The following is a 144,179-nucleotide window of genomic DNA, read 5'->3' as shown; positions in this document are numbered from 1 at the left end:
TGAACTGAAGCAATGCTGTAAAGAAGAGTGGACCTAGACTAAGACGTCATTAAGAAAACGATAACGTCACCAGTGTCCTGGCGGTACAAGATCAAGGGATCAATTGTGACAGAGTACTGAGAGATCCAGCCAGACCGAGAAGGAAACCAAGTGCTGTAAGTCTTTCTTTTTTTAAATATTTGCCTACCTCAATATGTTCTATTCTGAAATGTGATGGTAGACTTTACAGGTAGCAAATGTTGATAACTTTTCACCACATGGTCTCAGTTTTCCACTGGTTCTCACACTATAGATCAATTTCTCTCTGGCTAATATTATGCACTCCTAATTCTCGTCTTTTCCTGTTCTCTCTGATGCTTATCAGGCTTATTTGTGGTCTGTCATGTACATGAGCATTTGTGTTCTTGATCGAAACTCCTGCATAGATTCATATTTCAGTTTTATTTTAAACCTCTACCATGGTCTCTCACAAATGTAGTCCATATCTAGACATATTTGAAGACCATAAGATTATATTATATTATACTGATGATCAGTGTTTCTTTTCAATTTGTTGAAAGATTTCAATACATGCACTTCCGCAAATAAACATACAACATACAACAACAATAATGGTGAGAATGCAATGTAACAAACAAAGGTGAGACCTGATATGCCGCTCGTCATAATAACCAACTTCCCCCACAAAGACACTTGCTTCTTTGTGCCCTACCAGTCATGCTATCACAGCAGATAGTTTCTGTCACTGAATATTTGTGTTTTTATAGCAGGGTAGGTGTACTTAAACCTTGCGGGTTCGGCAGCAAACTCTCCACTCAACTGACGGACATTATGTTATCAGAATGCATGTTCTCCAATGAAGGAACATAACGTAATATGTAAAAACAGATGTTATAAAAGGACTACAGGAATGCAAAATAGATTTTGGTTTTGGTTCACATGCAAATTTAAAATTCATGGATCTTCCTGAAACCAAAGATGAGTAATGTTATTGCTGATATTGTTTTCTTTAAAGTTAAATTTGAAACTATATATTTGTTGACAGCATTGTCGTTTCATAATATCCTACAAAACTAAAGATTTTCAAAGCCATGTGTATTATTTTTAAAACTTGTTGCTAATGACTGGGTTCCTCCTTCACTGTATCTGCTTACTCATTTTCTGTGCCAGCACATCTAGAATGGAGAAATAGATCTCTCACAATCATTTATCAAGTTCTCCAGCTCCACTTTCCTGTTCAAATGTGGTGTCTTCCGACTCAAAATAATCTAGAGTGCACTGGCCAAATGCCAAACTTGAGGGTTTTGTTATAGTGCCTATGCTCTCTTCTCGTATGCAGTCTATGGTTTATACAAGCAGTATGTCGCACAGCTACAGATGGAAGTCATGAAACGTAACAATGGCCTGATCAAACCTTGATGCATTTGATGGGGACGTGACTTAACTGAGTGAAACACTGTTGTATAAAGGGATTGTCAGAAATCACAGCGGCAGTGTTTGGTCACACTATACTGTACCTGGCATCAGGAAAGAAAAGCAGAGAACATAAATGAAAGAGAGCAAGTCTATTTTAAGGAAGTTTTCCTTGTCAGATTCATCAACAGGCCTTTGGTGTACAGTGAGTGGAAATACCCCACAGTTACTATATTTAGTCAAACAATTTGGCTGAAAAAGAAAACGGACAAAACCATCATAAAAACATCCTTTGAATTGTTTGTAGGGTAGTTGCTGTATTAGGATATTTCCAGCAATACTTTGTGTATGACACATGGGCTTGCATCATGTGACCCTGTTTTTTCCTTTTCAAGATTTTATTCAAATCCCCTCATTAAAATGTGGAATGTTTCCTATCATACAAGATGTCCCACTTGATAAGTGGAGTTAAAAAAGACTAATCTCTTTAGAGGGATGTGGTTTTCTGAAAGAATATTTGCATGTGTGTTTATCAGTGTACATACAGTACCTGAGCCTGTTTGTGTTGTATCAAAGCATCCCTACATGTGAGCAGCACTGCAGTGTCAGGCACACTGTTGCAGCTATTTGGATCACAGTTGCATCAGCTTCACTGAATCAGATTTGCAGCTCTAAAGCAGTAAAGCGCAACATATATCGCCAGACACATCGTGGAAAAATCAAGCCAGAGTTAACCTTACAAATCCAAGCTAAAGAGAGGACAAACCACATGTGAACCAAACTAAAGGAAGTAAAACCAGCTTCAAAAACCCACAGCAAAAGAAAACTCTGAAAATAAGGGAGCACAGACATAGTCAGACTTGATAAGCATGCAAGACAATATTTCTCCATGAGATTAATTACAACAGAGACAAGTAAACGTTGCCAGGACAAAACATGTCAGAGTTGAACCAAACCACAAAACATCCCACTGTGGTAGTATCCAAACAGAATCCAAATAAAACAACCAAATCAAACACAAGAAAGGTGACCAGAGGTCCGTTTCACGTAGCAGGTTTAGTGAAAACTCTGAGTTGGTTAACCCTGAAATGAGGGAAACCCTGAGTTTTCCGTTTCACAAAGGGAGGTAACTCAACCCCGAGAAAGAGGGGTAACTCTAGCCTGTTTCACAAAGAGAGGTAACTTAGGTGCCGTTTACACATACCCGGGTATTTTGAAAAACGAAGACCTTTCCCTTCGTTTGTGCCTTTCGTTTACACACAAACGGAGTTTTTTCCTCCGAAAACGAAGCTAAAAAAAAACTCCGGCAAAAGTGGAGATTTTTTAAAAACTCCGTTTAGCGTTTGTGTGTAAACTGGTTGAAAGACGAAAACGGAGTTTTCAGAATGGAATGCGGAGTTGTCGTCATAGTACAGAGCCCCGCCCGTATCCACCATAGTGGCAGGATAACGCCATTCATTGTTTATCTAGCAAGCATGGAGGTACTAGCAGCATTTATTTTGTTGAGAGCTATACTCGCTTGTGTGATTTTGAAAATTACACTCCTACAAAGTATTGAACAACAAAGGCGCATTACGGCGCGGAGGGCAACAATTGCGGAGCTTCTGTTGGCAGACAGAGCCCGGCCATACCACCGCCAGCGACGGCGATTCTGGATTAGACCCGGACGGACTGCTTTATGGTGGGAAAATTTTGAAAATGGCTTTGTTGTCCCGGAGGAATGGAGGGAAAATTTCAGGATGTCACGATTTTCACTCCTTTCCCTAGCAGAACTGCTACGCCCGCACATCCAGGGTGAGAGTACTCACATGCGCGCTTCTGTTGATGTTGTGAAGAAAGTTGCCTGTCAGCGGTTCTCTATTAGGCTTCTGATTGGCTTGTGTGGAATTCTCATTGTTCTAACACTGCCACCGTCAGGCTTGGCGTAATTTAACAGCTCCTGATAGCGTATTTCTCCGGATCAATGTAGACGGGGTTTTTTAAAAAAACGGGGCTGTGTGCACGGGGTTTTTTTTGAAAACGAAGGTTAGAAAATATGCGTTTTTCAAAATACCCGGGTATGTGTAAACGGCGCCTTAACCTCACGGTCAGTTACCGGAGTAACAGACTCCCTGAACCTAACCTGGTCGGGACCAGGTTTTATTCAAGAAACCTTGAGTTTCTTTCTGTCTCCGCCCTCTTTCAGCCACACACGCCATTTGATTTCCTCATTCATTCAGTCAGCAGAGCGAGTTCTTCTACTTCTAGAAGTCCATTAGGCACAGTAGGAGGCAACTTTTTTCACGAACATGTCCTTTTGACAACGACCCCGTGGATGAAGGTGCAGCATTACTGCGCAGAGAAATAAATATTCGTCGGAGATGGTTATCAGACCGCGCACAGATTTTTGCATTTACAGACAATTATCTTTTTGAGCGGCACCATCAGAATGTGTTGGGACAAAAGAAAAAAAAGACATAAAAGACAGATAAATATTTGTATGAATAGGCTTAAAAAAGACATATATATGCCTATTATATTTTATAAAGGCACTCGTGTCTTGGGGGTGGACTCCCTCAGCCACTGGCCCTCCGTTAGAGGTGGTGGTGCTGGGCACCACCCGTTTTACGGGCATCTGCCTTCTTTCTGTTGGCTCAGTAGAAGTCTGTGTTAGTTTAAATAGGCTTAATTATTTAACAGAACATGATATAGATGGTGACTAAATTGTCCTTCGGAGTGACTGTGAGTGTGTATGGTTGTTTGTCTCGTTTGTCTCTGTGTGGCCCTGTGATGGACTGGCGGCCTGTCCAGGGTGTACCCCGCCTCTTCCCCATTGACCGCTGGGATAGGCTCCAGCCCCCCCGCGACCCGACTGACGGATTCAGCGGTGTATAGATAATGGATGGATGGATGGTATAGATGAGAAGACATAGTTTATGTGTGTGAAAACAGCATTATGTTGGGAATAAAATAACTGCACAGTCAAATAGCCACTTAATATTTATTTTACAGTGTAAAACATGATCAAAATGAGGTACCTCCATGCCGAGGTCTCACCTGTTTGAACAATGTTTTTATATTTCATCTTAAACTGCTGCAGAGTGCGCTTCTCCCCTGCGGGATTGCACCTAAATGAAATAAATGAATGGGCTACCATTCAAGCAGTTTCCCTGTAATATTATTGTGATTGCAAAGGACTACATTTAAACTTAAACTTTTGCTGCTGCAACGGTGTTGCACTTATTTCTAAAAACGTACTGAAACTCGCCGTATGAGCGCATTAAGATTTCCAATTCGAGGTTGGTGAAAAACGTAGCCCCTCCTCTTCCCCGTTGCCAAGGTGACTCGTCGAATCGGGGCTCCATTGATGCTGGCTTTTTAAAGTTGTGGTCCACGCGCTAAACTCAAGGTGAACTTACTCAGAGTTGATTAACCTCACTCAAATCAGCGTTTCTGGAACCGAAAACTCAGGGTTTTCTTTCTCAGAGTAGATCAACTCAGAGATCAGGAATAGACTCAGAGTTGGTTGAACCTGCTACGTGAAACGGACCCCTGGAAACAAACAGGAAAAAAAATCATGGTACAGGGCACCAAGTTCTGACCTCAAATCTGATGTCCTCATACACAGATGCCTTGTCTGGAGTCACAAATTAATACAGACGGTAGCCTTAAGCATCACTTTACAAATTTGAATTTGTTACATGAATAAATCACATTTATCAAAAGCATTTGCACCTAGATGTTACCCTTATTTAAATTCCAGTCTTCTAAATTGAGTAACTATTCTTCATAAAGTGTATTCCTCTCCCAACATTATCCTGTATTCAAATCAAATCAAACTTTATTTATATAGCACCTTTCATACTAAAAAAGCAGCACAAAGTGCTTTACATAATAAAATCAATAATCAAATCAATTTATGCATAAACTCACACACAACATCACACCGACAACCACACTGCACACATACTACCCCCCCCCCACCCCACCCCCAACATGAGCAACATCAATATCAACAACAATCAACATTAAAATCTGGCTTGTTGTGAAGTGGGGAAACGGTATCTTGGGGATCTGTCCACACCGGGAGCCAGCCCACCAATGACCACAGAGGCCGCCACCACGGGGAACCGCCCAGATCAGGGCAGGCCGGCATCCACACCACAGCCAGGGCTGCAGTGCAGGATCCCCCAGCCCCCCGAACCAGGGCGATCCCCACAGTAATGACCCCACAGACCACACAGAGTGGGCATTGTCCCCGGTGTGGAAGATCCCCATGAGGAAAAACACTGGATAAATAAGTGTATAATAAGTATATAATAAAATAATTTAAAATAATAATAATAATAATAATAAATAAATAAATAGATATTTTAAATGATGGATGAATAGATACAAGTAAACTAAAACAAAACAAACAAACAAAAATATTTTTTTTATATATATATATAAAATAATAAATAAATAGATAAATGAAATAAAATTCAGCTGTAAGCTAAACTAAAAAGGTAGGTCTTGAGCCTCTTTTTAAAAACAGTCTCTGCAGCCCTGAGGTTCTCTGGCATGCTGTTCCACAAATGAGGTCCATAATAGTGGAACGACGTCTCACCATAAGTTTTTGTTCGAACTTTAGGAACAACTAAAAGGCCGGTACCAGAGGACCTCAGGGTCCGCGAGGGCTCATCATTTAAAAGCAGATCAGATAGATAAGAAGGCCCAAGACCATTAAGACATTTATAAACAACTAAAATAACCTTAAAATCAATCCTGAAATGCACGGGGAGCCATGCAGCGATTTTAAAACTGGTGTAATGTGTTCCCGCCCTCTGGTCTTGGTCAGCACACGTGTAGCTGAATTCTGTATTAATTGTAGGTAATGAATACTTTTTTTGGGAAGACCAGAAAGCAGGGCATTAAAATAATCTATTCTACTATAAATAAAAGCATGCATCAGCACCTCCGCGCTGCCAAGAGAGAGAAATGGGCGGACTCTGGCAATATTTTTAAGATGATAAAATCCTGTCTTTGTTACATTTCTAATATGTTGGATAAAATCCAGCTCAGAGTCAAAAAGAACACCCAGATTTTTTACATGTTGAGAAGATTTAAAATTTTGTAGTTTGGGTAAAATTATCTCTCTCTTGTCTTCAGGACCAATAATTAAAACTTCAGTCTTGCCCTGGTTGAGCTGTAAGAAATTCTCTGCCATCCATGACTTTATATCTAAAATACAGTTTAAAAGAACGTTAACTGGTTCTAGGTCATCAGCTGTCCTAATAAATGAATAAGGCCATTTAATTCTATGTAAAACCAGTTTGGGTGATTTAAGTGTCCTACAAATTGGGTGATATTTACCAACCTCTAAGTAACTCAGTCACACTTATGTTGTGGTTGAAGTACCATGGAAGTGGGGAAGTTGAAATTTACGTCATTTTTGACCTTTTATGTGTGCAGTGCACAAAAATAAGAGAAAAAAAGAAAACACTGGTGTGTTGGACTTTTTTATTGCCTTGCAAACAAATCTGCTTGTCAGAGTTTTTATCATTCAGTTAAGCTTATACTGAAATAAGAGGACCTAAACTGCACTAAAAGTGCATTGTATAATGTTTTATTAGCTCAAGAACAAGAAGATTTGTGACCTTTTACTTAGTGTGCAGCCTTTTAGGGAAATAACTTAAAATATGTATTTTAAGTCTGACATACCTTAGTTACAAACTATAAATTTAGTTTCTTATTAAGTTTTTTCTTATTAAGTTTTTTTTTTGTGTCTGAGTTTACAGTTAGGCAATGACAGTTGGGCAATGACTGGCCCAATTTGTACATCCTCCATTCCTCTCCCCTTCTTACGGCTTAGGCTCTTGCATTTAAAGCTATGGTAGGTAATCCTAGAGAGCTAGCAAGAGAGCTAGCAAGATTCGAAAGTGTCCCCTCCTCTAAGCTCCACCCCCCCCTCCCCATTCCGTCAGTGCTTCATCCAAAGCCGGTAGAACCGCATGCGCACACGGAGCAGGGAGCCGACAGAGGGGGGCGTAGGCAGAAAGCAGAGGCATCTGATTGTTTTTTGTAGGCGCTCCAATCCGAGATCAGCGGGACGCTGATCTCGGATTGGTCAGCTTTTTCTCAGTCCTGCAGCTGCCACAGAGGTCTGATTATTTTCGTCCCTTTTTCTAAATACATCTTGTATAGATTTCTCTCAGGACAGACGGACCATTTCACCCAGTATTACAAAATGTGTTTCTGAACAGGATTACCAACCATGCCTTTAAGAAATGAGTAAAAACTTCTGAACAGACACAAACAAAATAAGTCACAGTCATTTAACAAAAAGGATGAAGGAGAGAGAAACAGTGGATGAATTAATAAAACAAATGAGATTAACCAAGGGGTGGATTTTTGTGTCAGTGGTTGCTGCACAGCAGTTTTAGACTAAAAGATACAATTTACTGTTTCCTTTACCTGTTTCCTATAGGGATACGGCTTAAGTTTTGATTGTCAGTCTTATGTCTCCATACTTATATATCCATACTCCATACAACATACTACTCCCTACATAATGGCATCCACTTTCCACATGTCACAGACACTTTTAAGGTTAAAGGTGATGGCAGAGGGCAATAAAACTTTGTTCATTTGACACGAGGGGCTGACGGGATAAGAGAGAAGAGCTACAGGAGGAAGATTCTACCCCAAATTGATTCTTATTTTTAGATGATAGATAAAATAGAAACACTGGGCTCTCCTCGATAATAACCATAATTTCAGTTTGTTATCGGAGAAGAAGTCAGTCAGATTTCAACTACCTCTTGTTGAACATAAGAACTAAATATAATTCAGTATTAACTTAGAAGCAAAATATTAATTATTTTACAAATAACACTGCTAAGTAAACTGGTATTTTTTAGTTAGACCAACCTTCTTTAAATCAGTGTCAGTTATTCTGTCAGTTATCTTTGTTGTAGTCCATATCAATCCATTAGTTTCCAGCAACCTAAAAAGGGATTTGTTTTATATAAAAATCAAAAGGATTGTTTATTGGACTTATTGCCCATTATCTAAAACCTACATATTCATCAAAAGCTTTTTATTTTTGGACAAGCGCAGCAACAATTGGAAAATAAACTTGACACAGAAAAGCAATCACAGATGATATCTGTATCTTCAGTAATAAGGAATGAAATAAATACAAGTAATTTGTAATTTGCTAATGACATTTCGACATTCTTATACAAAATGGTTTAATGTAGAAAAAAAAACTTTTAAAACTATCTAATAAGAGGTTGAACTTACAAAACAGCTATGTTTTCAAAGTGTTAAAACTGAAATGGAAATAGGAATTTCTACATTGTCTATTTGATTACTATTTGACTGTAAATTTGAAACTTACCATATAAGGATCTTCCTGTGTTGGCTCTTGTGCACAACTTCAATTCCTGTTTACAGCTGTAACATCCCACAAACCTCTGCTCCTCTAATATAGGAAATGCAACACAGACCTTCACCTAGGCCCAAAGCCTGGAGCTGGCCGAGTTGTCAGTAAATTACTGAAACTCTATGAGTCGCACTTCTGTTTTGCTGATAAACTCTTGAGGATGTTGGATGAGAATGCAACTACTGGCAATTTCTGGTAAAGTAGTATGGGTCTACTCATTGTTCGCTTTAAGTTTGGTCATTTTAATGCTCTTTGACATAAGAAGCTTCAACCTCATAAAGGCATAAAGAAAACTCTTGAGATTTAAAATTTTCCAAGAGTGTCCTCACCAAGATAGCCAGAAACTCAGGTCAGCAGTAATAAACACAAACATACACTAAACCAAAATAAAATCTACACGTAGATTTAAAAATAAACTATACAAAATAATCACAAGTTAAAGTAACACAAGTTAAAGCTGCGGTCGGCAACTTATTTTTAGTCATATTAGCTTGAACTGTCATGGGATTCTGGAAGTAGAATATTAAATAGGCTGTTTAGGAAAAAAAACGAAATCTGTAGCTCCCTCTGAAGTCTGTAATAATGTAACCAATCAAGTTAGGGTGGAGGAATCCTACCTGTCAATCACAGCTTGTGCACACGCTGCTGAGCGTGAGTCTGCCCCAGCTTGTGTGCGCTCACACTGGTGTGAACTCACGTGCACAACCTCGTCCACAGAGGGGGGGGGGGTTTGGGGGGCGATTCGGAGGTTGGGGGAGGGACCTGAAAGTTGTATCAGTTCGAATTTTCCGACTTTAGACTCCTAATTTTGAAAACCTGCCGACTGCAGCTTTAAAGACACCAAAAACTCATACAAAGTTGTTGTATATATATATGACACCTGGATTTGGCACCTTCTTTTCTTTTATTAAGCTTTTCATAGTGCTGAGATATGTTCATCTCTGTATTTGAACTACCCCATTCTACCATATTTTTTTTAAATAGAAGGAGGAAGACCGTGTGTTTGACGCACAACATCCTTATTCGACAGAAGAGCACCAAATGAGGAATTTGCACATTGGCTGTCGTGTATTTTCTTTTTCAAATGCAAAACCATACAGTGGAGAGTTTCTGTAATTGTTTCACATCAGTTTTTTGTTTTTTTTTGTCATATTTTTCTATGTATAGAGAGTATCAGTTGGAGAAGAGCTTACATTGTGCTTCCTGCTCAGATTTGGATGGATTTGGACTAGTTAGTGTTTGTCTTGTTTGCGTTGCCCCAAGCTGGACTTGATAATACTGATTTATTCAGTATTTTTTGATAATGGGATTCAACAACTCATGGTCTGGATTGTTTCACACAGTCACAGGTGCATTTTATATTCCATTTCTTATTTAATTACTTGTGCCACTTTTTTTCAGGAAATGTAATATGCAAATGTGACTGTTATCTGAATTAATGATGACAAAGTTCAGAAAGTCAGCCTTCTCAGCAAAAATTTAAAAAATTGTGACGTTGAACCATGTGGAAAATTTTGAATGTCCAAATTAACAGTGTTGACTTTGCTCACGGGAAGTTTGGTGCTCAGTCCAGGCTGCTCATGTGCCCTCGGGGTTAATGACAGGTTTGTCTTGCACAACATATAATCGCTGGCAGTTAACAGAGCAAATGCGTCATTCAGTGACTCGCAGCAAGACTCTGTCTTGTACCCTCCCTCCCCAAACAAAAGAAGCTGTTATTGTCCCTGAGTCTTAGAAAAAATAGTGTTTACAGAGAAGCAATTTTTGTTCAAAGCTTAATTTATTTATGATATCAAAAGAATTTAAGAGGCACAATATCCTCGCTGCTCGTTGGACAGCAGTTTTAATTTTTCTCTCTCCCAGAGAGAAACAGGAAACTGAAGGCTGCCTGATTTCTGTTTTGTCTAAAGCAGGGACAGCATTTAAAGGTTAAAAATGGTTGTTGCCATGGAAGACACTGAGGTTATGTTCTGCAATTTGTTGTCAGTGGCATACAATTCAAGTCTTACACGTGGTGATTATTTTTCATTAAATTCAACTATATTTAGATCGGCAAAAGTGACTACTTCTAGAATCTAAGTTTTCTCTCCAGATGCAAAGTGGAAGGACCTCTGTATCTGTTCTCTCGTATTTGTATGTTTTTCTCTAGAAGCTCTGCTATTTGGTAATTTTTGTAATCATCAGGGAATAACTGAAGTGGTCTGAGAGGAAACATGACTTCTGCACCTCCCCTTGGCATAATTTTCAACCTTTAGAACATTTGTTGGGATACTTTAGCAATGTTTTTTTTATCAGACAAGATGAGTGTAAAGAGTAACAAAGTATTTGTAAAACTAGAATATGGTGTTTGATTAGCAGAAGTTAACTGATAAAGTTAAGATTCTGAATTTTTATGTGGATATGTGAAAATACAATATAAAGTGTGGGCAGTTTAATCGGACAGATTCTTAAAAATATATATCTATGATGTATGTTTCATTTAGACAGGAAATGCACAGAACTTGTCCCCAATACTTTTTCAAAGCATAATTTCTTAAAAAAACTTGAATATAAAGAAACGAGAACACGAAGATGGATTCATTTACATCATGAGAGAACAAAAAAAAATCCATTTAGATATAAAGGAAAATTGCATTAAAAAACAAATAGTTGCATAAAATCTTTCTACGAGTGCAGACGGTAATGAATGAAAGTCTGAGCCTAATGGAGTTGTTTCTAATGTACTGATGTAACCAAATGCCTAATACCTGAAGTAAACAGTGATGGACGACGACAACGAAGCTTCAAATTACAGTAAGTTTAAAAGTCATGCGTCAGTCTTGTGTGTAATTCACCCAACAAACTCATCCAGCCTCCAAATTTGAACTTTTCTGATCAGTTGCTAACCACTTCTTTCATGACAGTTACTATATTCTTATATGCAGTTATTGTTTCTTTGTTCATGACACTAGTGTGTGATTGGTCAACAAGACTAGAAAAGCTCTAAATACATGCTGCTCATACTATTTTACCAAAAAAAAGTTAGTTCTTGTTTTGGAACACATATAATTAATACATAATAAAGACAGCATTTCATTAGTTTCATTAGTCTAGCATCAGCAGAGCCGCCCGGTTCATACCAAACAAATTAATGTACAAACACAGCTGCACTCGCAGCTAAAGATCAGGACCAAAATGCTGGAAAAAGGAAATCGAGGTTGGTGGAGTCAAGTTGCTCACTGGAGTGAAATAAAAAAGGGCTTAAGAATTATGTTTCATCTGTTATTTTACCAAAGCATTTCCGAGACACTTCATGAAACCTCAGGAAAAAGTGTGTACGTGTGAATCATGTCGTCTTTAGTATCATAGGCTGTCTGCATTGCATGATACAAACATTGGTAGGTTGACATGAAGATGCAACGCTGGATGTGATAAGGATGCTGTTGTGAAGTATTTTGGTATTTCCATTGTAGCTTAAATTATACATTTTTGATGCGCTTTTAGGCAGGTTTTTCCTGCTGTTTTCTGCCATGAAATTTACATTTACATCAAACAAACAAAGAAAAACTAATTTTGTCAGACCAAAACTTAACCTTTTTTTAAAATACATGTAAACATGTTAGTCAGACTGAAATCATATCTATCTAACCAAGATAATGAGGTTGGTGCTCGAATCACTTTAAATTAATATCTGCTTCTTTGAAATGGAGCCAACCTGATGATGATGATGAAAATTCAGCTCAACGTAACTCACCAAGACTTTATATATCTTTTTTTCCTAATGCACATAATAAGCAAATTTAGGAAATGGTACATTTTACACATAATTATCATGATGATCAACAAGTTCAACACAGCTTTGGACACATGGCAAACACAGCAAAATAGTTTATTTATCCAATTTATCATTTTGGTTTCGGAAACAAAAATTGAAGAAACAAATTAGTATTGGCAGAATGTCATGAAAGTTTTCTCATACATTCTACATCCGCTGGACATGCTTCAAAACCTGAGCTTGACTCAACTGTACAAGTGACAGCACTGAGTATTGCTTTCGTATTTATTGAATGGTTAATAATTCAGCTAATAATATGTCAAAGATTCATAGTGCACTGTCAAAAAGATGATTGTTGTAAAGCCAAAAAAGTTGCAACTTACTTTTGCAGTTATTTTACATGAAACATACTTCTGCTGAGATTAGTTATGGTATCAAATTAGATTTTGCCAGATTTGTACATAGTTTAGTAATTCTGTAGTGAGATAACAATTCCTATTTCTAACGGTTTCTCTGTGGCCATGTTGAATGGTGTAAAGGAATGTGTAAAAGTAGAAAGCTTTACAGTGATTTAAAATATAGAAATACTTTATTGGATGCAGAGAAATGCAAAACAGATTGACAGTTCTTTATGGCTTTATGTGCGTGAAGCTCTGGTTTAGCTGTCATGTTAAGCTTTTGAACCTTGGAATTTCCTCCTTTCGTGCATCTTGCCTTATTACACCATTCTAATATTGCATCAGCCATTTGGCTTAATGTGAAACTGCAAAAAAAGCAGCAAGACAAACCCATCTAATCTCTGAAGCGTTTAAAATACCTTTTTAATCCTATTTGGTTAAGAAAAAAAAAAAAAGTCGGGTGATGTTGTAGAATCTAATACCAACGGTTCAGAATGAAAAGATTTACCATCTTCAAAAACATCGTCAAAACCACTCCATCACATCAGGCAACTAAACAGCCTCATGCTCCTGAGATGAGAGATCTAGCCTATTTAGAATCCCCCATGTATAATCTGTAACTGCAATGTTTTTACATTTGACGGAAAAGACAAGTCCAACAGCGCTGCTTTTGGTCTACATTATGATGATGGCGGTTAGATGTCCGGTAGGCATGACGACTTTAGAGTAAGAGTAACTAATGCATTCTGAAAATGAAATTTGTACAGAAAGTGACTTAATATTAAATGTTTGTGCCAAATATTTTTTCAAAAACTTATCATTGTTGTTTTGAGTCTTTAATACCGATCACTTGGAAAAAATCACTTGCCTAGTCAAACTCTGTGTCTGTGAACGTTTGGTAACAAGGACCCCAATGGATATTTTGGTTGTATGGAGAGGTTCTGCGAACAGTTCTTCTTTTATTCAAGCTTTTTTAATGAAACCTGTGAGCCTGCAGTGCACGTTTTTATCCAACTCTGCCTAGTTGAGTAATCTGTGTTATGCAGATCAAATACAGATAGAAAGACTGCTAGAAAAAACACAAGTTACTAGGACTGTAAATGGGATATGGACTATCTGTGTCTAATTGCCTGAATTCCAGTTGTCTCTATGTTTTGCAATTAATTTGTCTCTTTTCTCTTTAGTTTTTCGAAGTTTGTAAAGAGAAGTCAGATTTCTTGCAGAAGCTGTTGTTACAGTTAATTAACCAAACCAGACTGCAATCCTGATTTTATAACTGCAGCATCATCTGAACAAAATCACCATTCAAGTAACTTGAAGACTGCAACTGTGCAGTGCATTCAGCTATACTTGTATGATGAAGTCTTGAATCTTGTCTTACAATCCACAACCTCATGGCTTCGTACTTCAATCAGTCACTAGATTTTGCGCTTGGTCATGGATGCTGAGACAATGGTCCAGTTAGATGGCACAGTAGCTCAATTCAACTGTGTTTCTGGTCAGTTCTTTAGAGTGCTGCTCTAGAGACATTGCCGAGTCTAAATGAACACCTAGATTCCTAAGACTAGGTTTAACAGACCAGCCTAGATCCTTATCAATAAACTGCTTTATCTCAGGGATTATGTCATCTGGTGCTATGATTAATGTTTCAGTCTTATTGGAGTTGAGTTTTAAGTAATTGTTGTTCAACCATTGGTTGGATAATGGACTGGATTGGTCAAAGAACCATGCTGAGGATATTCTACGAGTCTGTGGTCGCCAGTACCATCTTCTCTGCTGTGGTATGTTGGGGTGGCAGCTTGAAGGTGGCAAACACACAAAGACTTAATGAACTGATCAGGAAAGCTGGTTCAGAGATTGGAGGGGAACTTGACACTTTGGAGACTGTGACAGATAAGAGAAAGTTGTTGAGACTCAAATCTATCATGGGCAATGAATACCATCTGCTCCATGACGTGGTGGCAGGACGGAGGAGCACTTTTAGCCACAGGCTAACTAACATTAAGTGTTCCACTGAATGCCACAGAAAATAAAAAAAATCTGCTCTAACAGGAATGTAGATACCAAAGTTGTCTCTGTTCCCCATTAGTGTCATAATATCATACCACATTTGTGGTAGATCATTGTAGTAACTCTGGTCATATTTAGTCATTTTCTTTTTAATTTCCTGAGATTTTCTACTGAGCTTCTTATAGTGAAAGCACTGAATACTGAAACATTTTAAATGCTGGTTTGGATGTGAAGCTAGTTAGAAGAGTGAATGAATCTGAAACCTTTTAACATTGCTATAATAACTTACCATACCAACAGGACACTTGTTTACATGTGGGAGCAGCTAATAGAGCTTTAAAAAGCCTAACTAATGTCCAAAATAAGATTGTGAATTTTGACCAAAGGTGCTGCTCATGATAAATTGCACTCCACTGTAATATAGTAGGCTAAAATTGGCCTTGTAACCATGGCAGAACAAAATACTTCTCTCATGCAATGCAGATATTCGATCAGTTCTTACTTTTAACAGAATGCGCAGCGTTGTAAAAAAAAATTGGTGACTCAGACTTGACATAAACTTGCAGAAGGCTCATTAAACCCACTGTCAGTTTACAGATACTGATAGTTACAGTTGTGTACCTGTTGTGCAAAAAATTTATTCTCATCTTTTTTTTTAAATCAATCTCCAAGTAAATATACTGTAGCAAATCATTCTCTAAATTTTGCATTGGTCACAAATTTCTCTTTCAATTGTATTTACCATCAGTTTAAGCAAAAATACAGTACATGGTTCCCTGCTAAAGTTTTGCTATCATGGAAGACATTTCGGAGTTGTTTTGATCTAGTTGTTGAGCTGGCACACATCCAAGTTAACCACATCCAAATGCCTCATTGAGGGTCATGGAAAGGATGTGTCACTAAGCCAAGGCAAACAATGTATGGCTGCTGAGAGTCCTTTGCTTGTGTTTGTCTCATAGACTCGAAGTCCATGTCTTCTCCCCTTTTTATTCTTTTTCAATTGAGGCATAAACTTGTCATAGAATGAAAATCAACTATCCTAATTCAATTGAATGAAAAGAACAGTTTGTGCTTTGGCTGATTCATTAGACACATAAAGTACACATGTAATACCACGGACTCGATGATAGATATTTTTCTTATCCAAATAGAGAAAAAACATAAAACACTGAGGAATAATATCTGAAATTTGATCAAAGTCGATGAATTGGCAATGCTTTGATGAAGTAAATCAATTTTGGTTTCATGAGAAACTGCCAGGTTAGCACTGTTTACAGAAAAGGCTGATGAGTAAGCCTGCTGACACATGATAACACACAGTCATCTTTCCAATAGGAAGACATCACACATTTACTGTAGATTTACCCAAACCAAACCTTTTCTTGCCTACCTAATCAATAATGTAACCTTGAACCAAGCTTGTGTCTTTTAACTCTATTATTTCCTATGGGGAAGACTGCCTTTTAGTCTACATAAGAGAGCCAGTGGCCACAAAGAGCGTAAACAGATTTATCTCCCTGTAACATTAGTAAGTTTAGACACGCACACATCACACACACTTAACCTCTTGTTGACTCCTACCCTGTTAAAAAGTTTCAGGTACTTTCCATATGGATCAGTCCCCATTTACCGGTAATCACACCACACTAAAAGACACGCCTTTTGTTTTCAAAGAACCAATCAGCAGTCAGAGGTTTCTTTTTTTTTCTTCCTTTTTTCCTTGTTGACTGAGTTTAATCTGTGATCTCTGCTGGAACCGCGAAGTGGTGTAGCTGGTACTTGGAGTAGTTCCCCCTTTAACTTTCAGGTTTTAAAGATCATTTACAAATGGCATTATTATTATCTAAATCTGATGCAGATTTGACTTCTAGACTTCCTTTTTTGTTCATAATGGTATTGCTATTTCTCTATATTGTTTTTTTTTTTTTTTTTTTAATCCAGTATGAAATACCTCTGATTTCAGTCACAAAGCTGAAATACCAGAGAACTAGGCATATAGTAGTTACTATTAGTTAATTTGGTCATTTCGGGAACTATCAGTTTAACTTAGTTTAGTTTTGCTTTATTTCTTCTGCTGGGTAGATCTATACAACACAATAACCATTTCACTAAGCAGAAATTAGTCACAGTTTGCTGATGGGACATACCAACAGTTGGAAGGAAAAAAAACAAAAAAAAACTCAAACCTTTGACCCCTTCAGCGAGTGGACCCACTGGCTCCAAGGGGGGTAGTTTTACAAACAGTTTTGTTCCACAGCAAGTCAGTACAAAGTCGTTCTGAGTGATCACCGTTTATCCTTTTGTGAAGCCTGTATCCTCCAGTGTTTTTAAAAACCCTCGGCCAGATACATAAAACTGTGTGTGGGTTTAGACTGCGTGTACACACAAAGGCAGAAATGTTTTTTTTCCAGATTTATAAAGCTGTGTAAACATATCGTTCTCTATTGTCAGTCACTGTGAAACTACACACATATGTGTGATCCCAATTTACTCTCCCTTTTTTAGCTAGATATGGATGTGGAAACGACAAAGAAGCAGCTCAGTTTTACAGAATATGAAAATTGGACACTAACAGAATGACACATTTCATAGTTTAATTGGACAAGATCCTAAAAATTGGTGATTAGAATCAAAAACACCACAGGTTGGCTAGAATAGATCAAGTAACTTGCATCCATATTGTCCAAAGACTGTGCACATTCTAAGCACAGATTCTTTTTTTATAAATACCAGTAAGTGTGTAGTGTATGTGTGTGACATGCACATGCTTTGTGTGTGTGTGTGTGTGTGTGTGTGTGTGTGTGTATGGACCCTGTTGTATAGTTGCAAATAAGTTGCAAAGCTCTTCTTGCACTATGCAGCCAAATTCTAAAGAAACAAGACATGTACAGTGCACAGTGAAAATGAGTACACCCCTGTTGAAAAGTAACATTTTGAACAATATTTTAATACACACACAAGTTATTCCCAAAACGTGCATAGAGTAAGTTTAATACAACATCTGTTGAGCTTACAACAGAAAAGAAAGGTCAATAATATAACTTAAATGACCTATTTGTCCATTTTTGTGAAATTATGCTGGTGCAAAAGTGAGTACACCCCTATGTTAAACTCCCTGAGAATGGGCCGTGTTGGCCTGAAATGAAAAGGCATTAAAAGGGAGGTCATCGTTGTGCGTTTCATCCTTGCCTTACATTGAAATTTTACATTTTGAGTCTGCACCAGGCTAAAAGAGACGTGTGTGAGATTTCACTGAAATCCTATGGAGAGTATCATGATCTGCTTCAGTAGTCACAGTACATGTTGACAAGCATGTTTCTTTTGGTGAAATTCAGCTTCCTACTGTTGATGGCATCCATACAGCCCCAAACCATGTCACTCCCACTACTATGCTTGACTTTAAGCATGGGGCACTTTTCTTTGTACAAATCACTTTTTACCACCACACATGCTTGACACCATCGAAAGCAAATTTGTTCATCTTGGTGTCATCAGATCACAGGACATGGTTCCAGCAATCCATATCCTTAGTTTGTTTGTCTCTGATGAGACAATGATAAACAAATTTGCTTTAGATGGTGTCAAGCCTGTGTGGTGGTAAAAAGTGATTTGTACAAAGAAAAGTGCCCCATGCTTAAAGTCAAGCATAGTAGTGGGAGTGACATGGTTTGGGGCTGTATGGATGCCATCAACAGTAGGAAGCTGAATTTCACCAAAAGAAACATGCTTGTCAACATGTACTGTGACTACTGAAGCAGATCATGATACTCTCCATAGGATTTCAGTCAAATCTCACACACGTCTCTTTTAGCCTGGTGCAGACTCAAAATGTAAAATTTCAATGTAAGGCAAGGATGAAACGCACAACGATGACCTCCCTTTTAATGCCTTTTCATTTCATGACATTTCGGGCCAACACGGCCCATTCTCAGGGAGTTTAACATAGGGGTGTACTCACTTTTGCACCAGCATAATTTCACAAAAATGGACAAATAGGTCATTTAAGTTATATTATTGATCTTTCTTTTCTGTTGTAAGCTCAACAGATGTTGTATTAAACTTACTCTATGCACGTTTTGAGAATAACTTGGTGTGTATTAAAATATTGTTCAAAATGTTACTTTTCAACAGGGGTGTACTTATTTTCACTGTGCACTGTATGTAGTAAGTCTGTCAACTTTCAGTAGAAATGCTCTTGTTTTTTCTTTTTGTTTTTAAATTCCTTTTTACAAGTTTGTGTGGAAAAAGGAAAAGACTCAGTGACAGAGTGCATGTCGTGCTTGGGATGGCCCTAAGGTTAAGTCATTAACGGATTATAAATAATCCTGAAACTCTCAGTAAATTATCTTTTAAGCCTTCAGTGCTGCCTTTAACAATTGGGTGATGACAAAAAAGTAGCACTGATTGTTTTGAATATCTTATACATGTTTCCTCTGAATAATTCTCATGTCGGTTCATTGTTTTCGATTTCGTATCTTGTGCAGTAAGGTAAATTGCTGCTCCGTCTTAAAGTACCTGGCAGCAAAGATGATTTTGAATCAGACAACAGGAGAAACGATGCTCTAAACATGTGCAAGCCTGCATCTACAGCACTGATTGTACCTAAAGTTTAACCAGATCCACCCTTCTTCACCTCCTGTCTAGCGGTTCTGAAGTCCCCTAAAATCTCCTGCTAAACTGATTTCTGTCACACTGCCCCATTTCATATTGTTTTTAGTTTTTTGTACATTAAATTTATGTCTTTCTTATTTGTCTCTATGATTATATTGTTTGTTGTTGAGTGTTTTGAAAGGCGCCTTCAAATAGAATGTATTATTAAGTGTAATGATATCTAGCATGCTGTGCTTTAGCATATTTCTCAGTGGTGCTGTATTTAAAGACTATTTTTCATTTCTAATTCTGTTAAAAGCAGAAAATATCTGTTTAGCTTATTGTAGTGGTGTTTATAGAAATCAGGATATAGAATATTACTTTATTTGGCTTCACCTTAGCAAACTTCACCATGCAGTGGGAGTTGCAGGACAAATTTATCAGCAGAATGAGGTCCTCCATATTTGAAGTGATGTAAATGTAAACCTTCCACGAGTAAGGATAAATAAGCATCAATATATGGGACTGTTGATTTAGATAAATAATAATAACAAAAAAAAAAGCCCTCATGTTGAGTTTTGGGCGATTTTTTTTTTTTTTTTGTTTGTACAAATACAGTAATAAGTATCAAAGAATGTAATTATTGTTTGGTTTAGTTTTCATGTAGCATTTTCTCTAGTAAAGGAGGTGTGCTGCTGCCTTGTACTGCCGAATGATTTATAGTCCGGTGGCAGGGATGGAAAAGATGCACAAAGCGCACAATACAGTTCATGATCGCTGAAGATTGGAGTTTTGAATTGTGAGTCATGTGGGTTTAGACAGTAGAAGCACTTTGGTTATGGTGACGGGAAGATTGAAGTTTTTGCTCATTGTAGGTGCCTTGTGCTTAAATTTGCTCTGACATATTTCCTTTTAAAGAAATCACAATCCATACATTCCAGTAACCAAGTGATGTAACACCAAACACAATAACAAGTCATGTGTGTGACATTCAAGCTCTCAGGCAGCACTGCATGAAAGAGTCATCCCATCATGATCAGTCAAGCAATACGGGCTCATTAGTATCTTGGAAAACCATTGTCCCTAAACACAGTCTACTACTCCAGAAATGTAATCTGAAACTGTATTATACGAAGAGGAAGTCATATGTGCAGCAACACACGTGGACATGTGTTCTGCAGTCATATGAGTCCACATTTCAGCTGCTTTTGAGAAAAAGCTGATTTGCCAGGTGTCCTGCATTGACGAGTCAGGAAAAATAGTAAAGTTAGCTAAGATATTGTCTGTATTTTCTGTGATGTTAATTATGTCAAGAGTTTAAGGTCTTATGTTGTTTACTTTACCTCATGATAGCTGTGACATATGCACATAAGTGAAGATGTATCTTGCACAGCTGAGCAAAGTTGGTCTATGCAGAACTTTCTAACCATTTGCTGTGAAAGTAAAGTGGAACTGCCTTGTTGCACAATCAAAATCTTTATCAAAATGTGCAACTATTTTCAGGTCTTGAAAAGTGTCTCACCCAGGATGTGGAAGTGGGGGAGAAGGCAGTTTGAAATGAACAGTGAACCAGTGCGTATACATGAGTAGCTCATACCCGGTGCATCGGACTAAACAGAAACCTATCACATATGTAAATAACCTGACTACCCTGACTAAGCACTTTTACTTTAACTTGCAAAACTGCTCTTGGGTTTCTGGTAATAAGTTTCTGACTCAGTATTGAAAAGATTACAAATATTTTGTCCCTCTTTACTATTGGTGCCCAAAAGCAAGAGAACATTGGGTTCAAGTTTAGAAATAGAATAATTTTCCTCTTAACCTACCTGGAGAGACTTTTTTTCTGAAATCTTAACTTTCAGACCTGAAACTAAGTCAAATAAGGGGGTTAAAATTAAGTTACAACACCTCCCAGATTAAGACGAGCCTAAAAACAGACTTTAGACAGACTTAACTGCAATTACTTCATGTCTGAGGCTTTCTGTTGTTTTTCAGAAATTATCTATACATCTTTTTTTTTTATACATATATTTCTGACTGAGGTTAGTGAGGGATGACATCACCAATGCTGTGCTTCAGGGAGGGATGAAGGAAACGGTTTAACTTCAAGTAAGCATCATTTTTATAAATTTCTCCAAAGTTTCCTCTGTGGCTTTACAGTCTGCATTCCCCACACTTCCAGTTTCCATCATTGTTGGCTTTTTAATTGCAAATTATATTAAAAATTTTGCTGCTCGTTGGCAACAGTTATTGTAAGGGCATCAGAAACGTATTGTTCTTGTGGTAATTGTGGAGATGTCTATTGCAAGAGCTCCAGCTGTGACTAACCAATGGTTGTCCAGGAGTTACTCATTCAAAACCATGTTTTCCCGAAACTTGGAGATGATGTTTCTGGCAAGGACTTTCAAAGAGGTCCTTGACAATTCTATGACGCATAGAGATTCTGCATTTGGGGTGAGCAAAAGCAACCCCACCCAGGATATGAATACCACAAACTGCTACAATACATTAGCCACAGACAAGCTGTTTCCTAGATGAATTTTCTGCTTTCAATTGTTGTTCCCAATTGATACAGGGTAACAATAAAGTGTCCCGGGTTCAGGAAATAAAACAATGAGAACTGATGGGTGATATTAAATTGTTATTTATTGGAAATGAAAAGTAACACTATTCAAACAAAACCTAGAAGAAAAACACAATCCCAACGGAACCTGCTGAGGACAAACAAGAGCCTAAATGATTAACAGAACAACAAAACCCAAAATCAAACTGTCACCCTCCTACTGAAAAAGTTACGCTTAACAACACCCTGCACAAGCTACTGAAAAAGCACTCCAACAATAGCTGGCCCCACTGGCACCCGGGTTGCGTCTTCCACCTGCTTTTAAAAGCAGCCCAGCTGATTAGACCTACTCAATCACCAGGCATGAAAATCCCTCACCTTTCGGCGAAATTCGCCGTTTTAGTCCCAAAATAGGTGACTTGTGTGAATCGTGTAGATCCGAAGAGTTTTTTTTTCTTTTTGGGGGGGGGTACATCCACTGACGCATACAAATGGTTACTGCCAATCGAGATTAATAGCTATTAATAACTAGCGCTTCTTTTCTATTGGTGTTCTGATCAGCTGGTACAACCCACTCCTGGTTGCCAGTCCTCGCTTACGAATATTCCACTGATTCAGACAGCAAAGTCACATTTTTATTGATTGACATGGCAACCTCATTTCCCGCTGGATCTAAACTGACTGATGGAAGGTAAGTCGCTTACTGTGGCAAACATGTGTACATAAATGTTATTCTAACATGCGTGCTGAAAATCAAGTTTAGGGCATAACACGTTATCTAGCTCATGACGGCTGCAGATGTTAAATACTAGTTGTTACCTGCTAGCCTGCTTTTGCGAGACGAGTGATATGGAAACTAAGCTCAGTGGTGTTGAATGGAGAAATTCCTTGTTCACGCTGGATGGTTTTAAAAAACAGCAGACTTGATTTGGGCGTTTTTTGATAGTTAGAAAGCCGAGATTGTTTTTTTTCAACTGAGGAGCTCTCTTGACATGGGTTAAGAACTAGTCACTGTTCGCTACAACTTGTCTTGAACACCGTGAGAGCTAGCTAAAGCTCCGGTAGAAATGCTTAGCTCCTGTTCGCTCGATATTGTTAATACAGTTAGTCAAGCTTGTTTTTAACGCTACAGAAACACTGGTCGCCAGTAATGTTATTTATTGATTCATTGAAATGTAATGATTTCAAGCCACCTAAAAATAGCGAACACCGCCCGTCTCGCTCTAAATTAAACACCAGGGTGAAATGATATCTTGTAGTCCAGTGGTTAGTTCTACCCAAATGTGAGAAACAGTGATTGGCCATTCTATTTGCTCTCAAAAGTGCTAGTGTTATGACACCACACAACTAATCTAAATTAAGAGTGACATTTAATTACGACCAATTACTGTTCTGACATCTGGGTAACCATGTTACAGAAACCAGCTCTTTTTTTAACACTGGCCCAATGGTGGTAAATTTAAGCTTAGTGTGGCTGGTAGAAAAGAAAACGTACTAGCCATTTTGTGTTTGGCTAGTAACATTAATATCTTCTTGTCATTTTGGGTCGTGGTGAAAAAAGTTAATTTCGAGCCCTGTTTACAGTTAATACTGATGTTTCATTTGAACTAACACAAAATATTCTTGCAGGATGAGTGTATTAACAGAGGAGGATGCTGCAGCTGTGAAGCAGATAGACTCAGGGATCAAGTGCAGCTGGAGATGGGCTTGGGTCAAACTTGAGGGAAAGGTTTGCGTGAAGGGGCAGGAGGTGTCCTTCAACATAGGGGATGTTTTCCAGAAAATGTGTGTGTGTGTTTGGCGCCTGCAGATCAGTGAAACAGTGTTGGTGAACAAAGCTCGTCATACCCCGCCCCCTGGGCCGCGCGCGCGCTCTTCTCACCTTTTTAACCCCTGACCCATTTTCATGCCTGAATCAAAGCTGGGACAACTCACCTGGCTGCAGCCCTAACACACACACACACACACACACACACACACACACACACACACACACGCGCGCACGCGCACACACTATAAACGACCCTTGGGTCGCAACAATCACAGAAATGTGTTTTCTGGATGCCAGAATATGCAGTTGGATTTTTTGAACTCGTGCGGATTCGAATATTTTCACTCGCGCGGCGGCATGCGCCTCACCGCGCCGCCCCACCGCGCTTCATCGCGCCGCCGGCTTGAATCCGCGTCTATTCGTGTCTTTGCATTGACTTTGTAATCGCGTCACGCAACCGCGTCTGGTGTGAACGCACCGTAAGAGCTCTTCGCACCAGTGAGCCACCTGCTTCTATTCAGTTACTAGCCCCTTTCACACTGCCGAATAACCCGCGTTTAATCCGCGAATTTAGCGTGTCCGCTGTTGCGTTCACACTGCCGACCCGGGCTGCCGCGTCAACTCGACTCGCCTTTCGACCCGCGTCGGACCCTAGTCTTTTTGCCGAGCCGAGTTTGGTGTGAACGCAATCGACGCGGGTCGGACGTGGGCGTGGCGTGACGTGAGGAGTTTAAAAGACAGAATGGACAGCTGATTCAGAACAACAGCGACAGGTGAGGACAAGTTTTACTCTGTTTTAGCCTATATCAAGTTCGAGACATTTTTGAAGATGGCCAACTGGGGAGACAAGGAGGTCCGCAAGCTCCTCAGCCTCCGAGCAGAGGACGTTATTTACCGGCACATTTCGGGGACTATAGTGCTCTTGTATTCTCCGCATATGTTCTTCGGCGGCATCCCACGTTGTAACCATCCACACCCCGTAAAATAACATCTCCATGAACTGCATATACAATTGCAAAAACGAGTCCTCAAGGTGTATTTAACCCTACCTCCTACACATGGCTTGTGCCTACGTCATTGTACACGCCCAGCATTTTATGTTTTTCATGTGACGCTCTGCCACTAGGCAACGCCCCCTGAACTCGGCTTCAGGCGACACGGGTCACCAACACGCCAAGCGTTCACATTGCTCGACGCGGGTCGAAGATGCAATTTGGACCCGCTAAGGTAGCGGGTCTCAGTGTGAAAGGGGCTACAGTAACGCCTTTTGTCACAGTATATTAAAACTGATTGGTTGAAGATTCATGACTCAGAATACATGTCACTGCTGATTGGCTGGGCTATTCTTGTATAGATATAAACAGAGATTTGGTGGATGTATTTCTAGAGGAACATGGGGAAGCGAGCATAGATCCACTGTACACACGTAGGTGATAATACAAGATAATAAATAGATTTAGTAGTCATCTTTAAGTTACTTTGATGAAGAATAAGTTGACAATAATTAGACATATGGCCCACTTATGAAATATTAACAGCTGTATATACACTGCTTTTATTATTTTTTATTATGGTAATAGGAGAAACTTTATCTCTTTTGAAATGTATTCAGGTTAATATCTTAAATAAACCTCACATATTATTAATGGCTTTATGTACCTAAAACCTTAACCCAGGTTTTAAAATTGGTAAATAACACCATAAGATTCCACTTCAGTTCTTTATTTAGATTTCACTTAGATTCCAACTAGGTAGCAACAATTATTCATCAAATCAAATCAAATCAAACTTTATTTATGAAGCACTTTTCATTCATTAAAATGTAGCACAAAGTGCCATATATGTTTAAAAGCAGCCCCCTACCCCACCCCAGCACATACACATAAACAGACAAATGCACACACATGTGTGTATGTATGTGTATATATATATATATATATATATATAAATAAAATAAACTTAGAAACGTGTGGCTGAATATATATATATATATATATATATATATATATAAATAAACTTAGAAACCTGTGGCTGAATACAGAGGAGCCAGGTCAGGAAACACCATCACAGGAGGCCATCTGCACTGGGTGCTGATCACAACCCACAACCAGGACGCCTCCACCCGGGCGCACACCAAGCTAATAGGCTAGCGAGGGACCCACAGCAGTGGAGCACTGCCGCAGACCCCCCACCTGGCCAAGCCAATGTTCACCACAAGTCAGAGACATCCCAGCCAGAGTCAATCACAGCCCCCAGCACGGACGGCCATGGGGTTCACAAACGTATAAAACAGATATATGTGATTACACATGGAAAAGTTGCAGATCTTTTATCAAAAAATGGACACGAAGCTGAAATTGAAATGAAGTTGGAAAAAAGGCACATCAAAATGCAGTATGAAAGCATTGCTTATTGTCAGGGAAAATCAATAACACATATTTTATTCAAATTCATTATTGATCTATTTTATCGGTTTTATTTAACTTATTTACTTATTGTTGTTTTATGTTTCCATGGTCGCTGTGTAGTTGGTTCTGATATGCTTCCTGGCCAAACATCACTGTGGGATTTTCATCTGCGTTCCCTTGATCAGGATTATTACTGAAGCCACTTCTTCTTCCTTTACATACATTTTGATCATGGATTTAATATTGGACTCTTTTCTTTCTTATTAAGGCGAATAAACCTAAAAAATTTAGATAACATACACTGATCTGGCAACAGATTAAAATGACACTAACTGTGAATAACAATCATTTGTAAACAATACAGTGTTCTGCTGGGATTCTTTCACCTAATTTGGTTTGTGACCAAGTACGCCCCACTAGACAGTAAAAACTGCCCTGAAACGGCTTAAGGAGCACAACATAGAGACCAAGACTTTCTGATCCCAATCGAGCATCCCAAAAAGCACCCAACTGAGTCTCCAACCCTGCATATCCATCTAATCCACTGTAAATGCCCAGGTTGCAGACACCTCACATCACTCTCAAAGATCCTGTGTTAATGCATTTATCTGGCAGGTCCTTTTAATTATGGCTGATCTTGTGAATTCAATGTGTTTTTGGAGAGATGTGTTCTTTCAGATAAAACCAGTCACCGTATTTAATCGAGAGCAAAGCCGGTCGCTGCAACAGCACAGATTGTTCCCCACAATACCCAAGCACTGTTTTGATTTGGGTTAAGTAAATCCTCCCAGAAATGTAACTATTTGAAGCAGGAAACAATATTGCTAAACTGACATTTATTAAAAGGACATCCACTCTATGTTGATTACAGCTACATAAAGGAATATACACTTACTTGAGTATCTTTTATATTTAAGTACGGTGTTATACTTAAGCCACCCGCATGGGAAATACTACTTTCTCTTACATAAGCTATTCAACGAATCCAACATTATTGTGAATCTGTGAATGACAGAAAATCCATCTTGCTCATCTTCTTTCATTCTTAACAGAAACTGTGTGTAGCAGCTGTTGTCTTTCAGTCATTTTTCTTGTTTTACTGCTTTAATGTTTCTCTTTCCATCTCTGTTATATTTCCCCTCCATGAAGATGGTACATTCTTTTCAGTGACATTTTTAAGATGATGCTTGACCCTCAATAGCTATATATATATATATTTTTTTAATCACTTTTTAGAATCTAACAAACAAATGTATCTGGTATTTGTAACATTAAATCTATGAAAACAATTATCTTTATGATATAATATGGAGCTTTATTTCATAAATCACCAATGAGAAAACAAAGACATTCACAGAGTTTTATCACACACTCACGAATACAAGAATTGCAACACTTCCTGATGATCTCACACACAGCTATGTCAGAGCGAGTATGACTATGCAGTCTCACATTTCAACATGTCTGCCTGATGTCCGGTGTGGAGGAACAAGAAAGACAGCATGTTCCCCAGACTTGAGTGTAACTTCGGAGTACCTTTTTCCTCAAGCCCTCTTTCTTTTTCTTGTATAATGGAAGGAAAACACATTCCTTTTCTACTGTTTTAAAAAATAAAACCATCTATTAGTTTCCTTGTGACTGCAGCACATCATTAATTTGTATTCCATTACTTTGTGTAAAACAACAACGAACTGTAACAAAAGTAGATGTGATATTTAGATTTTCCTGCTGCCATACCACCAGTGCAGGTCTCTACTCAGCCACTTTAAAAAGCACATAGTTGTCACAGTTGTGTCTGCGTGTCTGTGTTGTTTCATATGTTATGGCTTTAGTCAGTTCATCTTATTAATGTAACAAATGGGATATTCACTTAAGTCCAGTTTTAACTATTTAACGTTTATCCCCCAACTTTATTTCAGAGATCGGAAAATTAATTTCCATTGAGAAGCAGAAGCATTTATTTCTTTCATGCAGAAAAAAACTGCACTCTGAGTGTTTAGTTAATGATTCATATACTGGTGACCGACCATTGTTTGGAGATTTTGCGTTAAGAAAGAAAAAGAAAACAAACTGGTGAGTAAAACTGTAAAATGGGGATGAGTTATGGTATTGGGATAGGGGAGGGGGACTATGTGGTCAAACAGTTTTTCCTTTATGCAAAGAGACCACAGCACAGCTAGTGTTTACTCCTATGACTTACGTCTCCCTCTTTGGGTCTGGCACATGTTGTAACCACTAGTGTCAACAAAGAAAAGAGAAGAGAGGTCTTTAGAAACACGACTTTAATTGTCAACAAGAACCAATTACAAAACTGAGGAGCTAAATACACGAGAGGGTAGTTTGCACAGAAAATTATTGTTATAATATGCCCAGTTTGTTACAACTTAGATTTAATTGTTCTATTGGTTTCCAATATTCTCTTTCACAAAAAAGGATTAAATCCATCATTTAGAATGTACTAAATGTAAATAAATAATAACTCTTGTAAGACAACTTGAAACAAAAGTAACACAAAAATATAAAATCAAAGGGCAGTATTCCAATCAAAAATCCAAATTGTCAAGAAGAATCAATGTAGAGTATATATATATATATATCAAATTAGAGTTAGTAGTTTAAAGGAATAACCAATGCTTTTTCCTGTAAGGTGACAGATAGTCTCAGATAAAGATTTTATGTATTTATCCGATTATTTTTCTCCCCTTGGAGTTGGGTCATACTTCAAACTAATCTTTCTGTCATTTCTATAAATGCCTACTGTACCTGCCTATATATATAAAAAACTCTAACTGTTAACCATTTCAAAAGGAAAAGTAAAACATAGTAGAGATCCTCTCTACTTTCTATCTTTTGCCTCTCAAATGGAAACTAAGAACGGGTTCCACAGAAAAAGCTGACATCTGGAGATTTCCCCCTTTCTACATTAAGAAACGAGAAACTGCGAGTCGGCCTTCAGAAATGCCCTGATTTGAAGGCTAGAAAAAGGACATGATCCCCAAAACCTAGAATCTCATGGCAATTTTTTTGTTTGTTTTGGTCTTAATTGCTGCTGGTCAAGTGCGACGCACATTGGTTTCCTATGGTTGTATATTGCCCCTTTTTATGAAGTGGCATGACGTTGTTCAAGTGGCAGCGTGATGCTAAGCCATAAACGCAGCTAAAGTCTCCCTCTGCAGAGAAGGGACTGTCGTACAAAGCCTGGCAATGTGGCACCTTCCTGCATTGTTGTGCAGAGATGTCAGCATGTCTATATGTTCTTTGGAACATAAAAGTTGTCAAACAATTGGTAAATAAGATTTTACATGTACGGATCACTGTTTCGTTCTGCAATCTTGGTGCTGCCTGTCTTTTACTGTGTTTCAGCAGGCTTAAAATGGATGCATCCCACAGCTGATTTATTGCTCTCTTAAATGCAGTTCAATTTGTAGTTTTAGAAAAGCTGAATAATTTGAAAGGTAAAATTCAGATATCAAAAGTAAAGAATAAAACATTTACATAATCATAACAATACTGAACTTACGTTCACATTTTTCTATCAGTTTTCTTTACTGTGAATGTGAGTCAACCATTCTTCATCAGGCACCACACCCTCTCTTACTGACTCAGTCAGTTGTATTTATGCTTTTGTTGTATCCTCATAGTGTATTCATCTGGCCGTAGATGTTTAAAATTTCAATTAATTGGTTGATATTGATAACGAATGTAAATATTAAAAGAAAGCAATTTGATTACTGAAACACAGGGTGTTTGACAACTTGTATGTCCATCCATCTACGTCGACATACTTACAAAATGGCAGTGCCCTTCCTCTGTCCAGAACTCTGTGACAGCACAGTCATTATTAATTCTAAGTCATATGACATTCAGGATGTAAAGTTACCAGCAGGGAGTCCTATGAGCGGTGGGGCTTGTGTTTGGGAGGAGTCAAACTTTGGGGGCCTACATTGTGTGGTGTTGCTTGGTTTGTTAATCTTGCTATAAATAAACCGGTTCAGTGAATGTATTAACTCATGCATCCTTTGTGTTGTATGCGTGTTGTTACAGAGACCGTAACATCTGATAAGATAAGAACACTTCTGTTGAATCCTCCTTCAGCAAAGTATTCTTGTTCTCTTTTATTTATTTGAATAACAGCATTCTTAAGAAAAGTAAATGGAAATGCACACATGTTCCAGTTAACCGTCATTTCTCTTTTTCTCTTCTTGGCACTTCTCCCTTTTACACGAGCTCCGTAGAATTACACGTGTTACATGTGGCAGCCCTGACCACATTTTCAAATGATTGATCTTCTGAAATACTGATGTGCAGTTATCTGTAGCTCACGGTATATACAACGGCAATTTGCAATAAGTGGGAGTTCAACCAAATTACAAATGTTTTCTCACATTTGAAAGATTATCGGTCATTCCGTGAGTCCTCTGATTGTGTTACCATCCACCTGTTATTACATTCAATTTATCATTTTAAGTTTCACAGATGTTAAATATCTGTGAGACTAATATGTTCAAAAGTAAAAATGGACTTTGTTTTTGGTAAATTACATGATAAAACGGCAGTATCCATGGGCTCTGGGCCTCACATGGGTCTTGCCTATCTTGAGAGCAGCTCTGATAAACATTGTGGATTTTATACTGTTTTACCTGTTGAGTCTTGATCTAAATCGTCTTCCAAATTTTTAACGTTTTATTGTTTTAAGGATTGTGTCTTTTTAAAGACTTTTTGTTCTTGACGACTAACTGGATTAGCCACAGATCAGCTGTTAGCCAAAACAAGCCAACTAAATAGCTACACTCATGGACTCATTGACTATCAGTACATCTGATACTCTAATGCTGCCACACACTGTTTCCTTGGGTTGACAGTGTTATTTTGCACCAGCTACCGGGACTGCTGCACTCTCTTGGATTTCACATAACAGGTGATGGTATATGTAGGGACTAATGATACAACTTACCAACAGTCTGAACTGACCAAAAAGGATTTTATAGAACTTTTAAACCTTTTTCAAAAAAACTGTGAGAAGTCTGTTTTTATCAGTAGCCCTCTTCCCTCTTCTTTTATTGACTATTTCAATCTGTTTTGGAATCACCACTCAGTTTCAAGGTCTGACAGAGTGCATCCAAATCTTCAAGGTTTACGTGTGTTAACATCCAACCTACAACATGCTGTTGTAACGGCTTCATGCGACTATTTACATTACACAGCCCCTCACCCCATCTTCTTCTGTTCCACCTTACTCACTAGTTCTCCCTTGTGGCATCCTTTATCAGGATCCCTGCCACCTCAACAGTCATCATCCACACATGTTTGCAATATAAGGAGTAATGTGACTCTAAATAACTAAATACTCTAAATAACTGCCTCTGTTGCCCCTGTGACAATATCAAAACTTTGGCCTCTTGAATGTTAGATCTCTAACTAATAAATCTTTTCTGGTTAATGATTTTGATCTGGATGTCTTCTTGATCACTGAGACCTGGTTCTCCCCATATTTTAATTTACCCAGGCTAGCTGGACAAGAATTTAGTCTTGCTGTTTTCCATAAGCTCGGTCTTGAGTGCCATACTGTTCATTTAGGTGACTGACTTCTTTTGAAGCTTCAAGGTTCTTAATCACAAGTCCACCCACCGTACTGTGCGTTTTTCTTTATGGACCCCCTAAATAATCAACTTTTATTTCAGAGTTTTTGGAACTATTATCCATTGCAATACCTAAATACGATAATATGCTTTTTCTTGGCGATTTTCATATCCATGTATGTTGTCCCTCCCATTCCCAGGCATTTGAGATTTTAAATATTATAGACACTTTTCACCTCACTCAGTCTGTGAAGAGGCTACTCACTCAAAAGGTCACACCTTAGACCTAGTGCTCTTATCCGGTTTTACCCTAACCTCTCTGAAGCATCTAGATATACCCTTCACCGACCATAATTACTTTCAGTGCCTCTTCATCAGTCTCTTGCTTCTGTTTGCACAAAGAGATACTCGCATTTCCAATGCTAACTCTGCAGTTAAATTTTGCAGTACCTCTAATTCTACGTCCTTACCCCCTTTCAACCACTGCTCATACCAGAAGTATTATTACAGTATTATAGACCGGCTTTCTTCTCATAACTGATATCCAATAACAATCATAACCCTAGAATACTGTTTAATGTATTCAAATCTGTTATCAACAGATTCCCTTTTTCCTTTCAAGAACCTGACGCTGAACAACCTCATCAATGCAGAAAATATCAGAACTCATATCCAGCCTGATTCTCAAAGAATTTTAGAGCGTACAGTGTCCTGTATGGCATCATCCTGCTGCAGTCTGGATATTGTTCCCACTCGGCTGCTTAAAGAAGTACTCTCCTCAGATAGCCCTGTTATCTTAAAGATTTTTAATGCTTCTTTTGCCTCTAGATCTTTTCCAGACAGTTTTAAGCATGCAGTTCTTGCACTGCTTAAAAAAAAAAGAATAAATATCTTGGATCCCACAGCTCTAATGAACTACAGACCCATCTCTAAGTTTTCTTTTACATCTCAGGCTTTGGAGAAAGTTGACAAAAAAAAGTATTTTTAACAGCATTCAGTATGGTTTTAGAGCACTCCATAGTACCGAGACAGCCCTTGTTAAGGTGACAAATGACCTACTGATGAGTGCAAATAGGAGTTTTCAATTCTAATTCTCTTGGATTTAAGTGCTGCCTTTGATGTTTACCACAACACCTCCATTGCCTGGAGTCCTGGGTTGGAACTCTCTAACAGAACTTTTTCTGTCACTCTGAATAATTATACCTCCTCCGTGACTCAGCTCAGTTATGGTGTACCACAGGGTTCAGTCCTTGGCCCCCCTCTGTTCTCTACTATCTATAAAAAATAAAAATAAAAATCAGAGGTCATCCTGTTTGGTCCCCCTAATTCTGTTAGTTCTATTATTTCTAGCCTTGGCAATTTTTCAGATATCAGAAACTGCTGGAGATCTTGGACTATTATTTGACTCTACCATTAGTTTTGATGCTCAGGTCAAACATGTAGTTCAGTCTTGTTTTTTCCAGCAGAAGACGATTGCTAAAATCAGGTAATTTCTTTCAACTGCTGACATACAAAAAGTTATGCATGCTTTTGTCTACTCTCGCCTTGACTATTGTAAAATTATTATACTATGGTGTTTGTTAGGACTCACACTGTCGCCTCCAATTAGTTCAAAATGCTGCAGCATCACTGGTTCAAAAAGAGTATGAGTACATCTTCCCTTCACTTGCTTCCTGTTAGATTTTGTATTGATTTTAAAACCTTACTGCTCACCTTCAAAGCCTTAAATGAAAAACGTAAAAGGACTTATTGACCTGGTGTGTGCCCTTCTAAGATCACAGTATGTGGAAAAAAGCAGATCAGGCTTTTTCCATTTGAGCTCCCACCTTATGGAACTCTTTGCCCGCTGCACTCAACATCTCTTGACAGCTTCAAATCCTTACTTTCCTTTTCCGGAAGGCCTTTGGTGTAGCCTGATTAATGTATTACATATTCTGTATTCATCTTTTGTTACGTTCTTTTGTACCTTCCATACATTGCTTTTATTCTGCTGCTGTTAAGCATTTGTAACTTGTTTAGAAAAGTGCTACGTAAATGACATTTTTAATATTATCATTCCTTTTTTCAGAAGGTTCCAGTGAACGTGTCATAAGAGATTATCTGAAATTATGCCATGGGTTAAATAGAATACAAATCAGTGAATGAAGGGTGCTGTTTGTCATTAGGGTGAAGCGACAATTTAATATTATAGCAGCCTATAGATGCAAGATCACTGAATTTTTCCTCACTTGGTGTCACTGAGGTCACCGTTTGTTCATTTTTACCAGGGAGTGAGTCCATAGTGTGACAATGAGCCTGAACCCAGGACTGTCTTATCTGGGCTGTAAACCAGCTGAGCAGCTGGTTTTAACCACAATCCATGACTGTGTGCGTGCTCATGGAAGCGTGTGACTTCTCTGTAAGTGTGTGTATCTTAGCAGCACGTAGATTAAATGCGATTGTGTGTGTATGTGTATTTCATTGTGCTGTGCGGCAAGATTGCTCCGAGACATGTCTGGGCGTATACTCACTCAGTGCTATACTGAAGCCTGAAGCAATGAAATAAGCAGCTCAGTATTTATGTAGCTGTATCACCCACTAATGAACAAGTGCAAATCTATAATTTGATTCTGTGTATAAAAAATAAACAAACTATAAAACTTGTATAAAGAATGATATAACTGCTCAAAGAATCAAATTCAGATCCTCTATTTACTTGGAAAAAAAAAAACAAAAAAAAATATGGTGATCAGTGGAGTAAAGACCAGGTTGCCGCTGTATTGGGACACTGCCTGGGACCCAGGTAACCACACCCACAGGCAGGCACAGATAGTCATGCAGAAAGACATTGCAATGGTATCCACCTGTGTTTCCATACATTTATCAACTGGAAAAGTTAAAGAAAACAATAGGACAAATTACTATTTCCCAGCAAACCATCAGTAAAACCTATCGTTGGTATTACTATAATTTATGTTAAAACAGGGTTCTGACTAAAAAATTTGAAAAATAATAAGAAATAGCACTGTTTGCAAGTTTCACCAACTCAAGTGCAGCCTGACCTCACCACTGAAGAGGAACTTCTTTACTATGTTTTAAGGTTCTCTGACAACTGCAATCGCCCAAGTTAATCTTTTGTACATATCTCGCGTTCAGTCCTCTGCAGTGAAACAATGAGACATGAGTATGAGTGAGTCAACAAGGTGGAGAAAAACTTGTACTAAGAGTCATCCAGGTGCCAGGATCCACGTGATGCACATATCTGCAGTATGAATATCTGTTTTGTGCTTCGCTTATCTTCTGACGTCTGCAGCGAGAACACTCCAGTGCCTCACCTTTATCAGGGAATTGTATTTTAATTGCTCCACCTAGGACGTCTCCCTTGCTGACTGTGCCGCACTTGACTGCTACTGGAAAAACAAGTGAAAGTCACAAATTACTTTCATTTTGAAGAAATAAAAAGTTAGACAAATTGAGGCTACATTGGTAAAATTAAAAACTTCCCTTTCAAGTAAGTTAGAAGCAGACAAAATGGAGATGGTGTGATTTAAAGATGTTGCTCATAGATAATATTGTAGAACAATTCACAAAGGAAACAGAAGCTACTCATAGCTGGACAAAATGTAATTGAAGAGACTGAAACCGCTCCAGAAATGACTTTCTTTGTTCATAGTCATCATATATCATGTGAAACACTGAGAGGTAGTGGGGACAGGTATGTGTGTATTTGCACTTGTGGAGCAGGGACAGTTTTGAACTTTTTCTGCCTGTGTCTGGGAATCTAAATGGCCTACGTTCTGTGCTTTCTTGGTCCTTTAAACATATGGTTAATTTTTCCAAAAAAGATCTTTGAGAAATTTAAAATGGGCAAAGATCTACTTTTGGCGACAATAGCTCTTATACTTGGTCTAATTGAGAAAATAAAGGAACACCATGCATTGTATGTACTGTTCTCACTAACCCAACTCTTGTAGGTTAAGCTAGTATCCTGATTGCAAACTGTAGACATGAAATGCTCCTAAAACGCAACATGATGCATAAACTATGCAGAGACAGAGGTACCCAGGCAGGAATTTACTTATCAGTGTGCACAAGACAGACGGTAAAAATACACACAGTTCCTGCACCATAAAGGAAGTTGCCATTACTTTAAAATGTGAAGCAGATTTACAAAACATCTATATACACACAAATGCATATATGCCTATGTAAATTTAATTATAGAAGCTAAATTTGAAATGGGTGTCCTCACTTATTTTTCTGTGATACAGTTTTGCATTCTGATACCGAATGTAATCAGTTTAGTTTTTCTAACCCGAACCCATAATTAACCTAAAGAATCTGCTTCACTCCTCCACTTTAAGCTTTTACTTGGTTACTTAGTTACACTGGTCATTGCATGAGTGAATTTTGACCTTGACACAAAGCCATAACCAGTTAAACCAGTGCTTTAGGTGCACTGGACATGAAGGCTTCATCTGAAACAGTAGGCGTCACTGCAGAGAAAATCATCTAAAAGAGGCATACAGGCAGTAGAATATGCACGCGCAAACATAAAGTGTCAACTTTTTTTATATGTAACATTTGTAATTTATGAGTTAAATGTAGCGATGGACCTGCTTGCACACACTTCCCTGCATCTCTTCCTGTTTTTTTTTTTTTAAATGCACTACTTGAGCAGCGCGACAGGTTACAAATATAGGAAGTGCAAGACTGGCTTTAACAACACCAAATTGCCAAGGCTAGACATTCATGTACAATGTACAGTCATCTAGTTTCAAAGGCAGACCATATATTTTTCTTTTGTCTGTACTGTTAAGAATATACGGTTAACATCTTTGAGTCTCAAAATGATTCGTAGCAAATAATATACTACTGGTTTAATTTAATTCTGAAGACAATTCTTTGGCAAGTAATTGAGTTAAGGGAGCATCTTTGATTTTGTAAATGTATATTACAACTAAGTCTACATTTGTGCACTTGTGAAGTATAAATTCTAAAGTATGAGATTAGTTATTTCTTTGTTTTCAAGTAGAACAAATACAAACTGATGCAAATTCCATAAAACAGACGCTAGATTTTAAAGTACCAGCTGGCCTCTACCGGGTGTGTTCCACATACTACCAAATTTGACTTTTTCTTTTTTTGAACCTCTGGATGCATGTCTAATCCATTCTCACAGCAAAACATGAAAGTCATGAAAACTTCTATTTTAAAATAACTAAAGGTCATTTTTGTGTTCAGTCCCTGTTTACTTGTACTTTTTCTCACTGTTTCATTGTACTTTACAAAAGGTAACCATAAGGTTAAGAAGGGTTAAGGTTAGGGAAAAAATCATGGTTTGCATTCAAACAGATATTGTGATGTATCGCAACAAACTATCCTTTTCCTGGATTACAGACTGCTGAGTCCCATTTCCCCTGGCTCAACACATAAATTGCACATTCTGCTGAAATATGTTACTTTGAAAGTCTTGCTCGGTGGCACAAAAACAGATTTCATGTTCCTCAGAACGAATACAAAGTTCTATGTTTTGTTACTATTTCACGTTTTGCCACAAGACTGGGCTTTCACTTCACCATGTTGTACTGCGCCCTTATTATGCAATAAGAAAACTTAAAATTGAATTATTAGAATATAGTAGAATACCAATCCCTCTTTTTGTTGTTGAACTAGTTGCCCACAATCAGAACTCAAGACACATCAGTAACCTTAGTCCTTCAGAGCTCAAACACTTCCCACCTGCTTACTGATTTGAACTTTCGGCAGCCTTCTAACTACCCACCAAAACTTTAGAGGTTTAAAACAGACAGGAGCAAATAAACAGTAAACAGAATAGGGAATACTGAGGTTCTGGTTTTTCCGAACTCAATAGTGGTCACATGAGCAGATTAATGGAAAATGGTCTCTTGTGTGTTTAGAATACAAAAAAAAATTATCACAAAACCTAGTTTCTCAATATTCTCTATATCATATTGGAGTTAAAATGTTTGACTGAAGGCATTTCACAGGGAGAAAATAGGCTAATGTAACAACATAACTTCACTTAAAAAATATATTTAATTGTTTTAGCTACGAGCTCAACATTTTTCTAAGTGTATGCAAATTGTTTTCTATATGCTTATAATTGACATGACAGCCTTTATATGTCTCTACAGGTATCTACTTCTGCTGAAACAATGCTGATGATATTGTTTTTATTTGAGAAGCTGTAAGAAAAGCTCATACAAATTAATATATTTTTTTTAAATGTGCTACTCGTAAATAATTTGACAATTCAGCTACTTTAGCTTCCTTATTTCCCAAACTGCAGGCTGTCCAGGTTACTGTTGTGGCAGTGTCATTTAGCTATGTCTAAGCAAAGACAAGAAGCACTGTTCAGGTTGACTAACAGGTCGTTCAATTAGTTTCCTCACTTGGTGTCACTGAGGTCACTGTTTGTTGTTCATTTTTACGATGGAGTGAGTCCATAGTGTGACAATGAGTCTGAACCAGCTGAGCACTAAATCAATTAGTTGATATGCACGGAATTGCTTTCTGATGGAGCCTTAAATGAAAAGACGGTACCACAACAAGATACACGAAACTACGGTTGCCACCTTTGGATATAAGCTACTTTTAAGTTATAAATACAATTATTATTATTTTTTTTTTTACTTTTTCAATTTTACACAATATAAAACATATTCAGTTCCCTTTCTTTTAATATATTTCACCCACCAATAAAGTAGTTTTTGCTTCAGCTGTTAAGCTAAGCTACAGCTGTGACTGGTTACTACTGCTGTAAGCTGCATACTGAATGTAACCCTTCATCTAAAAAGGTGAATAAGTCTCAAAATATCAAACAATTACTTTAATTCCTTGCTTAATACCCTCCTTTGTTGAGGGATTTAAATTTGTTTTACCTCTTCAGGGTGTGGTTAAATATGACACATTCTCACGCTTCCAATAATTGTGCAATGTAACATCCTAAATATGTACAAGGCAACAAAAATAAGATTTCCAGGTTTCTGAGGATACTGAGGGGCTGACAGTAATTAAGCATTAGTATTATAACTGTTTAATTTGTTTAGGAAATAATTTAATCAAGATATAGAGCAATTTTGATGCACTGTTAGATACTGATTGAAACTTGTAAGACTTCAGTTTTACTTGTATATCCAAGTATCGATCTTGGCACAAATATGGCATGTCCTTTGGACTTTGCAGTCTGTTTATTTACATTAAGTAGTGCACAGCTGCTGTTGCGAGTTGTTGCAGTTGTGGTGTTGCTATCTGCAATAATTATCACTTACGTATGTGACTGAGAAGCTGATAATTCTGAGCATCTGTGGGAACTAAAACTCCCCTCCATCTATCAGACTAGAAATTAGGAGCCATAAGAAAGAGAAAGCAGCACAACCCTAATTAATGGGAATAATGATTATTATGCACATCAAGTAATCTGTGCCACCTGTATATTTGAATTTGTGTCAGCAAGAACAGACATTAAAAAGAAAAAACAATCTGCCCGTCCCTCTGAAAGATGGTCAGCAATTCAGATAAAGCTTGAGTTGAATAAAGTGAACCAAACTTAGATGTGAGCACTGTTTAAAGAAACGTGAGCTGTAGCTCCCTGAAACGTACAAACACCACAGACAACTTCCTCAGTTTGAGAGGTTTTATTGTTGTATTGTCATCGTTTCTTACAGCCAGGACTCACTTCTGCTAAAGTCCAAAACAAGACACATGCTGAGCTTTATAGGCACCAAAATACATCTGCCCTCCTCTGTCACTCCCTCCCTGACTTAATGTCTTGCCCTCTTTCACACGCACTCTTTCCTGTTCAGTTCTGTCCCTTTCTTCCTAGTTCACAGGCTGTTTCAAAACAAGTCGATACTGTCTAACTGCTCTCTACGTTACCACGAAGCTGAGCTTCTCATCTTGACCTGCCCCTCTGCCTTGTGCTCATCATGCTGTAGCATGTAGCATGAGAAATTACTTTTTACATTGAATTCCAAAAGAATGGCAAGTTTTTATTGTCAGCTAGTTTTAATTTTATGTTTTTTATAATTCATTTTTTAATTTTTTTTTAAAAAAAACAAACAGGCCCCAAACCTTAATTGTTACACAGATGAACCTTCTGATAATAAGGAGACAGGGAAAATAAATATCACATTGCTGTTTTGGGCTTTCATATGAAAACAAACAAAAAAACAGTTTTTTTACAGCACTTTTTATACAGAAATTACTGATGGGTAACAATCCAAACAAAAGTCATCATCAAAAAAAAAAAAAAAAAAAAAATCAAACATCCACAACAAATAATATCCGTTTATATCATACTCGGCTCACTGAAACGCTGAAGATTAACAGTCTTTTGTACCAATTCTCCACCTACGTACTATTAAACCATATCAGGAGAAAGCAGTGGTATTACATAATTTTAAAAAAAATAACACAGTGGTCAATATTCAAAACGTAGAGACTGACAAAACATCCAAATTATAATGAAAATACACAAGGAAATAACTGACCTGTTCTCCATAAAACCACTTGATAAATGTCTACCTGTAAGTGATCATGGCTAAATGTGGTCCTGGAAAAACATAGCAATAACATTTTTATTTCCTGGTTAATTATCAGGTTACAGTCTTTTAAGGGACTAAAGGGTTGGGTTGAAGTTAAAAATATAACCAAATGGTCTTTTAAGTTAGGCACATCTTCATTTTTGTCAGATACAAGCACCCGAATAATCCAAACTCAATGTAGAGTTCCAGGTGACTTATTGAAAAAGGAATATATGAATATCAAATAAAGCTGAATCTTATGTTTGATCTTTTACTTTATAACACAGTTTGTGGGTGCCTGTAAGGATGCCTGAGGCATAAAAATGTTGAATTGTGTAAAGTAGGGCTAATGTATAAATAAATTAACAGCTATAGGATGAATAGAATAAGAGGTAGTTAAATTAAATCAAATTAATTCCCATGAATTTAAACAATGTAAAAATACATTTAAAATCTAATGAAGTAAATTCCTGGATGGGGTATAAATACATTCCAATGATCCACTTTAAAATCAGCTCTTAAATGTATACAAGTTATCTGTATAACTTACATCTAAGTACATCTGATAATATCAAAGAAATGAAAAAAAACTTAGTTAAGGGGAGACACGATCAGAATAAAAACTTTCCCAGTTGATTACTTCCAATAATTATTTTTTAAACGGGTGCTCTTCTGATGGTAAAATACTAAAGCAAGTTTGGATAAAGTGACCAAGTTAAGTAAAATACTTTACCGTTACATTTAAATACATCAAGCGCTTATGAAATAGAGTTGTTAAAGTAAACACCACTGACAGGAGAATAAAATATCTTTAACTCAGTCATGTCATGCTGGTGATCTTTTTCTTTTAACAGCACGCTGACCAGCATTGCTACACTCTGGAGTAAACCAGTTCATCCAGATGATATTTTGGTTTTGGTTTCTGAACAAGATTCAAATAACTGTGAGCTGAAAATGCTCAGTTTCATGTGGATTGAAGACGGAGAAAATACAAAATCCATTCACATTTCTGTGTTAGTGTAGAAATGTTTGTAAAAATCACTTCGGCCCAAAAGTGGTATTTTGAGCTTGAGACCAGATCTTTTGAGAAAATTTCACACCAATACTTATGCATTTAAATGAGAGTTTTATGGGATGAAAGTCTCTCAAGGACATTGGTACACCTGAAGGTAAAGGTAAAGGTAAATGACTCATGAATGACAAACGCCATGTTTTGAAATGTTACCATGTCATTTTCAGGACTGATAATTGCTGGAAGGTCATGAAACTCCTGAATGACGGGTTTAAAACACTGCAGTGTTGCTAAGCATTCACACACCGCCAGAAGTAAAGTGATCAGTTATAAAACCTTTTTACTTGGGGCCAAATAAAACAAATTCATTTTCATGAATGACTCATAACGGGCTATTAAAGAATCTGAATAGACTTGCTTTTTAGGGGATCTTTAAAAAAAAAAAAATCTAAATTCCTTTAACTGACCAACAATATTTAACAATAAAGTTCAATGTAGATGTTTTGTATTCTATGTGTAACTACAGTGTTAACTTTTCATATCTACTTATTCCAAATTTATCACAGCTGGACTTGGTTCTGTTAGCTTCACTTAGTGAGCAGTTACTGAAATGAGTCCAAACAGGAAATTGAAATCTCCGACTGCCAAAACACACAAGCAGTCATATTGTTGCTGCCACATGTTACTATAATTTGAGTCGGAGCAGAACAGCCCGACAATGCCTCCGTGTGTCGCCACCAACTGTGCAAAGAAAATGTTGATTCTATATTCTATATCTATACTCTATATTCTAAATGTTTTCTGCAAAAGAACATAAATCAGATGATAGGAGTCTAATGCCAAAATTGTATCATTTTTAAAAACATTTTGATAATTGGTACAAGAGAGATGTTTAATCAACAACATACACAGAAGAAGAACAAATTCAATCAGTGGTCAGCACATTCCCTGTCCCCTGAACAAATCTGCAGCAATTTCACTAGTTTAATTTTAAGTTTAATTTCCTAATTCTTCTGATTTTTATTCAGGAGTGGAGAATAGCTAGTACAGTTTCTTAATCATAGATTTAACTGTAATACAACTTGCAGGTGCTTGTACCTTTAAATATTTTATTTGTTCTTCCACTATATTTATATGATGGCATTCAATTTATAATAATTTTCAATATCCAACAAAAAGCTGTCTACCCAGGGTCAATTTTAGATGTCCATGAGCTTAAAAACTCCACTAAACCAGGATTTTTCCAGTTATCCTGCGTACCTCTCATCTCAAATGTAAGAAAAAAGAAAAAAATCCAAAAACTGAAATATGTTGTACACGTAAAACTTACCAGAATAACTGTCAAATTAATTTGCTACTGTACTAACAGTTTATTTTACTAACAAAAAGAAAAGCCTAACAATAGGATTTTATTGAAAATCTGTAAAAATCCTTATCACTGTGAAATCCATAATTTTTTGCCTACTTTTTGTGCATTCAGTTTTGTGTACTGCATGTTTGCAAATGCTTCTACATCACACACGCAGTATTCTATTTGAGCGCAAACGTAGCTGGAAATGTGACTCATTTTGTTATTTTCGCAAAGAGTAAATTGAGTGAAAAATGGCACAGGCACCCATAAAAATTTTAGTAGTTAAAGGGACACTATGTAATTTCTTCCCCCATCTAGTGGTGCAATTTTATTTTGCAAAGTTGAATGAATTTGCTCTCTAGCGCCTCACGTTTTCAAATGTGCGCTGCAACTTCTTGAACTACGGCAAGCGGAATGTGTCAAGATTCAAGAAGCTATAGCTTCAGACTCAAGGTCCATACAAACAAAAAGAAATCAAGACACACAGTACAAAGGATTATATAACACACATACAACAACACTATGAATACAGATGACAGATAACATGTCAGATAACATAACATCTCCTTTGGTGTGCAAGCAATGCAATTAGTCACAGATTCTATAATGGCCGTGAATTAGTCATATTCCGGGAGTTACCGGAAGTGACGTTGACGCAGCGTTAGCATTAGCCTGTGTTAGCAATAGGAGCATTAGCAGCGGTAAATAAACTCCCGGTAAACTTACAAACTTTCTAATGCCTCGTTTTGTGAGCTAAGAGCCTATGTGTACTACGGCAGAAGTTTGGTAACAATCAATGCATTATTAGTGGGATCATTTACGAGATAAAATCTATTTAGCATTTTTTTTTTTTTTTAAACTTTATTAGTAAATCAACAAAATAACAGTTTACAAATGTGAGCATAACGCCAAAAAGAAGATATCCAGGGGGAGCATAGGAATAATAATAAAAAGAAGAAGATGATGCACTTACAAAAAGAAAGCTAATGAACACAAAGACATATGTGCCAAGGAATAAAATCTATTTAGCATTAGCGGCTGTAATAAGCCATTTGGCGGAAATGACGTCACAATGACGTCATTTCTGCTTGTAGGCCTGGTAGGGAAATCGCGATTCGAAGTGCTTTATGTCCCTCTCGGCACTTCGTCATTTTTCATAGAGCGGAAGGACATGGCAGCCTCCATAGAGCTTACCTGCTCTATGTAGATACAGACAAGTTATTCTTCACTCAGGAGGATAAGTGAGATTTTTGACAGAGATCATTTTACACCAATGAGAACTAACTTATGAATGAATATGTTGATTTGAGCTAATAAATGACTTAATTTATTACATAGTGTCCCTTTAAATACAAAGATGTAACAATTTTAATTGACATAAAATTTGTATTTGAAACTATGAAATGAAGAAAGGAAGGGCATAGTATCGGCCTATTTGAGGAAACACTTGAGAATGACATCAGCTCCAATAAGTCATATTTCCCTCCGTTTGCAGGATGCTGTTATGCGTCATTTTTAAGGATATGAACAAACGTCCTATATAGTTGTGTCAATTGGAGGACTTGTTGTTTCCTGTAGTGAAAAACCTGTCATGGAACGACATCAATCCTCTCCATGTTAGGTTATTTTCACTGCTAATGTTGTTTATTCTATCTTATTGTCTGACATTTTCTTTTTATTCCTTTTAATTAACATTTAATTTCAAGTTAATGGTAGTACTTAACTATATTCCTGTTATTTAATTTTCACAGTTGTTTCTCCTCAAGAATTTTTCTCTCAACTGTCATGTAACCTTAGAAGTAAGACCTGTATTGCCCTGAGCTGCTCCAACCTGGACAAAAAGGTTAAGATAAAGAAAAGAAAAAAAAATGTAACTCTCAGAATATTCACTGATATGACTCCAGAGTGTAAGTACTGTTTTACTTGTAATTACCGTGTTCATCTCCAGCTGGAATTTAAACGGCATGAGCATGACTGGATGTCAAGATTGTTTTAGAATAAAAAAACATCAAGCCAAATAACCTCAGCACCAGCTAAATCAACAGCAACAACAACCTCCTGCAGGTGTTTTATAGTCATCTGGTGCAACGCGTCAATAAAAATCTTACTTACTGCCCCCTCAAACCTCTCAACTTCGTTCTTCCTTCCCACATTTGAGCTGATTATTCCCAGAGGCAACTCCACAACACAATTTAGTTTACTAAGAACCAGCAGCTGCAAACCACGACATACAGCACCCCCTCTTCTGTTGCTGCCTGTGGTCACCAGCCTCTGCATCTCATGATGATGATGTCATGGCCCAAACTGACTCAGCAACATGTCAACTGGAAGGGAACCGGAGAAAACATTTTTAGGATACAGGAAGCAACATGGAGGGCATAGAGAACAAACAAGAACTTTAAATCCAAAAATATGAGAGACAGTGCATGTAGTCCTCGTGTTTTATATCCCATCATAAAGTGACTTACAGGCCTATTGTTGACAACACAGGATAGGAAAGTCACGAAAAGCAACGCATACACTGTATTGCTTACAAACAAATGTGCTTTTTGCATACGCATACCTTCCATAAAGTAAACTGTCTTGAAACATTGTTTTCCAAGTAGAATTGTATTATAAATCATACAGTGTAGTAGTTACTGACAGGGTAATAAGCAAAAACCTCAGAGTCACTACTTCCACTTCAACTCTTCTGCTGCTTTTCTAATCCCCCTTAGGAATTTTCTGTAAATTATTCAATTTCTGAGTCAAAGATTTGCAGTAATTCTCTTCTGGTGGAGTAGCTGAGGGCACTTCACCGAATACAGAGTTGATAAAGTGCTGACACACTCATCTGACAGTTATTGCCCTGTACTCTCAGTAATTAGCCTAATGAACGGCGGTGAGGTTTTTTGAAAGCCCTCATTTTTCCTTCAGTCTTTTAAGACCTGCTGTCTGAAAAGAAAGCCAGAAGCTGCCAATAGCTGAGTAGCTCTTTCTGGCTGTAAAACATGTCGCTAAAAGTATATTTTCCTACCCCATTGAAATATATATTTATTTGTATTTAACTTTTCAGATTCTTGAACATCACAAAAACATGAGAAGTGAAATGTTATCGATATTAAACATTGTCCTACGGTAGATGTTAAGCATGGCTCATCTTTTTTCCCCTTCAGTTCTTTTCATGGATTTATTATCCAAGTGAAATGGCGAATGAGTCTGGATTATTTCAGCAGTAGTGTAAAAACCTGAATATGCTACACATGCACAGTTGTGTCCACTCTTTAATTAGAAACAGATTTGTGCCTTTATAAACTTAAAAACAAGTCGAGACATAAAGCAACAAGGAAAATGTAGATCTCTTTGTTGTCATTTCGTGTCCAACATCTTGGCTGCTTTCTGGTTCAGGGTGTTCACACAACACACACAAACGCACACTATGAGGCTGTGTTGACATAAACAGAGGGTTGTAATTTCAAATAAAAATGTGCATTAAAGTCACAATGTGGAGATCATCCTTTTGCTCATTTTAAACCAAAGAGCAGTTTTGTTTTTGGTCACAGACAGAGGAAAAAAAAAAAAAAAAAAAAGGACAAAGTTCCCTTGATGCACTAAACTAAAAGCAAAGCCAACAATAACTGGCTTCTTTTTGAAATTCACATTCATCATCTGCTATTCCTTTCACGTTTTTACACACTGTGGCATTAGATATTGGTACGTTACAGATCCACGATCTCATGCATATACTATGCTGTAGTTGTTTCAAGTCTGCAGATTAGGCTACAACACCACATTTTACCCTGATCATTCAGTGTCACTTTATGGTACAAGTCTAAAGTTATAACGTCCATTTATATATGCTAAGGAGAAGCATATCATATATGTGTGTCATGAGGGGTTTGTTAATGCAAAGGAAATATGTTTAGAGTTGCACCTGCAAAGAGAAAGGTCGGCATGGCAATTTCAACAGTTTCTTCTTGTTGTTAATGTTAAGCCATGTTAACATTGTTAAAAACAATAGCAAACACAATTGCTTTATAAGGGCATCTATGTATTAAAATATGGAAACCCCAACCATGTATTTAGTAACATTGAAATCTAATTGTGCATATTATTTTGAATCAGAACAATCCTTTTTGCCCCCTTCTTTTTAATTTCCAAAACTTAATCATTTGCGAGTGACAGCAAAGTAGAGAGAGAAAGGACTGTGAAAAATAGTTGACAGCGGACTGAAGCATTCTCCTCCCCTCCTCATCCTCACGTGGCGCTTGTTCATATATTATGAGCTTACAGTATGTGTCCTCATATAATCTGTGCGTCTCTGTAGAAAAAAATAAATGACTGTGCAAAAATGTTGCTATGGTGCAGAGTGGAGCCTTGTTCCCAAAATATTCTTTGCAGCGGACCAGCTGAGCTACTAAATGTTCTGCCACACGATCAGGTTGCGCAACCATGCTTGAGCAAATTTCCTGAAACACCGGTTCAAGTCCGACATCTAATGCTTTTAAGTTGGGAATTTGGATACAAAGACCAGGCTTCAGAGTATTTTTAAACGGCTTATTGAGCACAAACTGTATCAACATAGATAACTCTCGAGTACTGTGAAATCATTCAGTCCCTGCACAAGAAATTCAAAAGTAAAAGGTCGTGCCAGCTCCTTCATGTACTTTTTTTTGATTTTCATCAATATCCACATATGATTTGCAAAACTTAAACATGCTGTTACAATCAGAGCAACTTAAAATGTGGCCTAGGTCAGTTAGTCACTGAAGCCTGTGCTAAAATAAACATGATTTACAACAGCAGCTTCACTTTAAAGACTAATAATTAGAGTCATTTTGGCTTAAACATGTTTTGTTGGGTCAAATGAACCCATCTGCCCAGTCTTAATAGATTAAAGAAAAGTCATTTTTGAGGCTTTGCCTTGCAGCTAGGAAAAAAAAGTGCCTCACAGTTTTGGCTCCACAACAGACAATAGGAGCTCTTCCCCAGAGCTTCGTGCATCGCTGAAAAAGATTAAAGACATTTACACTCAAGGCCTTTCACAGACGATATTCTGGAAAGTTTCCCTCACTCCAGTTTTAAAAGAATATGAGTGAGATGTTTGGACTGAAGATATAACAACTAAATTTGTGGTTACTTTCATCATAACAATTTAGTAACTATGATTCACAATTTGTGTTATTTTAATGTCTGTGCAGGGTGAAGGTTAACTTGTGGAAGATACTGCTCTTCAAAAATTACTTGAGTTGTCCACAAAAAAAAGACAGATGCAGCTTAAATAACAATTTTGTGTAAAAAAGAAAAAGAAATTACAAGAAATCAAAAAAATTCTAGAATCTTGTCTTGTTTCCTGTGCAATAATTTTCCTTTCATTTCCAATAATTTTGTTGTTAACAGGGTATGCACCTACGTCACTGTTCTCTATAGCCACACCTACAGCGCTGGAATCAAAACATTCAACATGGCTGCCACCGCTGTTCATGGTATGTTGAGTATTACCAACTGGTTCTTCAGTCATGACTCACAGTTAACATAGTGGAGGGCACACTTTTTTGCTGCTTTATTGTGGTCTCCAATAAGCCATTTCCAGTTACCGCCTCAATTTATAACATTGGGAAAACATTTGACTGTGAACCAGGAGATACCAGTGCAATTTAACTATCCATCAAAAATTAACTTAATGTCACTTTCTGTACAAATTTCCCTTGTAGAGTAGATCTGTTATTGTTCTTCTAATTTTGTTCTGACTAATATCTAACACTGATCCAAAATGCAGACCAACAGAACAGTTGTTCCACATTTTTTATGTCATTTTACATACCTAAATGGGAGATGATGAATAGCTTATCACATCTATGGTTTGACATAATATTGTAATTTTACAATTTTTACAAAACAATCTATCGTACCAGACACAAAATATTCACTGCAAATTTGTGTTTCCGAAGCCTGGATTCAAGCATTTGACCCCCTTTTTAATTTTTGTAATTTTACAAAATCTCTCTAAATCTGTTTGTACAGTCAATCGCATAACAGCTCTTCACCATTTCAGACATGACGGCCATTGAGCCCGATGTATTTTTGGCCCTCACTTCCAAAAAGTGGGTGTTACCCGGCTAGAATCATCTGTTTGATATTACATACATTCCTCTATTCTAAAACTCTTGAACATGATGAGTTGGTCTGCAGAAGGAACTTGTTTCAAATATCTTCAGGGGAAAAAAGCTCAGAAATAGGAAAAAATAATCTACCAAGAAGTTGGTTATGATGTATTTACATATATAGTTGTACTATAATCTGTAGTAGGCACAAATTTTCTAATGGCCCTGTCACACTGTTGCGTATGAGAGAAGCGTATGCCAGCGTATGAAAATTATCACTCATACGCTGGTATACGCTGACATACGCTATGGGAACGTTAGGCATAGGTTGTATACGTTTCAAGCACGCTGGCATACGTTGGCATACGTTAGCATACGCTGAGGCAGAAATAAATTTTTGAACATGCTCAAAACTTTTGTGCGTATGGTTAATACGCTAAGCATACGCTAGGCATTCGCTGAATACGCTAGAGGTACGATATAGGTACGTTACTGATAGGTCGAGAACGCTGGACATAAGTTGACATACGTTGGCATGAAGTTGTACCGTACAGCTAGCGTATTCATAACGCATTGATAGCGCATGCGTAACATACTTCTAACGTATGTCTGACGTATGTGCAGCGTACATCGACATATTGGCGAATGCCTGACGATTGAGTTACGTATTTGACGTACAACTAGCGTATTCAGTGTTACCAGATTGTCTTTTGACTGCCTCCGGCGGGCAGAAAATACCTTCGGTGAATAAAAAGGTTAATGTTAAAAGTGAATAAAAAAATCAAATTGTGTTCCTATCAATCCATACAGTGTAGGCCTACGTACACAGCAGGCGGCAGATATGCTGTAGCTGGTTGAACAGAGCCGGTTGAGTACAGGGAGCGCGCACAGCAGCCCGTTGAGCGGTAGCACAAAACCGTCTGCTTTTCTCTGGATTAAGCGATCATACTATGCAGATACACACAACTGCATTATAATGTAGACCTAATTATAGCTTCGAAAGTTTGACGTTTATCAGGTAAAGACAATTACGTGATAAACATGTATCTGTGCTCGGTATATCTGATGACTTTGTAGAGCCCTGTCTTTGGAAATTATTGACTGTAATGAATATGATTTAGGCTATTGGTGGATTTTCAATAAAGATATGATAACTTTTGCAACGATCCTCGTGACTGCATTGTTTTTTTTTCGGATCTGGGCCCTTCATAGTAATTGCCAAAAACTGACTGAAGGCCAAATACAGTCCGGATCTCACTTTTGCAATATTTGCACCGTGCCTTGGACGGATCTTGCGGGACAGGTGCAATCCATACTTTTAGGACGTCCTCCTGCATTATACTGATATGAAAAAAAAAAACGAAAAAAAAAACAACAACTTTGTAACACTGTGAAAGATACTTGTCATGTGGTTAATGAGTAATATGTTTCAGAATTTAAGTATTACTCAAATATTAAATGTTTTCATGTGAAAAACGTTGTTGGGCGGTTTTTTGCTGAAGTGGGCGGGTTTTGGAACGTGATTGGGTGGAAATCGCTTTTCTTTTCTTCAATTCTTCGTGGACCTCCGACGAGAGAAGATGGAAGTAGCTATTCTCCAACATCAGTATGATCTGATCAATTTGGCACTTCACCAGATCCAAGACAGGAGGAGGAGAAGAAGAAGACGACGTGAAGTCTTGTTGAGACCATGGATCGGCAGGCGGCGGCAGTTTGGCCTCTACGACCAGCTTCTGGTGGAGCTCCGAAACGAGGACCAACGATCCTTCAAGAACTTCATGCGGATGCCGGCCGAGATGTTTGATGAGCTCCTAGCCAGAGTTGGTCCCAGGATCACCAAGCAGCACACCTGGTACAGGGAGCCCCTGGAGCCTGGCCTGAAGCTTGCACTTACTTTGCGTCACCTTGCCTCTGGGAGCAAGCATTCAACCATGCAATACGGATGGAGGGTTCCCCACAACACAGTCACTCGTCGTCAGAGAGGTCTGCCAAGCCATCATCGATGAGTACATGCCCGAGGTGATGGGTTGCCCAACCACTCCTGAGGGATGGCGTGCTATCTCTGACAAGTTCCTTCAGAAGTGGAACTTTCCCCATACATGTGGTGCACTAGATGGGAAACACATTGCCTGCAAGTGTCCTCCAAACAGTGGTTCCCAATACTTTAACTACAAGGGGTTCTACTCTGTTGTACTCATGGCCCTTGTAGACGCGGACTACAAGTTTATCTGGGCAGACCTCGGAGGAACAGGATCTGCATCAGACGCACAAATATACAATGACTCTGAAATTAAGACATGTGCTGAAGACGGTACCATCGGATTCCCTGCCCCCGATCCTCTATCCAATGACTACCAGGATGTCCCCTACTTCTTCATCTGTGACGATGCCTTCGCCCTCCGAGAGACCATGATGAATCCATACAGCCTCCGGTGTCTGGACAATGAAGAGAGGATATTCAACTACAGGCTTTCCTGAGCTAGGAGGGTGGTAGAAAATGCCTTCGGCATCCTGGCAAACCGATTCCAGGTTCTTCTGACTACCATGCAGCATCACCCCTCAACTGTCAAGGTCATCGTGAAAGCCTGTATTGTCCTACACAATCTGATGAGGATACGGTACCCTGGACTCCAGAACCAGCAGCTTGACCGTGCAGAGAACATGAACCGTGACTTCATCCCTGGAGCGTGGAGACAGGACAGGAACTTGCAATAACACCTCCACTCAGAAAGGAAAGAAGCAGAGGAACCTCCTGAAGCACTGGGTCAACTCCACAGCAGGTGCAGTTCCATGGCAGGACATGATGATTTAGAGCACCTCAACACACCACCAGGAAAGAAGTAGTGACTGTTGTTGTAGTGACTGTTGTGTCATCATATAAATGTTTGTTTAAATTTGATTAAAAATAAAACAACTTATTTTGAGTTATTTTTTGGCTTGAATATTATAGTTTTGTGTAAGTTGCATCTGGATCACCGGGACGCTGGTCACATACAAACCCCCGACCCATATCTAAATTAATAAACTGCACTACAGAAGTGTATGCAAATTACATATGATTTCATGTATACTTCATGTAGACTAGGGGTCAGGGATACTTATAAATTACATATCATGTGATGTATTAAAAATGTATTAAAAACACCACATGTAAGCTTAAAAAAACGTTTATTTAAATGATCAACTGACCTTTAATAATGGCACATAGTGAACAGTCAATACACACAGTCATAATAACATGACTCACTACAACAATAGTGAACAATGAGTTCCTCATCCTGAGAACCGATAGAGGAGATCCCATGATGGCACTAATTCCAGAGGTTGGACAAACCGGAAATGCTTGTGAGGCTGTGCTCATTGGCTGTGTCTGGACTGAGCTGGGTTGGAGTTTGCTGGTCTGTCAGTACGTTGGCAGCAGCACTCAAGGAGGCAGACACTGGGGTGGGGGTAGGGGTGCACTTTTGCTGCTGCTGAGCAGGTTCCTTAGCGGGCATCATCTGATATAGACGCTGAGGAGGCATCTGCTGTTGTGGATGCTGGAATGGTTGCTGTTGGTACTGCTGCATGTACTCCATGGACTGTGAACCCCACACTGATGATGCTGGAGGCACGTTTCTCCACATGTGGGGAGGCTGATACTGCTCGGAGGGTGATGGTGATGAGGAGCGGAACGAGCCGATGGACGGTGCTGAACTGGGGTGCAGTGCAGGTTGTTGAAGGTGGCTGGGTTGTTGGGTTGCTGGGATGAGGGGAGCCCCCATGGTATTTGAGATGCCATCATCACTGTCCTCATTCATCAGGTCATACATCAACCTGTTGATGGTTAACTTTGCCTTCTTATATTTGGCATTAGGCATGTTAACCAGGCTGTCTCTGACATAGTTGGCAAAGGCTGTTCGGGCTGCGATGGGCTGCTGCTCAGCTTTGGCGAGGCCCTTGAGGATGGTGCCGGATTCAACTATTCTACTCTGTAGGGACTCAAGGAGGGCGCTGTCAGGGTCCTTAGGCCGCTTGCGTGAGGTAGATGAGGGGGTAGGGGTTAGCTCATCTCGGTCAAGCTCAAGCTCGGCGCAGGCAGTCTCTGCAGCATCAAAGTCTCCCCTGTGCTGTTGGATGGTTGCCTTCACCTGCAAAGACAAAATAACACAATTATAAGTAAAATGAATGCAACAATGAAAGCAAATATGATTTAAATTAAGAAATGGAATTTATTTCAAAATTATTCATAGGATTCGAACAGCGTCGGAAATTAGCCAGTGCCACGGGCCATTTGGCCCCCAATTTAGCCTAAAATGCCCCCAAAAATCATGCTCGAGGGGCCAAAATTGCCCCCAAGAGTTTGAAACAAATATTTGTACATTATTATAATGTGACATTAAACTACAATTTTTATTTTCATTAATTTAAGAGCGTATTTTGTGAAAATGCGCAAAAAGCAAAGCGAATTTATGTGTTTTTATGAGTTAAACTTGAATATGCTGTTGCTATGAATATGAATATGCTTTCAAGGACTAAATAAATAAAGCCTGCATTAGTTTGCTTACGGCTGTCTCCTGTTTTCTATCTGTAGCTACTACTTCCACACTTCTCTCTGTAAGAAATGGCATGCTTTACATTTATTTGGGTTGGCAGACGGCAAAGTAATGATGACGTTGTGCATTTAAATCTAAAAATAACTTGAAGATCTAATTTTTTTTTTTTTTTTTTTTGATGGCCCCCAAACATTTTGAAAATGCCCCCACTTTTGGGACTGTGGGGGCCAAAATTGCCCCCAAAATATTTTCTTAATTTCATACACTGGATTGGAATAATAGTGGTCAATCGCAAATTAGAACTGTTGTATACGTACACTCTGGAGGGGCTCTGGACGGTGGCGAGTGACCGTCTTCAAGAAGCCAAACTTGGAGAGGATCCACTGCTCCCTCTCAGTCAGGTCTGGGGCACCATCACCGCTTTTCTTCTTGTCAAGGCGTGTGTGGGTGTCATGCAATGACTGGAACCAGCCCTTAAGGGTGTCGACTGTCTTCTCCATCAGCTGGGCCTGGTCTTCCCAGATCTTGTTCTTCTTGTTCTTACGCCTGTAATCTGTCATCTTGAAATTCCATAGCACAGGGTTATCAATCAAACTCCAGCATCAGCTCCTCCTCAGCGATACTGATGTTGCAGTGGTTCTTTTTGGCCCTCTTCTTCTTTTTCCCCTTGTCATCAGCCAGACGGGCGGAGATGGAGGCGGCAACTGATATATCGGAGTCAACTGACGATTCACGGGAGCGGTCAGGAGGAGGAGTTGGGGATCTTGATCGTTCAGAAGCATCAGCCGCAGGTGCATCAGGCATTTCAGCAGATTCTTCTGTTTTTTTGCCTTTTCCTCAACCTCGGCCCAGGGCCGGTTGTTTCTTTGGAGGCATGATCTAGATGAATGTCTGGAGAGATCTTGATAGCGCGTCTACTGCACTAATGGAGCAATGTGGAAAGGCTGCTGATATAGGCGCGTTGAAACGTACGCTGGCCATGCGCAGTTCATATGCTACTCATACGCTAGTCATACGCAAAGTACGCTGGTTATACGTTGTTCATACGCTGACATTCGCTGTCCATACGCTGTCAACACGCTGACCATAAGCTACTCAGACGCTACTCATAGGTTCAATACGGTAAGTAAATGCACAATTCTTTATTTTCAAGGACTTTTCGTGCGTATGAAAATTAAATTATTACTTTTCATACACAACTCAGACGCTTCTCTCATACGCAACAGTGTGACAGGGCCATAAACCACAAACACGCATGCTGTGTGCAGCCATCATTATTGAGACAAAGAGAAAAAAGTCTTTAGTCATCTTAAAGTACTACAGGTGGACATTGTGATTAAAGACATAGTAAGTAGTGCAACAAGATTAATTACAGTATTCCATTTATAACCCAACCTTTCTCCTCATATTGTAACCATTGCACCGACCACAGGCCAGACAGAAATATTCCCCAGCTCTGGTAATGCTGTTAATTATTTTGTTGAGAGCTGAGAAGATTAATTAGATGTCTGCCCTTTTTAAGTGGAGTATCACCCCGTTTCAGACTCAATTTTTTCAGTGAAGATTTTTTATCTTTTTCTTGTTACTTTCAGTACAAATATTCAATACTATCGTCAACAACGGCGTTTGCATCAGGTTGAGTTCTCGTGACATCAAAGGTCTCTAAAAGGGCAGATAAAACAGGGGTACCCATTAATTCCAGTGATATTTTTCTCTCAGGACAAAGACAAACTATGATTAATTTATTGAAGGGACAATACTAGATTAACCAGTCTGATAGATGAGCCGGTGCTTTGTCTTTCCTGTTTGATAAAGTGGATCCGCTTTTAGCGCTCAGAGCTGCTGTAAACGGTGCACAGCTCGATTATTGAAAAGAAGGCAACGACATGGTTTAAAAGCTTGAGACTGATTATGTTTAGATGCATAGCAGTGACTGCATCTCATCTGGGCATGGACGCAGATAAAATAATACAGACTTCACACTTTGTTATAGTACCTTTGGTGATGGCAGCGGCCTCACGTTCGGTTAAGACTCAGACTTATCTTGGGCCACTCCAGGAGTTTTCATACTATGTGTTCTCCATGGGTTGTCTTGTAGAAATAAAGCTTTGCCTCAGCCTGACATCCCAAGCAATACAAAGGACTGCTTCATATTTTCTTTATCCTTTCCTCTGTTCTGGATATTCCTCCCATCACCTGTCACAGAATAGCATCTTTTCAAACGCAATCTCGTGACGGATTGTATTGTAAAATTAGTATTTCCGTCCACTGGAACATATATAGCAAGTTCGCTGGCTAAAGAGATTATTACCAACTAAACATAAGTTCTCATGAGCTACACGGTTTAATACAACATAGAGGGTCATGGTTCCCATCACAAATAGCTTCTTTAGAACTTAGCTTCCATCTGGCTTTCTGCCAGAAAGGTGGAGTGCTGACTGGCCTTTTCTCTCTGTTAAATTGGACAGCAGACGTTATTAGTTCCAAACTTCTTCCATTTTAGACTGATGGAAGCTCTTGGGTGAAAATTCTGCGGAAAGTTCCTTGTATACTTTTTACCAGATCTGTGCCTTTTAAACAATCCAATATTGCAGGTCTAGAGACAATTATATTTTTTCTCAGATGCAAGTGATAAACATGAGATCTGTGCCAGTTCATGTCAAAATTTATTGTGTTCAACAAATAAACAAAACAAAAAGAATCCATAAAGGTTTGAGTCCAAACATAGAACACGGAAATGTGAAAGGGTCTTAAAGTTTCCGTCAGCATTGTACACGTTTGACTTTTTGTAAACTTAAGACTAAAAATATAGATTATCGAGCAGTCTCTCACGAGAATGGGTTGTCTGATTGAATGTTGTTTGGATAAAAATGGTCAAATTTAGAGGAGGGGAGGAGAGATGGACCTTAAAGGAAGCAACTGAATCGCACCACTGAATATAAGATGTGCCAATGAACAAGCATTGAATCAAAATTTGATCAATTCTTTTAAGTAAACAAATGATAAGACTACCAAATGGATTCAGTGAGGCGTTTTATGATATAAAGTCATGTACAGTGGATAATAAATATGTAACATTGAAACCCATTAGAAATGTAATAGAATACAATATGATGTAATGTCAACTTCACATTCTCTATTGTCCAATAACTTTTCATTTATCTACTTCACTGTTAGTTGCAGTTGGTTAATGTCTGAAAGAGAAAGGGGGAAAAAAAAATACAAGACTAGCTGTGGTCAAAAGTGTTTTTTTTATGACCTTTTACATCAAGCCTCAGAAAAAGTTTGCAGACTATAGAGGAGTTATTGTTTCACTATTGGGCTGCACTATTCCTAAAGGAGAAAGAAACCTACGAGATGTGTGGGGCCCCAAGCTATGGTGAGCTTTATTTTGATTAGCAGCACTGTTATATATGAGTTAAAGCTTTTTTTTTCTTTTCCCCCTATGACTGTGTTTACTTAATATTTTATATATTTCATGCGGGAAGTCCCAACCTTTAAGCCTGTCAGAACACCAGATTAGATTTCAAACTGGAAGCTGTTTGGATGATCCTGCCACCTTTTCAGAATCTAAATCATAAATGTAATTTCTGGAAGCTGAACATATTTACCTTAATTTCTGTGTTTTCCCTCCACTGCAAGACAAAACTGAATAACCGCTTCAAACTCCTGCTACACGGACACAATGTCGACCAAAGGTAATCCCTTCACTCTCTACTATGCAGCACAAAATATTGTGCCCTTGTGTTTTCTAGATATACTTTCATTTGCAGCAGCTCCTGTGTGTATCATGGGGTGACAGGGCTGAAACTCCCTGTGCCATCTGACACTCGCCTCTCATTTATTACGTGCAGTCAGTTAGTGTTAATACAGATTGCATGCTAGGTAGAGATCAGAGGTTATGTTATGGGATTTCTACACTAAATCATTCTATTCATTATTGGTGAAAGGAGAGCTAGCAGTTTGATGGATGAGCAGATGTTTTATCTTGTTGTCACTTTTGATAAAGAGGAAAACCTGCGTCAGCGTTGGAGTACTTAACGGCAGCTGTAGGTTTTGGCTGGAGATCAAAGGTGAAGTTGAAGGACTAGTGTGGCAGATCAGTCATCATCCTGACAATCCTCTTTTTTAGACCGCTACATGTTTTATCCACTGAGAAATTTGACTTATGTGGCTTTACAACATAGAGTAACATGGGCAATCAATAAAATATAAGCTTTTCTTAATCATCTCAAGCGAAGCCTCGTTAATTCTAGGTGAAACTATGAGAGGTACAGCAATGAAAACATTTTTAAAATAACTGCTAAGTATCATTTACCATCAAGAATTGACCCAAGAACAACGTAACTTGCTTATTAAGAGGTAACGACATGAAAGCATATTAAAAAAACTACAATTAACATATCAGGTTCGAGCTAACGTGCTTCTGAGTTAGCTTACTAATCTTGTTAGATCAAATGAAGAAAAAAGCCAGCCACAAAGGCTCAGAAACCACACATTACATTTAACGCTGTCTGTAAAAACCTTTGAAACTTGCATCAAAAAGCCCAATTGCATGGTTTACAAACTTTGTTATTACAAGACATAGAAGTTTTTCACAGCAGCTGTCACTATGTTGTACAGAATTTCACTGCTGTTGTCTTTAAGTTTTCTTTAATTATTCCCGTTTTAAAATGCAGCGCTTCAGAATTTGAATATACAGGTAGTTTTATCTATCAGTTTAAAGTAACACGAGTAGAGTTACTGGTTGCTTTAATAACTGTGCACCTGTATAAATTGGTGATAAAGCCATCTCTTCCAGTAAGCCTGGGAGTCGTTATACAAAAGAGGATCAGATTAATTCCCACATTTTAATACATTTTGTGCACTTGTGTTAACTGATTTGTTTGCACACAAGACAAGTGTACAAGTCAGCAAACTAGAATTCAATCCTGACGCCATGGTGCAAGCGCTTATTAGAAAATTAGATCTCCTGCATGATTTATGTATATTGATAATGTGCTTTTCACAATATGCAGTGATGTATTTATGGATCGTGAAATACCGGTATAGTATAAAGAAAATAAATAAAATTGTATTCCTTATTTTGTTAGTTTAGTTGGGCCAAAACTGGACTTTTAAAATGCATGCTAACATGTTAGTCTGGCTATGAGAGCTTTGATTTCCGTTGGATTAACACCCAGAAAGTGACATCGTGGGTCGAATTACTCCTGCATATGTCGCTTAGCTACAGTCAACCTGTCCAAGGCACGCTACACATGCTCCACAATTTCCATTTTAGGATTTGACCTTGCAGAAACAAAAACGTTGATGCAAAGAAGAACCTACTGGGACAAATACAGTGCTCCAATTAAATGGCCACGTTTAACTCTAAAAATACCATCTGTGTATATACTCATCTAATGTGCACAAATAAACTAAAATACTTTTCTGTCCATGGTCACTTTCAGACTTCTGCAACTTCCTAATGTGCCACCAGCGTGAGAGAAGGACATCTCATTGTTTCACAGATGGAAAACAAAGAAAAACTGGCTCTCAACTCTTAATGATCACATGTACATACAGTGTCAGAGTGTAATTTACTTTCCACTGGAATCATCTAATCAGCATCTTCTTTCTCATTTCACAAAAGGGCGAGTTGACTTGCTGACTGGAGAGATGGATATGAAGATATAATGGCTGAGCAGAGAAGAGAACCAAGGAGTTGGGGCATTTAACACGAATTGTGATCTGTTCCTGCATACACACACAGCTGTTAAAACAAGTCAAGGAACAGAGCCGCTTTTGCACAAAACTTTTCAGAGGGAAAATTACCAGCTGCTGCTTTTCTGCTTATTGTGTGGGTCTATTTGTACTTTTTATTACTTGTGCTGTGGGGACATAAATCTGTTTATGCAATCATACTGTGGGGACCCACTCTCTTTTAGGGACAAAACACAAATCCCCCAAAAAGGTAAGTTGTTTAATTTTAGGGTGAAAATGTGGTTATGGTGGGGATAAGTTTCCAGAGGGCAAATGTGAGTTAATATAACATCCTCTGAAGTGATGGAAACAACTATGTGCAGATGACTCGAAGCAGTTGAGCTGCACATGCTCTCACGCACCCACACTGAAGAGTCGGTTAATTAGATTATGCTGCTGTCAGACGAAAGCTTCACAGGTCTGGGTTCAATTTTTACTTCGAACTTGAAGAAATTAAAACCACAACACTGACCGAGCCCCAGGAACTGTATTCTGCTGTGTACTTAAAAATGATAACAGAAATTCCTTTAAAAAGCCTTTAAAGGAGGTGGACGTCCCTTCATATGTGAAGACTTAATTGCTGGCTGACTTTTAATGCATTTGCAAATCAATTCTTTATTTGGCTCCCTCCTATTTGTAATTCTGTTTTCATACCCTATGGAAACACAGTTTAACTTCTTGTCACTTTCCAAAGGTTTTGTTTCGTACCTGCTTGTCTACACCATTGCTATTCCTATTTTTTTTTTTTTTTTTTTCCCTGCATTCCCTTATCTACCTCAGTCATCTTCAGGCTACCACATTTCAGTTGCTCCACCGATTCACCCTCACTTGCAAGTGCATTCAGCTTTCATTAACCCAGCTCTGCCTGCCCACTCTCCAACTACTTCCAGTTACCCCAGCCACCTATTAAGTTTCCAGCTCTTGCACCAATTCCTCTCCAGCCATCCATTACTCAGCTGTCCACTAGAGACTGCACTTAGAATTTTCCACCAATTCAGTATGCTGGCTTTAGGTCCACTTAGAACTGAACCCAGTTGCCCCAGTTCTTGCTTCAGGTTGACTTGCAGAGTTTCTACTACTAATGCTGTTGGATGTTGTTGTGGCTTCTAACACACACAAATAATGCAATTAGGGATGGAATCACTGACATATGCTCTGCTCAACTCAAATGGGCTCCAAAGTTCCATCTTTTTACATTTTTGGTAAGAACAGTAAAGTGTGAGTGCACCCAAATTCTCAATAAAACTACTCTCATTCACATATTTTTCAGTTTCTTTTGTCAGACTGCTAAACACTTTAGAAATAATGACTGAAAATCAGCCCACGTGTCAACTCAGGGTCGCTTAAAGCAGTTCTAGTGGTCCAGTTAAAAGGCACAGTGAAACCAAACTGCATTTAACTGAGTGCCTCAGATGTCCATCAGTGTACTCTCAGTCTGGAGAATGAGGAAAGATTCCCAACGGCTGAGCCAAGTCAACTGCTGCTCAGAAGAGGAACAACAAAGGAGCTCAATTTTGGCATCTAAAACAATACAAACCTCAAAATTCATAAAGATTTGTGAAAAAGCTATATTGTGGATTTTAAACCACATTTTTTTTGGTGCAGTGAAAATAAGGTCTATAACATTGTCTGTTCACACGGATGTTGATTAGTTATGAAAATGTTGTAAATAATAATAAATCTACAGTATAAGTTTAGCCTGAAGTTTGAAGTGTTTTGGATGGTAAATATTTATTCTATTGTCCCTATTCTGAACAACAATTAGCTTGGCATGCCCATCAGGAATCTTCCCTGATTTTCTGAACTGAGAATGCTCTACTTCACACAAAAATAAAAAATATCCCTCTAAACATACACACACGCATAAACATACAAGCTTCCAGTGGCAACACTTGCATTTTACTCCAACGCAATGACATTCAGAATATTGATATTTTGGACTTTGATTAATGTACTGACTGCACTTCAGCTAATTACTCCGAGCTGCTGCAGCTGCACTCACTATATCAACTGACACGTAAACGGCAGAATCAAACTCATAGTTTCTTCTACAGCTGTAAGACAGCTGCAGTACATCCAGAATGCTGCTGCTCGAGTCCTGACTAAAACCAGGAAATACGACCATATTAGCCCAGTGCTCAGGTCTCTGCACTGGCTTCCTGTGGCTCGGAGAATAGACTTTAAAACAGCTCTGCTTGTGTATAAGTCTCTTCATGGTTGAGCGCCAAAGTACATCTCTGACATGTTAGAGCCATATGAACCAACTCTGAGAACCTCAGGGAGGGGTCTCCTGCTAGTGCCCAGAGTCGGGACGAAACAAGGTGAGGCTGCGTTTTAGTCTTCCAGAAGATGTGAGACAGGCCTAAACTCTGCCCACGTTCAAATCCAGGCTGAAAACGGTTCCATTTTATCTGCACTCTTCGCTTTTAATTAATTAATTAATTATTTTTGTTTTATTGAATGACTGTATTTGCCCTTTTGTGATTTTATTCAGCTGTAAAGGACTTTGAATTGCCTTGTGTACAAATTGTGCTCTACAAATAAACTGGCCTCGCCTTACAGGTCCTGATATTGTAGCTTTCATATAGTCTTAGGTGCTGGAGAAATGCAGCATTTGCAACAGTAAGATGGTTAAATCTTCTAAAATTTTTGACAAGTAAAAACTAGCTAATAGAATAACAACATGAACAAAGCACACAGACACTCAAATACTCTACACTTTGGTTGGGCTACTTAGTATGCAAGGCTTCACCCAAAAAAATATTATGCAAAATCTAGAGGAAAAACCATGAACAAATTAGCTAAGGTTTGATAGCCTTATTCAAAAGGCACAAAGACACAGTTTTGACCTTTACACCCAACTTTTTATACACTAAATGCCTGATACCGTAGGTTTTGCTGGCTTACGCATAAATTGATTACCACACACAAGAATAGGAAGTGAACCTAGCCTTACCTGCAAAACAATATTTTTTGCAAAGCTTTTGGTGGAAAAAATTACATCAGCACTGAAAGTGGGTGTCTACCACAAAATAAGGTAATATCAGGTAGGCCTGTAAGAAGCCTCTATTGTTTTAACATTTTAAAGCATTTAAAAAAGGTCTGAACTTGTAAATATGCAATGCTTGCCACATTACCCACATATGTGCACACACAACAAGAATAGTTGGGAATTATAATGAGAAAAGCATGTTTGACATCAAGGCCATGATCAGACTGCCTAGTACAGTACAAGGATGTAAACTCCTACCAGATAAGTTTTGCTGAGGTGGTTTCCCCACTGCGTGTCAGGATGGGTGAGAATGTGGTGGAAACCAGCCTCATAGTCCCGCGGTGAAACGGCGTCTTCATCCTGTCTTAAGCCCTGCAAAAGAGAAGAAAAAAATCCCCACCTTTAACAATCATCTCACCAACAATGGAGTCCTGGAAATATCATTTCATAACAAGCAGATGAACAAGAAAGTCACCAAGACCAGGATGTATCATGTAGGCCTACAATATTGTAAGTGCTAAGTGAAATACATCTGAACTGTACTGCAAGCAAACATCACTGTCTCCCAACACTGAATCTACATACAGTTTTATGAAGTTTCTTATCAAGTGAGAACTCAAATGTCACCTCATTCACTTGGTATCATGGGTGCAAACATGTCTTTGTTTGATAGAGATGACTTCTGAACCTCTATTCTATATAAGTATAAAGTGTTAGGATAATACCTACATTAATAATGACAAATAATCTAGATGTAAATAGATCTGCTCTGTTCTAAGTCTAGCACAGATAACCTTCTCCAAATCTTGATACACTGTCATTACACACCCTTGTGAAAAATACTACCATATTAGTTATGATTCTTGAATCTGTTGTTGGTTATCAATTATATACAGTTACAGCTTTATTTGATTTGTGAAATCTAAAAAAAATATTTTGTTGGAGACAGCATGTTTGAGAAGGCTTTGAATAAAATGTTGCCCGAGTACTGTCCTTCTTTGATTTGATCATTTTCTTGGGTGCAATATGATAATCACACTCCTTTCAGCTGACTCATAAATGCTTCCGTATGAATGGTGCAAAGTTTGTGAAGATGAAAACACACAATCACGGACACACACACCACACTCTTAATGAGAATCACATATTTCCGAGCGGAAGGAGCTGCATGAATTCTTCGTGTGTAAGTACCTTAGAACCACTGCTAAAGAGTCACTACACATGAAAAAGAGCAGCACTGGAATTAATGGTGTCTCACATGTTAACCACTGAAAGACTCGGGATGAGTACACATTGTTTCATGTGTCTTCTAAAGCAATAATATATTCATTAATACTTAATCCAGAAAAAAAAACAACCTTAAAAACTATTGTTTTTAACCTGGAACTGCACCAAAAATGCACACTTTTGTACCAACGAGTGAGGAAACTGATGATGACATTTACGAGAAAACATGCCGACCCTGGACAGGGGTACATGTACTTGAAACCCTGATATTTGATTCTTTTGCAAGAGTTCCTCCCCCACCATTCACATTTGTTAGTGTATTGTTTGACACATGAGGCAGTGTCTCAAAAGTCATCCCACACACAGCAGACAGACAGAGAAACATGAAGCTTGTTTCTGTGTGTGTCAAAACAAGAAGATGAGAGGTCAAATGTGGGTGGCCAACTCTCTAATTTACATTTTTGAAAACTTTAAATCAATTATTTTATTTTATTTTTATTAACCTCCTGCATTATTCATATCGCATTTTGTGCAGCTGTGGTGACATTTTCTTAAAAACTCTTGTTTGATTGATAGGATTTGTAGAAGTAGAAATATATGGTGAACTTTATGTTAAGAGTTCTGTTCACTATCTGTACAGGCATTTTGTAACAGAAATGCCAAGGCTTATAGGAAGTTGTCTTCTGTCTTATTTTCTCTCATTCTTCATCTGTCTCCTTTACACTGCTGATCTTAGCTATTCTAATGAGAACCTCACAACTTTACAGCCCACGCCCTAACGGTTCAAAACCAGCAACTGAAATCCTTATTGCTGTGGTTTAACATTAGCTACCAGCATTGCCTGTCCAGTTCTTAGTCAAAGTGCAATGTTCTCTTACCAATAATCCAGTCAGTCTTGAATGTAGCCATAGTAGCTAAAGCAATTTCCACAAAATCTTTTTTGTTTTACATAATTTCTGCTATCAGAATATCAATAGTGTAGACTATGCTCCTCATTTCACCATGGTCATTTTAGTTGTGCAGTCAGCTGAATATTCTGCTGCCACTGAGGAGGGCAGACAGAAGTGTAATGGAAAAGCAAGTCCTTGTGGAGCTCTTAAGGCAAACACTTTGTTAAACAGGCAGTAGATACTGTTTGTCCAAAAAAAAAAAAAAGTTGCTCAAAACGTATTGTTGAAAACAAAATGGAGAAAGACCCACTTCAGATTGTGTGCAATCGTCTCCTTTGTTTACATGACAGTAGCAGACAATATAGTGCCAGTATTACCTTTACTAACTACTATCACGACTTTATATGCACATAAATGTTTAGTTACTGTCCAACTTTATTGAAGAGCAAAGGCTTCAAAATGTGCAATGAAGGTAACTGCCACATAATCAAATGCAAAACCAGCTGCCAGCATCACTGCTTCTGTGAGAGCCCTGATTGGTCGGAGCTTTAGCTAGTTGAACAACTTTGAGAACGGAGTGCTCACTAATGTCTTTAGCTAAGCCCAAACATATTGGGAAAGTCAACTGTAATGAGCTCATCAGTCAGTGTAATCAAGAAATCTGTTTTCTTACTGCTATTTATCAAGGGAGGGGAGATAACGAGAATACATGCCTTTGGCTTGTCAAGACAAGTGCTTTGGAGTATAATAAAACAAGCATGTACCACCTATTACATGTGTATACAGATACCTGTTGCTATGAAATTTGTGTTGTTCCGGTCGAGTTTTAGATTTCCGTATAAGAATATTTCTCTGGACCTTTATTTGCTGTAAAAGTAAAAAAATAATAATTAAATACCCAAATACACGTGTGGGCTGAGCCAGATGTGAGCGAATCTGGTTTGATCACAGACACCGAGGGAGAGGAGATGTCCAAACACTGGCTTTTAAATTTTTTTTAAAAAAAAATAAAAAAAAAATAAAAAAAGTTGACCACCTTGCCCTGAGCTAGATTCAGGTTGTACTTAGCTAAGACTACTGTTTAGAAAATTTTCAAAGGGAATCAGCCATCCAAGCGCAGTAATCCAAAATTAGGCTCACACACAATCCCCCATGAAACCAAAACCCTGATAGTTTTTTACAGAATATGAATATACTTTAGTTATCATGGCTTTAGATAACCACTGCAACTACTGTAACAATTTCCCACCATTGGAATAGTAATTTTCGGTTGACTCCTTTCTATTCATTGGGTGGTATGCAATAAAATCTGGTTCAGACATTCACGTTCCCTTTAACTGATGATACCTAACATTTTTCCAGCTTCTATCACTGGGTCAAATTTGGTAAATGATACCGATATGCCCCATCAACTTCAACTGCACTTCCCATTTAAAGCTACTTGACGACTTGGTAAACATTAAAGCTGCCTAACATTTGCATTTTAGCAGACCGTTGTGCCTGCAGACTATAAAATAGATTTTCTAAAGTAGGGTTCAGCTATTTGGCTGCAACATTTTGCCCTTTTGAAGCAGGGAGTGAGCGGTGGATCTGATGGACAACTGCAGAAAACAAGCAATAATGGATAGCAGCTCAATCATAACGTGTCTCACCCTAATGCATACCCTGTTGCATTACCTGCTTTAGTCTAATTTATACCATAACTAACAAAATGGACAGTATGCTCAGCTTGTCAAATAAGCTCTGAAACTAGTGATTAATGAGAAACTAATTAATAAAATAAATTAGTCATAAATTAGATGAGAAGCAGTTATTTTCTCATAACTGCTTTGCAAACAGTCCTTTTGACAACCACAGGGGTTGCCCTCAGCTGGTCATTTAACAGAATGCAGATTGAAAGCATTTCCTCAGTGGTTTCAGTTTTGAAATGGAAGACGACGTCCAACTTTTTCATATATTCTACATAATGTCAATCAAACTGATTTACATTCAGGAAAAAGTTTCTGACCAACAGGACGTTAGCATAAGTTGTCTGTTGTCACTGGGTTTAAAACAAGAATTACTGAAGGAGGATGCTCTGGATTGTTATAATTGCATGATATACTTATCCATATAAAACAAGTCAAATCTTCTTTACAACCTTAAGTTTGCAAGAATGCACACAGTACATCGTTATACATAGAAGATCAGATGTAATCAGAGCATTTGAGGACCTGCATTGGGTAAAGAAATTAATTAAAGTAAGTGAAAAAAAGAAATATAGGCAAAGGACTCAGACTAGTAACTCAAGTGACAAAAGTGATTTTCAGAACTTTTCTTAAAGGTGCAGGATTTTCTGCATATTATGATGAAAGTATAAAAAGTGAATATATGGACAGGCTGTCATTTATATGGTCTATAACTAGATTAAAGTTAACATACGAGCAGCATTTTATAGCAGGTCATGAACTTATTCTTATCTACAATACTTGCTTTGATTTTCAGATGATTAAGTTTTGCATAAAATGTCAACCCTGAGAGCAACTGGAATGTTAATATACACCTGTATGTAAGATGCAGGTTATCAAGAATATCTTTGTTTCAAAGCAGGCACGTGCTGAAGAGGACACATCCTTTTCTACGGTAAATGGAGTCTGTGAGTGAGCAGAGGCCTCCTGTAAAAATAGCAAGGTGGCTGGTAAACAAAGCTCTGTCAAAAAGGAAGTGAGAGGTTTAATATCAGTGAGTGGCTTAGGCAGCTCAGCACAGGGAAAATCCAGAATCAGTATGTTTCAGTTCTCAGTATATGGCCCACTGTACCATATTTACATTAAACTGAGGTTAGTTTACAGTGCATTGCCTATGTTTGTAGCTGCATACAACAAAAGCCTGACAAAAACAGTGACTGTGCCAAAGGTGTTCCTGGTAAAATGTGCCAGTCCACATCACTGCAAACAAAGTAATGCCTTCTTTCTTTAAAATGCTTCTGTTTATGTCCACACCTCGACTTACTGCCCGTTGTCCTCACTCAAATTTAATGGAAACCCTCCAAGGTAAAAATAATCCTCCATCTTTATTTTATTTGCTATGTACACATATCAAGTTAAAGAAGCACAAGCTTTGTCTAATCCAACAGCACTATGACCAGGACTTTTTCAATGCCTTTGCTTTCAAAAGCAATTACAAATGGTTGAGTTGTTGGGGATTTCTTTTTTTGTTCATTTAGTTTACCAAAAGGCTAAGCTAGCATTTCATTCTCATGACAGTTTCAATAACAACATCTATATGTTAAGAAAATGATTATGGTCTTCCCTAAAAAGCACAGTAAGAAATAGAAAAACAACTGTTTCTAATGTCAAAATCTCATGTATTGCTAAATCAACTATCTACCTTGACCGCATTGACCTTGTATTTGTTTTTTCCGAGGTAAAGCCAATGTTCTTCTTGGAGTGACTGTTTCAACAGCTCACTCATGGTGTTCAGTCTGATATTTGGTCCAGTTCTGTGTCACTTTTATCATAGTCAAGGTAGAAGAAAACTCTTATTTTATTTGCCATCATACAATCATAATGGGCAGCAATAAGCCGAGGATACAACAACTATGCCACTGAAATTTTTTTATCTCGGTGGTAAGTGAGGGGTGACCAGCTAGAATATGCAGGAATGTCATAAGTAGTAACACAGAGATAGCGAAGGGGAAGAGATTACCTCATGAATTACGCAGCTGCTGGCCGGCTTACACCAACAGTCAACATCTAATGAGTCAGACTAGTGTCTTACTGCATTTAAAGATGCTTCAGTCTAACAATATGAAAGTACACAATTCTAGCTTCTTGAGTGACACTGTACCAAGAAAAACAGTGCATAAATACAACAGAACATAGCAATATACCCACTAAAGTATAACATTATCCAAATAAACAATTCAATTTGAAAAACATAAATGTGCAACTTAAGGTGAAGCCCTAAAAAATATCTTAATCTTAATTTAGTTTGGCTCCAATGCATTTGTGAACATGGGAATAACAGCAATATAAGTGTAAAGCCAACTGCCTCAAGCTTTAATTTCTTCCTATATCTATAATGCCTTCAAAATAGGAAACATGCTGATTTGGCAAAGCAGTTAATTTTCAATAGCATGTAGTACCGTACTTCATCTGGCACCCTTTCTCTTATGTAGTCAAATCTTGTGTCACCCCCCCCTTGTTTTATTCTCTTTATACTTTATTGTAATTGTATTTAGGCATTTCACTTTTATATCTTGCATTGTCCTGTGCCTTCAATGTAAATACTGGCAGCACTGCAGCATGTGGTCAGGGGACGATTAACTAAGCAAAGAATAGAAAATATATTAACACCGCTGAGTAAATCATGAGAAGTATTCAGAAATTTCAATGGGGAAAGAGTCAGATCGAACATAGTCATAAAGAAAAAAAAACAGTTATATTGACAATGCATGTAAGTATGTGTGGTTTTTGCAGGCACCTTATATCAGGCAGGATATGGTAAGGCTTTAACAAGCTTTACTTACACATCACGCCCACTATATAGAAAAAAATGCCTTCAGAATTGTTCATGGCTTATCTTCTGATACATTTCACCATGCTGCTGCAACAAACCCAAACAAAGCCAAGAAGTGATGGTGGTACCGTGGCAACATTTCACAAACTCAGTCCTGAACAACCGACTTATTTGAAACTGCAACACATAGACAGTAATATTGTCAGCAGAAGGTGAAATCCAGACATGAAAACGTGATAAATATCTGCATGTGTGTGTGTCATTTGAATTTCAGTTTCAAGAGGCTGAATTTGTCAAAAAAAAAAACAAAAAAAAAAAAAACACACCCATACAGATTTTAACGAATCACACAGTTTTCATCCCACTGCCTGCTATATCAAAGTAGAAGAGGGTTCATCAAACACATAAATATGCCGAGTAAAATTCAAGCGAAATGAGGTGGAGATTCGATGGAGATTCCTCAAGATTTAAGGTGTTGATGCTTGAAGAAAGGAATATGAAACGCAAATAAAAAAATAAAAAAAAGTGCAATAAAAAGATTTCACATAAAAATATAGAACCTTATTACAACTCATTTCTGTCCATTCCTTCATCACTAAAAATGTTAGAAAGCCTCAAAAAGAACATTATGAAACACTAAAGGCAGGATATTAAGTAACACTTTCACATACAGTCAGCTCACAGTTGAAACAGTATTTCTGAGATCAGTTTTTCCATCTTGCTGCTGTTAATTTTGTGCTTTGCTAGTAGTTTCGGGTCACTCTTTCACATGGGTCCAAAAATACATAGAAATAGGCACTAACTGAGCATTAGTCTGTTAAGTATAAGGACATCTTAGTCACTATGGTTAATGAATCTTGTTTTTCCACAACAATCTCTGGAATGGAAAGGATAATAATATTAGATTTGCTGAGGTCAAAGTTTTTACACCGAGTAAGCTCCATACCATTTTCTCCAAAAAGTTCAAATGTTTTGGGAGGAAAATATATCAAAATATTAGGGCAAATAGGGCAATATCTTTTTTTTTTCCCTGTAACCCAAAGGGTTGTGTAACCCTTGTGCTTCACTGGCAGTTATTTCCTCTTTGTTTGGGGTCCCGCAGACCTCCTTGCCGTCTACACGTTTGACCTTATGAAAAGCCAACACGTGCTGAGGCAGTAACTCTTCCCTCATTTTCAAACACATTGTACGTAGGTTATAATTTAAAAAAATGAATAGCTGTCTTCTTCAGGATTAAAGCGGCACTATGCAACTTTCAGTAATACGGGGTTTGTTTACCATGCAATACACACCCCAAAGCTGTAGGGGGAGCTCCGTAGAAAATAAGGCGACAGTCTAGCCACATTATATATTACCACAGATTCTATAATAGGACAGATACGCCACTCACGGTGCATTTCCGGTTTCCAACGAGGCGATTTTGGTTGCAGTTCCACCCTCTTTCCACGTGGGGCGCCCAATTTTGGAGACCAGAATGAATGGAGTGCTATGGAGCTATACGCCCTTTCGTGCCCTTATCTCAAGATATAATTTTTTCTCTAGTAATTCGAATGTTGTTTTCGAAAGAGGGTGTTTAGAAAATACCCATGGCTGAGTTTTAGATTTTTAGAGCCACTCATTTGCTTAAAAAAAGGATTTGAAGTGTATATGACGTCATACATAGCTGGTCGACCAGCTGTCATTAGCACAATGCTAGCGCGTTGTGGACAACAAGAAGCCAACCAGTAAGAAATCAAAGGGATATATGTACTCGTTCAGTAGATTTTTTACTTGAAACCCATGTTGAGCTCTCAGAAACTACATTCAAATCTGAGCGCTCTTGAGGAGACTTAGGTGAAACTGACCATTTGTAGCATCTAGCTCCATTGGGCCCCATTCATTCTGGTCTCCACCGACGCTCCCAGTGGAATTCTGGTGGAACTGCAGCCAAAAAGCCGGTACAATGGGGCTTAATACAGAGTGGCAAGGCTGTTCGTTATAATGGCTGTGATATTACTACTCTAGAAGCTAACCACATTCAATTTAGCCGTCGACAGCTAATGGAGAGAGGTGTGTCTTATCAGGCTCCCTGGCTCGGCTCAGAGCCCTTTAGACCTGCCGTGAAGCAGTAGTTCTCGGCTCTCGTGTGTCGCGAGACTTCCAGAGGTAAACAAAGCACGCGGCGCCACAGGCAAAGTTGCAAGCGCTGTTTCGGGCTAGGGCCATCAGATGGAGATGGAAATGTCACCGTTTTCATCAGAACAGGTCAGCCAAGCTATCTGATGATTGCCAAGCAATTTTATGACCATGAAAAAGTTGCATAGTGCCGCTTTAACTGGTGCATAATCATGTGTGATGTATCACAGTGTAAAGTGAGGTGCAGGTGTTCAGGCCTCAAACAGATCAAATTCATCAACAAACAGTGACATGAAATCGCATTTTAAAGAGCATAAATTACATTTTAATGGGGCAATGACAGAATTTTTTATTTTTTTTTAAAGCAACAACATGGTGGTCAAACTAAAAACAAGCCTATGTCTTAGTTCCTGAAAAGTTTACTTCGGCAGATGTGAGGTTTTGACTGAATGTCAACATCTGTGCTAAGTGAGTCTTACAGTAAGAGCCTGCGTCGTTGCATGCAGCGATGCTGCTTATTATCTTAAACAAAGCATGAAATCTTGTCATGTGCCTCAACAACGGATAAACAGTCTCTGATTTGAATGTGTAAATGTCAAGCGGGACAGACGATGAGCATCAAGAAGAGGGAACAAACTCTTTCACGCGTTCATGTGCATGCAAATAAATAAATATATATATATATATATATATACACATACATATACACACACACAAGCTATAGCACATATTAGCACAAAACGTGTACAGTTAAATACTTATGCACAGAAGTGCTTGTATAGATTCAAGGTGAGAAAGAAAATTGGGGTGTGTGGGGATTTTTTAGAGAAGCCATATCAGGCCACAGGAGCAGAGCTCGACATGTCTCTGAATGCCTACATCAGGTCTGAAAACATATTGCATCATTTATGATGGTGGTGCAGAGCACCTTCTAATACTGTCTGAAATCTGAGGTTTCCAGCTGGGTAATGAATATTTAGTGATTCTGCATCCATGCAGGGAACAATTTGCATTTAACCTGCTAATGAACCGTTCTAATCAACCTTAATCTTTCACACCACAGAGTGTAAACAATACATGTACAACAATAACAATATTAGTAGTAAAACCAAACTCACATACTCTACACATACACAGCCCAAGCAGTATAAACACACATACTGACAAAAGGCATCTACAGTCATACACTCGTTGTGCAATACACCCACATTACTGCTGGAGTACACTCCCACACAGTCCTGCAAAATCTGAAATAAATGTGCACATTCGTGAACCCAAACAGTGAATATGCATTCACACAGTTAACAGCGCACACATACTGTGTAACAGATAAATATATACACATATGTGCACATACATAAACATGTCTGGAAAAAAAACATTACACAATGGCATATGTAGAACAGATGCACATTGTAAATATACTCCTAATGAATGTACATACTCACATAAAACTGAGGAAGTACACTCATGAGCATATACACAGTACGACAAAAAACTCATCGACAAGGATATGAAGATTTACAGATTAGTAATACATGGAGCAGCAAAATCATCTGTTTAACAGGGACCTAAAAACACATACACACAGAAAATTACATGCACAGAGCAGAGAGATGTGAATACTGCATGGAAACACACAAGTACACACATTAACACATTAACAGTAACACAAATTGTACAAACAAGTACATGTTTTACATAAAGTGACAGTATTAGTAATGTTGAAAATTATCTAAAAATATCAATTACATGTGCACACACACACACACACACACACACACACACACACACACACACACACACACACAGAGAGAGAGAGTAATGACAGATACATAAAGAGAAAGCCACAACATATGTAAAGAGACAAACTATAACAAAAATACACACAGAAACACTTACTGCATAAATGAAAACACTAAATGGCATTTATAGTGTGACAGGAGCACACAAACTTGTGAAAGCCCTAATCCCAGCATAAAATCAATGACCACAAATGCACAATATAAAACAGACATCTGTTTGGATACACAGATCGTGTCCTATGTGCATGTGCACACAAATATCCACCAATGCAGATACTAATCATCTGTATGAATACAAAAAGTACTGAAGCTGTGTAAAAAGAAGTTAGTGAGGCGATTAGTCAAACAGCCGCTGCTGGCGACAAACTGATGCCACCTACAGACTCCCAACATCGTCTTTCTGAAACCATAAACATGTATATATTTACTGAGTGTCACATTTTAGGTCAGGGAGACAGAGTGTACAGTGTGTGACATTTAATGTCTTCAACAAACAACCGTGTGCAAGCATTTTCAAAAAACCTCCCATGAGCCAGTGACTCTGGCAACAATAAGGATTAGAGATTAAAGCCCATAAAGGGAACAACTGAGGCCCCATCACCAAACACACAGAAAAACAACAGACTAAAACGTTTTGTTTTTTTTAAATTATAAAAACAAAATCCCTGTACAAAAAGACAGATTTTAACCAGTATTGGCACAAATTAGAAGAAAAGGGAAAATAAGAGGAGCTAACATAATTAAAATATTCATATGCATTTAAGGCATCAGCAGTCAACATCACCGGAAGTCAATTCAGCAATTACTGATGACAACTTTCTCAGCAAAACATCTAAATCACTGTGTAAAATGTAACTGAAGCTGTCACAGTTAAGTCATCGGTAAAATTCACTATATACTGACAAAGGATGAGCTGTGAAATATTGTAGCTCTCATTTGGAAAGTGCTGGTCTCAGTCATAAACCAAAAAGAAATCAACAACCGAACATACATACGAGGTGAGACATTAAAAACAGAATAAATGAAAATGACATTCAAATAAAGTCAAAAGAAAACCAGTGAGTCAAATTGTGTACTCAGATGACTGTGTGATCCTCACAAATTTAACTCTTTGCAGCCTGCAGTAGGTTTTGACTGTGAACTAGTTGTCAACAGTGAAATTGGCAACAGTTTTTTTTTTTTTCCTCTTCTGTTTTTTTAAGCATGCATTTGTTGTTGCTGAAAAGGTTAAAGATTTTTTTTTTTTTTTCCAGTCGAAACTGAGTGGGTTGTCAGAGAACCGAACATTTCACAAGGCAAATTTCCCCTGGTGCTCTGGTAATATTATCACTCCAAAGCATCACAGTTTCAGAATGACTTATGGATTTATTTATAAGAAGAAAACAAGTCTGACACCAATTAACACAAAATAGTCACAGTTTAGGGTACACATGTGAGTTTGACCAGTATAATTTTAAACTGTTGCATGTAGTTGAACAACAAATTTGACACAAATAAGATCTCATGTTAGTGTTTCAGTATCTGCTTCATTTTCAATCCGACCTGTCATTTTATAACTGAAATTCAAGAGTGGGACAGTGCTCACGTTCTGCACTCTATATCGTTTAATTTGTTCACAAATTATAATTCAAATGTCACAACAGAATCAAATAGTAGTATGAAATATTCTAACCAATAAAGAAAAAGTTTCAGCACTTTAAGCTTTTACTTGTTCACAACACATCAAATGTCAGCATGAAGCAGCACACTTTCATAATTGTAGCTGTAGATTCTACCTAAATAAGTAAATGACCGTTTGCAAACATTTAACACCACTCCACCCACAACTCAAGAGTTTATATGTCACCCTTAAAAGATCGTCGATCAAAGTAGTTGAGATTGTGATGCAGAGTTTCACTATTACTGGTAGTTTTATTTATTAAAAACACAAACCCAAAGCAAAGAAACCACACACTGTGCGCAGATCCAGACTCTCATAATTATTTAGCATTCTTGTCATCAGCAACATCAATAGTTATCTTTGTCTTTCACATTTGAAAACCCGGGGGAACGTTCAGGGGCCTGTGACTAAAACAAACACCCAAAAAAAAAAAAAAAAGGCAGCCAGCCTCCGACAACAATTTTCTAGAGTCAGACAAAATCGATAAACACAAAGTCAAATCATAACCGAAGTGCACAATTTATCCCCAGACACTAGTGACAGGGTTCGTCTCTGTGGGACGTAAACGGTTGCCGCTGGAGACGATCGTCCCACCAACCTATTTAACAAAGCATTCCTGAAAACATGACATAATCCAGAATGACTGTGTCACTTAAAAATATAAAAGAGATACAAAGCAGCCTTACTCTGCGTGTTGTACTATCTAAATTAGTCAGAGAGCAGAGAAGAAGGCGCAGAGGTTGGGCTTTGATGCGATCAGGCGCGGCGTGTGTTTCAAAAAGTGAAAAGGAAGCTGAGAGGATGAAACAACAGTGGGTATAGTAGCAAAAACAGCTTTTCCTCTTTCTGTGCCGCTGATATTTTGAAGTTGAAAAAGGGGAGAAAATGAGAGAAAAATGCAAGAAAGAAGTAGGAAGGACAGAATGAAGAGGTCAGGAGTTTAAATTAACAACAACATGTAAGAATCTATTAATTCCTGTATTCAAGCAAATAAAATCAGACATGATAATGATCATTTTTACTTGAACTGAATTTAAGAATTTCAGCACAAATTTATTTGACTTCTTTTTGTGTTTCTGATATTTTTAGGTAGAAGTGCAAACAGAAAATGAAATATGTAGTAAGTGAAGTTAACAATGAGAGTGAGACTGCTTTTTGAAAGAAGTCACACTGCATTGAAGTAAAATGTGGGTAGCTTTTGATTTATATATACAAATATATATATATATATATATATACATATATAAATAAAACGATTTGTCATAAATTCTGCATTATATGCACTTGTCATAGTTTACATTTCACCGTGAAGCATTAGTTTCTAAAACGTGGGCTGAGTCTGAATCATGTCACCTTAAATGCCTCATCGATCAAAGCAGTTCTCTTCTTGATTCAGTTTCACTGCAAGCAGAGGAAAAGAAGAATCTACTTAGCTACTCTTTTTTGTGCTTTTGAGTGTTTTAAACCAGAGAAAAGTGAAACAAAAAAGAAGGAGTTCAAATAAAGAGACTGAGAAAGAGAGAAAGGTAACACAGAAAGACGTGTTGGTTAAATTGTGGTGCGTGTAGACCTGCCTTTCAGTTAACAGAGCAGGATTATGTGGGAGGTTGCAGACACTGAACAAAAGTCCCTGGGAGATTATGGCCTAAAAGCAGCAGTCTCCATTTTGAAGTGAGGTGTGAAAACACCACCACCATCTGTTGAAAGTGTTGAAGTGGTGAAGAAACAACCAATATGACTAGGCCTCATACACCTCCACACTAACAATTTGTTTAACGACAACTTCCCCCTGAATACACACATCATTTCTCCCGCACCAGTCTCTGTTAAAACTTGTGACCTTGTTTCACTGCTCCTGCATATATATGTATATAAATTCAGTCATCTTATAAATATGTACTCAGTGACCCGAGTGACTTCTGGATCATGTGGTATTACGGATTAAATCAAGCGGTTTGAACTTTACTCATCGTGACTAATAGCACAACCTGCCTGCCTGCAGTAAAATAAGACACAGAGAGTTGAGATCGGAAAAACTATGTGGAGAAAGTGAATGAGTAACACTCTCTTCCACCTTAAAAAAAAAAACAACAACATTGTAATGCTTATGAGGAAGCCGCTTCACACCAACTTACAGTCTCCTTATGTCTTAAAACGTGCGTCTGACATTATTAGCTCCCCGTGGATCAGCCATGTCACCAGCTGTTTGGTAAGTGACAAACTAAATTGCTATAATGGTTTATATGACCCAAGTGATCGTCAGATTTTAATCAGATTTCCAGAAAATACAGTTGATGAAGAGGAGTTGGTAGATAAAAAATACTGTACTTGGAATTTACCCACTGAAGAAAGTGTTTGATCATACAAATTTATGGAAAAGTATGTAAAATATTGCATTTAGTGGTGTAACATCCCGGAGTATGAATAAGATAGTGCAGGAAAAAAAAAGGTCGTTCGCTGCTCTGCAATTCCATTGCGCATTGTATAATGACAACAAAAACGTATCCAATCAAGTATTAAGGCATGTTTTTGTAGAAATATATCGTACATGTTAGAACTCCCACAGCAGGACAAAACTGCAAATTCCATAGCACATGTACCATAGTAAACTATGCCCAGCTAAAATCCCATGATTTGCTTTACTAGAAGCATCACACAACTCAGAGCTCACTGCAGAGTTTACTATTAAGATCTTATTATACTGGGAATTATAAATTAGTGGACTGGAGTTTTCCAGGTATTGGTACTGTAACCCCCATTAGCATTAATTAACACTGTACAAACATGTAATAAAGGTTTTCTAACCCTATGATACGTCTGTAGACATGTTTTTTAATGTACCATTCCTGGAAAATCCTTCTGTTGGTTTAAGTACCAAATTGTAAACAGTTAAGACATTATATAAGCCTTTTGGCTCCTCTGCCAGCAGCGAGTAAACTGAGAAAATTACCCCAGCCAAAGATACATCATTTCTACCTTTTTTTGAATAAAACGTGTGTCCTTTGACAAACACAAACAGAACATGTGGATTAGAAACTGCCAAACAGTAGTGGGTTGCCCGTCATTGTAAGGTCACATTAGCAAACCATGACAGTATGACAGTTCAGCCACCATTATTTGAACCTGTAATTTCAAGTTGCATCTTCTACGAAAAGGACCTAAAAAGCACTGATTTCAGACGTACATCAGCAACACACACATCAAGTTAGTAAGTAAGAAGCTTTGCAATTCAAGCACCTTAAAACTCATTTGACTCGCTTCTGCTGTGTTGATGTTTAGAGAACAGTTGTGTAAAATGTCCTCCTGAACTTCCTCTTACCTCTTTACAATTGGAGATACCCACAGCTGAATTGTCCAACAGCAACAGAGTATTTAAATCTAATCAGCTTTGGAGCTCAGAAGCCCGTGAAATTTGTTCAAAGTTATTCCAAAAAAGTGAGGTGTAAAGATTTATTAAGAGGTTTATCAGCTTTAAAGATGAGAAGAGACCCTAGAGTAATCTTAATATGATATGTCCCTTATCTTAGTGTTGAGCCCACGTAAGTTGCACAACATCACTTAAGAATCCTACTTCCCTGAGGGAAGTGAGCACAGGAAAGTCTATGCGAGATAATACAGCTCCTCCAAGCAAGTAACTGTTCACTCTGGGGATTTTCAAGGAAGCAAAACTTATAGCATTCTATCGTGGTCTTTTTACATTTTGACTTAAAGGAAATGGCTGACAATATGCATAGTTGCCGACCTATCCGAGGAACTCACAAGTGGTTTCACACGTCACTGATCACTGTACTGGGCAATACTACCCAGCAACAGGCAACAATGGGACATAGCAACAAGAGCAAATTTATATTAAAATGTGTGCCAACCATGAGATCAGCACTTTAAGTAATATCCTGTTTTGCTTTGTGCTATTGCTAGTTCATGAAAGAAAAATGAGATGGATAGAGAGAGCATATAAATAATCTGCTACGTATACAACATTAAAACAATCTAGGTGTGAGGCACAGAGTAGATTTAACTGAATTTCTGCTGTATGGAGCTAAACGTGTGTTTTGTATCAGCTAGTTTTACACAAAGTAGTTCTTACATGGTCATATGCTTAAACTACATGACAGCATTAGTCTGTGTACATCTTTGGATTTTATCTTTGAAGGGCCTTGAGATGACATTTTGTTGTAATTTGGCGCTATATAAATAAGATTGAATTGAACTGAATCTTAATTACACAATATACATGCGCTCACAAATCACACTAGGTCCATTGACAGGCCAGGATATTAGCAGGCTGGACAAGTTCTACTGACAGACATTTTAAAACAATTAAAAAAAGAGCAGTGGCTGCAAGGGGAGGTCCACTGAGGTGATTACATCCGGTAAGATACACTTAGCAGTTTCGTCTTTCAATGAAAGGACAGGAAATTCATTTGAAAGACGGGAAGGCTGCTCCAAAATCAACAGTCAACTCATTAATCTGCAATATTCATGTTTCATTCAATGAAATTTTGTAAACACAGGCCAAGTTATTTCTTGGAGAAATAGTCAGAACATAATAAGCCTGAAGGGTGAATACTCAAAGTGAAAACACTATTTTCATTGGGGCAAACCCCCGTGTTTTTAGTGGGCCTATCATTCATTTAAGACAGGCAGAAGGTGAGATAACTGCATATAACTGTAAGCTAAAATCTGTCATTGCGTTGCATTGAAATGCCATGAAACAAAATAATCCAATCAAAAACAAAACTACCTGCTGTGTTAAAGTGTAACATAGCTTACAGAAGAGCACCTCCGACTCCCACTCGCTTCCTATATGAAAATTATAAAGGATCCTGAAACAAAGGCCTGTCAGATCAAATGTCCTTTTAATAATGACCAAGCATTATTAAAATCTGCTTCCATGTCACCTGCTTAAACTATATTTCTCAAACTTTTTTTTTTTTATTATTATTATTTTCTCGAACCCGGGGCCAGCTGCAGCGAGGACTGTAGCCTCTTGTACACGGGGCGCCTGCTGTACCCACTACACCACAGACTGCCCCAATATTTCTCAAACTTAACTAAAACTCCACTGTCTCGAAGAAACCACAACCAAACAAGCTCCCCAATCAAAACTGAATTAAAGTCAAGTCTGAGCAAACCCCCCGGAGGTTACATCAATACATTTTGAAGGAAACATAATGCAGACCAGATTACATTTTCAATGTAGTGACAAAACTGTTATCTAATCAATTCAAAATGCCATAAAAAAAATGGTGATCTGCTTATGCATTTTCTACCTTACTTAAAAGCAGAGGTGCTACATAATTATGTACCAGATATTCAAAGTTATGCATTGACATAAACAAATTCAGGCAGGAGAGGTACACACCAAATCTGAGGTGATGGACAGCACAAGTTTCCTGTGTTTTTTTTTTTTTGTACCAATTCACAAACTAAACACTGCAGCTCTAACGGTGCGTTCAGACCGGACGGGGTGCGAATTTTTCGCACGACGTGATTACATACAAAGTCAATGCAAAGACGCGAATAGACGCGAATTCCGCCGCGCGAATGACAAGACGCGAATTCGCACGAGTTCAGAAAATCCAACTTTGGCGAAATATTCACGTCACGACAGCCTATCAGCGTTGAGACTCTTGACGACAGTGACGTCATGCGTCCTGGGATCTTTTTAATTGATTTATCTGCCACTCACCGGAGACAGATGGACAGGCGCTCCGCAGCTGAAATGGAGCGCCTGTAGTTGGTGTCCTGCCGAGAGATCACGGCACCGATCCTCCCGAGCAGGTCATCAAACTGGGTCCTGGTGCGCGAATAACGTGAGTAAATTCAACTACACCCGCGGCAAAACTCCAGGCTGCAGTGCCTGATGGTCTATTTCAACTGATGTAGAATGCACCTTTTGTATGCTAATTTTGGTGTATGACATGTCAAGTCACTATCTAGTGAAGGAAAATGTTTAAGTTGAAAGTCTGAGCAGCATTACAAAATGGCTGACTTACTACATAGGCCTTATGGACTATTAGAAGGAACAAGTGGAGCCTTCAACTACAGTATAACCAAGATTCTTTGGGTGATACCACTACTACCTACCACCTCCAAATGCATAAGTCTATTTGCAGATTCATAAAGGTCTGCACTTCTAAACTGACATTCATTTCTGCTAACTGGGGTATGATAACTTTTGTTATCCTTTAATTTTTCAACTTCATTCATAATTTGCTAAACTACGATTCTGAACATGTTAAACATTATGGCAGCAAAACATCCGCATGTTAGCTTTGCTGGAGTTATGCTACAATTTTAACATATTTCAGAGCACTTCTGAGCCAAAGAACAGCTTCAGAGTCGTGCTAACATGGCTATAGATGCTTGTTTAAAAAGTTATGATAATGTTCTAAAACTGTAGTCTTTGGTCAGGTGGGAGATCAGCTGACAGTTTGGGTCACAGTGTTTCCTTTACACTTCAGTTTCTTTTCTATTCATCATGTGTGTTTATCAGCCTCGACATCACAGAGCAGTGTGTGCATGACTGTTTTTGTCTGTGTGTTGGTGGCATGCACAAGTCTAGCTCCCCTGTTGTGAAAGACTGCAGGCCTCCCACGGTCTAGGAGACAAGACAACCACAAGTGGGAAAGGTCTCATGCACAAACATGCCAGACAATATAGAAACCTTCAGATGATAAGACACAGAGTACTTTTTTTTCCCCCTTTCTTTTTTTAATGTCCAGCTAATTGTGAGATGTTTGTTCGCATGAGATAAGAAACAGTGAAAAAGATTCACTGCTCTGGTAGAGCAATGAGATCATTTCACCCTGTTTCTTACAGAAATCAAGGCAATTGTGGTAACATGTAAAGAAAGATTATTCAAGAAAACCCCTGAAACAAGTTCAAATTCATAGGGACCTTTTAATGTAATCTCACACCAATAGCATATTGGCATCTGCACTGGACAAGAATAACTTTAAGTTGGCTATTGTTGACCTCATACTTTATTTTACATTGCTACTTAAAGATTTATTTACTTTTAGTTGACCAATGTAAGGAATGTTTTAGGTGCCTTTTAACTTAACCTTCTAGCTTATTCTACATTTAATTATTTACGTTGAATGCTATATGCTATTTTCACTGCAATTTGTTATCAATGATGGTAATTGCATACAGTCAAAGACAAACCACTAAGTTTTGGGAACTGCATACAGTTTGCTATGGGTTAAATCTGAGTGACAACTTCATCTGAGATCAAATACTAAACCAGATTTGTCATCCTACTTCAGCTGGGCCACTTATAAATAGTAGTCTGCACACCTATTAACTTGCCTAGAGTGAGTAAAAGTTTGTTAATTGTGCTGCCACAGCAGTGGTGGCAATATTGATGAGCGACAAGCTTTAGAGTGAGAAATGATATCTGACAGCTGTTACAAACTCAATCTCCTTGTGTTGCTTTAGAGTCGATATTAAGAATTATCTAAGTAGAAACAGATGTAAAAACACCTAACACCATGCAAAGGAACAAACTACAGCCAAAATTAATTTTTCAAACAAAAGTAAAACATGTTCCTAAAGCAACAAAACTTATGCAACACCTGAGCACCGAGTTACCCATAAGTGTCAAGAGACAGATGTTCCTTTGTGATTAGATAATTAAATTAAAGTCCGCATTTTTTCCCCACAGTGGGAAAATGATCACAATCATCTGCATGAATTTGCGGTTTTGTCACAGAGGCACTGTGTATTTTCCCATGTGATATACTAGGGTACACCCAAGTGATTTGGCAACTACAGGAAATAATGTGAAGTCACTATTTCAGCAGCATCAGGTTCTCAGCTGCTACCCTGAGAACTATGAATGTTTAACTCTGCTGGCTATCTTTTATTCTGGGATCTCATAGATTTCCAGTTATACATTTATATTAGCAAACATTAAGTATTTCTAAATTACACATCTGTTTTCAGGTCATATGGAAGTTTAGATGGAAAGCCCAGCAAATTTTTTTGGCAGCAAAGACTCCAGCTCACACGCTGAAACGGAGTTAAGAGCTATCTTTTTGCAAACCCTTTTTGGAGTGCAATGTAATTGTCTGACCAACTACTGTAGAAAATAAGCCAACTTTTGATTTGTTACACTGAAACAGTGCCAGTGTAAAGCATTTTACAAGTGTAATGCGGCACTATACAACCATGTTTAGTGTGATAAGTCAAAGGTGAAAGTGGATGGCATTAAAATGCTGTTCTTCATCACATAAATAAGCCAGTTCAGAGATATCCCTGATAAAATAATGTTAATATTGCAAAACTCCAAAATATTGGACCTGAATCTGACTTGATGCCCGATTCTGACAAAGCTGCTGACCACCATCAAGGCCTGAGTTTAAGAAGTGGGTTTCCAAAAGAGGTTTATTCTGTCTTAAAGACTGCAGACTTTGCTCAAGCCATCCTTCACTAGAAATCAAAACACAACTGTGGTGGCTTTGTGGTAAGATTCAGACATGAACAATAGCCCAATTATATGAGCAGACACTCTGGAACAAGTGAGCATGCAAAGAAAACATACTGATTTCCTGTTTCGCTCAGTTTTTGCCAGGTTGCAGCCTTCCAGTTAGAATCCTAACAGGCGAGTCACTGGGGGCTCAGCACAGTAAATATAATAATAAAAATGTTGAAAGTCTAATCTTTCCTGAATTGTTTATGTCATCTTGGTTACTGCCTCAGCTTCATTTTGTATAGTTTTGCTGATGGTTTATGTTCCACGAAAGCTTAAATTAGGCTGAAATTAAAACTATATGCTTTTGTTCAGCATTAAGATCATATGATTGTACAATTCATGCCTACCAACCCCTCTTATGCTCTTAGATTTTTCTTGAATTTAGCCTCAGGACCATTGCAGACATTATTATTTAGTTTGATTCGTAAAAGATGCAGAGCATGAACGACCTTGCTGACCTTTTGTGCCTGTGATTTGTAGTTCTAAACCAACTGAAACTGATGGGACAATCCAGCCTCTTGAATCTAATTTCTCTTGGATTATTAAAGACAATATGTATCCAGCTTACATATAATAATAGCACATATTTGGTTTTAGTCAGGAACAGTCATGGACAAAAGAAAAATAAACTGACAGACAAAATCATGGTGATGGGTGAGGAGAATAAAGACAGGAAACTCGTGCTATTCTGTAGAATCAATAGTGTGTAGCCAATCAAAACCAAGCATGTACATGTAGCTCAGGTGTCTCCTGCAACTGCAGAAAAGGTGGGTCCAAAAGACAAAGTTGTTGGCGGACATTAAAGAGAAACGGTCTAACATTTAAGTAAAAGGGGGAAAAGGTCGCAAATAGTCGTGCAGTATTGAATATTTTGCATCTAATAAATCATTTTTCACAGCTTTAATTTACAACTCGCGCAAAGTTCAACACATGTTCGGTAGATAATGCAATGTTAATAATGATTCTATTTACACAAGACATTTCATGACATGAATCCTAAATTGTATATCCAAGCAGCAAGAAAATCCCATGCGTCAAGTGTAGACAAAGGCAACAATGTCATGCGTTTCAACCTCGTTTTACTTTTTTACCAAAGACAAACTTTGCCTTTCATCAATTCAAAAGCTAGATTAGAAACAAATTAGCTGGTCCACCAAATGCAGCCTAAAATAACAGTCAAAGGGATGATGGATTCATTTCAGAAGCTGGGGGTAGGGAAAGACTTCCCAATAAAGATATCAATTTGCTATCTGGACGGACCAACAACAAAGATCAATCAGCTAATTTAGCAGTTGAGGGAAGAATAAAAGATGAAAGAATCCTAGGTTTTGCTGTTGTTCTCCGTATTTGACCTCTTACCCCCCCACACTTGAAATGGTGTGACATGATGTGGGAAGTTTGAAAAGCATTGAAATGACATGCAAATTGTAAGCCTGGTCTTATAATTATAGCATAGCCATGACACGGCAAGTGAAGTAGCACAATACATACGCTGCACCTTTTGTTTTCTATTTGCTATTACGTGCCATACTTTTAAGGGATGTCACCATATATTCTTCTTTGACCCTAAACTTGCCATTTTTCATGTTGTGTTAACGATGTAAGAGGAAACAAAGCTTAAAATGCGTAGAAGTGACATGCAAAATCTGGCTTCCTAATTATATGCAATGTCATGGGAACATGTTAGGTATGTTCTTTAAGAGTGCTACGATTTAGAAGGGATTGTGCTATTGATTAGCACGTAACATCAATGTAAAGATTCAAATCAATAAAACAAATGGTGATGGTGAGGGTCTTTGGCCTTGTAATTCCAGCGTTCGAGCAAAAGTTCTGCAGTTAAACCTTGTGAGGGTTCTAACATTTATTCTTTTACTGAAATAGTTGAAAATGTGGATTCAAATGACTAGTCACTCTGGAAGCTGCCGTCTGTGGTGCCGTTAAACTGCGGAACGTGTTTCTATTGCCTTGTTCCACAAAAACATCTTTTGTCTTCATGAGGGAAGGATTGGCACTCAGTGGGTCTACACGATGAGATTAATTCGATTATAGCTATAGTTGGGGTATTCTCCTTATTTGAGCAAGGGTAATTATCCTTGGATATATGGCAGTGAATGAATCGAATCATAGGCACAAAGCATGTCATACCCCTGGTACGATAGGTGGCGCTGTACCCATTTCAACAATTGCTAATAGAGCCACTTCCTGTTGACCTCTTCACCACCACCACCAACAACAACAACAACAACAACAACAACAACAAACTCAGACATTCGAGAAAGATGGCGAATGAAGGGCAAGATGAAGCTACGTCCCTCTACATTTCGTTTGTGGTGAGCTGCTTATTGCACAAACGCCATGCACAACGGAGCATTCTCCATCGCACTGTTTGTTTCTTTCCGACGGCGGTAACAACAGTAATATCGTCTCCTTTGACTTCCGGTTCACGACCCCGGGAAAAAATCTTGATCATGCGCAGAACACAAAGTCCAATTCACCACGTGCTTAACCGTCTACAAACGTGTTTAGTGTGACTTTCAACCGAGTTATCTCGGGGTCTTAATCTGATCGCGAGTAACCCGATCAGATTCAATTTCTTGTCAGATTAAGGTGTCTACATGAACTTAATAACTCAGTCTTATTGTAATTTAGCCCTTAATCCGATTTTTACAGTGCCATGTAACCCCACTGAGTGTAACAGTCGTATTAGCCTAAGCTAATAAGGTGTAGTAGAGTACAAACTAATCAGTTTAAATGTCAAATTGTGTCCCTTGCTTTTTCTTCAGTACACTGTTAACAGAACACCATCACCTTCGTCTCTACTTGTCCCTTTATCAAGCAGCTCAGGTTTGTTTACACCGTTTCTTGGAGGTCTGTCAAGATCAGCTTTAATTCAAGCCCATACGCAGTTTATATCGTGTTTATATCCTCTCTACATAACTATCCAGTAAGATAAAGTGAGTAGAGAATAACCTATTAGCTGCACTAAATAGAGAGGAATTACAATGATACAATAAATCTTAAAAATTATCATATGCACATAATTTATAACAAGCAGGACTGCTGCTATTGCAAACAACATCACCCACGGAATTTCCTGTCTCACCTGCTTTTTGCTGCACCAGCTGAGAATAGTTCTAAGTGCAAAATTCAGTTTGATAGCATCTTTGAGGAACATTTTTTCACTTTTTTAAAGTTTGGGGGGAAAACAAACAAAAATGAATCGATTTAGCGTTTCTTAACGACTCCAAAAGTGCACACATACATATATATATATATTCATCCATCCATCCATTTTCTATACCCGCTGAATCCGTCGATTGGGTCGCGGGGGGGGGGGGGGTTGGAGTCTATCCCAGCGGTCAATGGGCGAGAGGCAGGGTACACCCTGGACAGGCCGCCAGTCCATCACAGGGCCACACAGAGACAAACGAGACAAACAACCACACACGCTCACACTCAATTTTAGAGACACCAATTATAACATGCATGTTTTTGGACGGTGGGAGGAAGCTGGAGTACCCGGAGAGAACCCACGCATACACAGGGAGAACATGCAAACTCCACACAGTGTATATATGTATACACACACACACACACACACTTGGCATTGCTGTAACACGATCTCTTGTTACTTATCAGCCAACCTAGTATAAAGAATATGACAATAATAATTATCAGGTATTATTGAATAATAATGTAAAACAAAAAAAAAAAACTTTGAGTCCCGTAAACAATTAAGAAAATATTCAGAATTTACTTGACAGTGAACACAAAAATCACAAAAGTTCTTTTTGCTTTAATGGAGACGGTTCACACATCAGCAAATAAGTATAATGCTGTGGTTTTGCACCTGAGGAGATTTTGTTCAGAATTGGTGAAGGATATAAAATGATGGGAAAGTCCAGTTCAGTCAGATGAGTCAGAGTTCTGCTTTAATAATGACGCAGCTTGTGATCCGAGGCAGATCTGATAAGAGCCAGGCGGTAAGCAGGTCACCTGCGAATGCTCGACACATGATCTCTACCTCAAACTAGCGGATTGTTTCCTCACACACTGCGGCGTGACTGGCAGACAGGAACAAGCTGAGAAGGGGGGAATCCATCTTATACCAACTGTTTCTGATAAACAGGTTAACTGAGGTGGGGATGCTTCAAGCATTTCAGGAATATGAACAGAAATTTGCTCAAAACAAATTTCGGCAGCTTTAAGGTCTACCAACGGCTCTTTTTTTCTTCTGAAAAACAAAACTGAAAAAAGGTTTGTGGCTTTCAGACAAAGCTTTACTATTCAGGGAGAGGTGTTTGACAGGAGGCAAAGTTTCAGCATGCTGACATTTAACATTTTCTCTTTGTGTGTGTCTGAGTGTGCGCACCATCTGTGGTGCCAAAAAAAGCCCACACACTCATTTCAACTGAACCCTCCACACTTAAAGCGAATAATCTCCATATCTCCTCTTTTGGGTGATTTGTTTTAGGTAGAGGACTTTTGGTCATATCAGTCAATATGTATGTCAAGACATCTATTTCTCAGTTGAATTACACTAAAACTGTTATCTATTAATTATGAAGATACTTTTCTAACCAGGACTAACTGATGTAAGCTGTGTGAAAACACTTTTCATATAAACAATCATGTAAATAATATGAACAAAAACAAAACAGATTTTTCTTTTTTGGCAGTTTTGAAGAGGAAATGATCCCTTCTTGTCTGATTATTATGTTTAGGTCATGTTCTCACTTTTAGATGCATTGTGTATCCAAACATCATCTGAGCAGAGCTTATTTCATCATACTGTATCCGTCCGTTAGTCTATGAGGTGGAGTCACAGGTTCCTGTAGATTTGTGCATATTTTTATACTTGGTAACAGGATGATGTGCCTGCTATTTACAGCTGTGTGCAAGATTCAAATTAGTTTTTCTTTTAATGTTAACGTTCAAAAGGTCATGCTCATCTGCTCTAAATGCCATGCTCACAATGTGTGGAACATCAGGAAATGCACCAAACTGCAGGGAGGAAAGTGACATTTCTGACTAAAGAGTTGAGCCAGGTGGTTTAATATTTCACTCAATTTAATGCATGACTGGCAAGAAAGAAAAAAATATAAAAAAAACAAAAAAAAAAAAACAAATCAGCTCTCAACTGTATGTGGTTGCAAAATGCACAAATCCTCTTTCATATACGCATCTCTGCTGAAAAAACAGCTTAAATGCAGCTGCTGGAGTATAAACAGCAGATCATCTGAGCCATTTCTGATCAGTCCCAAGATTAAAAAAAATAAATAAATCTGTTAAAATTAAGGGAAATCCTCTGAAAGAAAAACTTATCTCAATTAAACTACTGTACGACCTTTAAAATCAAGGGTTGCGATTGTATTCCCTACTGCGAAAGTCTTTGTGCCGCTTCAAACATGGCTCACGGCAGGAACAGTTGCATTCTGTTGGTGAAAAACCGAATCCTACATTTGTTTATTTCATGCAACTTCTAATGTGCCGAGGTGGTTTTAAAATGTATTCATTATAAAAACCACAAAAAAAATTTTTTGTTAAAAACACCAAGACAGTGACCTCAGTCCCGAAAACATTTCTGATGTGTTGAAGGAGCTGAAAGACGTTGGTGAGATGTTTGATAGATTAAATGTTGAATGAGCACACATCAAAATGGGCTGCCGACTGCATGTATCGGAAACTACCAACATTAGTTAATCTAATCAGAGCAACTTTTCTGACAAGCAGCCAAGGGTACATGTGGGGTACATACAACAAAAACGTTTTTTCAGAGTAGACATAAATATTTCTGATGTTGCCTGAATTTCACTGTGACATTAGTTGGGCATGACTTCAGATAGCAAAGATTCTTCTACTACCTCACCTTAATATAATAAAGCTTTTATATATATTTATTTATTTTTATAGAATCTTCACATTTTTCCTGCCACAACATGCCAAAATGACTGCTGTGAATAAAACTACATTTGTCTGAATAAAACAGCCAGATCAAGCTACAGTATCTGCTCAATCCAGTCTTTCTTTGCAACCAGTTTTACCAGCAATGTCCCGAAATCTGAGTGCTTGTCCAAAATGATCATTTCCAAAACCTGCTGGGACACGTGGATCAGCAAAGCTCAGCCTGATGGATGTTTCAGCTGATATTCTCAGAAGGCCGTGTGCAGTGTAAAATGCACCAACAAATGCATGTAAACAAACACATCTGCAAACACTTCGTCTACAATTCAGTGTTGTCGAACACAGAGTACCTGCAGGTTGGAGGATGTTACATTGGAGATTCTTATGAAAACTTGCATCTGCAAACACAAAAGCAACTGGAAACTATAAGCACATGACGGGCTCTCTGCTGCGAACATGTGGACTAATAGTGAGACAGTTACGACACCATCTTATCAATAACATTGTAATGACCTTGCTTGTTTTTAGTAGCATTTGTTACTAGTGATAAAATAGCTGAAAAAAAATCTTTTTCCGAATTTACATAAAATATAATCTACTGTAATTTATTACTTCTGTGTTTGCTGTTAAACATCGACAAGCTTTGGATTTCTAAACTGTGCCCTTTGTTTTCTCCTCACTGTCAGGCTCTAACCAAACAAAGGCGGTACTACCCAAGGACATAGCTGCGGAGTCACAAATGTTTCGAGAATAGCATGAAAAAGAACATCAGTGCGACGGTTAAACTCAGCCCCGTAGTCTGCAGACAGATTCCCTCTCCACTCATTAAGATTTTTAAAAAGCACGTTTTTTTTGGTTTGTTTTCGTTTGTTTTTTCAGACCCTAAAAAATTGTATTAACGGAGTTGCTTCATTTTCAGTGACGATTGAACAACTGAAGCGCTGAACATGAAATGAGAAATTACTGTTTGAAGTGGGAGGCGAAACACGACATCTCGCTGTAGCACAGACGCAGCAGATTCAGAATATCTGTCAAGGTGACCCATTTAGTTCCCACTGTGCCAAAGGCTTTTGTATACTTGGCAAACATTATGAGATGTCCATGTGAAAGAGTGCGCTGATGGATAGAAGGCTAAATGAGTGCGTTTCAGAAAGTGAGTAGGTGTGGGAGTGTTTACCTGCGTGAGACAGCATGAGGGTATCGGCAGCTGTGGGTGTGTAGGTGTGTGCGCTGGGTGACTTAATGATAACGATCCCTCATTTCCCTATCGCCGCTCCTGCTTCACAGCGGGACCCCTGCCTGATTTCCTTATGAGGCCTCAGTTGAGACAAACATCAGGTTTCGTTCCACATCGACTTCTCCTTTGAAAATATCAGATGTAAATAATGGGATAGGGACGTTTGTTTTTAACGCTGCTATTGATTCAACATGATCACACAGAGGCCTTAGATAACCCACATCCCATAGTGTTAGCATGCACACCAGACAGGGGCATTATTTCAGTATGAAGCCTCTTCACTTTTCGATTAACTACCAGAAGTTAGTTTGCATCAGATTATTTATTCTAGGTAAAAAAAAAAATTTTTTAAATGTCGCAATGAGTAGATGCATAACATCTTATATGACTAAAGATTTCATAATTCCATCTACTGCACCGACTCACTTTTTGTTCTGGTAAACAGTGTGTGGCCAAACAACACGTCTTTACCCACTCGGCTTTTGCATGAGAGAGTGTTTGCGCGATCAAATAAAAATCATTAAAAAGGCATTTAAATTTTTGGTATGTAGTACTGAAAATCTCCATATTCTCTTGACAATGTTGTCGAGCAAATGCCATTACAATATTGTTGTTTCATGGTAGAGAAGCGCAAATCAGAAGCTGACCAAGGTTTTATTTAAAGGCTTAAAATATGCTCTTACACAAGTTTGTGGAACAGCCGTGTTGAACCGCAAGGTAAAATGTAGCAATAAAACAAAAAGGTTGTCAGAAATGTAACATTGCACACCTACATATTCAAAGTTGCTTATGAGGAGGTAAGAGGGGGTGGATGGCAGTGTTGCACCATGACTGTCGTGCAAGAGGACCGAGTTTGAGTTCCATCCGGCCCAGTATTTCGCAACAACTTTTATTCACATATCTACCTTGCGGTCAGTCGCAAATAATAAGCGTTAAGTAACAAAAATGCACAGTTAAGTTTACATATTGATAAAAGAACTACAACTTCGAATATGTACACTTATCTGTAAACAAACTGAACAACTCCCCACAGTCACAACCCCCTTTGTTGTTGAATGGAAAGATTCCTCTCCTGGTGGAGTGAGTAATCACCTGCCCTGCCCTGCCCTGCCCTGCCCAGCCCACGCAGAGCCCTTTCTCCAGGTGACAGAGGAGGCTTGTGGAGACACTGCTCAGGGGTCACACCAGGCCTGAATACTCCAATACTCTCCATTCTGCCATGCTCATTGTGCACACAAGAAATTTCTGTAGCTGAAAAATATGTAGTCGGGCAAACAAGTGTAAAAAGGTTAAATTTTTAGAGTTTTTTCCTTGGCTCCAATTACAGGTCGACTTCAGGAATACTCCCTGGTTGAATGATACTATATTTCGGAGTTAATGGCGTGGGCGTTAAGGAGCGTGTTTTAACTCTAATCCCGGAGTCAACGAGCAGCTCACTTTTCCTTGATTATCCCCAGCATGCACCTAACTGCTCTGGCATTTTAAATCTGTGTGAAGTTGTTCAATCAAAGTAAGTCATCTAATACACTATTGTTTGTGAAAAAGTTATCAATAAACACCAATGCAGAACCCAGAGTCAGCGTGTTGAGTTTTGCACTTGTGCTAACAAATCTAACTGGCATTTTCTGAAATGTAGGATGTTTGACTACCACCACTGATGTGGGTTTCTGGTATGAAAAGACTCCAATGTGTTGGCACTGCTTGGTTTGTCAAGCATGAAATAAATTGTCGGTGAAACATGATTTAATCCGATGTTTGAAATATTCAAAACACACCTGCAGAGCAGTGAACTTAAAAATGTGACGTCTCGAGTCTGAACACTGGAAGAGAGCGAAAATCAAAGCTGGACTATAAATACTTCACTCTTTATAGGATTATTCTACTAAGAGTAGTACAATGTGAAGTCAACTCAATGAAGAATGTGACTTTAACTCTACCCAAGAGTGTATTCAGTGAGCTCAGACGGACTCAAAGGATTCGTTATCAGGGTCAGAATTATCTTGGAATGATGTGCATGACCAAGCACACAAAGAAAGTAAGATGCAGCCTCTCGTCTTCCTTTGCCTTTTTTTTTTTTGTTGTTGTTGCATAATTTCTTGTTTCCTTCTGCTGTGCACCTTTATCTGAGAAGAAAATTATTCCCTCGTTTGTACCAACAATATGTTACGTTAAGACTACGGATCCCCACTTTTTTTTATTATTATTATCTTTAAATCATGTTTAACTAAATGTTTTCTGAGAAAATAAAAGTGTTTGGCAGATGTCACAGTACATTTATACAAAACTAAATATATCTATCAATTAATTTTTTCCTAAATAAGAATTATTCAAAAATCAAATCTATTAGTATTTTCAGCCAAGTTTAAATCAGATATTGACTTTTGATCTGTTCTTCTGTCATGTTGTGTTACAACACTGATGTTGTCACACCTGTAAAGTGAAATTATACTAATTATTCCAAGAAGACAAAGACTATGAGTCCCATACAGTTACATTGAAGGGTAAACAATCTAAAGCAAGCACAAAGTTGAAAATATCTGGATTAGATCATGACAATCTCATGAGTATTGAAAGTGTTCAATATAAGAAATATGCAGAGAGGTGACTGGAGTACATCAAAAGTCCACAACTGAACAGTCGCTTCTACAAAAACACAATTAACACCAAAAAGAAAAACCACTCATAACCACAAGACGATACAAAGCTGTGCTTTGATGCCCACGGCATTTTTTGCAGGAGGTGTCACTTTCTCTCACTGATGAGATTGACTCAGTCTAAAGGTACCAAACGTATTGTGCAGTTTCATTCGTTGTATGCATGAATTTCAATATGGGGAAAGTCAGAATTATTCACAAAAGGAGCCGCGGAGCAAAATCTGGAGTCAAAGGGCCGAATTTAACTGGGACAATTGAAATGAATGCACCATGTGTCACAACCAGATATAAAATAATTAAAGATGGATAATCACAGTTGTTTTCTTCCACTCTTCCTTTTAGTAAAATGTATCACTTGGAGAGTAATTGCACACAGTGGTAAAGAGTGGGATTTGTCACCTGAGGTTTCTGAGATCACCGTCTACATAAAGGTTAAGACGTGTATGTACAAGTTTGCTTTTGTGATGTAAAATTCAGAGGGCTAATCTGTGGTCCAAAATGCTTCTTACCCAAGAGTGAAGTGGAAACCTGCAACCTAAACTGTATAGAAAACCGGCCTCACAGCAGAGGAGGAGACATTAAAACCTTTGGGTTTTTACTTTGAAGGCAGATGTTCCTTCCACAAATGAGGTCATGATACTTTTTTCAGCAGAAAAATCCGAGCCAAGGCCATTTTTTTTTCTTATGTCTTCTAACATATCAGGAGACACTTTAAGAGCAATTTGCACCGAGTTAAGAGAATAGTCAGTACCCATATTCATGTTGCTAATACATTGTGCATCACAAAATAATTGATCAAAGGCTGAAAGCTCCCAAAAGGCTTCCCTTTCAATAAAATTCATTCAAAACAGACACTTTTCGACAATCCAAAATTTAATAGCCAATTTGCTCAAAGCAAAAACAAGGGATTTTGCTGTATAAATTCTCATCACTTTGTGGCATTTTCTCAAATAAAATAAAATAAAAGTGGACTACCTACAACGAGACTAAGCTTTTACTACAATGTCTGACAGAGTAACAGCATGAATTCATGTTTCACCAAGCCGATTCTCAGTTGTTTTGGGTGTGTAGTTCCTCCGCCTTTATTTTCCACTACACATTCATCTGTATTGTGTGATGCTCAGTTGAGGCAGCTGAGACTTATATAGCAGCACAGTAAAAGCAAAAAAAAAAAAGCAAAAATAGTCCAACTCCCACACGTCCTAAACATCTCAGCCGCCTGAAAGACGGCGAGTATTCAGCGTTCAGCATTTCTAATATCCAGTTTACGCTGACTTAAAGTGAGAGATATCAGTGAGGTATTATCTTCCTCACAACCGCAGGTGACTCAGAAACACAAACAGACACACACACGAGAATAAAGATGTGAAACTTTATATATTCTAAGTTCAAAGAAAATGAAATTCCAACACTGAATTTGATCTCACAGCTGGTTGCTTGTTCAGGCGTCTTCTGATCTGTTTTTGGATTTTTCTATGTATTGAGTAATGACTCAGTTGTTGAATAAGTGGAGTTTACTTCCAGCTATTTTACATTTTGTCGTCATTCTAGTATTTGAAATTTAAAAAAAAGAAGAAAGAACATTAGGGATCAGTGTCAGCATGTTTTGTACTGAACTTTAAAATCAAGCATAAAACCAATAGAAAACACAATGATAATTATGATAATTTAAGTTGGTCAGTTTCATTTGAACATTTCAGATAAAATAAACGAAGTGAGGAGCGACACACTGACTGAAGGGGGTCATTTTTCACTATTCCAACAATTTCATACATCTCAGCTTCTGGTTATATTTAAAGGAAAAAAAGGTTCATCAGCAATTCCTGCTGGTGTAAAATTAAATTTTCTGTGTGTGCGTGCCCGTGTGTGTGTGTGTGTAAAGTGAGAGAAGGAAAAACAAACCCAAAATGTCAAATGTCTGCCTTCTCATCACACAGGAAGCTTATCAGGCTGTGACATTTTGATTATCTGGTTCTGTTGTTTTCGTTGTTTACAGGGTGCAAACACACAACAACACCGAGATGGATATTTGTGTGGTGCACAGGAAGTCGTTGCATCCCTCGGTTATCGATTCATTTTTTTTGTTTGTTTGTTTGTGAAAATCATGACCTTTTTCTTTTTCAAGGAAAAAAAAAAACAGTTGTTTATCTTGAACTAAAACTGCAGTTGGAATTAAAGTCAATTCGATCCAATATGAAGCATTCCAAACTCACTTCTCTTTATTAAAGAGATCAACAACCGTATGCGGACAATTATCCTTGGCATGCTTCGTTCTGTAAAGTACAACTGTGAGAATTTATCTGGAATAATAAAGCGAAACAAACAAACAAAAAAACAAAAAACATTTGTGGGGTTTTATTGCACGTTTAAAGCACAAACGCGCTGCAGTTTTTTCACACTGCGTCATCTTTAAAGCCTCGAAACGAAGGAGTCAAACTGGAAGCAGGACGTTTACGAAACGCTTCAGACGACTTATTCTTTTTTTTTTTAATAGTACGCTTCTCCCTAAAATCAGAGACGTTTTCGGTGTGAAAGCCTCTGCTGGACCATCGAGTCTCAGCTGGAAACAAACAAAAAAAAAATACAGACATTCACATTTGGAGATCGTGGCCACTGTGTAGTTTACTTATTCAACATATAGAGCCACAATAAGCCTCCTGTCCTGTCCAACACCGATCCATAGCCTGCATCCACGGCGGAGCTCACACGGCTTTATTTCCAGGAGCGACTCAACTATTAAATTCTCAGTTCCTGCTGCTATGAAGGAATTTCCCTTTTTTTTTTCCTGCACATCTTTTATTTTACATCGTTAGAAAATGTCAACATGCTTTGACATATTTATGATAAGATGAGTCATATATTTTAAAAGTCTCTGTAAAGTGTGTATTCATGTTTGCTGCGACTAATAAACTAGCCTTTAACTAATTATCAACACAGCACTGTCCGGTCAATCCAACAAAGAATTAAGATTTTCAAATTATAAAAAGGCATTTGGTGGGCTGATGTCTCTGGATGGGGGGTATTTCTCTAGAAGTTGGGTTTGCTGCATGCAAGTCATGCAAAACATGCAGGAGTCCGACTTTTGAATTCGTTTTAACAGCAGGAGATTACACCTCTCGTCTTTCCAGGATTTGAAGAACAGATCCTGGAAAGACGAGCGACAAAATACAGTTAATGTGATTCAGTTAATGTGAAATACGGTGAAAAAAAATAGGACATGGAAAGTCTGATGAGTTATTCAATGTAAAAAAAAAATCTGCGTTTTAGAGCGGCAAATCACGCGTTGATTTGTCTTTATCAAACAAATGTACAAAAAGAATGAACAGAAATGGAGAAAGGTGGACTGAGAATAAAAACGGGAGCATTTTCCCCTGTGAACATGAGATGACACACACACACAAAACGTACAGATCACTGGAAAATAACTTTATAATCAGCAGCCTCGTTTAAGCCACAGCTGCAGTGTCACGCCATAGGGGTATTATAGGCATTTCACTGACATTATTTTGGATTTAAAGCGGCAGTTTTTCGTCCAACTATTGTGATCATTCGGATCAGACTGAAACACAAACTTCGTGCGAATATTTCAAAGGAACAAATGCGGAACTAATACGAGATGGTATTTTATATAAGCGCTGGATCGAAATATATAAGAGAAAGTCGTTGGATATTTTCGTTTTAAAATCAAGTGAAAAGAGGTTTCAGATGGAGCCGAGTTGGAAAAACACCGGCTGAGAAAAACACTGCCGAGTTCACCGAGGACCAGGCTGTCTGTCCGTGGGAGTGAGTCGCCCTCTAGTGGACGCATAAATACATTACACCAGTCATCGTTTCATTTACTAGTTTCTTTCTCTGCTGCAATCTTTCTTTCCACACATTTTTTCGTGGCACACACACACACACAGTGACATTTACAGGAGGTATCACGACCTCATGTTACTGTCAGTCACCTTGACTGTTCTCAGTTTCTTAAACACTCATACAAAGAGAGCAGCTCCCACCCAGGTAAACACTCCTGATGACACATTACTGCAGCGATGAAGTGGAAGCAGTCGGCGCTGCCCTTGGCTCCTGATGACCCCGTGTGATCAAGGTAGTGAACATCCAGAAAGCCTTTAAGCAACTATATCCAGTGGCGCAGCAGTGACAGACTGCAAACAGGCCCTAACTCAGCAGTTTCAAATACCTTTTAGATGCGATTGCATTCTTAACTACTGGTTGAACAACAAAAAACAGGCTTACGACCACCACCACCACCACCACTACTACTGCTGCTGCTGCTGCTGCTATTACTACCACTGTCAGTCACTTTTGTTTTAAGTCCTATTTTAAATTAGTTTGAGTGTTTGATGAAGATGTTTGACGTTTTAAAAACCCAACAACAATGAGGGGTGCCACAACAAAATCAGAGTGCATCTAAAAATTCTAAAGTCTGTTACCCGAAATTTAACTTTAATATCAAAAAGATTTAAGGAAATAATTCAACCCCTTCAGGTTGGAAGGTCTTTCACGTGCATCTACATCCTCTCTCCACAGCAACTGTGTGAATCCATTCTGTATTTTTATAAAATTTTGCTATGAGTTTAAAAAAAAAAAAAAAAAAAAAAAAAGACAGAATGTGGTTGTAAATAATCAAAAGCAGTGGGATAACTCTCTCTCCCCCAGTCTGAGATCACTCCGGCATCTTTGCTCTTCTCCATCAGTCTGACAATAATTGTGATCATTCTTCATGAAAACGAATCCCACTGCCTTTGTTTTCTCACGCAACCGCATCCTCGCTTGATTTACACCCCATTCGTGATATTCTGCACGGCACAAAAGGATCAAGTTGCAGTTTTATGTTGACATATTCTAATCAACATCCTCCACCTGCAGTCTTCTTTCCATCCCAAACCCTCACTATGAAGTGTTAATGAATAAATGCTGAAGATGAACCTCTAACCGGCAGAGTTGACTATGCAAATGATTCCCTGAAGGTTTACATGACTTTTCAAAAAGTCCTGGTGCCCTCTCCACTCATCCTCCACTTGTTTTGAAGATCAAGGAGACCAAAGGAACGAGCTGATTGCCGTCATCGCACACTTAAAGCAGGAGAACTGACACGAAGCTGAAACTGTGTGTGGTTAGAATGGGGAGGCAGAGGAAGATTTTAGAGGCAGTAAAGTTGTGTAATTCTGTTGTTTCCTACCCAGAAATGTGAACGATAACTACAAGAGATTTACAAGAAACAGAAAAACGAAACTTTGACTTATTAGCACCAGGTTTTGCTTCCTAGAACACCTTAGGTGTGATTTATACCCTAATCACTGTAAATATGCAAGATAAATGCTATTCATTGACTTTATTAGTATACGGAGTATAGTTTGTAATCAGTCTTTTGTCCCCATCAACGCTGCACGTTTTTTTTTCCTCTTTTTATTCAACAGAACAAAACAACTTGCTTGTGTGTATAAACAACTATGCATATTGTTCTATACACAGAAGCTGTCCATTTGACTTCATTTTAGTCAGATGATTGCTTTCTCAATGATGTGATCAACTTTCTCTGTAAAATATAAACATTCGTTTTGAAATGCTCACTAAAAAAGGAGACGCATTCAAATTCATTGCTTTATTTCACCAAGTCTAATACTTCAAGTTAAATTAAGCATTACAATGGAATATTTGGCTTAGGGGCCACTAGAGGCTGACATCTCCCTCAGCTTATAATTGCTTTGTGATTAATTTTGATCAGCCTGTGGCTACAAAAGCATTACTAACTGAATTTTAAAGCATAACTTGAACCCTGTAACCTCCATATTTCACAAACAGAGTCAGGAAGTTACCCATGTGGCAGCAGGACATTAGTCATTTTGCAAGGCAGTGAACTAAAAGAGTTACAAAGGGGAGCACGTTTTAGTCAACAAATGAGACGGCTAACTGTAGAATATGAGCTTCTGAAAACATCTTTGTCATTTTTTTACTTCTTTTCCAATCCCTGAGTAATGAGCAGAGTGGTGTTTATGGGGCTCTTAGTCATTTACTGTATCTGAGCGTAATCCGTGATGAGTAAAGGTGCAACAGAACACACACACCCACACACACCCCCACACATTCTGGTGACCTACTACAGTTCTCACCTTCACAGGATTCGGAGCTCAGACGCATCTTTTTAGATCGTAAACCTGACTCATGAGAACGCACACATTCATTCATCCATCGTTATAAAAGGTTTAATTATATGTGGGCAGATGGAGATCTCTTAACATGATAATAAAGGGTCATTTAGGAGCTCACACCCAGCAACACAAGAAATGATGCTCCATAATAACAGTAAACTGTGCCACCATCGTACATTTTCCATCAAGTCCATTAGATATGTGCCACCATGACCCCGTGGCTGAGAAACGTCACATCACTGACTCGTGAATTTCTAAAATGAGAAGACTTTTTAAAGGATAATGTCATGATTTCATGTACAGACAAAGCAAAACCAGATTGATTCAAACCAGTACTAAACTCACAAAGACATATACGCACACTTCATTTGCATGCTCAGGTTTTGTTGTTTTTCTTCTTCGTTTTATTGACGCTTGTTTTCATCTCGTCTTGTGTTCTGCATTGACTGTAAAACACTCAGGATAAAAATACATTTAGTCAAGCTGAGTCAAAACTGCACTGCGATTTCACTCGTTCTGCTGCAGCTGTGGACCTCTCCAGAGGCCATCACACAGTGAGGGTAATTAGTCTCAGAACGCTCACAATGCAACAATTTGCCTGTAACTTTGAGCACTCGCAAACGTTTGGTTCTATAAATACCAAGCAGCATGAACATGTGTCAAACAACTATAAAAATGTGAAATCCATTCATCTGAAATGTTCCAGCTCTTAAATGCAGCATGCATCTGTGGATTGGTGAGGAGCTTTGAGGTGGTGGGGGGAGAAAAGGTCTCAAAAAACACATGTACATGCACCCCAATCTGTGCTCAAATGTAACCCAAAAGTAGAAAATACTGATATTTGTTAAGTGCACAATAGGCACATTTGTAAAGTTGTTTTAGATAGGTTTAAATTGACTGGTATTTGTGTAGTTTAGAGCATACACTTGAAATTCCTCAAAGTTGCGAACAATTTGCAATCTGTAAATCTTGTATTATACATTTCACTTGATAATCACACTGGATATAGCATTACAGCCCACACCTTCCAGGGTATGTTATACAGTTTCTATACTCAAGTAAACTTGTGTTCAGTTCTATTCTTTGGATGTAAAGACTTAAGCTTCCTACTTAAAGCTGCAGTCTGCAACTCTTTTTCAAGCATAATGCCGGGAACTGTCCGGGGATTCTGAAAGTAGTACATTAAATACCCCAATACAAAAAAAAAATAGTTCTCTAGGTCCCCTATTTGTCCCGCTAGGTCCCTCCAAAGCCAGCAGGTTTGTTTACAAAATTGCAGACCGGACCGGTAAAAGGTAACCAATCAGGTTTACGAGCTGGGCTCTGCTGCCTGTCAATCACCGATTGTGCACGCGCGATACAAGGTAGACTCGTCCCCACGCTTATTTATCTAGACTATTGAACTTCATTACGGGCTTGTCTACTTACTGTGTCTTCCATGATCGCAAATGACAGGTGAGTTGATGAATGAGGAGTCGTGTAAGCGCATCTGGCGTGCACGTCTACGTGTACGAGTTCTCATGTGTTTTGATGGGGCGGGACAGGAAGTTGAATAACTTTTTATTTTTCGGTTAAAAAATAAGCATTTCTTGCATTTTGCGACTACGGAGGTCACCGTTTTCAACTTCAAGCGTTCTGATAGATCATGTAAACTCTTAAAATGCCAAAAAGTAGGACTTTACGTATGACAACAACAAATCCTGCAGACTGCAGCTTTAATCTTGGAAAGCTGTCCATTTAGCAGCAGTTAGAGGATAGTTCTGGTCCAAAAGGGGCCCTAAATGCACTTTGTGGTCGGATAGTTACGCCAACTTTTGTTTCTGAACCAAGATTCAACTTTAAGTCTCATCTTCACAACAATTGTGTACAAGAAGTCTTCTTAACTGGACATACCATCAACTGAGGAAGGTTGTGCAATAAAATGGATACAAACAGAAAATATCAATCAACACATTTCTCTGATTAAAAGTGGGGAACTAAAATCAGTCTGTCAGTCATGTTATGATCTATAGTGACAGCCCTTTTTTTTGTTCCTTTTTAAAAACTTAATGTGACTCAACTGTATACTCTATTTTAACTAATAAATTCTACTACAATATACTGCAAATGCCAAATTGTTTCAGTGTTCCCAGCGGAATATCTCAGACTGAAAGAGCACTGCCGATCACTGCATACCTCGAGGGAGACGTGGTGCAGTCATTTTCTGCTCTCGTTTCTGCTTTAATTCTCTGGATGACACAGAGATTTCACTTCTTCCGAAGCTGCTCCCATCTGCTGAGCACCAACCTTCAAATATATACAGGTAATTTTCCTCAACACAGCACAAAAAAAGTCAAAATGTCCTTGTACCAATGTAGCATCAACCTCAATGTTCTTTGTTGTGTAAAACGTGAGTCCCATTAAACTGAAACCTCTTTGAACTTCCTCATTTCTACAAAGTCATGCTAAATTTGAGTCTTTGTGTCTTCACATGTTGCTTTAATTCAAATTCAGAAAGCAGATTTTAGATTTATCTCATTGGTTTAATATAAGTGAATCAGCAGGAAATTTTAAACATCTAACATCAGAGTTTTTGGCTACAGTAAACAGAATTGGGGCTTGCAGAAGAGCAGACATTTCAGCACAAATGGAACTTGGTAAAACTAATACATGTTAAACAACAATTTGATTCTACTCATTCAACACTGACATTTTTTAATGTTAAGTATTTGTCAATATTTTAAAGTTTTAGGACATGCTAAGTTACCATTACTGTACTTCATTATTGCAAGTTTCCTAGCCTCTACATATAGCACTAATGTTGTTCACATACATATCAATAAAGATTATATGTGGTACCATAAACCAGTTTATTAAGTTTATTAAATTAAGCATTATATACAAGGCTTGGAATGAATGCAAATATTTGCAGGTTCTATTTATTTTACTTGTTTGTTTTTTTAAACTATTTAATGGACTTTTTCCCTTTTCTTTTTATTTGTGAATGGAAATCTACATTCAGTGGAGCTGAAGCTTGTTGGTTGAAGTGGACACTTGACACAGATAGCACAGCACTTAGGCTATGTTAAAACTCCCAGCCCCCAACAAACCCCTATCTTAGTGAATCATGTGCAGACTACACAGTGAGGTGGTTTGAAATGCGATTCGGACCAGATTTCTGTTCGATATGGACACTGACCGCGACCGTCATTTCCGCCAGTCGTGACACACACCAGCAACATCAGATCATGAGTGACGGAAGGTCAATATACAGAACAACAGCCCTTAGAGGCATGGACTTTTTTTTACTCAAGTTAAAGCTCCATTAATAGGGTAAAATGATCCTTAAAAATAGTAGAACAAACAAAAATAAATAATCCTACTGCTACTATTCCTTCTTGTATTCAATTAATTTATCTTCTAATTTTTTTCCCTTACTGGGGTGCTTGCGTGGTGCAGATTCTCCCGTGAGCTCTTTCCAATGTAAGCAAGGCAAGACCATCTAGAATATTTCTAAAATAAAATCACTTTTTAAACTAAAGTGTATTAACTCATCTGGTGCCACATATTCATTGGAAAATATGTGGCCAGTAAAATATGACACAGCCCTGTGCTTTTACCCAAACCATTTTCAGTGTCACTCTAATGGCATGCGATATATGCATAAGTGATGCTATGAGTAGTAGTAGTAATAATAGAAGATAAAGTACAAGTATACACATACAAAAAAATAAAAAAAAATAAAAAAAACTTTAAGAGAACCCTTACGTACAAATGCAGCTGAAAGGAACCTACTAACAAAAATATGTGTCAACAGCATAGTGAGTTAGTCATAGCTACTCTGTTTGCACAGCAACTGCTGTTGATAAAGATAACTGTAGACTGATGTCGTCTCGACATAAAAGTAAGCTCTGATCACAGAAACAACAGACTGACAGAAATGAGACAAAGCCGTCAGCTGTCTGCAAAGACAACACATTGCTGATGTAGCACTTTTGAAACTTTACAGATACATTAGGTAACACCAACTCATTATGATAATAGAAAGCGAACAGTTTTGTTGTAGCTGATAGTACTTACTGGGATGCTGTGTCAATTATTTGATTTTTGTTGAAGGAGCCCGAAAGGCAATCACTGGACTCTAGCTAATTTTCAGTTTCGATAACACAAACAAAAGTATTTTTTTTACTATTGTTTGAATGAACGAAGAAACAATTTACATGTACAGGACTGTCTAAAAGTTTTCAACCAGAACCTCATTTCCTTATATGTTGCTTCAGAAGAGCCAGACTTTCCTGTAATCTTTTAAAAGTCTCAATATTAGTGTTCTAGTTCAGTCCTTGTACTTGGCCATTTTATTCACTTTTAGTGTGCTGGGATAAACCTGCGTTGTGTTTACAATAACAGACAAATTGGCAAAGAAACATTTTTCTCACACCACATGAATAAATGATGGGTGATTGAAGACCTTTGAACAGCGCTGTATCTAGTAGTAAATCTACAAGGTACAATGCTAGTTCATTCTTCCTAAAATGCAGCAGATTTATTCAAATGACCTAATCATGTTGTTTAGTTGAGATTTTACAGTGCATGAAAGATTGTTTGTGTCTTGCCTGGTTCTGTTTTTTTCTAAATCCATCATTTACACACATGGTTGTGGCACAGATTAGATGAGTGTTGAATACAGTATTTCTTAAAAATGTATGGGAGTGGGAGAGTGCTTGGTGCCTTCTTTGCCCGGCAACAGAGAGCTTAGTCATCTCTGTCACAGCCCTCCCACGCCTACCCACGCTGCAGTGCTCTCGGTGGTGGAGATGCACGGCCACGGACTTGATACCAAAACTAACTGCATCACTTCATCCAGGCCCACAGATGACAAAAACACACAGTTACGGTAAATGAAGGGGGGAGCCTTGACGGAACAGGCAGGCATAGGTGGGTGTGAGTGTGTTTTGTATGTGTAATGTGTGTGTCTAAATCACGATTTACAGAAACTGATACCACTTGTTAAAAAAAAAAAATACAAAAAAAAAAATGTGTTTAATGAAACGAGTGACTGAAAGAGCAAAGGCCAAGAAGGAGAGTGAAAGAGATGAAAGTAGGTGTTGATTCAAAATGGACATTTATGATGTCAAATCTGTACCATCCTATCCAGACAAGAAACTGTTCTGCAAATATTCTTGTTGCATCAACCATTTAGAAACTATTGGTCTATGAAATCATGGACAGAGTCAGTATAAGCCTCAAGTACGGCTTCAATCATCATGAAACAGTCATTTTTAGGCTGTCCGGGTAAAGAATCTTTAAGGTGCCCATGTTAAGACCTCCAATTTTTTGTTCTTCAAAGCCACATTGTGCTGACGCAATGGTAACTGTACTGTTCATCTAGTTTGACCAGCTGTTCACTTTGTAATGTGTTAACTGGTAGTTTAGTTACTTAACCGTCATCTTGGTTTCTGACTGAATGAAGCATCCATTTCATTTAAAATGTGGAAAAAAATAAAATAAAAACGTGGAAAATCATGACTTTTTTCAGACCAATTTACAATAAATACCAATCTTATTTAAAAGCACACTTATCTTTTTTAAATGTGCTTCCCATTTTTAAATACCAATGATTTAACTTGTTTACCGATGAACAATGGAATGGTAATTTCTCACATCCCATCTCACTGGATTGGAAAATAGTAAACTCTTTTCAGACATGCAGTGCTCACACTTACGGATTGATGCACGTGTTAAAATAACAGCATTAAGTCACGGCTCGCCTTTATGGCTTTAGTCAGAAAGTGACAGAGGGCCACAGTGAAAGCGTAGTATTTGACACTTGTGCAGGACTGAACAGTTTATGACGTCAAGTACCATCCAAAAGTCCAATAGTCACAGTTTTCTCACAACAATGTGTTGTTTTGCCAAAAAAAAGTCAAGCGTGTGTGCCAAGAGTGCCAAGCGCAAAGGGGTTGTGCAACACATATCAGTATAGGTGTTCTCATTTAGTTTACATTTGACTTCACTACAGTAAAGAGGGTGGTTATTATGAACTCCAGAAAATTGTGATCTTTTGCCTCCCTCTAAGGACACATCTCCATTATCACTGTATGTTAGATTAAAAACTGCAGCATTACCCAAATTTCCTTAAAGACTTCTCAAAAATCCTGAAAAAGTTAGTACGGTCTTAAAACTACAGAAGCTTGTGCACCTTGTTGTTTAGAAGCTGCAGCTGCTCAAAACCCTTCTGGGGTTTTCTCTCATTCAATTGGCATGGCTTAGATCTGGTGAAAAAGTGTTGCAGCTAAATAACGAAACAAAAGAAAATCATGGAGTAGAAGCGGTTCGCAGCCCAATTTTTTATTATTTCTATAACATTCCTCGCATTCCTCCAATAAGCTGTTCAAAAACCAAATGAAGCCAACATTGCTCTGCAGGTCTAATTACTTATTGACAGACTTGCACTGTGCTTTGTCATCATAGAATATTTTACAGAAAAGTATCAGGGTGCTCATTCAAACATATATTCAAAAGTAGGCTAATGAAGGTATAGTCCAGGATACACAGAGCCATCATTGAGTATATCCACTTCTAGTATACCCTCTGGGGTATCCCCAGAGATTGTGATTGTGATTAGTATGCTGTGTTGTGTGTGGTTGTGTGTTTTATTTTGTATTCTGATTTGTAATCAGTGTATTGTGTAGTCTGTGTCTGTCTGTATAAGCTACTGGATCCTTAAATTTCCCTCAAGATTAATAAAGATTCCATCTATCTATCTATCTGATGTGCATCACATTAGTGTGTTAAAGCCAATTTAGTTTTCCTAGGAAGGCAACAACAAGACATGCATGTCAGCCATCTTCATTGTATGAGCTGGTTAGTTTTAGGCATGAAATTTAGGTCAGTGATTTCACACCGATTTCTGCCTCATTTGTGGGTTAACTTTTAATAGTCACTGCAGAACAGGCCAAACAAAATAGTCACTTTTTGTGCAAATGGTTTTCTGTGTTGATGGATGATAACAAAAAATGTGACCTTTTTCCAGCTTCATTGGCTTCTTATGAAAGCCTTTGAGCTGATTTTTATTTGGAGGACTCAGGCGGGATCCATTCATCAATTTTCTATACCCACTTAATGCAACTCAGGGGCGCGGCGGAGCTGGAGTCTATCCCAGCTGACATTGGGCGAGATGCAGGGTACACCCAGGCCAGTCCATCACAGGGCAACATAAAGACAACTCAAGCTTTGAGGTTTGTTCTCACTCCTGCTGGCCTGCAATGTACTCTTCTTACAGTGCTACCCACACCACCCAAACATTAGCTTAGTCTTGAGAAAAACATATCCGTTACATAAAGACCAAAAAAAATGACCAGATTTTTCCAGTCTTTCCGTCCTACTGAGGAGCTAAGCTAACATTACCGCAGGGCTTGTGAGACCTAATGAAATGCAGTTTCATGACAATACTTTAAATGGCTGAGAATAACACAAACAGAAAGTCAAACAAATTTACTAGTTAAATGTCACTAGCCTTCACAGGTCTTACTCATGACTGTTTTGCTGAGACAACAGGTTTGAACGTTCAGATACACAATCGGATGTTTGCCACTAATGCGCACCCCAGGGATGTGCTCCAGTATGGCTGCCAGAGGGTGCAAAGTGTCATTTTATTGCTAAATGAAACTGATATGGTAAAATATTGTGATTTTAGGAAGACTGTAATTGATGAAGACAAATCTATATGTTCTAAGGAGTAATTTACAAAGATTTCAATATGTATACATTGCAGCGTATATCAAACAGCTTATTACATAACTGCACAAACGTATGCAATCTGTGAAGACATACAAGCTTTGTTAACAGCTAGATCACTCAAGGTAAGGCTTTCCGTTTATTCAAAATGTGAACCAGTGTTTTTTCCTCCTATATACACTGATATGACAAAGCATACAGATACAATGTGCGTCAGTATAGTGAGTGAAACTCCCACCAACGTCACCAAAAGATTCATTCCTGTATACAGACTGATCATCATAATGCTCCTGGGTTGAAGCTCTTTGATCACCTTGCTCCATGTAAGGACAGCTGCTGTAATATCAAATATTGGCAGGAGATATAACACCGCCACTTTCGCTTCAGCCCTTCAGAGGTGCGGTCAGTGCGTCACACTATGATTACATGACTAAGTTTGGAGAACATGATTCCAAGCCAAGAGCCAAATATAGCCAATATTTGCTTCAACCTGAACTACTCCAAATAATCTGAAAACCGTCGTCTGCACAGTGCAATTCACCAGCTGAGGCTACCCATACTCATATTTTACATAGCAGGTCCCATTTTAGCCATACGCAGCAAAAGTCAGAGTTCCGTTTTGCAGTGTTGTGCTATCTATTGCTGTAAGAAAATCTGTCATCCATTTATCAAAAAAAGAGGAGTTAACTGCTTTATGAAGCCTGAAGAGAGCTACAAAAAAAAAACTCAAAGAGCCACGCTGCAGATCAGAATACAAACCAGCTAAATTTGGAAAACATCTGATATTTTGGTCTGGATGCTCATAATTTCCCGCTCTTTAGTCTTATATCTTCACCAATCTAACAAATGACTTGAAATCTTTCTTTCCTTTGATAAAACCTTTAGAGCAAAAACGCAGACAAAGAATATTGGAGCCATAACTCTCAACAAGCCTTTAAATTAAAACATGAAAGACGAGGGTATCTAGCACTGCATTCCTTCTTTGCTTAATAAATGCAAGTCAACACGAGGTTAAACTGATGCCCAGCTTGTTTTTACTTACCAGTTCGTCTCTCTTCATCCTCCTCTTCATCAGAAAGTCTTCAGAGAACACTAAGAGAGGCAGAGAACGAAAGAGGGTAGAGGAAAAAGAAGATAGAAGGAATGTTTTAATCACTCTGAAGGAAGCCAGCTATCTTCCCACTCACATTGCTGAGTATCAAACTTACAGACTCGCAACAGACATTAAGAAAAAAAAAAACACATACCTACAAAAGGTCAAAATGAATCATAGGAAGAGAGAAAAGATGGAGGGCAGATTCATAGAATGAAAGCAAAAAAGAAAATAAGGATCCAGAATAGAAAAGAGGAATGAATAGAATGTAGAGAGAACAGCAGATGACAGGGGGAGGTGAGCACACAGAAACTGGAGAGAGCAAGAATGAAATGCATGGCTTGGCTGAGTCATCGGTAACCACCACTTCCTCCAGCGCTCTAAGAGCTTCACTAATGACGAGCCAACTTCTGAGGCAGGCAAACACACACTCACAAAAGAATCTCCTACTTTCACTTTGACAGCTCAAACTCTTCCTTTAAAATAGGTTTGTGTGTCCACTTGTACATCTATCTCTGTGAGCAGACTTTGAAAGAATGTTTTTGGAAAAGGAGAGTGTTTCGGGTCTGCCGGTTGAGAGTTCTCACTCGGTTACAATATTAAGATTGGGGTTAGGCATTTAGTCATGATGGTTGAATGTCCAACCACTTAATGTCCAATAAGGGGCTGTGGAATGCACTGTGGTCCTCACAATGGTACGGGGACCATGTGTGTTTAAGAGAAAGCCTGAGAAGAAGAGTCGTGAACTGACCTCACAGTGTGTCATGAGAAATGGCACAATCTGCAGCAATTCAGGAAAAAAAAAAAAAACTTCCCTTTTCCCACAATTCCCAGAGGCATGACTTCTAGAATCATGTGTGCTGGGATTTTTGCTTCATTTCCACAATCCGTTTATGGAGTAATCGAGTTAATTGCCTTACTTTTAACAGGGGAAATGCTTTTTGTCAAGTCTGAGTCAAAAAAATGGGAATAAGTTTTTTACTTTTGAAAGAAAAACACACCCTCCTGACCCTGTTCGTCTACCCGACTGTTACTTTGAAGTACTAGGTTTTGCATCATGGCTGTTACCATCTAGGCCATTTAAAAGCAGTGGGAAACTGTCTATGAGAAGGTATCTACGGACTTTGCTACATCACTCGCTATGTTTTATATCTTTAGAAGTAACTGTTTATATCCATTTGTGCTTCTACACAGCTACATGGCCATATTACTACCTTAAAATACACGTAGAAAAAGGTTTAGAGAGCTCAGAGGAAGAAAACAGTGGCGGTATCAATGGTTGTCCAAGCTGTTTTGTGAGAAGTCTGACATAATATATTTGAGAAATGGAGGCTCATACTTATGTAATGCAAGTACAGACAACAGTATGCAAATTGACCTCAAAGAGGAAAAACCATGAAGAAGCTAAGCAAATTTGACATAGACAAGGTCAGAAAACAAGAGACACTGGTGCAGGTTTTTGACCAGATGGAAATTCTTGCTGAAAGAAAAAAAAAAAAAAAAAAAGTTCTTCGGAGTGATGCAGAAGTTATTTAGCCAGCCCATAAAACTGCAATCTTTTATTAGATAGTGAGTAAACAACATTTTAGATGGTTGCCATATTCAACACGACTGACAAATATCTGTAATAGTTTCTCACTGTTACTTTAAAATAGTTTTTAAGACTACAAACTAAATGGTCAAAGTGTTACCAATATAACAAATGAGGTCCAAGTTAGTGTAATTTCTTATACACCTAAACTTCACATTTTTGGAAGAAATTTAACTATAACTTGCAAGTCACCCCTTTCCTCTCTGCTGTACTTCAGCTGTGCCTTCAGAGTCCCTCCCAACAGAGGCAACTGTCAGAGCAAAGGCTTGTAATCTCTGGATAAGTTAAGTGTTGAACACTTTAAAACTTGCTCTTACTGGTTAAGTTTATTCAGGCATGGCAAATTCTAGCAAATGGTATTAGATGCAATTGGAGGAATCAGAGGACACTTTTATTTTCCTGCAGAGATTTTCTGTCTTGTGTATCGCTTCTGCATCCAGTCAGACCAGAAGGCTACGTCTATCTTGCAACAGTCTGTGTAACCAGCAGTCCAAGCCGTTGATATCAGCTACAGGAATTTGCTTGAAGTAGATACAAAACTTCCATTACTGAGGTAAAACACTGACTTTATGTCTCCACCCTACTGTTACACATAACATTTCCCTAGATTTCCCATAGTTCTATAGTTGTCACTTGTGGCCACAATGGCCCCTATTCAGCAAAATAGCTTCAATTTAACTACAGAACTAGATTTGGAACATTTTTGGCATAGCTTTGTAAATTAATGGATACATAGATACAGGCTCTAGGGAAAATAAAAGCCCATCAACTGACACTATTTAATACTTTTTTTTTTTAAATTGTTAAAATAGTTGTGCACTGGAATCATCTCCTGACCAACTTCATCATTGGTCATAGTTCATCAAATATTTCAGGAAACTGTTTTTTAAGGATCTTGTTTGGGCATTGTTTGGAAAATAAAATATCAAAGACCATTGAACCCACGATTTTGGCTCTAGTAGCCTTCATTAACAGTGCAGAGAAGTCAGAAGAGTGGTTAGAGATAAAACTATGGCACTTTGCTGAGTGTCATCCTTCTGACGAGGACTTTCAAACTCTGTACATGGGATGCCCAACCGACCAGCTGAGCTAACCGGCACCCACACGATCTCGTCATATTTGTATGCACTTACTAAGCCAGAACTCTTTTTTTTCTTTTGGTTTAGACTAAACCAGATCAGTTTTAGACCAAGTCCAAATTTACTTACTCAAAGTCAAGTTAAGGTGGACAAATTCTCAAAATAGCTTTTGATACCAATATGACATTTTCCAAAAATGTTTAGCAAAGCATTTTAAACAAGCCAACTGCTTATTCATGCCCTTCTGGCAGCAGCGTGACACAGCTGACTTGAAAAAGATAACATGAAAAGTTACATGACGTAGAGGAGAATGAGAGTGTGGGATCAGGTGTCAAAGAAATGTGGGATGGCAAGAGTTAAGTTCCATCAGTAAAGCTTTTACATAAAAAATGGAAATGATAAGCAAACGTTGAAAGAGCTGGTACACGCACACACAAACTTTTGTGGCCTCTAATGAGTAATTAACACTGGCCTTTGGGGGTTGCAATTTCTTATAAATCACTTGGCATGAGTAGAAGTGGTTTCATTTAATGTCATCTCTTGCCTTTTTTAGAGGGATATCAGAGCATTTGAAACATCTGCAGCCTCATCATGGCCAACACTTTCAGTGACATTTACAAATTTGTCATCTTGCCCACAATTATGCATACTGACTCAGCAATACAGAGACAGATTAAATGAGAACAAAATTACTGTATCATCCTGAGAGTGTATGATCTTGTTACCCGTCTTATGATATCCAAAGCTCTCATACGGTCACATCCAACCTTAACTCCGTGCACTCTGATACAGTTTGCACTTGTAGTATAAATCAACTCCCACTGTCCAGCAGAGTCCCCTTTCCCGAGAAAATCATGGGAACTCTGAGCCAACTTCATAAATACACACAACTTCCTCTGCCGTTCCCACACTTTTCCCACACACACACACACACACACTTTTTTTTTTACTCTTATGTACAAGTACAGCCACATCTCATGCAAATGACGTGTAGTCATACTGGCAGCATCTAAAATGGAGCGCATATACTGATCGTTTCACTGGATGCTTCTGTAGTTCTGCCTGAGATACAGTTCATTATACTGCTTTTTTTTTGCTTTTTTTCCCCCCCAAAATCCAGATATGGAAACTTAAAGAGAAAAAAAAAAAAAAAAAAAAAAAAAAAAAGAATTAGATGCTGTTGAATAATCTTTTCAAATGACAATAATGAAACAAAGTGAGAAGAAAAGATGGATGAAATCTTCCACTGATTAATGCGGAGTTGATGCAAAAATGCCTTAAAACACAAAAGAACCAGTCTGTCTGAACCAGGTTCCACAACATCTCAGACTTTGATGAAAAGCTCAGTCAGTAAATCTTCCACGACTGATCATGGCCTCATTAGCTAGTTTTACTCCCACTAATTAGTGTGCCTGTGGTCTTTCTGATATGATCTAATAATTCCATAGATACAAGTCCTCAAAGAAACACTTTTGTTCAATCACTTTTCAGTGATGACTCTTCAGCTCCATCTTCTTGTCCTAATATGGTCACTTCTGGTTCCAGAAACGTGGCAACAACTGAGTACCATTTACAACATGTTGCGAACAAGCCACAGCCCTAAAAGAAAAAATATTTAGGTTTTGAAAGAATTTGAAAGAGTTCATATTTCCTGAAGTACCAAATTATAACTGAATTCTGAAGCTTCTCTCCAGGGATAACTCCACAGTAAGCTGATAGTGGGTGACGGAGCTGTGAATGAGATAAAACGTTTTTGCAGCAAGAAAAAGACCAAAATACTCTGTTTTAGTAACGACATGGTGTCTGATATGTCAAAGAAGATCCTGGACATTGTTGCTGAGCATCCAACACTGAAATCTCTCATACACGCAGGAGCCCTTGATGTTGTGAAGCAACAATCGGAGGTATTAAAACAAGACTTTATGGACCTGGTAAACAAAGTTCGATGCACAAGTACAGAGGTTTTTTTCAGTGGACCTCTACCAACAGTTTGGAAAGGAGATGAGAGATTCAGCAGACTGATGATGCTAAACAGATGGCTCAAAGACATGTGTGCTGCTCATTCTATGAACTTTATTGACAATTTCAACATCTTTTGGGGACGCAGGCACCTCTTTAAGGCAGATGGATTTCACCTTAACAAGTCAGGAGTTCAGTTGCTAAGCTCCAACATTTTTTACTCTCTGCGTCACACACCAGCAGCCCCTATCAAGGACGAGACAGGACAAAACGATCCAAAACGACAGATAGGACAATGCTCTGGTGAGGGCGCTGAGACAAGGACTGACCATGGAGGACAGCAGATCCAGAAAGAACCTGCAACGTCATCATCCTCACCCCAAGATAAGGAGTCTTCACCAGCCCCAACAGCCCAACAAGTGGAGTTTTCACCAGCCCCGGCAGTCCAACAGGCGGAGTCTCCCCCAGCCCCAGTGAACCCCCAGCCCCCAGCACTCTCCACTCAGTCTGGACTCCTCACTTCTGGATTTCCCGGACAGGATGAAGAGCTTTCTCAATATTGGAATACAACTGACACCACGCCAAAATCCCATATTCTTCCCCCCTAACATCCCACCTCATCCAGCCCCTCCCATTCCACCACGTCCATCACGTTGGAAACAACCCTCAAACCAAAGTCACCAAGCCCCCCCACCTCCTCTGAATCATCATATCTGTGAGTCTGACTGATATGTGCCGGGTCCAGGCTGTAATACTGATATCAAGAATGCTCTTCCCCAGATAAAGTCAGGGCCCTATGGAGTTCAGACAGCCTTTTCAATCCCTGTGATGACAGGTAACAGAAAAGTGGTCAAACTGGTGAGAAATAAAAAGGTTCAGTTAAATCTACCAATCTATTGAATATAGTGTGTCAACCCCGAAACACACCAGTATCACCTGTTGTCTCCACGAGATTAGCCCTATTCAATATCAGATCACTAGCCAACAAATCCCTCTTAGTAAATGACATGATCATGACCTATAATCTAAACTTTTTATTTCTTAGTGAAACATGGCTGACTGAATGTAGCTGTGATACCATTCTCAATGAGGCAGCACCAACAAATTTCAGTTTTATCAATAAGTGTCGAAGTGGTAAGAAGGGCGGGGGAGTTGCCGCCATTTTTAAATCAGTCTTTCAGTGCAAAGAAATTTTACTTGGTGATTTTAGCTCTTTTGAATATCTCTGTTTTTTAGTAAAGGGGGATCCAAAAGTTATCTTCCTAATCATTTATAGACCACCAAGATACCCAGGAACTTTCTTTGATGAGTTTGCTGAACTGCTGTCAGTTATCTGCACTGACTATAACTTTTTTTATCATAACTGGGGATTTTAACATTCATATGGACAATAACATGGACACTAATGCCAAAGAACTCTGCTCTCTACTTGACACTTTTGGCCTCCTTCAACATGTGAATGGAACCAGACATACTCGAGGCCACACACTGGATCTGGTTATCTCTAAAGGTGTTGACATTTCTTCTGTTGATATCAAGGACTTGGCGCTCTCTGATCATTTCTGTGTGTTCTCTGACTTACAGTTAACTCCAAACATTCAGTTAACCCGTGTGTCTGTTAGAAAAAGGTACATAAATGAGAATACCAGTGCTAAGTTTATGGAAGTTATAGCTATGTCATCAACTGCGAGTGCAGAGACAGTTGATGAACTCTTAGATAACTTTAACTTGAAACTCTCAAATGTCATGGATACTGTTGCACCTGTTAAAAATAAGATGATCTTGAGCAGAAAGCGAACACCATGGAGGAACACTATTATGGTAAAGGCCTTGAAAACAGAATGCAGGAAAGCAGAGCGTAAATGGCGAAAAACTAAACTTCAAATTCACCATGACCTCTACAAACAAAGTCTTTGTAATTTTAACCACGGGTTACTCCGCGCTAGACAGCAACACTTATCTGAAATGATTAATAAGAACATCAACAACACTCGTGCTCTGTTTGCTATGGTTAATAAGCTGACAACCCCCCCAAAACAGATAGTTTCATGTGGAGTTCCTCAGGGGTAAGTTCTTGGACCCCTTCTGTTCACTCTATACATGCTGCCTCTGGGTCAAATTCTGAAGAACTCTAAAGTCAACTACCACAGCTATGCAGATGACACACAGATATATCTGGCACTGTCTCCAGATGACTGCAGTCCTATAGAGTCATTGTGCGACTGCTTAGAGCAAGTCAAAAAGTGGATGAACCAAAATTTCCTTCAGTTAAATCAAGAAAAAACTGGGGTCATTGTGTTTGGCAACAAAGAGAAGAGGTTTGCTGTCAGTAAACACCTCGAGTCACTGTCTCTAGAAACTAAAGACCAAGTCCGGAACCTCGGCGTGCTGATAGACTCAGACCTGACCTTCAACAATCATATCAAATCAGCCTTTTATCAACTTAAGAACATATCCAGAATTAGCTCTGAGATCTGCTGACTCAGGTCAGATAGTGGAGTCCAGAGTTCAAACTAGACATGGTGAAGCAGCTTTTAGCTGTTATGCTGCACACAACTGGAACAAACTACCAGCAGAACTGAAATCAGCCCCAACTGTAAGCACTTTTAAATCCAGGTTAAAAACATTTCTCTTTCGTTGTGCTTATGGTTGAGTTTATATCTTTCTTTTTCCCCTCTTCTTTGATTGCTTTTAACTGTGTTTTTAATTTTTATTCTATATATATTTTTTTCTCTTTAAATTGCTGCTTTATGCTGTTCTTTTAAATGCCTTGTCTTTATGTAAAGCACATTGAGTTGCCTGTGGTATGAAATGCGCTATATAAATAAAGATGCCTTGCCTTGCCTAAGCAGCTGCCACAGATAAACATACAAAATAAATAAAAATAGCAACCAACAGAAACTGAAATCTTATCTGCTTCTATAAGAAGTTTCTTCATCAAGAAGACATGAGTCCCCCTCGCAGAGTTTCACAAATAATCTCAATATGGCTTAGCCACAATAATAAATAATAAATTAATTACAAAAAAAATTAAAAAACTGTCAAGACTTTAGGAAACATCCTACATAGTGTATAAAAAGAGCACGGAAATGAACACAGGAGCTATTAGACTGATGGTCATACAGTATAAATTTCCCAAACGCTGCATGAAATCATGTGCATCCATAGAAATGTCCCATTTGGAATTTGCATCAGGCAACAAATCTATTTTTGTATGTTTGAGAGCCCACTGGCATGCGTCCCAGCAGAAGAAAGCAAGACTCAAACGCTTGCTCAGCAGAGTTCCTATTGTGGGAGGATTGTAGGAGACTGAATCAGCAGATGAGTCAAAGTGACCCATTACACTCAATGTCAGAATGATTAGCCCACCAGTCCACCTTTAGTGTTCATGTGGGAACCAAACAGTCCTCGCCAAGTTTTTGTTGTAGGATATGTTAACATGTGAATACTCCAAAACCAGACTAACACACTTCGATAATGCGGTCGTAGTACCCCTGCATGTATACACGCACAACTAGCCTCAGCACTCTGTACATGCTCATCAGTTCCATCTTTGTGTAAGTGTATATTGATATATCTGAATTCCTGAATGAAACTGCTTCGCATATCTTTCTGCTTCTTTTGTCAGATGGCTAAATGAGTTAGAAATTGTGACGGAAAATTAAGACTATATGTCAACTCGGAGTCACTTAAAGCACTCCAGGCTATAACCTCAGCATCATCTGACAAAAATGACCATTCAAGTAACTTAAAGTGGACATGTAAATTTATTTATTTTTTTATTTTATTTTTTTTAAGTGATCAAAGAATTAGCTTATTTCTGTTCCTGAGAGGACATATTTGAGTTTTTGAAGTCTATACCAATTGAAATACTCAATATAAATACACATTTGGCACTCCTTTTTGCCCATGGTAAAAAAAAATTTTTTTTTTTAAAATCTGTGACCTGTTCATATTTTTGGTGTAGAGTAACATCCCTTGTCACATTCAGTCCACCTCCTCTGTTTGGCCTAAATCTCTGATTCCCACCCTCATTTTTTTGCTGGCGTTCAACGAATTTGGTTATTGAATAGTTGCCAATGAACCTATGTGTTCCTCCAGCTGTTTCTTTATCACATCACTTACTTTTCCAGACTTTTGTTGCCTCCGTTCCAACTCTTTTGAGATGTGCTGCCGCCAACAAATTCAATATGAGCTTGTATTTTTCATGAAATAGTCAAATCTTTCTCAACATTTGATATGTTTTCTATGTTCTAATGAAAATAAAACATTTCACGAGATTTGCAAATCATTGCAAATTTTTATTTACCTTTTAAACAGCGTCGCAACTTTTTTAAAATTGAGGTCGTACCCAAGACACCTAAAAAGAACAGGAATTCAGTTATTTGTTATAAAGACTGATGGTACCTAAGGTACTGATGATTTCCACATAATTATTTTTCCAACCAGTTCATTACTTTAATTGTCACCAACTTGCTTGTTCGAAGGGACACCGTGTTCTCCTTTTGTTATTTGTGAACTTTATCCATCTTCAGGCAGTGCTTTAGTGAGCCTGCAGCACATGAAACCAAGTCAGATTGTATCTTCTGAACCGTATTCTTTGAAACGGCAACTTGCAGTTGTTGTTGGCAGAAAATATAGAGCAATGACTATCTTTAAATAGAACCGCTTTAAATATGACCCAGTATTAATTTACCCTAAAGCTCAATTTTGGTGAAATTCAAATAAACCTACTTTTAAACCTTGATGAAAGCTTGACTCGAATACTGAGCAGACATAGTACAGTACAGTTGCTAACTTTGTAAGTCTGTAGCTGCACATGTTATATTTTTTTTAAATAAATCTACCATTTCTACCCTTACCCACTTAAGCCAGTTTTATGCTTCCAGTCATACAAACAGAAGCATAACCAACTTTTACAAGCTCTCTTGATTATTGTGTGACAAAGCTTGGCTCTAAGCAGTGGAGGTTGTGACTAATCACTTCCAATGTACGTACAGAGATCCCTCAGTATTACGCAACTCAGTTAACTTTATTCTTCAATGCTTTAATTGTTGTCAGCTCATGGTTGTGTACGCCATGCCAAACACAACCATGGCATAACATACATGCCATGTATATCAACTTGCTGCTCAAAACAAGAGTCATGATACTGTAATGTGTTTTACATTTGTGAACTATGTACACAAACATAACATTACCTTAAGAATTTTAAACAACACTTTATCTGACTTTCGAAACGGCAGACTTTTCTGAAATAAGGAATTACTGAACACAATCTGAAAGAGCTTTTATTTTAGCAAAAACATTTCCATCAAGTCATCTCCCCGCCAGAATGTTTTCCATGCCCACACTCCCAAAGTCTTCTAAACTATGAATTTACCATTACTGGTTCCTTCCTGCTGCTGCTGCTGTGTTGGCGTAAGTGGAACAATTTGTCTTGTTATGTTTAAACATGGAAACTGTTCAGCAGAAAGACAGAGATATTAAAAGTGGGAATAGACCAGCACCCACACATCCATTGACTACCAATTACAGAAAGTACAGTTGCTCTGCAGTAAATACCAGAATGATAGAAATGATTGATTTGTTTTTTGGTTTGTTTTTTAGTTTTTGTTTTTTTTTTGTTTGGGGAGGGGGGGGGGGGTATAGGGGGCATAGGTACTGGGTGATTGACAAAGTACTCTGCAAATATGCAGGTGAACTGGAACTGTGGACACTCGGCAACTCTGATGGGATGAATGCAAACAGGATTTTTAATATGGCAACCCAAACCACTAACAGCTTCCAATTAAAAGTCTGAGGACTCATCGTTGGCTCAGGTTTATATTCAGTCTTGGTTTAATTTTATTTGCCTTGTACAGTTAATACCCCTTGTCACCTTACTCAGCTTCCTCCACATTCATTCCCAGCCATCTGCCTTCTCCTCTTGTGACGCTCCCACACTGAGAGAGTCCGTAAAGGGCGGATTATGGTATGAGTCAGATAGAGAAGAGGTCTGAGTCATCTCCTCTGGAGTCTAAACACTATTAGTTCCCATCTAGGTACAGTGAGACGCTATTGTGCATCTGATAAGCTAGACATATGAATAGACAAAGGGGTGGGAGCAGTGGCTCCCTTAGGAACACTGGGTTGTGTGTCTCAGAGGAAGTCTACAAAGTTGTTCCTAAAGTCCACATCATGTAAGTATGCATATCAGTCTGGGAGGTAATTGGTGTATTCATAGATTTGTGTGTGTGGTCCAGTGGGTTGTGTGGCAGAGAGAAGCAACAGTGTGTGTTCCAATGATGATTGATGCCTGAATAAGACCACCGAGGTTAAGTCTTTGTCTACACAGAGGGTCCATAAGTGACTTATTCCTATTGAATCTAAAAGTGACCTACACAATACAATCCTGGATCTGCATCAGTGGAAGTACTGACCACAGTATTCTAAATTATTGGAACTGAATTAGGAGAGAAAAAGTGTGACCAGTAAATGAAAGTTTTAGGGCAGGTCTGGCTGAGACTTTGAGAAACTGTGGTTGCTGTTAAACAAAAAAATGAACCTCTATAGAGCTTGTTTATTCCCTCTGGCTTTCTGTAGAAACATGTGTAATGTAACATGGTGCATTTAATGTTAGATGAGCCACACTATTTTTGCATATGAAAGGGTTATTCTGAGTTTAAGACAAAACAATTCATTCTTTCAGCTAATTCTACACCACTATGAAATTGCATTTCTACAGAAAGATCCTTTTTAAAGTTTCACATGCAGCAGAACTTTAAAGTTCTGTTCAACGTCCAATTCTCCTATACTCCAGTGAATGTTTAAGAGCATGAAAAACAGTAGTCCGTAAAGCAAGCCTGTTTCTGCACATGAGAAGCAGCTGCATTCTGTAGGTTCCATCAACATCTGACAAAAAGCCTGCACACATGCATGTTAATGAGTGCCACCAACCAGGCAAGGTTGGAGGAGGCGTCTGAGCTGCGCTTACTGTTTGGAAACAATTGAAAGCCAAAATTTCCAGGTCACCGTGTCTGACTTTGATATTTCTCTCCAAAGACAGACACTTTCACTCAGACTCAATCTCAATCTCAGAATCACAGTCCAGTCAAACCAAAAGACAAACAAAGTACAGACTCTGCTGCAGCGTGGGAGGTCTAATGGAAATAGCAGCTGCTTCTACATAAACTAACATCTTTTTGATGTAGACTTCAGTGCAAATTTATTTTTAGTCAAACTCTGAGAAACATTTCAATTGAAAAAAGTACATATACGTCACAAGAATGAAAGTAAGAAATTAATCAACAATGATAATTATGCAAATGAGCAGGAATGCTGCATCTGATCCAAGTGCTCACTGTGCACTTCTGCACCACAATTCATAAATTTCCTCTTAAAATGGATTACTGCTTAGTAGACATGTAAATGTTTCTAATTATTAATTAATCAACTGAAAAGGCATATTAACCGATTAGGCAAAGGATAAGGCGCATGCTGTGTAATAAAGAGAAAATAATCGTTCAATTGTTGCAGCTAAAATGCCGAAAGTTACAAATGTTTAAAATGAGGATACAGACATGTTGGTCCAATGGTTAAGCTGACTTTCGCAGGACTTTCTAACACTGCAGGCAGGGAACTGCACAGCATAGCTGTTGCCACTTACACCAACCCTTCTAATGCCAACAAGCAGCAGAACCCTGCATACAGACTTCCCATAACAGCAAAACTAAAGTGATGACGTCTATCAGTGACATTTTATTGGTGGCAGTATACTCGGTTCTTGAACTGATTAACTTATTATGAAGTTATTCAATAATGATGTATTTGGGTTGTGGTTCATTTGCTGCATTTCTCAGATCAATACAGTAGATTTATTTAGGTACATCACCAAAAGATAAAAAATAAATAAATAAATAAAGCAGTATAGAGGCATTTCTAAATGTAGCCAACTGTTTTTTTTATAGTTTCAATTTGTAATTCGAGTAAACGAGCTTACTTTCTCTGTCCATCAAATGACTACACTGAAATAGACTTAGATTTGCATCCCTACTGCTGACAGAATTACCTCAGACTGGAGTTTCAGAGGTTAAAGTACACTTTGGGACTTAGGGTTGCCATTGGGTGCTTTTCAATCAAAGGAATCCATAACAAATGTGCATATGTAGGTGCCTTTAACAGCAGGAGCTGTAGTCTGTGTGTATTCATAGTAATTTGAACGTGTCAAATCAAAGTTCTCGAACAACTTCCTCTGGACTTTAGTTTATTTCAAATGATCAAATTCAAACTGAACTGTGGCTAAATATACACAATAATCTTTGTAACTGGGTATACATGTTGAACTCTATTTAGCCACTTTAGCTGTATGGCTCCCCTGGTGGCAGTGTGATGATTATTTGAAGTACCATCTTTATACATCAGCAATTAGAATTAATTAAGTAGACTTTTAGTTAATACAGTCACGATCCCCTCAGAATCAACTGAGGGCATACACTCAGTGCAGCTTGGAAAAACACACAGACTGACTAAACCCAAACACAAGGAGAAAACAGCACAGGATATGTTATAAGGAGAAAATCTGCAGAGCAAGAAAACACGTCTAAACCGTGTTTAAAAATTGATGCGTTTTCAAAAATTTGAATCATGTTTCAGTAACTGTTGATGCGTTTTATGCTACAGCACCAGTGACCAGAAAACAGAGGGGTGTCTCGTTCTCGTGTAGGTGATGAGGGAATACAAATCAGTTGGAAATGTCAGCTGGGATTGGCTCCAGCTGCCCCACACAAATGTAAAAAATTGTCTTTATTCTCATGTTTCTCAATATTTAAAAAAAAAAAAAGGTGCATCTTGAAAATGCTGAGGCGACATGTGTGTCACTCCAGGCTTGAAAGGTAAAGTGACACGTGTCACTCCAGGTCATATCGGGTTGAAGACTCAACTTGTTACAGCATGTCATCAGCTTTGTACTCTGAGAGTCAGCTTTATTAGCCAAACTTGAACACTTAAGGAGGAGGTCATCTTTTTTCTTCCACAAAAATTGCACACTAATAGATTATATATATATACAGAAAAACAAAAACACCTAAACTAAAAGTGAAGTCCATTGCATTCTATGTATATTCCAAATAAAACATTTTCTTTAAGGGGCTACAAGATATCCTAAAGAATCAACTAATGTCATTCCCATCTGTGTTTACTGGATATCTTGTTAAACCAACCTAGTGTTGGCATGCATTCACCTTAGACTTACATGGCTGAATTGAAAAGGAAATGATGCAGTACAAATGAGCAACATCCTTATGATTTTACTGAACAGATGATGGTATTGAGCCTTGGTAATGTTTCTTCTGTGGAAACTGCATTACTGTGGAAATCAATTCTAACTGTCATAAATGGAAGAAACAACTCTTCCCCCTTCAGAGGGTGATAGTTTCCCACACAAAGATTTTTTTGTGAAATATTCCTCTACAGAACGTATATCCGCCGCTTCAGCACAGGACTAAACACCTGCAGCTGCCTCTTTGTCCCATCAGTGCTGGAAAAACTTCAGCTCAATCAATATTCACCAATGGGTTACACGCACACAGACCAAATTAGCCTAATGCATTGCCACAGCAGCCTTCACTGGGATGATCTGCTGTGTGAACCAAAACCTGGCTGCTTCTCATTGCTCTCCTCCATTGTAGTTTTTAAGTGTGCTGATCAATAAAGCCAGCTGCCACCCACCAAACAGTTAATACCCAACATTCCCCAAGGGGCAGAGTTTCCACCGTTCACCCTCTGGAAATGACAGAGGTTCAAAGAATCCGCTGAGCGTGTGCTGGAGGGCACAAACCCTGAAGTCCAGCACAGAGACGCACAGCTGACGGGATTATGTGGAAAACGATGCCCTCTTCTGCCAAAAACCAAGACTTGCACTAAGGACCAAAGTTTACCTCCACCAAGGAGATTCTGTTATTGGTATGGATATTGTTGGATTTGCATGAAAATGTAAAAAATTATTTATTTTTGCTGTCAATTCATATCCTGATCTGGATACAGTACGTTTTTAATTCAGCCTTGATCCACAAAATCATTGTGACGTAGCGGGGAGTGTGCTTCGGCTGTGTTTTCCGCACCGGAAACTAGTTCCCAAACCGACATGAGCAAACCAAGCCTTCCGTGTTGATTTACACAGTCATTTGCACTCGATGTGAAAGTACACCACTCACACAGTAATTAGAAGGTAAATCAAATAAATTAATTCACGTTGGGCGAAATATTTCGATTGGCGACGCTAGCATTTATGTATTACGCGCAACCAAGCAGTGGTCAGTGCTGTGAGATTCGGACAATGCCTGGGTCGCCAGGAAAACGCTCCCACACACTTATTTATGTCTCGGGAATGCGGGGATACACTTAATTTGACCTGGGGGTGGCGTATCCCTTTAAAGCTGCAGTCTGCAACTCTTTTTCAAGCATAATGCCTGGAACTGTCCGGGGATTCTGAAAGTAGTACATTAAATACCCCAATACAAAAAAAAAAAAAGAGTTCTCTAGGTCCCCTATATGTCCCGCTAGGTCCCTCCAAAGCCAGCAGGTTTGTTTACAAAATTGCAGACCGGACCGGTAAAAGGTAACCAATCAGGTTACGAGCTGGGCTCTGTTGCCTGTCAATCACCGATTGTGCACGCGCGATACAAGGTAGGCTCGTCCCCACGCTTATTTATCTAGACTATTGAACTTCATTACGGGCTAGTCTACTTACTGTGTCTTCCATGATCGCAAATGACAGGTGAGTTGATGAATGAGGAGTCGTGTACGCGCATCTGGCGTGCACGTAGACGTGCACGAGTTCTCATGTGTTTTGATGGGGCGGGACAGGAAGTTGAATAACTTTTTATTTTTCGGTTAAAAAATAAGCATTTCTTGCATTTTGCGACTACGGAGGTCACCGTTTTCAACTTCAAGCGTTCTGATAGATCATGTAAACTCTTAAAATGCCAAAAAGTAGGACTTTACGTATGACAACAACAAATCCTGCAGACTGCAGCTTTAAGGATGAATTTTGGTCCAATTTTCTTTCCACTGATTGAATTAAATGCCCACAAACATTATTTGTTTATGCACAGCACTCTTAAGGTCCCACGACAGCATGTCAATCAGGTTGAGGTCTGGACTTTGACTGAACCATTATTCTTTTCTTTTTCAGACATTTTGTTGTAGATTTGCTGCTGTGTTTGGGATCGTTGTTCTGTTGATGACCCAGTTTCAGCCTAGCTTTAGCTGTCAGACACACGGCCTCACATCTGACTCTAGAATACTTTGGTATACAGAAGACTCACTCAGCCCGGGTCGGCAGTGTGAACACAACAGCGGACACGCTAAATTCGCGAATTAAACGCGGGTTATTCGGCAGTGTGAAAGGGGCTAATGACTGCAAGGTGTCCAGGTCCCATGGCTGCAGAACAAGCCCAAATCATCAGCCCTCCAACACCGTGTTTGACAGTTGGTATGAGGTGTTTTTTTGCAGTTTCTCTGAGCATTGCGCAGTCTGACCTTGGGATGAGCTTGCTGGGATGTACACTCACGGGAAGAATGAAAACTGTCTCGAATGTTTTCCGCTTGTGAGTAACATTTCTCTCTTTAAATTGATAGACTCCAAATACTTTAGAAATGACCTCCTAACTCTTCCTAAATTAATGGGCAGCAACAATTGCTTCTCTAAGATTACTGCTGATGTCTTCCCTCCGTGACATTGTGTTAACACAGCGCTGAATGCTGCAGACCAGCAAACTGACAAAACCTTTTATAGAGATGCCACCACCTGATGATCGATTAATCAAATGCATTTGATTAGCAGCACCTGGCTGGGAAGCAATAATTTAATACAATTCAAAAAGAAAAAAAAAGAAAAAAAAAAAAAAAAAAAATCAGAAGAAAGCATTATTAACGTAGAAAGCCGAGTTTGAGTGATGGATATAATAAATCTAAAATTCAGCAACTTTCCGACTTGGACAGCAGGTGGAGACAGATACGTGTTGCAGGTCTGACTGAAAGCCTATCTGACCCTGGCAACACTGAAACTAACCACTCTCAATTGATCTTGCTTTTCACTACAATTTTTTCACTCACTAATAAAATAATCAATTGATCACCTCTCCTTCATACTTTGTACAACAGTAAAGGCCAGCTGTTCAACATCATTCACTTTAATTCCCTTATTCCTTGCAAGTTTTTAAATGAATCAGAATACACACATTTTTAATGACTATTCACTTACTGTCATTTTACAAAAAGAGTGAACTTTGTTGTGTCAGAAAATAAAACAGTCCAGATAAAGAGGCTAATGTGTTTCTCTGCCTCTGATGTGATGCATATGCTTTTCCACTTGGTGGCAGTACAAACCTGCGAATAGCACAGGTGTTAAAACGTAGGGCCCTCTCTATCCAAAGTAAAACGTGGTGTACCATAAAGAAAAAAAAAACTTTTTTTTATAAAATCAAGACTGTGTAAAGAGAATTTTCATCCATCTATTCATTCATAAATTTTTTTTAAATCTTAAGTCTCTGATCTTAAGCTTGACCGCTCCTCTGTGAGACAAAAAAAAACCAAACAACTCAGCTTACAAACAAATATGCAAGTTCTCTTTTTAAGAATGAATTACAAGAACTGCCAAAACAAGAAGTGCTGTGACTCAATCTGCAAAAAATAAAAAAGGGGTCATGTTTGTTCTCTTTACTGCAACACGCTGTAGCTTTGACCTTTTCTCTCATTGCATCTTCACAGGAAGTCGTTGTAGCATCAGTTCAATTAAATAAAAAGCAAATGTGACAATGCATGCAAGGCAAAGAAAAGAAAAAAAAAAAAAAGCATGAAAAGGTAAGTAATTGACACGTGAAAGCTTTTTCTGAACATAGTTTCAGGCTCCACCACTTCCTCTGTTGTGAAGCCACTGGGTGCAGGTCTTTACTGGAAACCAGTAGCGCTGACTAAAATCACCACAGTAGTAGTGTACGGTGTGATTGTGGCAGCCGTTAGTTACCGAGTGCACTGAGTGAGACAGTTAACCCCTCAGTGGCATCTAACTCAAGAACTGTCACAACCTCCATCTTCCCAGCTATACCGTGTGGGAGCATCTTACTGGAAACCAGTGACTTTAACTGTAAACAGGCATGGGGCGTAAACCTTGGGTGTGGTGATGGGTGTGACTGAACTATTCTAACTACAATTCTGTTAGGAGATATTGTTTGTCATTACAGAGAGAAAGTTTGTTTCAGAGTTCAAGTACTGATATCAGACATAAGTGTTTCCCCATTTAAAAAAAAAATAATTTTGCTTCAAAGAACAAGTAGTAACTGTTCTGCCAAAGCCACCTCCTGTGCTGCACCCAGAGACACAGAACACCAGCACTAAAACATGCCAAAATTCAATTAAAAAATAATAAATAAAAAGATAAACTAACCAATGGTTGAAATCTTCCATGTCAGTCCCTGAAACTTGCGAGTTGATTTCTTGTGCCGAGGGCGTTCTGTGCAGCCAAATCTGAAATATTTTGAGAAACAGACAGGAATGAAAACATAACCATCAACACAGTTCTTAGACAGCCACCCATATAAGCTATGTTCTACCAGTTATCAGCCGATAAAGACAATCCAATATAAAAGAGGTGCCTCAAAAAAAAGTGACGCAACTTACAAAACCAAAAAAAAAAAAAAAAAAGAAAGATAGAAGCATAGCTAGCCACAGGAGCGTATGGATGCATAGAAACGTATGCACATACATTCACTGCACCCACTCATCATACAGTGTCCACAAGCACTTTCACAAAAGTCTGCATTTTTATACATAAGTTCGTGAGTACCAATAGAAGTTCTTCTAAAGTCTATGTAAAATTCCCACCGTACCACTGATCTTGTCATATGAAAGTCAAAACAAATTTTGTGGTTGTCAAAAAAAAAAAAAATTCTCGCGACAACCCTTGTCAACCCTCAGGCTGAAAACCAAAACCCACTGGATAACCTGAGAGCTGCAATGCGTCACCTATCAAACTACAAACAAGTTTGCTCTTATTAGTTCCTGAAAAGCTGAGCTGTTGAAAATAACCGGTTTGCTTGGTGTTCTTGTTTTGTTTTTTTTTACTGACAGTGCCATCATGTCAAAACTGTGAAATGGTCTTGAGAGAAGAGGAAGTTCTAATGTCCCTGCAATGCGAGTAACGCACGTTTGCATTAACGGGCTCTGAGGTGAAGCACAAACACAATGTCAACTGTACTAGCAGCAAAGTAAGTAGCAGCAAACTGGCAAAAAGAAAGTTGTTGCGAAAAGTAGCGGCTTGAAGTGTCACTTAATTTCACAAAGACTGATGAAGACAGAGGCGGTTGTGAAATATCTGTGAAACAAGATATTGATGACAAAAAAAAAAAAAAAAAAAAAAAAAAAAAAAAGGGCTGATGCCTCCAAGTCAAGCAGAAGTTATGCTACCAGAGGTCAATTGATTCACTTTCCTTCCTAAGAAAAATGTATCAGTTTGTATGGGATTCATTTACATTTCGTTCTTTAGCAGACTCTTTGGTTTATCCAAAGCAGTGAGGACACAACACTCAAGCTTCAGTGCAGTGAGAAACCTTGGTCTATACATTAAGTGCTAAATATATTCAAATATGAAGATAAAAGATGGAGAGGGACGCCCCCTGCTTTGATAGCACTCGGCAGTTTACTCTGTCATCATGGAACCACAAAAGAGAACAGTCTGGATTGAGACCATCATGTGTGAGATGATAGCAGTACCAGACAAAATTCCTGAGATGAATGCAGAGGTCAAAAAGGAGCACGTGACTCTTGACGTGACTTTTGTATGATTTAGTTTGGGTGCAAACCCTGTAGGCCTTCTGTAGGCATTAGTGACATGAACTGGATTCTGGCAGTCAAAATGGGTAACCAGTGAAGCCCACTTAGAGACGGGGAGACAGTTTACCTTTTTCTTTGCTCAAACACTTGATATACTGCTGCATTCTGGATCATCTGTGAGAGTTTCACTGTGCAAGCAAGAAGATGTGCTAGGGGAGCATTGCAGTAGTTGAGGCGAAAGATAACCAGTCTGTACCAAGAGCTGGGTGGCATATCGAGTCAGATATAGCCCGATTTTTCTTGTGTAGTACAGTACAAAGCGACTTGATTAAAAGACAGATGCAACACGGTCCAAGATGGGCAGCTGGTCATCAATAGCGACACCCAGCTTTCTTATAATCTTTGTTGAGAGATACAGTCAAAGAGGAGATTTTTATATCTATATTGTGTTCGAGTGACTGGGTGGGATGACCAAGAGCTCAGATTTAGAGAGGTTTAAATTTATGTCAGAGAGGCAAGCTAAGATCAGTGCTGAAACCAGGGGGCTCCTCTGCTGAGAGTAACAGGATTAGCAAGTATCATCTGCATAGCAGTGATGCAACAAGTCATACAAGCAGATGACAGGGCCCAGGGAGGAGGTGTATATTGCAAAGAGAAGGAGTGCAAATACCGAGCCTTGGGGCACTCCAGTAGAGAGATGATGGGGTGCCGGCATTTGTCCTTGCCATAACACTTTAAAAGAACATCCAGTGAGGTACGATCAAAGAGTGGGATCCCCATCTCAGAGAGCACAGATAGTAAGATAGCATGATTTACCTTGAACTCGTCACTGAAACTGCAACTGGAAATGAAACATGGTGCCTGCTGAGGGAAAATCCAGTGTTAAAGTGTAAAGAAAAACCAATTGGTATCTGACTAAATCTGCAAGGTTTGGAAATGGTTTCATAACACTAAAAGAAGAGGAAGATAGAGGGGAACAAGGTACAACTGTGGCTGAAGTGACAACATTAGTGAGGCTGCAAAGTTTTAACACTGATATTTATAGTTTGTAGACGTATGTGGAATTTGAGTAAAACTTTGCTTTCTCAGTGCTTACTTTGAGATGTTACTTGTCAATGAAAATCTAATCACACTCACTAATGCTTCATTAGCAGGTTTAACTCATTTCTAATCCAAGGCTGAATTGTAGGTAGTAAGAAGTAACACTGTGACAGGGAGATGACTCGAGTGAAATTTCAGTTTGTGTAGTGTGTGATGTAAAAGCTGCCTACTCATTTGTTTTGTCGGTGCACAAATAGACAAGGTTTACTTTCATTTGAATGAGCCTTTGTGGTTTGCATTTCTCTCTGCAACATGAAGAGCAGAAGTGGCCTCTGAAGACATATGCTGATTGCATGCTCAGGCAAGTGAAGCAAACCATACAACTGTAGCAGAGTCAGAAGAGGCAACAGTTGAGCTTTCTAACATGCTTTAAGTTGTCTTATGAGTATGTTGGCCTTCACATTTTTTTATCTATTCATTCTTATTTGCCTCTTTGACACTGCTGAGAAGCTTTATCAATACTGATGTTAACATTTCATCAAATGGCTGCACATAGTGTCACAGAATGTTTAACCATTGCTTCTAACCACCAATTTTCCTCCAATCTTCAGATTGTGTTTCCATCTCTCAGCCCAATATTTTGGTTTTGCTACTGTAGCTTAACTGCTTTATTCTCAAGAGTTCATCAAGAGCTGCCTTCAGCCAAAACAGGCAACATTAACCAGTGCAAACACTCTTGAATCACTTTCACACATGCACTACACCAGCACTTTCTGACCTGCAGGAGCTGTACATGGGGGTCAATTTAACCAATTAACTTGACATGCATGTTTTTGGATGGTGGGAGGAAGCCAGAGTACCCATGCATCCAGAAGGAGAACATGCAAACTCCACACAGGAAGGCCCCAGCCGGGATTCGAACCGGGAACCTGCTTGCTGTAAGGTGACAGTGCTAACCCACCACAAGACCATGAAGCCCCTACTTTCTTTTTGTAAATCTCCATTTTTATGCACTACTAATGCATCACATTATTCTCACCCATCTTTGTTAACACGAGGTGTTGATAAACCCAGCAACCTTTTGCAAAAAAAGAAGAAAAAAAAAGTGTTCACTACACTAACAGGAACACAATTAAGATGCAGCACAAGCAACTCAAGTGTAATTAATGGAAGAACAAAACAACACAGTATGAAAAACATCCATAACATGTCAGCTACCATAAGCTTTGCCATCACAGGATCATAAACCTGACACACCTATCAGGGTGCTACAACATTTTTACAAGTTCCCCTTCTTAAGATTTAATTCAAGCAATGACTAAAATATTTCTTTCACTTCTAGCTTTAGGTCTCATAACTATAGACTGTAGAGTATATAGCAACTCGAAAATATCGATTGTTTCACGGGGCTTTCCTTCATAATGTCAAAGGCTTTTCCCCTTCTTGCAAATCAGTCCAGATGACATGGATTGTAAAGAGGGGGTACAGAGAAGTCAGAAACTGACACATAGATCTCAGATTGTGTAAGTAAGCCAATATTCTACAAAAAAAAAAGCAAACGTGTCAATTTTTGTCTCTTGTCGCATGGTTTTAAGCAGAATATCAGAGCAAATCAGATTAAAATCAAGGCTCAGTATTGCACGCTAGTTTTAAAAGAGCCCAAGCTATGAACTCCTACCCATTTTAATTCAGTAGAATGCCAATTAATCCCTTTTGATGCAATTATTAAGAAACACTGGTTCATCCATATAAATCATAATTAATATTTTCCTTCTCCTGTTGTAGCCCAGCACAAGTATTCCCATATTTGATACTTATACACTGCAGAGTGCTCTCACAGGAAGTTTATCAGATGATTATTTTGCACTTTTTCATATTGAGAGCAGAGGGGTGACATGTGCAGGCTTTAGTATATTCAATTATTTAGCCTTTAAGAATGAGGGAATTAAACTGGCTCTGTCCTCCAAGCTCCTTAGTAGAAAGTCTGTAATGTCTGTAGATCCAGGTTGGTGCTTTAGTACTTTACACATTCATTTCGTCAGTCAACAGCCCTTGTGACACTGAAGATCAGTTGTCTGACACATATGTTGAAGGCCTATTCCAGAGAGCGTTTTTTGGAGTTGTAAAATTAGATGCATCAGTTTAAAAGGTCACCTCTTTTCTACAGTCCCAAGTGGCAAAACAAAAAAAAAAAAAAAAACAAAGATGCTTAATCAGCTCATGTTCAAAAGAGTAAATAAATTAAATGAAAAGGTTTAGAAAAAGTATTTTGGTCATTCACCACCAAGAACTAAAGAGCTGCTTTGTTTGGATTTTTATTTTTGTGGTGTAATACTGGATGTTATTGTGACACGTCTTGTATTTTTAATCTCATTTCCAACTTTTTAATCAACTGCTCTGGAATTGGAATTTCCTGTGACTGCACCGAGTATAAAAGTGTGGGAAAAAAGTCAGGCCCTGCAACATTTAGTTAAACTGGTATGTTTTGGAACAGCTTTCACTTTCCACTGCAGCTGATAATAGATTATGCAGATATAATTGATTTCTTGTTCATGTAGAAAGTTCCTCAACACATGATAAATAATAAATTAAGCAGCATCTTGCCTTGCACTAAGAGGAAGCTGAACTTTAAATGCCCTTCGTAACTTTGACAAGCACCTTTGTCAGGTTCCTCCTGCATTTCCATAGCAACAAATCTCATTTACATTTCCCCTAATTTGTCTTTATGGAGGCACTGCACACACAGCAACCTACAATCAGTCAGTTCCGTCTTTGACTTCATTTCCATGCTTACCTACTCAACTGAAAGGTTGGAGTATCGCAGCTAAACCACAGAGGGCATTCTGTCCAGTGATCACAGCCAAACCAAGTATGCGACTTCAAAATGCCAAATTAATTTATAAAGGGCTGAGGGATTCATACTGCATACTCATTTAGACGGAGTGGGTTCTTTATTTATAATAAGCAAAGAAAAGGGATGAAAATAGTGAGGTGGAAACTTTGCCAACTAATCTAGGTCTAAAATAAAAAGCGAAGATGTGATAACAGATAATACCGGTATATTGTTCATATATAAAGCACTGAAGTTGACCAAACCAACAAATATTAAGAAAATTGAACAAGACGATGTTTGACTTGGAATGTATTCAAATGTATTCAGAATATTGCACAGTATGTCACATAGAGAAAAGTCCTGTGTAAACACCAAAATCATTAAAAGCTATTTTCTATTAACCTGCTTGGATTCAGGGTCCAAGTATTGGTGTAGCACATTGGCTCCCTGGGAGTCTTGAGCAGAACAATTGTTAAACCTGCAATACGGGATTTTTACTATTGAGACATTTCTTTAAATTTGTTGACAGTTCCTCATTTACATGTCAAAAAGCTGCAGAGCAACAGTCACAGTTTTTGGTCCAATTCCCAAAAGAAAGTAAACGTGGTTTTCTGCAGCGTGGTTGTATCACCATTCCAGGCTTGTCTGACATCCTCTGATTTCTAACTTCTCATGTAAACATCACTGACCAATGGTTAGTGCTTTAATTGACAAAGACACTTGAATCAGTGATTTCAGAAACATAAATGGCTTACAATGGGGAAATGCAACCTTACGAAACCACTGGGTGGTGCACTTGAGCAGCAAAATGATGGTCCAAAGCAACCAGAACCAAAACCATACCCAGGCTTGGAGCCCCTTAAGTAGCTTGTAGGGGTTTCTGTCTTTAATAACGACAGAGGTGTAAATAAAATCATGAGTCGTGGCTGTGTCCAACTTAACTGCTAGATTCAGTTTCAGAGGCCGTAGAATCAGTTTGTTGTCACAGCTTAATGGGGCAGATGAATAGAACAAGTCTCAGCCTCCACCCCTCTTCAAAAGGAAAAAAACAAAAAAAACAATGGTGGTCAAGAAAAACATGACAGGCTCAATACTTTGTCCTTTCAGGGCTACTAGAGTAACATGGCAGGAAAACAGGAGAGGTTGAGCGTGGATAAAAACAAAAACGCATTTCACTTCTACAGGGGTCCGGATCCTGTATCTGCAAGACAGGAGATTGGCCTTGACAATAGGCTGCATTCTGTGTGCCTTTCTTGCTTTAAAAAGATCTGTACTTAGTTGTACAATATCTGCAAATAAGTCTCAACTATGTGACTTATCTGCATTACTTGAAATATATTTCATGTATCATCTGTCATCTTGTCTCAGATAAGTACGTGATGTGATATGACCTCAGCCTCAGAGTGTTAAAGATTGTGTTGTGCTACTTCCTCTTGCTAAGCGTCTAATTTAGTTACTGGGGATGCAAAATGGTGCAAGTGAGAAGAGGAAGTTTGTGCTACACAGATCACTGGGCAACACAATGAGGAAAAATATAACTGACGGATTTTAGAAGATACAAGGGATCAGAAAACGTTTTCTCCGAGAAAAAGCCTCTTTAGACAAAGGCTGCATCAATAAAATATGCAAATGCCCTCCCATCTTCTGTCCACACACACACACAACTGTACTTACTCTCACATATGCACAGTTTCTCTTCCTCTCTCCTTCAAACACTCAATATTCAGCTCATATCCGGGTTGACAGCACAACACATGAATGAAGGAAACAGGGACAGGGAATCCCCACGCCACTCATAATGAAACTCAAATAGACCTTGCAAAGTTAATATATATTTTAGTTTTAATGATACCAAATAGCAGAGAAATTAAGTGGTTACAAGATAATGGGGAAATAAACTGTTCAAAATAATAAGGTTAATAATAATAATACTCATTATTATTATAATAAAGTTGAGCAATAAAAAACGATGCCGTTTAAGTCTTGGAGTTCAGCATGAAAGCTGAACTAAAGCTTTCATAGAGTGAAAATAAGAGGAAAAGTTGTGTCATTTAGGATGAAATGAGGGTAAATATTTATTCCACTCCGGTGATGAGTTCAAGTACAATTGGAAACAGAGTAATCTTGAAGAACTAAGATAATGCCATTTTTCAGCCTACAAACAACAATTTGATCTGTAACTACACAAGACTATTAGTAAAAACATTTGTTATGCAAATTAAACATATGAGAGAAAGTGCTCAAACAAACCTCGAAGAAACTGGATGAGTTCAATTCGTGACATCTCAAAGTTTACTTATTGGTTTTCACTAACTTAAATCATACCCAAAGAACTACATAAGGAGCTCACTGCATCTCACAGCCTTTTTTCTGGCACTTAAACAGCAAAAAAAAAAAGCAGCAAGTGTTCCAAGGAACTAGTAAAGGAGATATTTAGAAAAGAAATAAAAACTTTACACCGTTTAGCATTATTAAAAAATATATTCTTTCAGAAAAAAATTTGTTCTTGATGTGTGCAGGATGTTAACTTTATTATAAAAAAATTAAAAGTCTACATTTTCCAGAAACGCAAAGTAGTTCTATATGAAGGTTTATCTGATGCACGACAGCCCATGAACGCAGCACCTCCAAGCCGTTTCCCTGGTTGCAGTTTTGGGTTCAATAATAATAATAATAATAATAATAATAATTTAGGAGACGCCCTCCGCAGTCTGATTAGTTTTCCGGGAGGTGACGCTCGCCACCCAAACTATTTCACACAGTCATGAGATCGGACCAAAAAAAAAAAAAGAAAGTTGGAACGAAGTTCACGCACAGTCACAAGAAGTGTCTCCTACTAATAAGCGGGTGCACATCGCGTGACGCTTGGCAATAGTAGCCTACAAAGAGAACAACTTACAAATAAGTCAAACAAAACCGTTTCAGGTCAAGTCATTCAATGACTTTTTTTGAGAAAAAAAAATTCAAAAGGAAGAGGAAGACCGGGTTACTATCTCCATCTGACACCGCATACTTCCTTTTATCTTAGTACAAACCGCCCATTACGCATGAGCGAGCGCTGCACGGTCTCCCAAAACACCCTGAACTTCTTTAAACTGGAAAAATGGACATCTGTGCTGTGACAAGTTTTGAGTAAGATGTACTGAAATACCGCTGCAAAGCAGGAGAAGTTCGCCTTTCGTGAATGCACTTTCATCAGTCACAAGCTGCTTCCTCATTTGGGCTTTGAAGGGAGCGCACAGCTGGGAAGTGGACAACTTATCTGAGTTTTATGCGTTTAAGTCATAGAATAAAGTGACACTTACCCCACATCACTGGCGGTGAGGCGCAACTTTTGCACGCCTTTGCTTTTTTTTCTTTTTAAACTCAGCCAACATCTCTTGGGCGCGCATTTGCACCAACATGACCTGGCACATTTTCTTTCACTTTCAGACTTTTGCAGCACGCAACGACTATCGTCCTGAACTTACAGCAAACCATGTGCGCGCGTTCTCTCATTCTGTCCCCTTTCCACTAACTTTCTTAATTGCTGCTCCAGGCTTGTCCGCTTCTACTCCACCATTCATACTGAGCTGTCTAGAATACTTGTCGACTAATACATTTTCGTATTTCTGGGCACGCCCACATGCTAAGTCCATCCCTCCCCTGCTGCACCAGATGAAGCCTCTCATGAATGGAATTCTTTGGCTGTCAGTTGAACTAGATCACATACAGACATGCAGACATTGTAAACTCATCATTAAGAGTCCCTAAATGTTTAAACACACCTCTGACTGACCGTAATGATCAGTGGGTGCAGGTAAACCCGCTTCTCCTACAGAAAAAATAGACTAAAGCAGAGTTTAACAAGTTTTTTCTGTTTTATGATAAATCATAAGACAGACTATGCGAAAAAATTCCAGTTTATCTGGCTTTTCAAAATGCTATTAATCATGGAAGAATTTCTAACCATGTCAAATACTCAATACTTTTACATGCATAGTTAAGGTGCAGTTACAGCTCAGTTAGGTCGTGTACAACATGACCACTGTCCTTGTCCAAGTATACAAGTATGACCAAAGTGCTGCATGTCCTGACCCCACAAGAATAGGAGGCAATGTGGACTCCTTCCCCTTGTTTCCAGTGGACCTGTCATGTCAGACCAAAACAACTGACAAACAGTTTCACTGGCAGCAAATTGGTACCACGTCAAGCGGCGTTTTGTGTGTGCACTGTACATTCTTCTTTTTGATGCATGTTATCTTTCAAAGTTGAACTATTTTCACCAGCTTCTATTTCTTCTGTGAACTGGCTTCTTTTGATACTTCCAGGTCAATTCCTGGAACAGCAACTGTGGAGCAAGTGCACATGGCCTTGGCCAGTTTAAGTTCAACTCAATGCACACATGTAAGGAGTAATTTGAATCAAACCACATTTTTTTAATGCATTAGTCTGACTGCATTTCAATCAGTCTAACATGCTTAGATGTATTTTAAAAGTCCAGATTTTATCCAGACTATAGTGACTGATTATTTTTAGAAGTATTACTTCTACAGTCTCACCTTTGCACGGATGCTTTGGAGGACAAACTGAAAAACAGCAGAGGGAGGGAGAGGAACCTTCAAGTTGTATTCATTTAAATTTTCCAGTTTTGTCTACAAGGTTACAAAGACCGCATCCAAAATATCCAATACTTGTAATATCCTGTGGGCATTGTGTTCTTTTTGGATGCCTCTGATGGTGTGCATTATCATTTCACTTTCACTTCACATACTGTACACTGATGTGGCAAAACAATGAATAACTAATTCAAACCATATGTTTAAACCAAGCAAAGAGAAAAGCATACTTAAACTTAACAGCTCAGCTATAGACCATTTCCCTATGTCTGTCATTACTGCATTTCTTTGTGTAGTGTCTGGTACTCTGCTGCAATATTTCCAGGGAAATACTATGCACTTAGTTACCACTGGTTCGTTCAAAGGTTATCGGAATATAGTAAAATACTTAAAATACCCCTCATATTATGTCACCACACTGAATAGCAGCTTAGTATGAAATTTCAAATGCAGCTTTCGTTCTACTTTAAGTGGAATATCTGTAACTAGGGTCCAGAAACTCTATTGAAATACATTAAAAGATGACAATGACCTTTGCAAAAGACTCAGAAGTGACTTGATGTGACCCACAGCATGTTTTGCAAGAATTAGAAAGAAAAAAAAACAGCGTTCTCACTCAGAATATGGGTCTTCAAGATGAAGGTCACACATCTGGTACAGGCTTACTTAAAGGTAGGAAGTTTCTTCCACTATCAGGCTCCTCTCCAGTGGGATCAGCTCCCAGTTTAGGTTCAAAACAGGCACAAGATAACCCAGGCACAATAAAAAAAATAAAAAAAATTGAATCAGTGTTGCACAAAGTAAACAACTTTAATTTAATATTAGCCTGTAAAAAATGTGAGCAAACACAGAGGAGTGGACTAACAGTAAAGCTTGGGGCTTATGGGGCCCATACGAGACATAAATATTACAATGTGATTTTGACTCAACTAACAACCAGTTCATCGGTTTATGGTTAATTGGTCTTAGTTCTTTCAGTCAAGAGAACCCACTGACAGAAACTGTCATCTCCAAAAGGCGTAGGAGCTAAATGGGAACTAATCTGGCTGGCATTTTCAACAGAACTGGTTCACCCGGGTGTTTCCACCCACGTTATTTGTTAGAACTGCTAATCCATGGTCAGTTATTGTGCTACTGTAATCTTAGAGTTGCAATTTAGTCATAATCTAAGCATTTAAACCACTGGTTAAAGTTAAATAAAACTTTAATCAGTGGTGTTATAAATTGGCTTTATTCTTAGACTTTATGTATTCATATTCTGTAGTTCTCTAGATAATCTATGTTCCTAGTGTGTACGTTACACTCTGCTCATACAACGCGAATGTATGTCCAACACTTTAAGATGACGTAGCGGGATAAAATAACTGGCTCAGATAAAGCGTCTCTTAGGACAGATAGGTCTGGTGCAGTAGATGCACGCCTGAAACAACAACACACACACACATCGCTTATCACATCCAAAGAACATGACAAAGACGGTGGATGGCCTGCTCACAGCATGAGTAAGTATTCAATGATGCGTCGTCAAATGTAGGTACAACCTCTGTGAGATAAAGGTGGACATAAATATGAAATGTGTCCAGATATCGGGGCTCTCTCTGATGGAGGCCCTGCGAGGGCTCTGTCTCTCCGAGTTCAGCACGGCTAAACTTCACATGTGACCACGAATAAATACTTTGTTTAACTTAAGATTCCTCCAGCTTGTTCTTGGGCTTCCAATAAAAGAATCGGGCTAACAGTGGTTAAAGTTAAGAGTCATCAAATCGGTACCTTAAAAAAGTATAAATGAAGGTGAATTTGGATCAAATATGACAGCCCATGTTGTACTGTTTTCATATCCCTAGCTTACAGAGCAGGATTCACATACATTAAAAGATGTCATGCATAAAAAGACAGGGAAATTCAGCACATTTTCATGAACAGAGGACGTAAAAGCAGAAGTTGGGGCAAAAGCTGGGGTGATTTCAATGCAGCTTGTTTCGTTAAGCTTTTGATGCCTTGCCCAAAAGTATTCAAGCGCTATTTATAGAGGGGGAAGGGTGTCCTTATTTTACTGTTCCACATTCGGAGGTGGCATCCTCCGTCAATCAGTGTTCTTACTCTAGACTCAAAGGAACAAATATGAGGACTTCCTCAAGTAGGCACACATCTGTAGATGAAGAAATAAACTGTAATGAATTCTACCCAGTTTCCGTATCAAGGCTGAGGGAGAAATTTCCTGGTAGGGTTTATTCAACTTTAAACTGCAGAAGCACCAGATGTTTTGTCACCACCGGGTACTTGTTCTCTTGACCTGTATTACTAAAGTGGACGTTAGAGGAGAGAGAAGTACAGATGTGGTGACATGTCAGGAAGTTCTCCCATGACAGATGTTTCAATCACATTTCTCAGAAATGTAACCAAAATGTCATGAGGTCAATGTCTACCGATGATGCTAAAGTCAGTCAGATTTCTGTTTAATTTTGAGAGTGATGCAGTAATCTAAATTAGGGCATGATAGCAGCCCTTTCCATGAACCCATGCGTTTATCATTTTCTTCCGCACTGAACAGAATGTTCTTGAGTTTGATAGCCGTTGGTAGGTTTTAAAGGAATAGCTTCTTTTTTGGAAGATGGCCATATTTCCTATAGGTGTTAAATAAGGAAATTGATGCAACCCTCATACAATATCTGGCAGTTAAATATGGTGCAAGAGCCAGCAAGTGATAGGCTTTGCCTAACAGCTAGCCTTAACAGCCAAGAGAATATGCTCTCTGAGCATGTTATTAGGAACATCTCACTAACACTGGGTAGAGGCACTCTTTGTTCTCAAAACACCTTTAATTCTAAATTGCATGGGTTGAGATAATGGGAGCATATCTGCTTGATGTTGACTTGATTGCATCACATTATTTCTATGGATTTGCAAACTGTACCTTCATGCTGTGAAATTTCCATCCCAAAGGTGCTTTCCACTGGAAAGAGATGTGGTGACAGGGGAGTTTGGAGTTTACGGCTATATTTGCCTTGTGACTTGAGAGATTAGACGGTTGTGGCCATAAAGGGATGCACATGGCCATAAACAATACAGAGACAGGCTGTGGTATTCAAACCAAGACTGACTGGTATCAAAAGGCCCAAAATGTCAAAGAAACCATTCCCTAAACAATTCTACCACTGGTAGCAAGGAAGATTGCTGACACGAGAGATGCTGAGTCCAAAGATACATGTTGTTGATGCCAATATTCTGAGCCTACCTTTTAAAATAAACTAAAAGTCCATATTCATCAGGCTAAGGTATGTTTTTCATATCTGTTTTTGGCTGACAGGAGTAGAACCTGTACGGATTGACAGGCTGCTTTTCTGCTCAGCACAATTGTAAAGACTAGTTGGGTGTTACTGTAGTTCCTGCCTCAGCTACAACCAGCCAGGCCATTCTCCTCTAAATGCTGCTCACCGACACCAGATTGTAGAGCATGAAAATAGTATTTTCTGATGTCTTATTAAAATGTTTCATTATTGGACTGCTGTTACATGACTGGCGGATTGCATAGTTGAATAAATAGGGTGATGTTTTTGCAAAATGGCAGCAAAACATGACATTTTCACAAGAAACTTCATTTTTGTGCAGATGGGATGGAAGTTGTTACCAAGTAATCCATGAAAAAGATATTTTTGATGCCTTATATTATTTCTGTGTTACACCCGTCTGCATCCTCACTGGCCTTCCAGTGGCAGTGCAAGAGTCTTTGGATGGTGCATGGGTTAATTGTTCTTACTGGCTTCATTGGTTGCACCTGTGTTGGTGTGCATAAAGCATGTTGATGTGGTTTGAAAGGTCACCACTATTGCTGCTTTTAGTGTATTATTGAGTTAATGCTGGCTGAGTTTTAACAATAAACAAAGTACTTTTTTTTTCCTCCTTGTCTTGTCCAGCATTATGGCAGCAGAATTGTAATCTGATTACTGTTTTATGCCAAACACATTTGCTTTGCCAAGGGAAGCTTTATGAATGTAAAGCTACCCTTGATTCCCAAGTACTGCTTATTTATTTATTTATGTTAAAATACAAGGATAATACAGGGAAACAAGGAGAGCAAAGAAAAAGAAAGAGAAATGAGACGGAGATAGAAAGAAATGATTGGAGAAGACAATGAAAAACTAGATGAAACCAAACAACTAGCTACCATATCTGTAGAAACCAAACAGAAAATATCCTATGGCCTCTGTGGGGAAACCAGGTGGAGAACCAACAAGATCTGCAAGTAAGACAAACAGAGAGAGAGGAAAAAAAACTCCAAACAAAACAAAAAGCACAAGCAGCAACAACACCAGCAGCAAGCACATATAACATAACTGTGTATACGGATGGTTTGAAATGACACAGAAACTGTATAATAATCTGGGGGCTATCTACTTCTCATCGCCTTATATCCCCATAAAGCTCTCCTAAGTGCTAAATGAGGATGATGAAGAACTTTTACCAGTCTCTGTCAAAAAGGACCAGTTAGTGTAAATATTTTACAGATGTTAGTGTATGCCTTATTTTATCCTATGTGCTGAATTATCTAGAGAGTGAGAATAAACTTTCAGAGACTGCAAAGTATAATAACTTCAGTGTTTCCTGTTTAAATTTAACAGCTGTCTTTGAAGCAAACTAAGGGAAACCAAACTGAAAATGCCTGTTCGGTGAGACAACAAATGTATTATCTAACCAGTTAAGTATTTGCAAAAATCTTGACGTGGGAAGAAGAGGGAATATGGACTGAAAAAGTGTAATTAATCTAAAGGCGATTCATTGTGCGAAGCTCTGATACAAGGTTAGGTTTTATTCCTCAGATTTTTCCTGTTGATCAAAGTAAAAAATGTGTCTGTAAACTACAGAATTCTAATTAAGTTGCCTCCTTCAGTCATTCACACATGGTTTTATCTCTTAGGTGGTCCACGGCCAGGCTGTTATTTTATAATGATCACAGCAAAATAGCTGTTTACTCTGGGGTTACAACTAAATGCACAAAACTCCTGTGCAAAGTTCAGACGTGAGAAAAGCTAGAGTTAGAGGGTGTGTCCCCTGTGACATACTTACATTTGCTTATTGTGGAAACAAACACAACCGTGTTTTTTTTTTTTTTTTTTCCCAAGAGGCAGCTATCCTTTTCCCACAGGCTCAATAGAGAGTTGTTAAAACACCACATCCAGTCAAGGCTGTCTGTTTCCCAACACATGCCTTAGTGTAGTCTGGGACGTTATTACACAACCCCACATCCTGCTACACTTAATCTGAGCCTGCAACACTTAGAATGAATCCTGCCATGGAGAAGTTCAGCTTGTATTGTGAATAAATATAAAAATCTGGGCAGTATGGCATTACAACGGTTAGCACTGCCTTTGTATATTTTAAACTGTCAGTGAGTGTGGATGGTGTTCGCACTTATTGTGTTGGCCCCGTTACAGAATGGTGATGCGCTCAAGGTGTACCCCATGGCTGGTATAGGCTCTGCCCCGGTCTCAACTCTCTATGGGACAAAGGATTCTTGAAACAATACAGTTCACATTTGGCAAAGTATGGTCTTAATACGAAATGTGATTTTGTATCATCCATTTTATTGGAGCTGTGTGAGCTCCCACTCCAACTTCTGAGTCTTCACATACATTATAGAAACAGTTTATCAATAAAAAGTAATTAGCATTAAGGACATGAGCATTTAAACCCTGTATTTAAGCTACAAGTTTTCTTTTTACACAGAAGACCCATTTGCTTAGTTCTGCAAGACAGTGACAAGCTACATTCTGCTTGGCATGGCATGCAATGGCATGGCTACACTGTAAAACGAACCTACCTGCAGATTAGACCATACACTGTGTGGAAAAAGATGGTCATAGCCTTTAATTAAAAAAAAATAAGCAAATGCAGAGGTGTCTTAATTCTGCATTCCATCCAATGGCAACTCGCCAAATGGTTAGGGTTAGGGTAAATATACAGGGTAAATATACAGGGTGTCCAGTGTCCTCTAATGTCTCCAAGACAAATTATGTAGAAATGATGACATTCAACATGACAAGGGATATTACTATACAGTTTGTATAGAAGTCTATAGGAAAAAAAAACTCTACTTTTCATTTGATTTAGGACCTTATGAAACATTTTCCTTATGAGTGTATGATTTCTATCACTAGTTTCAGTCTTATTCATTGGTGCATCAGTTGTGCTAATTTCTCTTTTAGAATAAATAAAATATATGACAAAGCAGGTTATGTTTTAGGTTGGGATTGAGTTGCGATTGACAAGCTGTTACTTAAAATAGGCGTTTTGTTTCCATAGTTCTCAGTGAGATCCAACAGTATTTTGTATATTTCTATTTCAAAAGATCGGTACAGAAAGAGCAGAGGCTTGCATGTTTTATGTTTAAACATTGTTGGACTGTGTCGTCCGACTTTTCTTTTTTCTTTGTTTTGACGAAGATCAGCTGAGAAATGAACAAAACAATGAAAGGTATGATTCAGATATGACTAATTGAGGACTCAAGAGATCATCAAAAACTTTGAAAGTACAGCAGAGAAACTGAGATCAGACCTGAACATGCTTTCTGACAAGAGCGCATGTGCACCCACAAGCACTCTGCATCTTGAGATGCTATCTAAAGCTTGAAAGTCTCTCCTTGCCAGCATGAGGCCTTACTTAGCTCAGCAATGTGTCTCCTTTTTCTGCTGTTTACCTCGAACACATGTGGCCCTTTGGCATCCCAACAACAGGGATTCATGGAACTTGAAAACTGGGTGTTTAAATGCGACTCCAGGGCTAGTAAACCACCTGACTTTGATCATCTTAAAGACACCCACAGGCTGTTTGAGTTCCTGTTAGCCCTGGACTTAGTTTACTGATCAATGTCTTGTGACATTTCCCTGGAATGTTTGCTAAGACGTGTTCGCCGGAACAGCGTGCGTTTCCAGGAAACCACAGACATATCAGTCAGCTAAAAATGCAGCTAAACACTGAAAGGGTTATCTCACTAATTTTACTGTGCGAGACTGTAAACCCAGTCAAACTTAATGCGACAGGGTTTGCAAGTTGGTTTGTAAGCCATTTTATAATATGAAAGTTAATCCCCATAAGTATATGCAGACAGGCAATAATGGCACACCCAAAATTTAAATAGACATAATGATTAAACTATTAGGAAACAACCTGTATTTATGCTTCCAGCAGATGTAAAGCAACATGAATACTCATTTAGAGTTCCACATTCACTCCTCTGAGGCAACTTTCTGACTATTTAAGTGACTAATTCAATTCTATGTTCAACAGCTGTGTTAGGGGTATTTTCTGAAAAGCAAAATAATGAGCTAAGGAACGATTCAAATTGCAGGATTGGCTTCTAATTCTCCATGGGTTTGCAGAATAGACTGTATATAAAGGATGAGCAAAACCACCGCACGTGAGGTGGCAGTGTATTAAAGTGCAATGCCACAAACATTCACTGGGGGTTGGCTCATTAATACTACTATTCAAAATAAAATAATTTACCGTGCCCAGATAAGACAAGCTATGGTTAGAGTACATCCCGTCCAGTTGATGGGACTACAGTACTCATCCCTATATACAAAAGAAGGGGAATTGAGTGACTGAGGTATGTTTGACACAGCAAACCGAGGTGGCGTCTTTTTAGCTTGGACGGGGTTTTTTCTAGTTCCATCCATTATGGTTATCCTTTGTTGTTACCAGCATTTTCTGTAACTTCCAGCTCAAAACCTAGAACGGGAACTGTGTAGCACGCGCCGAGCTCCTGAGCCAATTTGAGTCCAGTTGATCGTTTACATGCAAGATTAATTCAGTCCTGAACCACGTTATTTGGGTGTTAGTATGGCTTTGACGGCTTTGTGCAATTTCAGCTGAACTGGAGTGTTTAAAGAACGTGTATTTTCTAAGTCTGTTTTTTGACAAGTTAACACAGTAATTAGTCTGTTTTAAATGTTTTTTTCTAGTGTCACGTAAAAGTGCTAAATGCCAACCTTTGTCAGCATGTACAAGGTCAATAATTGTTTTTTCACAAGTCGGTAAGCTGTCATTAGCTAACTTAATTCAACAGTCTGATTCCACATGATTTAGATAAACTTTACATCAGGCCTCAATTCAATTCAATTCAATTCATTTTTATTTATATAGCGCCAAATCCAACAAATGTCATCTCAAGGCACTTAGATAGTAAGTCAAGCCAATTGGAATTCAATTACTTAATAATAATCATAATTCATAAAATAATCCAATTCGTTCATATAGAGCCAATTCAAAAACAATTTCCTAGCTAAGAAAACCACAAGATTGCACTGAAAACTTTTTGTTTTTCGGTCCAATCTCCCGGCCTGAGCGTGCCTGAGGCGACTGTGGAGAGAAACGACTCCCTTTTAACAGGAAGAAACCTCTGGCAGAACCAGACTCAGGAAGGGTGGCCATCCGCCTCGACCAGCTGGGGTTTGAGAAGACAGAAAGGGGGGGAGGGGGGGAGGGCCGCAGCGGCGGCGGCACTGTAACACCATTCAAAGGATATCTGTTGGAACAGGGAAACACGAGTTAATGACCACAATAATATCACATATACATAAAGAGAGTAAAGTGAGGAAAGGTGTGACAGATGAGGCCCCCCAGCAGTCTAGGCCTATAGCAGATTAACTATGGGATGTTTCAGGATTACCTGAGCCATCCCTATTCAAGG

General features: G+C 38.5%; 1 protein-coding gene across 4 annotated transcripts; it reads right to left on the bottom strand.

Moving 5' to 3' along the window:
* Positions 1-39,519: 39,519 nt before the first annotated feature.
* On the bottom strand, positions 39,520-134,491 carry LOC142396822 (uncharacterized). Of its 4 annotated transcripts, XM_075479948.1 has the most exons (5): positions 134,198-134,491; positions 125,634-125,713; positions 107,528-107,577; positions 62,396-62,509; positions 52,073-52,998 (listed from the first exon to the last, which is right to left on the bottom strand). In XM_075479948.1, the coding sequence occupies exons 3-5, from the start codon at positions 107,555-107,557 to the stop codon at positions 52,180-52,182; spliced, it is 963 nt and encodes a 320-aa protein (XP_075336063.1). In that variant the 5' UTR covers positions 107,558-107,577; positions 125,634-125,713; positions 134,198-134,491; the 3' UTR covers positions 52,073-52,179. The 4 variants fall into 4 exon arrangements, 3 of the variants coding, with proteins under 3 accessions (XP_075336063.1, XP_075336074.1, XP_075336054.1); XM_075479959.1 differs by lacking the exons at positions 125,634-125,713; positions 134,198-134,491 and adding an exon at positions 107,733-107,880; XM_075479939.1 differs by lacking the exons at positions 107,528-107,577; positions 125,634-125,713; positions 134,198-134,491 and adding an exon at positions 53,721-54,320 and having other exon boundaries at positions 62,396-62,470.
* Positions 134,492-144,179: the final 9,688 nt, after the last annotated feature.

This window comes from Odontesthes bonariensis, chromosome 2 (assembly GCF_027942865.1).
Source record: "Odontesthes bonariensis isolate fOdoBon6 chromosome 2, fOdoBon6.hap1, whole genome shotgun sequence".
Taxonomy (NCBI): Eukaryota; Metazoa; Chordata; class Actinopteri; order Atheriniformes; family Atherinopsidae; genus Odontesthes; species Odontesthes bonariensis.
Note: the sequence above shows the minus strand (reverse complement) of the source record. Positions and strands in the feature narration are given on the sequence as shown.

Excerpts from the sequence above, each read along its gene's own strand:
- LOC142396822 (XM_075479939.1), bottom strand. The coding sequence starts at position 53,963 with ATGACAGATTACAGGCGTAAGAACAAGAAGAACAAGATCTGGGAAGAC. Across the intron at positions 52,999-53,720 it reads GTCCAGAGCCCCTCCAGAGT|GTGAAGGCAACCATCCAACA; the intron begins GTACGTATACAA and ends TTGTCTTTGCAG.